Source organism: Pleurodeles waltl, chromosome 4_2 (genome assembly GCF_031143425.1).
Source record: "Pleurodeles waltl isolate 20211129_DDA chromosome 4_2, aPleWal1.hap1.20221129, whole genome shotgun sequence".
Lineage (NCBI taxonomy): Eukaryota > Metazoa > Chordata > Amphibia > Caudata > Salamandridae > Pleurodeles > Pleurodeles waltl.
In genome coordinates this window covers 335,711,965-335,856,143 of record NC_090443.1, presented here as the reverse complement: position 1 = coordinate 335,856,143, position 144,179 = coordinate 335,711,965, and the positions used below count along the sequence as shown (strand labels likewise).

At 45.0% G+C, this 144,179-nt stretch overlaps 1 protein-coding gene across 1 annotated transcript; it reads left to right on the top strand.

Annotated features, from left to right (window-relative positions):
- The first annotated feature begins 69,755 nt into the window (after positions 1 to 69,755).
- Positions 69,756 to 135,215, top strand: LOC138293862 (ras-related C3 botulinum toxin substrate 1-like). The gene is made up of 6 exons (XM_069233164.1): positions 69,756 to 69,829; positions 100,932 to 101,003; positions 101,278 to 101,398; positions 113,039 to 113,101; positions 129,629 to 129,788; positions 134,883 to 135,215. The coding sequence occupies exons 1-6, from the start codon at positions 69,756 to 69,758 to the stop codon at positions 135,014 to 135,016; spliced, it is 624 nt and encodes a 207-aa protein (XP_069089265.1). The 3' UTR covers positions 135,017 to 135,215.
- Positions 135,216 to 144,179: the final 8,964 nt, after the last annotated feature.

The window sequence follows — 144,179 nt, the reverse complement described above, 5'->3', positions numbered from 1 at the left end:
ATGGGCATGCTGGGTGGGTGCTGTGCTGGTGTTTCCTGAGAGGGGAGGGTCTGTGGTGGTATGGGACTGTGGCAGGGTAACCGACTGTCCAGAGGTCCCTGATGGGCCAGGTTGGTCATCGTGATCCAGGCATGCAGAGCTGCTGTCATCATTGTGGGCGTCTTCTGTGGAGGGACTGGATGTTGGTGGCACCTTCTCTCCAGTGACGTTGAGTGGGGGTCCTGTGGGTATGTAAATGCAGTGTTATTGTATCTGTGTGTGCCATCTTGTGCATGGGTGTGTTTCCCTGTATGGTTGTGATAGCCCTGTCAGCTTTGCCTTCTGTGTGTGGTGATTTTGTGGGCTAGGTGATTCTCTCTAATGGGCATGCTTTAGTGCTGGGTGTCTATGCAGGTCTGTGATGGGTGTCCATACATTGGTGTTGCATGCAGGGCTTGGTATTGGGATGAGTGGGTTGTAATAGTGGGGTATATGTGAGGTGGTGGAGTCATGGGGGTGAGGGTAGAGGTAGGGGTTTGTGATGACATGCAGGTAGGGTGGGGGTAATAGTGGTAAAGATTTGACTTACCAGAGTCCAGTCCTCCTGCTACTCCTGCAAGGCCCTCAGGATGCATGATCGCCAAGACTTTCTCCTCCCATGTTGTTAGTTGTAGGGGAGGAGGTGGGGGTCCACCGCCAGTCCTCTGTACGGCTACCTGGTGTCTTGAGACCATGGAACGCACCTTCCCCTGTAGGTTGTTCCACCTCTTCCTGATGTCATCCCTTGTTCTGGGGTGCTGTCCCACGGCGTTGACCCTGTCCACAATCCTCCACCATAGCTCCATCTTCCTTGCAATGGATGTCTGTTGCACCTGTGATCCAAATAGCTGTAGCTCTACCCGGATGATTTCCTCCACCATGACCCTTTGGTCCTTCTCTGAAAACCTGGTGTGTCTTTAGGGTGCCCTGGATGTGGTGTGAGTGGTATGTGTTAGGATGTGTGGGATGATGTGTTGTGGTGTGTGCTGTGAGGTGCGTGGATGGTGTATGCATGATGGTATTCTGTTGCTCAGATTGAGTGGGTGCTCCTGGCTTGTCTCTCTCTCTGTTGGTAATCTTTTTTTTGTTGAAAGGGTTGTGGGTAATGTGGGTGTGTGTTTTATAGTGGTGTGGGTGTGGTGTGTGTATGTGTGTCAGGTGTGTCTAGTTTTAATTGTCCAATGTGGTGTAGTTTTGTAAGTGTGTGTGTATTTTGAGCGCAGTGGTGTGTACCAGCAATTGTTTACCGTGGTTGAAAGACCGCCGCAGTGATTTGTGGTTCCTGATACTGTGGGCGTATTTCCGTTGGCGTAACGGTGTGGGGGTTGGGTACCGCCAGTTTATCACTGACCTTTGGTCTGGCGGACTTGTGTGCGTGTCTGTATAGTGGCGGATTTCTCTGTGTGGGTCGTAATACCCGTAGCGGTATATCGCTGCGGTCATGGTATGTTGGCGGCCGTCAGCACGGCGGTAGGTGGCATTTACCGCCAATGTTGTAATGATGGCCTATGTGTTTTTGACTGATCATAGATGTTTGACAGTTGGTCTGATCTACCACTAGGTTGACTTGCTCACTTTACCTAACAAATTGATTTTTAACACTGTCATCCATTCACGGAAAAGTCAAAATTTCACAAAGCTATGTTTTCTTTTCATGTATTACAGATGGACCTCCACCCTACACCAGTAAAGATGTGTCAATATTTGAAGACCCACATGCTGCCAATAAGTGCACAGACCAAGTCTTAAACCAGGGCATATGAATGAAGCTTTACTACACCTTAAAATAGCCAATGGAAAGTTTCCAGCCTCCCTATCAGATGACCCCCACCTTGCAACCATAATGCCTGGGCAAGCCTTGCTGTAGCAGCAGGGGTGTCAAAGTGGTGGATTGCATACAAAGCCACCCATATTGACAAGAATACAGGAAATCTAGACTTGTTGGGCCACATGATCCTCACAAGTTTGTTAACACAAATGTTAAACAAGGACGCAGTAGTCCGCTCACCTCTGGGGCCTGATGGTCAACAATGGATAGCTGTCATCTTAGTGACATGTATATGATACTGTAGATGGCTGGTAGGAAATAGTCATAGATAGGGAGTAAGTCATTGTTGAGGAATGTGTGGTGGACTGCATGTGTCATCTGTCGATGCAGAGTACATTACATGTCGGTTCTACCTTAAACCAGTGCTGTATTAAATGCTTTCTTCTCCTCATTTTTCAGCTGCCAATATGACACCTGAAGAACGACATGCATTCCACAAAAGGGCAGACAGATACCGTCACATTTTCAATGTGAATGCCAGTTACTAGAGGATGGAGAGGATGTTCTGTAAGGCAAAGCCCACAGGGGCATGACATGCTTTCCCACATGGGGGACATCCGCAGCAGCCACAAAAAGCAGGCCACATTGGGAAAAACATCAAGGGTCCAGGGGGCCTCTGCGGGCCCGACCCCCTCCACATCAGCTGCACCTGTCACAAGCCAGGCACCCGTGCAGCCACCTGCTGTAGTCATCACACCAAACATTGAAAGTGACATGAGATGTGACATGGCCACCATGATGGCCAGATTGGACAGGTTGGAGCCGGTGAGTGCCAAAAATCACAAGTTACTGAAGTATTTAAAAAAAAAGTTGAAGAAATTGTGATGTGTCAGAGCCACAACCTCCCAGTTCCTTCCCTCTCCCTTTTACAGTAGATAGTTTTTTTAGCTTGGGTTTAGAAGGGTAGTGCTAGGTTAGTGAAATAGTGTAGTGTAGGCATAGGTTAGAGTAAGTATAGTTGGGGTTGGGTTTTAGTGCATTTTAATTGGGAGATTGGGTAGGGGGTTATGTCAGAGTATATGTGTAAAAAGAAAAAGTAAAAAAAAAAAAATACAAAAAAAATACATATTTGTTTAGGCCACAGGTTAAGTAAGTACATGTGTAGCTTTCGTTTATGTTGTCTCTTAATGAGTGTGAGGGGACAATATTTAGAGTGTGCCATTACATGTGTAAGATCAGTTTAGAATAGGTTAGATAGGTGTAGTTGTAAGTTAAGTTAAGTTAGTTTAGGTTAGTTTAATGTAGGGTAGTTTTTAGGATAGGTTTAGGTATGTAGTTTTAATTATTTTAAAATAAATCCTGTTTGTATAAGACTATTGTTTGCCATGTTGATTGAGTGTCTTGGTGTTCTCATGTGTGCACTAGCCAAGTTGAAGGAATGGCTTAGTGTATGCTTACTGTCTTGATTTACATGGATTACCATGTGCATTCCCTATGCCATAGGAGCTGTCAGATTGGATGCTAAATAACATCACCTAGCCCATACATTTGCCATTCACTGTTCCAGCCATTCACATTGTGTATGTATATGTTATCTTGGACACGTAAGAATGGAATTTCAACTGTCATTGGTGGAGTCTTGCAGTATCATTGTTGGCAAGTATAGCACATATGACAACAGGCACATTTGGAACTGTATCCTGCAACACTCAAAGGAGCCCATCACTGATAAGGTTAGCCACTTCTGTACTACACATATTAGTTGTACTGGTACTCCCATCTGGGTAAATTACCATTGACTTGGTTCTGAGCCACACATGCCACATGTCAACTTTCAAGGATTTCTGTTCAATAAATGTATAGAATACTCTGTAAGTTGGCTGTAGCCTGCAACACCATCATTCACCTTTCTCATGTTATGATCATAGTGTATGGCTTTGAGTCTGACGGTAATGCACTGATGTAATGATGTTCTGTACTCATTGACATGGATTCATACAATGCAATCATTTAGCTGAGTAAATGGATCACAGTAAACAGAGAAATGATACATGTAAACAAGGTGCTTTATTTACAAGTGCAAGGGTAATTTCAAATGCTATACAATTTCCAGTTCACAAACCCCATGAGAAAACCTTAGCCATTTGTAGAACAGAGTCCAGGGATGAGGGACATGTAATGGGGCATGCTTATGAGAAGTGTGCATTAGTGAGGACGTTTAAAATTGCCAATAGGTAAGAATGTAGACAATGACAGTACATAGCAGACACGTCAACAGGGGTTGAGTGAAGAGAGCACCTTTCCTGCTGTCACAACACTGCATGATCTTAAGCCCAGAGCTAAGGAGATACTGTCCATGTGGCACAGACTGGTACTACTGGGTGGTTTTCCTTGTGAATGTTGTTCCTTCCACATCTTCAGCCTCTGATGTGTGTGGTACCTTCTATGCCATGGGTGGTGCTGTTGTTGAGGTTGAGGGGGCCACACACACATCAGGGGATAGAGATGTGAAGTCAAAGGTCCTGGCAGCTTCCATTTGTGTGAACACATAAGGCATCTGTGCAGCAAGGAGGAGCTGCTGATTTTTCAACACTGCAGCAACATCCCGGTGGTAGGCAGCCATATTTTCCCTGAGGAAGGGCACTTCCCTCTGCATGGACTACAGGGTATGCTATATAGCGCCCAGCCTGTTGACTATCATGGTGCTACCACTGTGGTAGGGCAGTTGTTGAAGCCTCTGCCTCATGACAACAGATGTGTCACCCAGGGACTGCTGGAATCCACGTAGTAGGGAGTGGGTGCCCCTGATGGCAGCTGAGTTGTCCTTAAATGGACTGAGGCACCTCTGCATTCCCTCTAGGCTCCTTGCCATGGTCTCCATCCCCACCCACACCCGCTTGGCCAGCTCCCACTGGACTCCTACAACTGTCCTCTGGAAGGTGATATCTGGGTCCTAGGAGTCCAGGGCTGTGTCAGTACTGGCTGGTGGTGGATGTTGGTAGCTTGGTGGTTCAAATGGAGACCCATCAATGCTGTGTGTCCTCCCTTTGACTGGCGGTGGTGTCTGGAGGGATCCTAGAATAGCCTGAAGAGTCTTTTCATTGATGGTCGGCAGCTGGTCACCCATGTCATCTGTAAAATCCAGGGCAGGCAGGTTGGCAGAAGGTAAGCCATCATCCTCTGCAATGAGATAGGAAAAAGTAAATCTTGGATTGTGGTGGTTGTTGACATGGCACATTCTTTACTTGCTACTGGAGGCTCAGTGACATGTTACAGACCCAAGGTTGTAGTTGTATATTATGTGTAGCATTGTGAATCACACATGGGTCAAGCTCACAAGGTATTTTGGGGCATACTTAGGTGACCCTAGCGCCACTGGAGCATTTCTTTTTGTGATGCTCGGGTAGCGCAATGCCCTGTGATAGTTTTACAATGTGGCGCTAAGTGAATTATTGTGGCTTGGGGCCATCTTGTTAGAAGGGCCCCTTCACAGGCAGACCTTTGGGTGGTAGGGGCGTGCAATGGATGTTGCTGTGGGCGTGCCACAGCAACACCCATTGCTTTCTGACAGTGCCTCAGATTGATGAGTTTTTGTAAACCCAGGGGTGGCACTGGCATGGTGCAATGATGTTAAATGCCATATTTTCTCCTCTTTTTGAACTCGTTCCATGTGGGCTGCATTTAGCAACACACATATGCAGAGCTAATGGCCTTTAGAGAATGTTTTTGTGCAGAAAGGTGTTCCTTCCTGCGCAAAAAAAAACAATCTCCCCTCAACTCAACCATCCTTGTACTATGGTGAAAAGCATGCTGCGTTGGCCCATATCAGCTAATTTAGACCTGGCACGGGGAGTGACACCGGGGTGCCCCATAGTCTAGTGAATACTGGCCATCAGTGAGTTTTAAAAATGACAGTGTGCAATGCTGACCTATTTGGGGTAGCATGGCACACCATCATTTCATATTACATCTGGGCCATTGTGATTTTATCCCACACCACCTAATTCCTTGCAGGTTCCTTGTCCCTCCCACTGACACAATGGTGGCATGTAATTAGCCTTCCTATTCGTCATGGTAGACATTGTCACAGTAGTGTAATGTGTGCTGTCACTCTTTTGGTACTATGATGCACTGGCACCATTAATGATGGGACTAGTGCAGCATAGCACAGGTAGGTACATTACATACAATGCTTTTGTTACATTCCCATCTGCCTGTAGCAGGCCCCACACATGTGCTAATTGGAAGGTACAGCGCAACCATTACGGATTGTCTGCCCCATTAGATTGTCCCTCCCCAAATTTAGAACATTTCCTTGAACAAATGATATCAGCAGCAGGCATGTGGTGGTGGAAGGATGTAGAATGTGGATCAATGCATGCATTTTGTGACTTTGTAGATGTGGCACAGGGGGAATGTGCAGCTTGGTTCCACATGGGCTATTATTTGAAAGATGATACAGCTGCATTACAGGCCAGTGACATTGTGCCAGTAGTGCAACATTGATGCCACTCTTGCCAGTTCTCACGCATGTTGATTGTACCACTAAGCAGTAGTCCAACCTTTCACACAAGACACTCTGGAGGTCATTACGATCTCGGCGGTCGGCGATAATGTGGCAGTAAGTACCGCCAACAGGTTGGAGGTACTTACCGCCACATTATGACATTGGCAGGTTGTCTGAAGCCAACCCGCCAATGTACCACTCCGACCACTATGGCGGTAACAGCCGCCGGGCTGGAGATATCCATCTCCAGCCCAGTAGCCGCCATTGTGCCGCCTGCGGAATTATGACCCCTGCCTACCGCCATGGTTTTTGTGGCATTGGTAACGCCACGAAAACCATGGCGGTAGGCCATATCAGTGACAGGGAATTCCTTTCCTGTCACCCCCTTTCTCTCCAGTTACCACCCCCCACCTCTCCAAGCCCCCTTACCCCCCTACATTCATGCACCCCCTTCACACACACACACACACACACACATGCATACACACGCCCATTCCCACATACTTAAACGCATGCATACATCCAATCACACACACATCCGCACACACTTCCTAACATACACGCAGACACGCATTCACATTTCACAACATACACGCACTTACATGTCCATACATGCACACATGCATTCAACACTCAACACACACCCCCATTCACGCACACACATAGATTCACACATCCCCCCCACACACACAACACGCCCTACCCCCTCCCCTGTCAGAGATCTGACTTACCTGGATCCAGGGGGTCCTCCTGCAGGAGACGGGACGCTGCTACCGCCAGCAGCGCCTGCCAGCAGAACACCACCAGGCTGTATTATTGGTCATAATACGTCTGGCGGTGGTCTACTGGCGTGGTGCTTCTGGTGGTAGCAATGCCACCTTACCGCCATCTGCCAGCATGGCCACAGCTGGATTTCCACCCTTCTTGTGGTAGAAATCCAGCTGTGGTGATAATATGGCGTACGGCTGGTAGACGCGGCAATGGACTTTTGGCGGCAGTCACCGTGGTAGTAGGCGGTTTATACCGCCAAAGTTATAATGAGGCCCTCTATCTTGTCGGATGGTAAGATTGCAGCTACTTGTACAGCTGCACACATGATGGTCAGAGACATGCTTCATGTGTTGTATGTGTTGTATTTTGTGGCCATTCCCATATGGCACATGGAGTTGTGTGTGAATTGTTGTGGGTTCACCCTGCGTGGTTTGTGTTCCACAGGTTGCACACTTTAGGTCTCATTTTTTATCAAGTGGCACAGCTCAGTGCAGCAGCAATATGTGTTGCACAACGCTGCAGCTGTTTGGAATCTCAGGGATGTACCATGTTTACTGGGATATGGTACATGCCTGCAATTCCCCCTGCGCCTGCACAGATTTGTTCTCCCTGCACCATCACAGGCATTTGCAGCATGATGAAGGGGTGCCTGCCTTGAGGGGATAATTTGTTTATGTGCAGGGAGATGTCCCTTCCTACACATGTACAAGCTACTTTTGCTAAGGTGTCATTTCAATGAGTGCTGCGAGATGCGACACACATGAGAAGGGCAATGGGAAAAGGAGGAAGGGAAGCATTTTGGCCTGTTACACCACCTTGGCACCACCCCTGGGGTGGTATTCACTTCAGTCCTAGACTCGGATGTACAAGTTGTGTAGGATCAGGGGCTTTGACAATATGTAATGGGTGTTGTTGAGGCACAGCCACATATTTGCACGTCCCTTCCAGGCAATGTACTGCATATTTACATGATAGAGTATAGTGGCGTTAACCCTTTCTGCATCAGAAATATGTGCTGCAAAACGGTCTAGCGTCACTTTTGCAGCATTAGCAATTTTTTTCCTTGCGGCATGTCGCAATGGTTAGCGTCGTTTTTTTTACGCTAACCATTCCTTAGGACGATCGTGCGTCATTTTTTACATGTGGCGCATGGATGGCACTAGGGAATGACGGTAGGTCGCATTAAAAAAATTGGCCATAATTTTTCATAAATATAGGCCTATGTTTCACCATATCTTTTGTGATGCAGCCTGGTAGCTGATAATACGATGAATAAACAAGTTTTTATTTGCTGAATCTATTGCCTGTGTTACGGATGCACATATTCCTTACCTCTTATGTCCTCCTGTCTTTCGGTTTCCTCTTTCTTCCCTTTCGCTGTTTCTTGCCCTCTCTCTTCTCTCCTTCAGTGCCAATTCTTCCCCGCCCCTTCCTCTGTGTCCTCTGTACTGTCTCTTTCATCCTTTTCCGTCACTCGTTCATCTTTCTCCCTCATTCTTCTTCCTCTCATCCCCTCTTCTCTAATATACGTCCTGCCCCCCACAAGATAAGGCTGCCAGGAACATGCAGAACCCTTCACGGGCACAGAAAACAGTTCTGCCTTCCAGTCCATTACGTTCTAAGGAGCGGCCCTACTCCGCTCACACCCCAGTCTTTCACAGATAGAAATTCAATAGCCAGGAGATGCGACTGCAACACTCTCTTCAGACTCAAAGCCTCCGGTTTGGCACAAGTTACCTCTTTTGTGGGCAGGCACCAGAGGACTGACGCGTTCGTACACCTCAGTGGCCTCTGGGACTCTCTCACAGCCTCTCAGACTCGGAGACACCCCATAACCAGCCATTGCACCACATGGAGCCCCTTACCACCTCTACCCAAATCAGGAGGCCTCTGCTGGGACTCAAGGGGTACCCGGGTGCCTATAAGCTCACACCCAGTGAGACCCACGCTGCTTATTCAATAAATCTCCGCTTGACGTCCGATGCACAGATCAGTGAGTCCTATCCAGCATTTAGCCTCGCACTCACCTGATGCAAGGTCATAGGTCGCTCCCACGCTGAAGGGGCCCTGACTGTCTGCACTCGGACTCAGTGACACTCTCCATGCCACTGCCTCATACTCAAGGATTTACGACTCAGTGACTTCTTCCCTGGTAGCGGGATCCGGATAACTCCTAGTATCAAAAGAGTGGCCAGAAAATTCAACTAGCCCCCACTTTGAACCAAAGCTCTTATGGCACCACGCAAGAGAATAAAGTCATTGTGACCCTCCCCAGAAGAGTTTGTCTCTTCCAACAAGGCATCTATCCATTCATCTTTTCATCCTTCCATCTACCCCTAATAATCACCATTTCACTTTTACATTGTTATCCATTCAGTCTTTCATCCAGCATTCAGTCTGTCACCACTTCGTCTATCTGTTAGCCCATTCATATCAAGACCTATCGATCTATCTTCAAGCCTATTCATCAAACATATTAATCCTTTCACTCAGTCATCCATCCTTTCACGTATCCATCCCCTTACATCCATTCATCCATCCATCCTTTTAGTCATCGATCCTTTTGTTCATCTATTCACCCTTTCACTCATCCATCCTTTTATTCCATACATCCATACATCCTTTCACTCAGCCATCCATCCTTTCAATCATCCACCCACCCTTCGACACATCTATCCACTCAACAATCCATCTATTTTCTCTTTCACCCATCTATCCATCTTTTCAATCCTCCATCCATCCACCCTTTCACTCATTTGTCATCCATTCATCTTTTCACTCATTGATCCGTCCAACCTCTTACCCAGCCATCCACATACTCTCCCTTTCACTCATACATCTGTTCTTTCACTCATACATACTTGCATCCATGCTTCCACTCATCCATTCATCCAACCTTTCACTCATCCATCTATTTACCCTTTCACTCAGGTCATCCATCCATTTACCCGTTCACTCATGGAGCTATCCTTTCACGTATCCTTTCTCTACATCACTTTCTCTAAGCATCGATCTATCCTGCCATCCATCTATCCTTTATACCTTCCATCCATTCACTCTTTCACTCATCCATCTTCTTTCTCCCTTTCACTCATCCATCCCCTCACTCATTCGTCCATGCATCTACCCATTCACATTTCCTCTCAAACATCCATCTATTTACCTTTTCACACATCCATCCATCCTTTTGCTCACTCATCCTTCCAACTGTTCACCTTTTTACTCTTCCATCCTTTCATTCAGCCATCTATGCATCCTCCCTTTCATTTATTTATCCATTCTTGCACTCATCTGTCCTTAAATCCATCTTTTCACTCATCCATATATCCATCAATACATTCACCCACCCTTTCACTCCACCCACTCATCCACCATCCAATTATCCTTTCACTTCTCATCTCTACTTTTACTCACTCATCCATCGATCCCTTCTCTCATCATCAATCTATTCACCCTTTCACACATACAATCCATCCATTTAGTCATCATTCATCCATCCATCCTCCTTTTCACTCATCCATCCTTACCTCAACCCTTTAGCTGCCGAGTCGCAGACAGAAGAGACCCATCAAAAACCCCACCCCTCTGTAGCTGCTAAAGCGGAGTTTGAGGACGCCCCTGCCAAGTACCCAGTGCTTAATTTGTGCCGGTGGTTTAAGGGTGCGGGGAGACCCCGTATTTTTGAAAGCCGCCGCTATTATTCTATGTCAGGACCGGAGGCTCCGATTATGCTTTCTCTTTCTTTACTGACTTAAAACAGCAGCCAATCAAATACAAGTAAAAGAAAAGACTACACATCCCATGATGCCATAACATCCTATCACATGGTCCAATCACTATCCATGTCCTCTGTAATAAGTCCTTTGACCCTTGATGTCACTTCCTCTTTCTTTGCTGCTTCGCAGCAGATAAGTACACGATTTATTTCTCTCCGATATTTTCGGTTATATTTATTGATTTTGTACTGTGTTTGTAATTATTTGTGCGTCGCGATTCAGCGCGCTATTGTTTTTGCTTATGTAGCGATCGTACTCGCTCGTTTTTCTGGCATTTGCTAACAAAATGTTAATGCCCGCCTTTATCAGTGGAGTGGGAGCGGGAGCGGGAGCGGAGCTGCTTTTGCAGTCTACTTTCTATTTCCGCGAGCGCGCGCCTCCACGAGCCGATCTCACTTTCACTTTTGAATTGAGATCGGCTTCGTGGATTTGCAGCGCGAGTGCACCAGGGACCCCCAAAAACATCTGTAACTTGCTCCCTGATGCCCAGCAGTCTCTGAACTGACTGTGTTGGAAAAATTAAACTAGGCTGCAGCCTAGAGTGCCTTCAGGCAGCTCCCTCCACATTCTAAATAAGGGCTTTTTCACTCCTAGCCTGAATTTTGGGGTTTTTGCACTCCCCCATTTACAACTCCTAGCCTTCAAGTTATTTTTGCTTGTTAAAGGTATTTTGCAATAAAAACTATCCCATCATGGCTCAATGGGATGACCAGGATACAGAATATTATACAGAGGAGTTGGGCAACCAACTAGAGGTATATCTAGTGGAAGCCCTTGACACCAGGGTCCAACAGTCGGTAAACAACGCCCTGGTCAGAGCTTTGGGTCCCTTTTCGGGACAACTATTTGACTACGCCCGTTCACAGGGTTGGATGCAAGGGCAACAACAACAACCCCTAACTGAATCTAAGAAGGTTAAGGACAAATCATAAAATCTAGAATCTGGAGCCGGGATTAGCGATGTTCATGCAGATGCATTTGATAGACTACACAAAAAATGTAGTGGGGAGCATAACTATAGCTCTAAGAACGATGCCTCCCTCTCTCCCTCCTCCTCGGATAAGGACTCCTCTTCTAATGATACCGATGACTCGGTTTCCCCGATTCCTAGCAAGAAAGTTAAGAAAGCCCCCCCTCCTTCCCAGGTCTTAGACTTCAACCTCACTGAAATAATACACCCCAGAGCTTCCAATTGGGTGCCATCACCCGAGGTGGCTCAACATGTCCCAACTAATTTAAGAAAGAGGTTCGATAAAGAAGTCAGATCGCGATAAAAAGCTGAATGCCCCAGACCTGACCTAGAAGGTAAGGTATCCGACACTCCAGAGATAGACCCTACCATGGTCACTTTTATGAAAAAATTTGCAAAGGATCCCAAGAAAGGCCTGGATCGATCCTAGCGTAGTTGCCAAGACAAATTACTGGATTTGTCGGGTCCTCTGACAAAAATCCTGGAGATGGCTTATGTGACCAAAGAATCAGGCTCCCCTGTGGACACGGATGTCCTTATCGGTTGGGCACAAAGATCCATATGTCTTTTAGGTAATTCTAATTGCGCTATTTCTGCAGAACGCAGAAAGTCAGTACTAATGCGCATAGATCCAAAATTGTCTGATATGGCATCCTCGGAAGCGGGCCCTTCGGCGGAAGGTCTTCTCTTCGGATCATCCTTTATTAAAGACTTGGCCAAGTTCTGCTCTACCTTTTCTTCCCTTGACAAAGCCCAAATGTCCCTCAAGAAGGTGTTCAAAAGAGGCCTTTTTGTCAGGGCCGGTCGTTATGGAGGACGTAGGCCCAGCCGCGGCTCCTACACTAGTCCCCGAAACTATTATCCGAGAGGCAGAGGTGGTTGGTATGGGGATCAGGACTCCACCTTCTACCCCACCTGTCCCAGAGGAGGTCGTCCTCGGATCCGCAGGGGCCACCGCAGAGAGTCAGCAAGGAGCCATACTAGACTCAAACTTCACAGGTGAGCATTATTCATTACTCTCAGGTAAAGCTTGGGGGCAGAGTAGCCTTATGCTTGGATCATTGGAAACAGATCTCTGGAGATCCATGGGCTCTTCAAATGGTCAAAGGGTTTCGACTAGAGTTTATCAGTACCCCCTCTCAACTCTCCCCTCCAACACAGATGTGTTTTTCCCTAGTAAATCAAAAATTTTAAAGACGAAGAAGTGCAGGCTCTCATAGACAAGGGAGCAGTCCAGTTTACTTCCCCTCATCCTTACGGTTTCCTCAGTCCTATTTTCGTTGTAGACAAGAGAGGAGGAGGTCACCGGTTGGTCTTAAACCTCAAAGAATTCAATCAGTGGATCCTCTACAGACATTTCAAGATGGAGGGCATCCACATGCTAAGAGATATTCTCCTAGAAAGAGATTGGATGGTAAGGCTGGACTTAAAAGATGCCTATCAGTCGATTCCAATTTTTCCTCCTCACAGGAGGTTCCTACAATTCCTATGGAAAGGACATTGTTTAGAGTTTTGTGCCCTTCCGTTCGGTCTGTCGTCAGCCCCTTGGTGCTTCACGAAACTCCTGAGGCCGGTGATGGAATGGCTCTGAGCCAGGGGAGTCAGATTAATTATATATCTGGACGACATTCTACTGATGGCACAATCCCATCAAGTCCTTTTAGACCACTTAAATTGGACCATCAGTCTTCTGCAAGATTTAGGTGTCCTTATCAATGCGCAGAAGTCAATGTTGAAACCTTCTCAGGTGATAGAGTTCCTTGGGTTCCAGATAAATTCTATTCTATGTCTTCTTCTTCTTCCCTCTCAAAAGATTCACAACATCAAGAGGGAATTGAGATTGACGCTTTCCAGTCGCACGGTCTCCTTGAGGAAGATAGCCAGAATAGTGGGCTTGTTAGCTTCGTCAATTCAGGCGATCTTCCCTGCACCCCTACATTATCGAGCATTACAGAAGCTCAAGATCAGACATCTACACCAAGGTCTGAGTTTTTCGGAACAGATCCCATTGACTGCCGAAGTGAAATCGGAGCTTAATTGGTGGCTTCATCATATGGAGGCTTGGAATGGCAGAGCGATTTTCGGCTCTCACCCAGAAGTGGTAATAGAATCCGATGCCAGCAGATGGGGCTGTGGGGCACGGTGCAACTCCCTTGTGACGGGGGGCAGATGGTCGGAATGGGAACAATCCCTTCACATCAATTGCCTGGAATTTCTAGCGGGATCTTTTGCCATAAAGAGTCTCTCTCCGCAGAAGACAGATTGTTGCATACTTCTGCGCATGGACAATGAGTCAGCAGTGAGGTATGTCAACAAATTAGGGGGAACGAAGTCTCGGATTCTGGCAGAGATTGCCAAGGATTTTTGGCATTATTGCCTAACTCAACGTCTAGTAGTCATAGCAGAATACCTTCCTGGGGATCAGAACATAGTAGCGGACTGGAATTCCAGATACCTGTTGGATTCCAGCGACTGGAAATTGGACCCTCTGATATTTTCTCAGATAATCAGAGAATGGGGCAGTTGCGAGGTGGATCTTTTTGCATCACGTCTCAATTGTCAAATTCCAAAATTCTACAGTTGGCGTCCATACCCTTGTGCGATAAAGACAGATGCTTTTCTTCAGGATTGGTCCCAGTTTCGGGGGTATGCATTTCCTCCATTTCTGATGATTGCCAGGGTCTTGTCTCAGGTGCGGAGACAGAAGACAGAAATTATTCTGGTGACCCCCTTTTGGAGAGCACAGCCTTGGTTCCCCATAGCTCTTCATTTAGCTTGTGCCTCTCCTCTTCTATTTCCTCCTCGTCAGAATCTTCTATTGAGTCCGGAGGGCCATCAACATCCACTGATCTTGTCAGGGAAGTTGACTCTACTAGCCTGGTTAGTCTCAGGTCTAGATGGAGTACCCCAGATGTTTCGAAGCAAGATGCGGACTTCATTAAGCAGGCATGGGCCGGTAGCACCCATAAGAGATATGACTCAGCCTGGCGCAGATGGTCTAGTTGGTGTGATGGAAGGGGCGCCAATCCATTGGAAGCGCATCTTCGCCTGATTGTTAATTTCCTAGCAGAACTAGCTAGTTCTGGTCTGGCGTATCGGACGGTGAATAACTTTAGATCAGCAATTTCAGCTCGACATTCTCTTACAGAAGGTAAACCTATTGGAGAGCATCCGTTAATTTGCAAGCTTTTGAGAGGTATTCGTCTCTCTAAACCCCCAAAACCTAAATATTCTGCTTTATGGGATGTTAACATTGTATTAAAATTCTTAGATTCTTGGCCTGCTAACATGTATTTGTCCCGTAAACAGATTTCGACTAAGCTGACCATGCTCTTATGCCTTATCTCTTCCAAAAGAGTTTCAGACGTCAGAGCTCTGGATTTAGCTGGTAGAACTTTTTCTCCAGAGGGTGTCACTTTTACCGTGACAAGAAGGACTAAAACAAATTACAGGTCGGTATCATATCCAATATACACTGAAAATTCTAAGCTATGTGTAGTTCAATCTTTAAAGGATTACGAGGCAGTCACAGCAGAATTTAGACAAGATGGTAAGGGTCAATTATTAATTGCGTTACAAAAACCTTTTAAACCAGTTACCTCAGCCACTTTGGCTAGATGGATGAGATGGTTGATGAGTGAAGCAGGTATTGATACTTCTGTATTTGGAGCCCATTCGGCTAGAGGAGCTATGGCTTCAAAATCTTTTGCCTTGGGTTCACGATTGGAAGACATTATGAAGGCAGCAGATTGGTCTTCAGAAAATACTTTTCGTAAATGTTATCACAAGCCTGTATTGGATGTGGCTACTGTGGTAATAGAACAGCTTTAAACTAGCACAATCGGAGCCTCCGGTCCTGACATAGAATAAAAATAATACTAGCTATCGCGTCAAGAATTTTCAATTCTATAAAGGACACAGAGGCGAGGATTATCCCACCCTTTGTATTAAAAAACACAATGAATATGGAATATCAATTATATGAATATATGGTTTATTGTTATTATCCCTCCCTTATTAGTATCATTTACAGAAACATGAAGTTTATTTGAGACATTCTCAATTATGTTGAGATATTACCTGCTTGTTTGTTGTTACAGGTTCTGAGCAGAAGAATTCCTGAAATTCTTATCGTTATGGGAAAAAGTTTGGTTGTAACGTTTTACCTCCGTTGAGGCTCCAGGGTTGAGTTTTTCCAGGAGAAGGAGATCCAGGAAGAGAAGATGTTCATATTTCCAGACTTCTGGATGGCGTAAGAAGTTTTGTTTTCAAGTTGATCTTATCTGTTCTGACCAAAGAAAGAGGAAGTGACATCAAGGGTCAAAGGACTTATTACAGAGGACATGGATAGTGATTGGACCATGTGATAAAATGCTATGGCATCATGGGATGTGTAGTCTTTTCTTTTACTTGTATTTGATTGGCTACTGTTTTAAGTCAGTAAAGAAAGAGAAAGCATAATCCTCGCCTCCGTGTCCTTAATAGAATTGAAAATTCTTGACGCAATAGCTAGAATTTTTTTTACTCTGCCTCAAGCATTTACTGTGAGCAACAGACACATATGGGAAAGACGTAGGAGAAAAAAAAAGAAAAAGAATGACAAATGCAGAAAGCTGCAGGAGTGAGCTGAAGGGGCAGGTAGTGGCTATGAAGGGATTAAAGAGGCCAGAGATGTCTTCAGGATTACGCTCCCTCAGTATTCCGCGCTCGCACATTGAATTACAGCAGCCGCGTGTTTCACAGGAAAGGTTTGAGCACAGGCACGTTTTTATTTACAAATTAAGCACTGCTAGTACCCCCTCTCAAGCGGCCACCGAGCGTCTAAGCCCCACTCACCAAGTCCCTCGCCCTGCCTGTGTCTGACGGTCTAGGGATAACGCTTCACTTCTTCCACATAGACTCTAGGGATCCCTGACTGGTCGTGCCTTGATTTTTCGGTTCCTCATGCTTTTGTCCTTAAACTCACTTCATCATGCGCCCTGGACTACCTAAGCCAGACTCGGTGACTCCATCACAGTTCTGTTTCCGGGCGCCCGGCCTCGCAGCCTGTGTTCCAGGCTATGCTAGTCCCAGAACCCAAGGTCCTTTGCTGTCTCTGTACCAAACTCATAGGGGCATATGTATGAAAAGTGGAGCAGCACCTAGTGCAGCATCACTTTTCTTGCGCCCCTTAGCGTCCCCCCTAACGCCACCATGTGTGCACAGTATTTAAAATCCAGCACACCATTGTGGTAGTCAGGGGGACTAGCATCATAATTTTTGACGCTAGTCTGGCGCTTTGCAGGATTAGCGTAAAAAATGTTGACGCTAATCCTGCAAAGCACCCAGAGGCCTTTTGAAAACAATGGGAGCCTCTTTTCTCTTTTTAACACCTGCCTGCTCTTTTTTCGCCCCCTCCCCCAATGGGGGAATGCCCCCTTGCATACATTATGCCTGGCGCAGGCATACTGTGGTGGAATGGGTTATAAAGTGGCTCAATGCAAGCATTGCGCCACTTTGTAAATATGGCATGCTGTTTCTGGCCTTCCAACGCCACATTAGCATAAAAAATTACACTAATGTGGCGTTAGAATGGCACTAGGCTCTCATAAAACTAGGCCATGGAGTCTCTCATTTCCTGCGTTGCAGACTAACACAGTGCGACATATTTTACAGCCTCTTGCGCCATCTTAGCGCCGCCATAGCATAATTTTTTTACACTAAGGCAGGGCTAAAGTGGCTTTTTCAACCCACCATATTTACAAAGTGATGCAATTCATGCATTGCGCCACTTTGTAAACCCTTGCGCCACATTATGCCTGTGCCATGCATTATGTATGCAAGGGGGGGCAGTGCTAGGAAGCCCGCAAAAATGGTGCAGTGAAATTTGACAGTTTTCACTGCCATTTTTGGCATCATTTTTAACGCCTGCTCAGAGCAGGCGTGAAAATGAAGCTCCCATAGAAACCTATTGGCCTCCTTGCACTTTGCTAGACTAGTGTCCAACTTTTTTACACTAGTGTAGCAAAGCGCCACAATAGTGTCAAAATGTTGACGCTATTGTGCTAATGACCATCATGGTGAGCCGTATCATAAATACGGGGCAACCATAGTGTTGTTAGGTGCTGTAGGGGTGGGGGCAGGCAAAGTGATGCGCCACTTTTTCTTAAATATGGGTCCGTGTCTGATTGTTTGACTGCCTCTAACAAACTTAGATGCACTCCACCTCTGTCTGTGATAGCTGCACCTCTCTCCCTCTGTTACAGATTTTGGGCATAGTTATGGAAAAGTGGCCACATCATTCACGATGCGCCTCTTTTCTAGCGCCCCATTGCATCCTGCTAACACCATGTGTGCGTCATATTTACAATATGAAGCACCATATCGGTCGTGTCCACACAATCGTCATAATTTAAGGGGCTAATATGGTGCTTTGCTGCATTAGCGCCATAAATTATGGCCCTAATGCAGCAAAGCACAGGGAGGCCCATTGTTTTCAATGGAAGCATCATCTTAATGCCAAATGGTGCAGTGAAATCTAGTAAATTTCACTGCACAATTTTTCATGGGTCTCCCTATGTGGGAACACCTCCTTTGCATACATTATGCCTGGTGCAGGCATAATGTGGCACAAGGATTTACAAAGCGGCGCAATGCTTGCATTGGGCCACTTTGCAAACACAGTGCATGGCAAATGGCACCTTAATGCCACATTTATGTAAAAACAAAAAAAGACGCAAATGTGGTGCAAGATGGCAACTAGGGGCATCTTAAATATGCCCCTAAATGACTTCTGCAGTGCCTGTGTTCCCAACTAGTAGTCTCTTGCTTTCCGCACTGCACACACAGGTAGACCCTCAGTTGCTGTGTCACAGACTACGGGGCTCTCTAGCACTTCATTCCCTCACCCCCGAGCAGGCTTAGGGTCCCTGACAATATCGAACCTTCACTGTCAACTTCTCACAGTTTAGGAAAGTTGTAGTTAAATTTCTGGGCGGAACTGTTGCGCCTGTTTCCATTTTCAAATGCCCATCCCCCTTCCATCTGGGATGTTGTGGGTCAGCAAGTGCGTAGCCGTGGGAGAAGGGTAAGTGGAATACAGTGTTGTAATTTACAGATAGTGATGTGGGTGGAATGCATGGCCTGTGGCAGGGCCGGCTTTAGCGCTGGTGGCGCCCTGTGCAACAGTCTTTTTTAGAACCCCCCACTCCATAACCTCCTCCTTAGATTCTCTCACTACCACTCGACAAATGTGCCACTCATCTAGCCATACCGCCCCTCACATACATTCATTTGTTTTAAAGTGCTTGTAAAGGCTGTCTTTACTAATCCACCCAGGTACCCACATAAAATATAGTTCTGTTCTATTCAGCAGGCATAGTAACCCTCTACGCTGCTTTATGGCGAGTCAAAGCTGCCGCTAGACAAAACTCCCTTCTCTCTCCCTAGCAGGAACATTAACCACAAGGGGTATCTTGACATTTTAATTGTTTCCCGAAGGATGGACGCACAATTAACTTTTTAGTAGGTGCAAGTTTCTTAAGTCATTGCTAAACACAGCACCCCCCTGAGGTCAGCGCCCCCCAATCCAGGTCTCGCACCGCTCTTAAACCGGTCCTGGTCTGAGGTACAAAAGAGGTTGGTCACAGTGTAGCTTTTGGGATGTGAAGAGATGTAGAAGGCCCCTGTGCTTAAACGAGACAGGTGCAAACATTTGCAAAAGTCTCGCCTCTGTGATGTTAATTTGTTGAAAATCTCCTGACAACTTCTTACAACTTGTTGCAAATGCTTGGATGAAGGCCTGCATGGGGCATTAGACACCACCACTGCATTCTTAGAATGCCTACTTTTTTTTCAAACCATTAACACATATGATTGCAATTAATAAGGATGCGGGCATCTCTTTCATGCGCCCCTTCTAAATGGAAATGTGATGGAAAGTGCACATTAGATGTAGGAAAGACATTTCTGGCTTGCAATGTGCCTTTTCTGCAATGAGACTTGTTTCTGTGATTTTGGGAAACACAGGCTTCCACTGCAGACCATTTAGTAGATTAAGACTCAAATGTCTGAAGGGTGCTGGCCAAAACTGGAGTGGCCATTTGAAGATAGTTCAGATCCTTGCCTTAGTGCAACAAGCATTGGCAACGCCAATAGGCTGTTTCCTGTGCAAGAACTATGGCTTTGTCAATCTGTTTCAGTAGAAGAAAGTAGCATGGAGTGGAGTAGTGTTTTAGAATGGAGTACTGTAGAGTGCTGTGAAGTGGGTGGAGTGGAAGGTTGTGGAGTTGCATAGAATGAAGTGGAGGGTCGTAGAGAGGAGTATCGTGAATAGAGCCTAGTGTGGTGGAGTGGAGTGGTGTGGTCTAGATTGGAGTGCTGTGGACTAGATTGGAGTAGAGTAGTGTGCCATAGAGTGGAGTGTCATCGAGTGGAGCATTACAGATTGGTGTAGAGTAGAGCAGTGCAGAATGGTGTAGAGGAATGCAGAGTGGAGGAGAGTAGAGTACAGTAAGAGTAGAGTGTTGTAGTTTGGAGCAGGTTGGCCCAGAGTGGCGTAGAGCAGAGTTGCATACAGTGGAGTAGAGTGTCATAGAATGAAGTGGTGTAGAGCGGAATAGAGTGGAGTGCTGGAAAGTGGGGTGTCGTAGAGTAGAGAAGTGTGTAATAGAGTGGAGTGTCATTGAGTTTAGTGGCATAGAGTGGAGTGAACCAGAGTATAGTGGCATGGAGTGGCATGTAGTGGAGTGGCATAGTGTGGCAGAGAGTGGAGTGCCATAGAGTGTCTAGAGTGGAGGGGTGTAGAGTGGCATAGAATTGAGTAGAGTGTTGTAGGGTGGAGTGGCATGGAATATGCATGGTGTGGTAGTGTACTGCTATTGCAGACAACATATTTTCCATTGAAATGACAATTACATTTTGTATTGGACTGGCTCCTGGAAACCAACCCAAGCGCTGCCAATCAGATACAAATTAATAAGGACTCTCAATAAGGAGCATCACACTGATTGTGGGCATACTTTAGCTTTGCTATTATATAAGCACAAACACACATATCAGCAACAATGGTTATACATTAGCAGAATGGTTATAGGGAGGTCATAAACTGACTGAAATCACTCATGATGCAATGAATTAAAGAAGCAAAGTAATTCTGTCAATTAGACTACCACAGGCGAATCCAGCTTTTCACCCTGGATACTGAACCCAATGGTAAACATGATCACAAAATGATATACAAGTGTGCGGTGCAAGCCTAGTCTGGAATCACCCGCAATGCAGTTAATCAAAGATGCAATAATGATACTCTAGTACATCAAATAGAGCAATAGCAACAGGACTTTAATATGACTTTGAAGGTTAAAGAGCAGCATGTAATTGTAGAGCAACAGTAACATGTATATTTATGGCACAGTGCTGGCACAACAATAGTATAAGAAAGAAACAGTCTTGAATCATTCACAATGCAGTAAATTAAAAGCGCTGTAATAATTCTATAAAGTGAGATAGAACATAAGAATCTGACCCTTCACTCCTGGAAATTAACGCTGGCAAGCCCGCTCCGACCATTTCTCTCCCTCCCTAGGAAATGGTGTGACAGGGGTGCAGCAGTAGGCGAAGGAAGTTCTTCACAGCTCCATCTGTAAGCTTCCACAAAGCTCTGGCACCCGTGCATTTTATACATTAAAAGTTGGCTTATGAAACATTCTATTAGCTTCTCTCAGGTTCTTGTGTTGTTATCAGTGTTTACGACCTGCTCTTGTTGGGACCCATCAGTCATCCTCCTAAGGCCTTTCAGGGTTAGTACACCCTCAATGGTATGTCTCTCCCACGATTCACATGGCTGCCCGGTACGGTGAATAAGATAGTGGTGTCTAAGAAACGTTGAAAACAAGCTTTGCAAGTTCAGCGCGGCACACAGGTTTTCTGCATGTATTCCCACGCATCAACACTTACTAAGCTAGTTAACCCTTTCGCATCACAATGTCTTCTGCAAATGTTTCCCTTTGAACAGTACACATTTGCACAGACACACATTTTACTGATAAAACTATGCAGTACACAAACAATATGTGGAAATGGCATGACCTTCTGTATTGATTTGTTTTGACTTATTGAAATATTTATTTACAGCACACTTCAAAATTACAAAAATGTGCTTCATTTGTGCTTTCCTAATTCTGATACATTGTGAAATATTTGCACAGTTCATTTACAGACATTTACATTTTGTTGTGTGCTCAAAAACAAGTTTGCTTTCACTCTCCCAGATTGTCAGATAAATCCTCTAATTTTAAAGTCGGAGCCTGACATTTGATCTCTGTATTTAAATGCATAGGAAATGTGACAAGATAGGGACAGAAAATAAAGACCTGTTTACAGAAAGAATGGAAGAATACAGTAAACAGGAATATGCTTCATGGAGGGGGAAAACCATGTCAGAAACAGGAAAGCAAGCAAATGTGACTCACAAAGCATTTTTAGGACAGCTTCTAGAATGTCCCCAAGAAGTGATTATTCAACCGGAAAGCTCTGCTGTCTGGTATATTTTGACCTAAAACTAGGCACTACCCTTTTTTCCTGTATTCCCCCGTCCTCCCACAGCACTCCCACATGCCAGCTATACAAGCTATGCAGACATGTGAAAGTTCACAAGACCTCCCCAGATCCCCTCCAACATATGAATCAGTGTATTATAGAAAGGGGCACAATTAGACCCGAACTTCGGGGAGTTTAGGGAAGTTAACCAATGGAGGCTGGTTAAAAATTCAAGGTTTGGGGAAGAGCTATCCTTAAATCAGATGCAAACAAATAGATTGATAACTTGTGCATTTTAAACAAATTGGTCAAACCTGATAGAACTGCAAGAAATGTTTTGATAGATTCGACAACGTTCATAGTCTACTGACAAAGATCTTTAAAAAAGGGGAATGATTGACTTTTCAACTAAAATACAGGCCCTCATTACAACCCTGGCGGTTGGTGTTGAAGCGGCGGTAATACAGGCTGGCGATAAAAAAAATTGAATCACACCACAGCGGAAACTGCCAACACAGACAGCCACTTTAACATTCCGACCGCCATGGCGGTAGCAACAAACACTGCAGCGGTAACCGCCAACAGACAGGCGGAAGTCAATGTACCGCTCAACATATTACAACCTGCCCATCAGCCAGCTTTTCCGGGGCGGTACCAACGCCATCAAAAGCACGGCGGAAACAGTACACAGAAGGGAAACCACTCACCTCTCGACACTCAACAAAGAACCAGGACGCCATGGAGCCCGAGCTGCACGTCCTGCCCATACTGGTGTATCTTCTCATCTACCAGGAGTACGAATGGCGGCAGCAACGACCACAGTGAGTACTGCACCTAGCACACAGGGGAGGGGGAGAGGAAAAAGAGAGTGAAACACACACACGCATAATGCGCAACACCCCCACCATCACCCACAACACCATACACACAAACACATGAATCAACATTACATTTACACCCCGTAACCCTCTGGAAGAACGCAAGGACAAAAGGAATTTATTCAAATTAGTGATATATTAGAAATATTCCGATACACGTAATAACTTGAAAAACAGTATTTACAAAAATATACAATATGTACATAAGGCGGTACATTGTCCACTCAAAATGTCCGTGGGCCACTTGGCCAAAACTCATAGGCCAAGCCCACACTTGACTCCTGCCTAAATATAAGAGAACACTGCAGGGGACTCAGGTCAAAAACACACAGGCACCTCAGGGGGAAGGGGGATGGGGCACCTCAGCCAGAAGATGGGACACTGCCACTGCTCCTCGAGGGGGCTCCATGCCCACAGCGATGTCCTGGGGAGTGCAAGGCCACAGTCTCTCAGGTCTATCAAGTGGGTGGTTTGCCCACTGCTTGGTCCTGGGGAGGTCAAAGCCACTGTCTTTCAAGTCTCTCAAGTGGGTGGTTTGCCCACTGCTTGGTCCTGGGGAGTGCAAAGCCACAGTCTCTCAAGTCTCTGAAGTGGGTGGTTTGCCCACTGCTTGGTCCTGGGGAGTGCAAAGCTACAGTCTCTCAAGTGGGTGGTTTGTCCACTGCTTGGTCCTGGGGAGTGCAAAGCCAGTGTCTCTCAGGTCCCTCAAGTGGGTGGGTTGCCCACTGCTTGGTCCTGGGGAGTGCAAAGCCACAGTCTCTCTACTGGATGCCTTCTTCCACTGGTTCTGGAGGGGTCTTTGTGCCCAGTGTACTTCATCCTGCCAAGGAGAGGGTGAGTGGATGCATATCTCAACTGGTTCTGGAGAGGGCTTTGTGCCCAGTGTGCTTCATCCTGCCAAGGAGAGGGTGAGTGGATGCATATCTCCATTTGTTCTGGAGGGGGCTTTGTGCCCAGTGATGCAGCACTTGGGGTGTGGCAGTTCACAGTCCCTCATCTGGGTGTCTGAGGCACGAGATTTGCATGGACCAGGATGCATGATAGTCTATGGAGGCAGGGCTAGAGTCCATCCGGCGGTGGCTAAGGCTGCAAACTGGTGGTAGTGCCGGTGCTGGTGGGGGTGCTGCCAGTGGTGGAGGGAGGCTCCAGCCCCTCTCCTGCAGCCTCGGACTGTTTCCCACTGGGGCTGCTGCTGCTGGTAGTAGTGCTACTGTCAGCGATGCAGGTGGCGGTCTTTGCGGCAGTGCCTGCAGCGGCGCTAGCGGCGGTGCAGGTGCCGGTGCTGCCCGCAGTGCAGGTGCCGGTGCTGCCAGTGGTGGTGGGAGGCTCCAGCCCTTCTCCTGCAGCCTCGGACGGCTGCCCACTGGGGCTGCTACTGCTGACAGTAGAGGTGCTAGCGGCAGTGCAGGTGGCGATGCAAGTGGAAGTGCTTGCGGCAGTGCTTGCGGCGGTGCTTGCGGCGGTGCTAGCGGCGGGGCTGCTGGCGGTGCTAACGGCAGTGCTGCTCACGGTGCAGGTGGCGGTGCTGACGGTTGTGTTTGTAGCCGCCAGACCTTCACCTGCAGCCTGGGATGGCTGAAGTGCCTTGCCTGGTGTTTTGTGCCCCTTCCTCACCTTGGCAGATGATGGTGTCACCTTGGGTCTGGCAGCTGGAGTCTTTGAGGTGGCCTAGCTGGGTGGTTGTGGCTCCTTCCCCTTGCTAGATGCTGTCCCCTTCTTCACCTTGCCAGGTGGCGGAATAGTTTTGGCCTTGGCAGGGTTTGGTGGCACACTGGCTGGGCTGACGGGTGCCCCCTTTGAGCCTCTGACAGCTGCAGGAACCACAGCGGACCAGGACTTGGTGGCTGAGGTGCTGGGCTGGGTTTTGGCCACCCTGGCCCGAGGGGAAGGACTGGGGGGGAGGGGTGTAGAACAGGTCAATGTTTGGCATGAAAGCTTCTTAGGGACACTGGGGCGGGAAGAGGGAGAAGGTTTGGGAGAGGAGTAAGAGGGAGTGGTTGTAGGAGGTGTCTGTCTGCTGAGTTTTAGTGCAGGTGCATGGGCTGGATGCTGTTGTGAGGTGGATGGCTATTGGGTGGGTGGGTGCTTGCGTTTGTGTACTTTGGAAGGAGGGGTCACAGACACAGCGGGAGAGGACACAGGGGACGTGTGCATGGATGTGGGGCTGGTGACTGCCAGTGAGGGGTGTGTAGTGATGGGCGTGCTGGTGATGGAGGTAGTGGATGAGGATGTAGTGCATGCAGGTGTGAGTGGATACGCTACTGGGTGGGAGGTGGATGAGGAGGAGGAGGGGGACACAGTGGAGGCAGTGGATGTTGGTGTGTCTGCTTGGGTATAGTGCTTGTGTGAGTGCTTGTGAGATGAAGTGTGGTGCTTGTGTTTGCCTGAGCCACTTCTGTGTGTTGATTTGGGTGAATGCTGTTCTGAAGGTGTGCTTGGGATAGGCTGCGGTTGAGGAGATTGGGTCTGGGTCGAGGACGTTGGAGGGGGGAGGCTCGAGACAGGGTCAATGGCTGCCATCAGTGCAGAGGCCAGAGCCTGAAATGCACTCTGTTGGGCCACCACACCAGAGTGAATGCCCTCCAGGTATGCATTTGTTTGTTGCAAATGCCTGTCGACACCCTGGATGGCATTCAGAATGGTTGACTGCCCAACAGTGAGGGATCTCAGGAGGTCAATAGCCTCCTCACTGAGGGCAGCAGGGCTGAATGGGGCAGGGTCTGAGGTGCCTGGGAGAAGGAGATGCGCACCCTCCTGGATGAGTGGGCACGGGAAACACGCTGAGGGGCTTCTGAGAGGGCGGTGCTGGTAGGGGGGGTGGCAGCTGTACCTGTTGTTGGGATGGGCACAGAGGTGTCTGCCATCGCCAGGAAGCTTCCATCGAAGGAAGAGTTGCTGTCTGTAGTGTCCCTTCCTGTCCCCGTCGTGGTGCTCCCCTTGCCCTCTGTCCCACTGGTGCCCTCACCGTTGGTGGATTCGGCCTCCAGGCCCATGTGGGATGCAGCTCCCTCAGTCGCCGGTGTCTCTGCGCCTCCGCCAAATGATGCTAATGCACACAAGGGCAGGGTGACAAAACACAAAGGGGGGGGGAGACAGAGGATACACTGGGTCAATGCCAGCAACAACACTACCGTTGGCATACACAACTCACAGGGAACAGCCCTATGCACTAGGCCATGCACTACCAGTTAGAATGCTAGTCACCAGCCCATGGGGTACAGTGCCTAATGCCATCAGCTGCACACCTGAAACAAATAGGGACCTGACCAGTAGTAGATGCCTACTAACACTATTGAGGTTGGAGTGCTTCAAAGCCTGACAAACAAGGGACCTACCTCCGCCTGTCAAAGACCCCCCGGGTCCGCACCTCCTTGGTGATGACACGCCAAATACCCTTTTTCTGATGAGCGTTGACCTGCATGGAAAAGAGAGCAAAAAAGGGAATTAGTTAACCGTCCGGACCGTCACACTCATGGCCCACCAGATCCCTCCCATCCCCTGAGGCACATACATTGACCACCATACATGCAGCACTCTGGCCAGGATGCCTCACCCCCCAACATGTGGCTTACACACACAGCAATCCATATATTCATGGCCCACGCATCATGCTCACAGTGTACTCACCTGTTTGTCTAGAGGACCGTAGAGTAACGTGTACTGGGGTAGGACCCCATCCACCAGTTTCTCCAACTCCTCCGCAGTGAAGGCAGGGGCCCTTGCCCCAGACACATGAGCCATTGTCGCTTCCAGACACAGGTCACAGCAGCACTTGCAGTGTAGGTCCTCTCCTGTTGAAGGTCAGGTAGCAAGTGAGTGAATAGATAGAAAATGGCGGTGACGGTCCGCGGGGGTGTGTACCGTCACCGCCGGCGTACATCGCCATTGGCTCCTGGAACCTGTTAGAAACGGGGTCTTTGGTTGGCAGTCAGGTTACCACCTGCCCAAGCAAGGACCCTCACTCTAGTCAGGGTAAGTCACACACAATCCAAATTATCCTGTGCCCACCCTCTGGTAGCTTGGCACTGAGCAGTCAGGCTTAACTTAGAAGGCAATGTGTAAAGTATTTGTGCAATGAATCATACAATAACACAATATAGCACCACAAAAATACACCACACAGTGTTTAGAAAAATATATAATATTTATCTGGATATTTGCAGGTCAAAACGATAAAAGATGCAATATGAATATGTAAAGATATCACTGAAAAGTAATATAAAGGGGGTCATTCTGACCCCGGCGGTCATGGACCGCCGGGGCCAGGGTTGGCGGGAGCACTGCCAACAGGCTGGCGGTGCCCCGCAGGGCATTGCGGAAAACCTGCGGTCTCCCGCCGGTTTTCCGCTGCCCTTTAGAATCCTCCATCTGCGCCGCCATGGGGATTCTGACAGCCCATACCGCCATCCTGTTCCTGGCGGTTCTCCCGCCAGGAACAGTATGGCGGTATGGGTTGTCGTGGGGCCCCTGGGGGCCCCTGCAGTGCCCATGCCAATGGCATGGGCACTGCAGGGGCCCCTGTAAGAGGGCCCCACCTTGTATTTCAGTGTCTGCTTTGCCACTGCACCCGTCGCACCTTCCCACTCCGCTGGCTCAATTCTGAGCCGGCGTCCTCGTGGGAAGGCTCTTTTGCACTGGGCTGGCGGGCGGCCTTTTGGCGGCCGCCCGCCAGCCCAGTGCAAAAGCCAGAATCACCGCAGCGGTCTTATGACCGCGGAGCGGTGTTCTGGAGGGGGGAACTCTGGCGGGCGGCCTCCGCCGCCCGTCAGGGTTAGAATCACCCCCAAAGTGTCTTAAGTCCTTTAAAAACAAACAAAGTCTCTTTCAAGCACAAAGTACCTGGTTGGAGTGAAAAATCTCTGCAAAGGGCCGCAGAGGAGGAGATGCGTCCCTTCACACACGGACTTGCGTTGTTATTTTCCACGCGGGGAAGACGTTGCGTCGATTTCCGGCGCGCGGACGGGTCTCCTCTTCGGGTTGCAGGGTTTTCAGACGCCCCGGGGTTTGTGCGTGGAATCCTGGGCTTGTTGGCCGGCTGCGCGTCGTTCCGGTGGGCGGTGCGTGGACTTTTCTTCCTCACGGCAGGCGCTGCGTCGATTCTCCCTCTGGAAGTTGGGCGGCGTTGTCCAGGCGGGCCGTGCGTCGAAGTTACGGTTGCACCGCAGGCGCCACGTCGATCTTTCCTTCGTGAAGTCGAGCGGCGTCTTTCCGGTTCGGCGTGCAGTGAATTTTTCACCGCGGAGCAAGCTGTGCGTCGAATTTTACGCCGCACAAGGAGTCCAGTTGCAAGAGAGAAGCCTTTTTGGTCCTGAGACTTCAGGGAACAGGAGGCAAGCTCCATCTAAGCCCTTGGAGAGCACTTCTGCAGCAAAGCAAGAGAGCAGCAAGACAGCAGGGCAACAGCCAGGCAGCAGTCCTTTGTAGAAAGCAGTCAGGTGAGTCCTTTAGGCAGCCAGGCAGTTCTTCTTGTCAGGGTGCAGGTTCTGGTTCAGGTTTCTTCTCCAGGAAGTGTCGGAGGTGGTAGGGCAGAGGCCCTGTTTTATACCCAAATGTGCCTTTGAAGTGGGGGAGACTTCAAAGAGAGGCTTAGAAGTGCACCAGGTCTCCTTTCACTTCAATCCTGTCTGCCAGGGTCCCAGTAGAGGGTGTGGCTGTCCTTTGTGTGAGAGCAGGCCATCCACCCTCCCAGCCCAGGAAGACCCATTCAAAATGCAGATGTATGCAAGTGAGGCTGAGTACCCTGTGTTTGGGGTGTGTCTGAGTGAATGCACAAGGAGCTGTCAACTAAACCCAGCCAGACGTGGATTGTAAGGCACAGAAAGATTTAAGTGCAGAGAAATGCTCACTTTCTAAAAGTGGCATTTCTAAAATAGTAATATTAAATCCAACTTCACCAGTCAGCAGGATTTTGTATTACCATTCTAGTCATACTAGATATGACCTTCCTACTCCTTTCAGATCAGCAGCTACCACTTCAACAATGTATGAGGGCAGCCCCAATGTTAGCCTATGAAGGGAGCAGGCCTCACAGTTGTGTAAAAACGAACTTAGGAGTTTTACACTACCAGGACATGTAAACTACCCAGGTACATGTCCTGCCTTTTACCCACACAGCACCCTGCCCTAGGGGTTACCTAGGGCACACATTAGGGGTGACTTATATGTAGAAAAAGGGGAGTTTTAGGCTTGGCAAGTACTTTTAAATGCCACGTCGAAGTGACAGTGAAACTGCACACACAGGCCTTGCAATGGCAGGCCTGAGACAAGGTAAAGGGGCTACTAAAGTGGGTGGCACAACCAGTGCTGCAGGCCCACTAGTAGCATTTAATGCACAGGCCCTGGGCACATATAGTGCACTCTACTAGGGACTTATAAGTAAATCAAATAGTCCAATTTAGTGTGATCCAAGGTTACCATGTTTAAAGGGAGAGAGCCTATGCACTTTAGCACTGGTTAGCAGAGGTAAAGTGTGCAGAGTCTAAAAACCAGCAAAAACAGTGTCCAAAAAGTGCAGGGAGGCAGGCAAAAAGTTAGGGGTGACCACCCTAAGGCTGTCAGGTCTAACCGAACCCATAGGGCCCAATGATAACCAATGCGAAGTTGCGCAGCGGTCATCGACCGCCTACCGCAACGGAGCACAATGCCAGCGGAATTACCTCATTTCCACTTGTCCTTCCTCAAAGATCAGGCATCTGCCTTTTCAGGGGGGCACATAGCATGGCCCCTAACTGCATCACAGCAGACATTGGCACAGCAACTGACTCTCGAATTCAAATACTGGAAAAGGAAAAGATGCATCATTATTTCAATAGATGTGTGAACATGACCCTCTGCTCACCGTTTTCCTCCATAGGCTTCAACCGCTGAGGATGAATATGAGATGGCAACATCCTCCAGTATACACACCCCTGATGGACCTTGCAACAATGGAGGACAGACACATTATCCTAACATACAGACTTGATTGGGCCACAATCCAAGGACTGTGTGCCCAATTGGAGCCATACCTGATGTCAGCTATCCGCCAGCCCACAGGTATCCCCCTCTAGTGCAGGTCCTGTCAGTGCTCCATTTCGTGGCAAGTGGTTCCTTCCAAACAACAGTGGCCATGGCATCAGGGATGTTTCAGCCAATGTTCTCCAACATGTTGACCAGAGTGTTGTCAGCCCTTATGAAACACTGGCACAGCTACATTGTATTCCCACAGGTGGAGGATTTGGCCACAGTGAAAGCTGACTTTTATGCCATGGGACATATCTCCAACATTATTGGTGCCATTGATGGTACACATGTAGCATTTGTTCCCCCTCCGCCCCCCCTAGAGAAAAGAACAAGTGTTCAGGAATAGAAAAAGCTGTCACTCTATGAAAGCGCAGATGGTGTGTTTGGCGGACCAGTACATCTCCCATGTGAATGCCAAGTATCATGTCTCTGTGCATGACGCATTTATCTTGAGGAATAGCAGCATCCCATATGTGATGGGCCAACTCCAGAGGCACCGGGTGTGGCTAATATGTGAGCCCAAGGTCCCCACCTAGTATAAGTTGGTGTCTGGGTATTGTGTTGTCCATAAGGGTTAGTGTGTGTCTAACAGTTGTCCCTCAAAGTTTTCAGGTGACTCTGGTTACCCCAACCTCTCATGGCTACTGACCCCAGTGAGAAATGCCAGGACAAGGGCAGAGGAACGTTACAATGAGGCACATGGGCGAACATTGAGGATAATTGAAAGAACCTTTGGCCTCCTGAAACCCAGGTTCCGGTGCCTCCATCTGACAGTTGGATCCCTGTACTACTCACCCAAGAAGGTGTGCCAGATCTTCGTTGCATGTTGCACAACCTGGCCTTGAGACGCCAGGTGCCTTTTCTGCAGGAGGATGAGCCTGGAGATGGTCTTGTGCAGCAGTGGAGCCTGTGGACAGTGAGGACGAGGAGGCAGAGGAAGAAGATGTGGACAACAGAAGGAATATTATGCAGCAGTACTTTCAGTGACACACAGGTAAGACACTGTAACTTCACTCAACTTTTCAGTTTTCTGTTGGACTTTGTACATGGCAGCCTGATTTCCCTACGTCTATGGCCACTTACTGTACCCTTTGGCATCTCTATTTTCAGATCTCTGAGGCCCACTCTGGCTTCTGGTATGTTTAATGCTGCCCACTAAAGGTCATTCCAATGTAAATATAACTGTACATATGACTTGCAATGCTTTCATAATGTTGTACTAATACATTTTGAATCATTTGACAGACTCCAGATTTGTATTTGTTCCAAGGGTGTTTATTTAAGTGCTCATAAGTAGAGGGGGATGTGCAATGGGCTGGGGTGATGGTGGAGGAATGTCCAGTTAGAGTCCAGTCTCTTGGTATCACAGGTGCATTGTCCAAGGGGGCATAGGAAGGGGAGTAATGGCAGTTCAGGGTGGACAGGGTGACAGAGTGGGACACAAGGGTGACAATCACAGCACCACTTTTCATTAATCTGCCCCATTGTGTTTCTCTCACTTAGTACTCTTACTGATATGTATTCCTCTCCCCTTCCACTGCCAATACAGGACCTCTTATGCACCCTGCTTGTGGTAAAATATATTTTAACATTATTTACCTTTGTGATTGTCGGGAAATCTGATGCTTACTTCCCCCCAATCTTAATGACCAAGCTACGCCCCTGAAGTGAGTACCAATCATTTGGACGTGCTACTGATTGTTAATTACTCTGACAGGAATCTGCAGAATTCTAAATCAAAATAAAATAGTCGCTGGAACACCACACTGAGAAGTTCTCATATGAGATGACTGAGCTACATCCAGACAGAAAGCTATCAGGGCCACAGAGATGGCAAAAAGGTATTTACCTTAAAATCACTTTGTAACAAATGTTATTCCTACAAGCAAAGGATACACGTATTCCTTCAAGCTCCATGTCACCTAGAATGTGTGGCTGATGGGCTATGCCCTACAGAGAGGTCCTCCAACAGAAACAGGGATTCTTAGTAACATATGATGTAATAACAACAATCGTGCTGCTTTCAGATCTGTTCTGAATTGGAGGTAACTAGACGATACAACTGCAATTGCGAAACGAGGCAGGTTGAAATACCACCATTGTAATCTTGTCTATCATCCACTACAGCAAAAGGGGCAGTCTCAGTGCTTAAACTAGGCCGTAAACTCATCCATCCAGCATCTATTAACTGGTGCTCTACGAGATGTTTGGCAAGCTGGTGAGCCAGAACTTGCCACCAAGTTTAGTGACTTCTAGTGGAAGCATGATGAGTGTACAGTTAGCTTCTGCTCTGGGGTCCAAGTTTGACTTCTCCAAAAGGGGTTTGGTAACCCCATTCTTCCATCCACTAGAAACTGCCAAACGAAAACGGGTGTTACAGATGTAGGTAAAAGCGCATGTAACATGCGCAGATAAAGATTTTATAGTCCTCACTGGACATATATCATCTTGGGAGACCAACGTTAGGGAGGTAAACCATGAGAAAACTTCCTACTCTTCCTTAATCATTGGGAAAGCTGTGAGAAGAGTGGCAGAAAAATGCAAAGGCTTGTAATTATGCTACATGAGACAGACAAACCTGGAAGCTGGGCACTACATACATGAATAGCCTTGATCTTGTCATAGAAAAGAGAGGCCAAGCTGTTATAAACAACTTGGGAGGTGTAACAGTCGTTTGGGCGCGGCAGACTGCTGAGGTTAGAGACAGCCAGAAGAAAACAGCCTTGTGGCGTTGGAGGCCTGAGAAATACAACCTGAAATAAAAAGGCCATAATAGCAGTAAGAGGCAGTTTGTAATGCATGGGTTGTTGGCATGTATGTGGTTCCTTTCAAAGTCTGATCTGTGTGTACATTCAAGTTTGTGCTTCACTAATTGAAACATTCTATTTTTTCTGCAAAGGTGGAGGGGTTGTAGCCCTGTTTCTCTTTCTGTGACCTCAACTGAATACACCTAAACTGCCTCCATCCTGTCTTACTCTCTAACAAACAACACTTTGCTGTTCACATGGGCAGAGTGGGCAATTGCCCAGGACCCCCACCTTCCAAGAAACCCCATGGGAAAGTGAACTTTCCATCTTTGACCTCTGTCTACTCTATTTCTCTATCTCTGACTCTGTCTCACTACCCTGTCATTTTAAGGATTTTTGAGGTCCCAGGTTAGACATATTTCAAGTGTTTTTTTGGGTGCCCCTGTTACAGGTTAACACATAATTTAGTATTGTTTGGCATCCCTTCAGCTTGAGTTAGCTGGAAATGGGTAATAAAATCCAAAATGTATTCCTGACAGGGGCTACCAAGATATGTTTTGCCTGGGACCCCCCTCAAAGCCTTAAGATGACATTGTTAATCAGATCACTTTTGGTGTTTTCTTTAGCACTGATTGCAACACAATAGCAGCTTCACGGCACCAGGAGCAAAGACAGTGGTGAAACTAAGAGCCTCATTTAGGGGCATATTTAAGAAAAGTGCACTTAGTGCAGTGCCACTTTTCTTGCACCCTTTAGCGCCCCCATACCATACAAATACGGCACACCGCGGCACAGGGTATGGGGACAATAGCATCTTTTTCTTTTTACGCTATTGATGTTCTCTGCAGGAGTAGTGCCAAAATGTTGCTGCTACTTCTGCAGAGTACATAGGGGCCCATTGAATTCAATGGCATGTCAACTTTTAATGCTTGCCCTAATGGGGTAACGCCTCCTTGGCATACATTATGCCTGGCACAGGCATAATGTAGAGCAAAGGGTTACAAAGTGGCACAATGCCTGTATTGCACCACTTTGTAAATATGATGCAGTGTTTTTGGCCTTCTAACACCACATTAGCATAAAAAATGATGCTATTGTGGCATTAGAATGCCGCTAGGGGCTGTTTTATATGCCCCTTAGACTTTGACAGAGCAGGAGCACCACCATACTCTGTGGTGCTTCTACTCTGCTAAACATGCTGTTCCCCCACTGTATTTAGAGTTAGCGGAAAAGCTGTGTTTACAACAATGGAGTCTCCGCTGGCTCTTCTGATGTAACCCTCTGTACTAGCAGACCATCTAGCAAAGGGGCCACCATGTCACTATGGTGGTTGCTCCACCCTACTGAAGGCGGGGCCACCATCACTCATTTCCCCAGCCTGAGTCATGGTGGATACAAACAGGAAAACAAATTATATGGGTCTCATTTGCAGGGAAACAGCTCCCTTTGTGTCTGGCCAGCTCTGTTTTGTATTGAGAAACTCCCTCCATGAGTATTTTCTCAATTCTATGAGGTTTGCTGAGTGGGAGTTTTAAAAATGATGGCCATTTAATAAGTCTGCAGTGCCACCTTCTTCGCTGCCCTCATAGCACCGACATCACAGCCAGGCCGGTGGGGATCTCTAAATAGGGCAGACAGTCCTCTGCCAGACCGTGGAAGTCATGGGTTGCTCTGAAGTGGGTGCCACCTCCGCATTTGCCCTCACAGCACGGAAATCCCGGCCAGACCGTTGGGGATCTCTAACTAGGGAGAACAGTCCTCTGTCTGGAAGTGCAACCCCTGGCAGATCTTCTGACAGTATACCAGGTTCTAAATGACCCAAAGCATGGTCCACAAGGCTATTGTAGGCAGGGCATTTGACATTTCAGATAAGACTGGTGGTCTTTGGGTATCGCAAAACCTATGCATCATCCAGATTATTTAACCATCATCTTTATATGGCGCAATCATGGTGCAAGAGCAAAATCAGAGCTGATGGCTGCAGGAAAATTGACAGAATAGATGAGTCCTCACACTCCCCCTCCCCCAAATACACATCCACAACTCACTCCCTCCTCCTATGTTTACAGGTTATTATATTGACAAGGCAAGGAGAAAGGTCTTGTATGGAAAGCGGTTTATTACGTTGTGTGGTTGAGAAACCTCACTGTGTTATAAACTCTCAAATCTGTCTTAAGTCCAGCCAGGCTCGTTTGGAAAGACTTAGCTCAACTCTGGGTAGCTCTGGCTTTGAGCAGTCAGGCGTTGTCACAGTAACAAGTATAAACCGTTTAGAAGCATAGAAAACAGCTGAATAAGAAAGGCACACAACATAAAGGAAATGTGACACCAATTTATACTTTGGGTGGCCAGCTCTGGCAAGAAGCGAGTTACAGGTTCCAAAGAGGTTAGTTTGAGTAGTTACCTTGCGGTCAAAGTTGTCTCCAATCCAGTTCCAGGTTCTAATAGTGATTCATGATAGACTTGAATTGAATGATCCTGATGCAAGGAATACAGGATTCTGAAGATGCTGGAGGATGCAGATGGTACTGATCCATTGAAGGAGGTCTTCCTGAGGTTAGTCCTTAGTCCACGGTCATGGAGGGGCAACTTGGCCACAGGGGTCAATGTCCCAGACATCTGATTGAAGTCCAGCCATAAACCAGTTGCCACTGGTCTACTGGCCTCTGGTTAAAATGAAACCAGTGGTTACCCTTAAATGACTTGGGTGCAGCTTTGAGGGGCGGGGCTCGATCTCCCAAGCTGCACTTCAGTGGTTAGCTGTGATCGAGCAATGATGGCTACCAACTCACCAAGGTAGGCTTCTTCAGATTTTGTGGCCCTGTTTGGTTTGGCAACTGTTTACCCCTCTCTGTTCCCTATGCCAATCTGTTTATGAGAACAAAAGAGCAGCCTCTCTCATGTGACTCCACCATTTACCCTTTTAATGGTGGCTTCCCCTTTGAAACACACATTTTCGAATCACACTCCTGAGATGTAATACTTCTTCCAACTGAATGCCCCTGGCGTTCCGTCTTGAGAGTCATTCACACCTCTCCCCATCTGGGCAAAAGGCTGTCTTGTGGATAGCAACCGTAAAAAATCACTGGAAAACTTTAGGCAACTGAGTGGCAAATTTTTAAAGCTGCCATTTACTTAAAATTTACATTAAATTCTAACTGAGCATCAGATCAGATTTAACACAACGTTTCTCTTGATACCTTGAAGTACCAACTTTAATAGTCCCATTCAGAAGTTAGCACTACTGAGCAGTCAGTGTGTAACCATGTACTTGTCAATAGGACTACTAGTCTTTCTACAGTAAAAATTACAATTTGTTTTTTTTTACTGTTAGAACATGTAGAAGTACATGTTTCACTTTTTAATATACAGCACCCCGAGTTATGGCTTGATAAGCCTGCCCTAAGGGCAACTTATATATAAGGCTCCAAGTTTTACATTTTTACTAATTTTTAAAGACATAAAACAACATGTTTGTTGTCTGTAGTTATTTTTTAAAGTGAAAACATATAGAAAATTGTGATTCTTGTGAGTGACTCTCCATTCTGTTTTTCATGAATTCTAGGAGCTGAGCAGATAGACATCATGGAGAGTTACAAAAACTGGATTACAATTCCTGAAATACAGGCTGTGTTAACAATAATTTGTATACAATGCTAATATTTACCTGTGGGTGCAGTGTTTGGTTATATTTGGCTTCTTAATTAGCAAAGACGTGACAGACATCGAAGTATGAGTGCATGTTTATCAGTTAAATAAATGCAGAAATATAAGATTTTACATTGATTCTCAAAACACAAACTAGATATGGAAAAATACCAATAAGATGGCCAAAAAATAAAATAAATATGGATAAATACAGATAAAAAGGTTAAAGAAATAAATACTTTAAAAACAGGAGACCTACTTATACATTAAAAAGGAAGTTCTAGACTTTGTCATTATTTTAAAAGGTAAAGTCGAGTTAGCAGTTTAAAAACTGCTCTACCAGAAATGGCAGGCTGGGAGTCATGCTTTACTTTGTCACACTTGTGGTGGTACAATAAGTGCTGCAGTCCAGGAGGGACATGTTAAATTACAGGCCCTGGGTACCCTTGGCACCCTGTACTGGAGATTTGTAAGTAAGTTATTGTATGCCAATTGTGAGTGAAGCAATCAGACATACTTATTTTAAGGGTCAAAGTACAGGTGCCGAGACTCGCTTGGAGTGACTCAGTGCACTTTCAAAGTTGAAAAACCAGCAGCATCAGTCCAAAACATTTGGGGTTGCAGATAAGAGGCATTGCCTCACAAGTGGAAATTAAATGCTATGAGGTTGCCGTTAGTAAAAAATTGGCAAACTAGGTGAACCTGGTGACCCTAAACCTAGACTAATATATTGAAAGCTATGCACCTGCATAGATTTCATCATGATAAAAGCACAAAGACACACCTTGTGACTAAGGCTATGGTTACAGGTTATGTAGAATTCAGGTTAATTGGTGCGCACAGTAATTATTGCTACTATGTTTTGGGATTTCTAATGGGTAACATAATGAACTTCTGAGTTACTCACCACTGACTGAAGCCTATCATTTGGAATCTGTGCTTACACCACCAATTACTACAAGTTTTACATTTATGTCCTAGCATTTTATGATGAATAAATCAGGATTCTGTTCTGTGTGCTAACATTTATCTACACCTGGATTGGAATTTAAACAACTGTGAATCAGAATTTAAGTAAAATCTGTATGTTAATAGAAGGCATGGATCGGTTATATTAGTAAGAGATTTGTCTAGTTCCTCATTGATATTGTTATGACCCCACTGTGCTGTAGGGTTAGAGTATGCTGTATTGTGTTGTAGTTGTATTTATATAGGGGTTCATACCCTTTAAAGGGGCACTAAAGTGCACTGACAGAGGGTTAGATGGCTACTCTGTGGAGTGCCATAAATGGAATAGCGCATGTTTGTAATGTAGAATACAAGGATCTTTTTATGTAATGTGTCAGTGCCAGTGTTATGCTCTTAAAAAGTTCTGCTACTATACCTCTGCATGAATTCGAAGAGAAAAAGGATAAGAGGTAGTTGCTTAAGCATTCAATTCTAATTAATGAATCAAAGTGTATGAGAGCTGCCTAGCCTATGTTTGAAGTTTTATGGAGTGTGGGTATGGCTAAAAGTGTCATAAAAAAGTGGTGACTACACATACTCATGGCTGTAGGGGAGAGGTATGAGAATAGGTGTTGCTGCACAAGCCACTATATGCAATCTATGGAGTGCGTGGTGTATATATTTAGTTCTAAACACTTAAAATATGGGGCTAAATGAATGGAGCTTCATTTGTGAGGTGCAAACGGAGGGATTCAGGCAGATAGGACTACCGAGAGTGGATCCAATCAACCCCAAAACATCCTCTGTGGAAGGGAAAATGATATATGTACTTCACAGTAAACCCGGGCCGACAGCACCAACATACACTATGCTTAAGGCAACAATTACCTGGGATCAGGAAAATGGGGAGCCTTTGGAGAGCTGGGGCATTAATAAGAATTGTTGCTAACATCTGATGATAGAAAAACAAGTTACTTTGGTAATGTCCTATCTGGTAAAGACTTTAACTAGCCGCAAATTCCTTACCTTAGAATTATCCCCAGGTGGCAGACCGAATCTGGAAACGTTTTCAGCAGTACCTCTGTGCGCTGGTAGGTGATGTTGTTCAGCTCTGCATCAGCATTATCTGCATTGTCTGCACCAGAAATAACGTCATGAAAAGGTGTCACCACTTTTGGAAGAAAAGAGGCACACGTTCTCAGGACTAATTTGTCTGGTTGGAATGTTGTATAAGGAAGGTACACTGAAAGTGCTTGTGGCACACTGAACCGTCTAGCTGATGTTATGGCCACCAGAAAAAATTGCTTTGATGGTGAATAAATGGAGTGGACAGTTGTATAGTGCATCAAAGGGTGCACACATTAGAAATGTCAAGACCAGATTAAGGTCCAAATGGGGCATAATGAATGGTTGTGGAAGGAAAAGAACAGGTGTTGAAATTCCTTTAGAAAACGTGTCACAACAGGTGACTTGAATGAAGAATGTTGGTCCGACAGCAGCATAAAAGTCAAAATTGCTGACAGTGCCCAAAACAGAGCACTGCTAGGGCAGAAAAAGAATGAACAACAAAACTTGGGATAAGGGTGCAGAAAGGGGGGTCAACATTTTTGAAGGCACACCCTGCCATAAATGTGCCCCCACACAGGTGTATACAGTAGGGTTGAGGGACGCCTAGTTGCCAGAAACACATTGCAGACTTCAGGCGAAAGGTCAAAATCTTTCAACTGCTGCTGCTCAACAGCCAGGCATTCAGATGACAAGTGTGCGGGTTTGAAGGGAACTCCCTGCCCTGATACTACAACAGAAGGTCCTCCAAAGTGGCAACCTGATCAGAGGGCCAATGGTCATGCTCAGGAGTTCAAGATACCAAACTCTTCATGCTCAAGCTGCAGCTACAAGATTGACTTGAGCCCAGTCGTTCCTGTTTTTTTTAGAACTCTGAGCAAGAGTGTATCAGCGGAAAGGCGTACAGGACGCCCGACCCCCACTTGAGACAAAAAAGCTTCTCAGAGTGAGAGCCACCTTGGAAACTCCAGCCAGCAGAATTGCTGACATTGTATGTTCTGGGCGGTGGCAAACAGATCTAACCAATTGGCACCATCTGTGGATGGAGACTTCATTTATGATACGCTAGACATTGACGGCTGAGTTTGTCAGCTCTGGTGTGAGAGCCAGCAGGTGTTGAACCACGAGGGTAATGCCCTCACCTTCCAGCCATATCCAGAGATGCAAAGCCTCTTGACATAGGGTCCTTGACCCCACCTCTTCTTGTTTTTTGCGGTACCACATAATGGTGGTGTTGTCCATGAACAAAGAAAGGCTTTTAACGCAAGTCAGATTGCCCTTAGCTCCAACAAATTGATGTGGAGCTTGTTCTCTGCCACAGATCAGAGTCCCGTGAACTCTGTCTCACTCAGATGGCTGTCCCAACCTGGGAGTGATGCATCTGTCCCCACAGTCTTTTCTGGATAGGGAAGGGAGAGGATTTTGCCACTGACTCAATCACAGTTCTTCAGCCTCTACTGCAGATCTTTTGCAGTTCCCTCTGAGGTTTGGACCAGGCCGGAGGGATTCTCCTGATGCTGCACCCACTGGACTTTCAGGTCACACTGCAGAGTCTGCATATGCCAACGTGCATGTGGTACTAGCATGATGCAGAAGGCCATGGGACCAACAGCCTCGGAGTCAGTCTCATCGGAGTCCAGGATAGAGGCTGAAACATCGAAATCATAGCCTAAATATCCAGAACGCACCATTTGGGAGGATAGGCTGGAAACTGCACTGTGTCCAGAACAGCTCAGGTGAAAAGGAGTGCCTAAGAGAGAGTGATCTGTGACTTCAGCATGCTGATAGTGCACCACAGTGAGTGCAGGAGGTCGGCCATCGACTGGAGGTGGGAGATGATTGCCTCGGGAAAGCCTATCTTCAACAGGCAGTCGTTGAGGTGTGGGTAGACTGGAACCCTCAACCTCTGCAGATGATCAGTAACCACTGCTATCTCCCAAGGGCGACTTGTAAAGCCATATTGGAGCACAATGAACTGAAAGTGCTCGTTGCTCACCGTGAACCACAGGTAATGCCTGTAAGCAGGCAGGAAGATGATATAGAAGTAGGCATCCTGCAAGGCCAGCACTACCATCTACTGTCCCGGATTGAGGGCTGACACGACCTGAGCTAACATGAGCATCTTGAACCTCTTCAGAAAGAAATTGAGAAGGTCAGCAGCCACGAAAAGGCTGAGAAGCCTGTTGGCCTTGATGGCTGGATGTGAAAGGACATGATGGAAGTCCTTACCATGAGCAAAAGGCAGAATGGAGTTGGTGGAGAGGCCCAAGGATCTGGCAGCCACACAGCTGTCCACCAACGCTGAGTCTGCCTTTTCACCAAAGAGGCAGGAGACATCCAAGGGCTTGTCCTTAATGGAAGCTTTGACATCCCTCAAAAAGCCAGTGATTTTCAAACAGGCATGGTGTTGTAGTGGCACCAAAAATGCAATCACTCTGCATAGAAAGTCGGTTGTGTCCAGTCAACAGCGAATAGTGAATTTTGCTGCATCTCTGCCCTCTGTAATTGCCTGTGATAGAATGGCTCAGGCATCTTCTGAGATCATGGGCAGTACTTGTGCAACCGAATTCCAAACTGCATGGATGTATCATCCTAAAAGACATCTAGTGTTCACTAAGCACACTGCTAGGCTAACAGAAGAGAAAATCCTCTTGCCAAAGGTGTTCCGTCTTTTGGATTCCCTATCCGGTGGAGTGGTAGGGAACGTACCAGGGTGACTTTTGAGATGGAGGCTTGGACCACCAAGCTCTGCGGCATAGGGTGCTGGGTGAGGAAGCTGGGATCCGCAGGAGCGGACGATGAAGGTAGGCAATTGACCTGTGCACAGGAGCCCCTGTGCAAAGCTTGAACCGGGCCCAAAGAAGGATGTCCATAAGGAATTCATTAAATGAGAAGAGAGGTTCAGAGGGGGTAACACCCAGCTAAAGCACCTCTGTCAAGGTCCAGGACCCCAGCCTCCCTGCACACCACCATTGCAAAAGAGGCCCCTTCCTCCATAGCTACGGTTGGAGGTGAGACCAAGCAAGTGTCTGGTGAGGTGTCCAAACCACCAGCTCCTACCAGTTCCTCATACCAGTTGTCCCAAAGCTCAGCTAGGCAGTTAAGATACCATAATCATCACCTCCTGTCAGTTCCTCATACCAGTTGTCCTCGAGCTCATCTAGGCAGTTAAGATGTCATAAGGGTACTTAGACCTCTCCCAATCAATACCATCTCCAGGCCTCTCACAGGAAAAAGGCACTAGCTCAGACTCAGAGGGCATGGATCGAGCTGGCGCCGAAGTCATCTTTGTATTGGAGTCAGCTATGAGGATGGGGTCAGCTCCAACAAGGGTCGTTGGCGTCGCCAGAAACAATGGCACTAGAGCGAGCTTCATGAAGGAGCGCGGTCTTGCGGCCTGATCTGCTCAAGATCCGACACCATATCTAAGGGGCTTGAATGGCGTTGATGGTGAATCCACTGACGGGAATCCAATAAGGACTCCTTGTGAACCGATGGAGACCAAATGCTTTCCAGAAGGGTTGGTACACATATACATGAGGTGAGTAGCCTCATTGAACTCTGAGTTGAGTGGGGGTCGCTCTGGCTCCAGGAACGCTGGGAAGCATGGAGCGGACCCAGGCACAGGCTCTGTGGTTGACAAGTGGGAGTGAGGCCTAAATTTGTGTCATCATTGCTGTTCCTCAGCTGAAGACCTCGAATGGTGCAGTGAAGTTGAAGAGTGCTTTGAATTCATATACTTTTTCTTTTTGTGGGACTTACCTGATGACTTCGACTGAGATGACAAATGTCGAGAGCTGCTCTCCAAGCAATCCTGGGATCTTAATTAGCGCGGGGTCATCTGATGCTGGACAGTAAGGAGCTTCAAGAAGCACTCCTATAATGACTTCAGTTGCACATCGAGGTAGTCCAAGTAGATTTTGGAGTCATGCTACCACTCTCAGCACCATGGGCAAAACAGGTGTGGGTCCATCACAGACATTTGCCTGTGACAGGCACCATAAGGTCTGACACCAGGTGGTTTCTTAGGGGACCTCCCTAGCACACCAAGAGACAAAGTCTCAAAAAATGCAACAACAAAACATAAAAAGGTAGTCCAAAAATGACTGGAGGTAGCTCTCTCTGGATCTGCACTTACTGGTGGGAAAAGAAAAAACATGATGTCAGTGTGCTAGAGTGGCACCTGTATAGGCACCATGCATGTCACTTCCGATATGGACAAAAATGCCAACATGGGGTGGGCTGATTAATTCCACCCACGGTACGCAAAGGTACTGCTCGAAATTTTTCCAGATGCAGTCTAATACCTGGAGATAATTCTAAGGCAAGAAATCTGTGTCTTCAAGTCTCTATCAGATTATATTGTTTTTTTCAGTTTGTTTAAATAGCGCCCAATGTTATGGATAGCTTGAAAGTATTAAGGAAAAAAAAAACACAAAACAGCGTTTCTGCAATTTCTTTTCTTTGTGCCTCTCAAGAGTTAGGAAAATGTTGTACAAATGACAACACAAGACATTATCACTGTCTCTGTCTATTACTTTCTCATGGAATATTGCATTCTATATCGTTTGTTAAAGTTAAAGTTTGGTCCACTGCTGCGTACATGCAGATATAGTAGAATGATGACTGGGCCTTTCATTTCTGTTGATCTGTCCCCAGGCACTGTACGTAGCCCATCCTTTCGCTACTTATAAGTTGCACTGTACTGGCAGGGTGCAAACTTCACACCAGAAATTACCAGTACTGTGTAGTAACAACTAACAAAGACCATTCACTTATGAGTAAAACCCCGAGGAATGCAGAATTGCTGGTTAGACCTGGTTTTAATAGGTTGTATTCTGTATGCTATTTCATTTTCTGTGGACTTTAATGCACACATTTACACCTGCTATCAGTAGACGGTAAACGTGTGCAGGACGCTACAATAAAACTGTCCTAGAGGTGTTGGAAGGCGAGGCTAAAGGGAGAGGTGAGAACGATGAAGGAAGGAGCGGAGAATGGTGGCTGGCAGGTGGGAGCATGCAATGCTCCCCTGTGTCATGTCTGAAATCTGGGCAGCGTCATGAAGGGAGTCCTGGCTACAATGCTGCCTTTTCCCACAAGAGTATTACCTGCTGGATTTTCCATCCGGTCAAATCAGGTTTATTGTTCCCCCACCCAGTTAAACCAGATCCAGGAACATTGGACCTCTTATAATTGAGCAGAACAGAATTGCATGTGAATTCCTGAACCCACAGCTCACAATCGGGGCCCAGGTACTTTATGGACACCTTAAAAGTAGGTTAATTAGGCAGAAAGACAGTGAAAGGTACACAAGAAGCCACAAGAAGCAATGCAAAAACAATCAGGGTCTCCCCTATTTGTAAATGGCTTTGCAGGACCTCAGTGGTTAAAGTGTATGGGATCTATTGGGAACTATGGACCACATGTGCGAAGCTTTTTGCACGTCGCAAACAGCGAATTTCGCTGTTTGCGACATGCAAAAAGCAAATCGCAATGCGCAAAACCCCGTTTTGCGATTCGGTAACCTGGTTACCGAATCGCAAAACGGGTTTGCGAGTCGCAATTAGGAAGGGGTGTTCCCTTCCTAATTGCGAGTCGCAGTGCAATGCAGGATTGCTTTGTGACCGCGAACGCAGTCGCAAACCAATCGCAGTTTGTACCCTTTTGCAATGGGTGGTGGTAACCCATTCACAACCTTCCCTGTTGAGCATGGCACTGCAAACATTTTTTCAGAGCAGGCAGTGGTCCTATGGACCACTGCCTGCTCTGAAAAAATGAAACGAAAACGTTGAATTTTTCGCTTTTGTAATGCATCTCGTTTTACTTTAAGGAAAACGGGCTGCATCACAAAAAAAATAACTGCTTTATCGAAAAGCAGTCACAGACATGGTGGTCTGCTGTCCGCAGCAGGCCACCATCCCTGTGAAGGCCGCCATTCGCAAGGGGGTCGCAAATTGCGACCCACCTCATGATTATTAATGAGGTGGCCATTTGCGCCCCCCTTGCGAATCGCAGATGGTGTCAGGGACACCATCCAACATTCTGAATTGAGACTCGCAAATTGCGAGTCACTCTGACTTGCAATTTGCGGGTCGCTCTGACTCGCAATTTGCGGGTCGCAATTCAGAATGTTGCTACATCTGGCCCTATGTTCCCAAAATTTTACAGTTACAGTTCCCATTCTCGTCTCTTGTTTTGCGAGGCCAAGGTAGAGGTAGGCACCAAATGATGAGCTTTCTTGCCAGGTTGCCCACATCCCGAATATTTATGTAACTGGTTACTCAGCAAATCTTAAGGCTACTTGGGAGCAAGTATTTATGGTCTAGCTGATGGAGTCATTTGAGACTTCATGGTGACAAACATGTATTCCATTTGAGAGGTAAGGTATGGTGTTCTCAGATGATTTCTAAAGTGTCTCCTAATGGAAACATTTAAAAAAAGGTTTCTACTAGGTACAGTATGATTGTGTATTACCATATGTATTTTTTAAGTACTTCTTTTATGTTAAACACTAAGACGCAGATTTACTAACATTTTGCATTGAGTGTGTGTCACAAAAGGGACACAAAGTGTTTATTTAGAAATTAATTTCAACCTCAAAATTTGTTTTGCGCTGGTCAGTTGCCTGAAAGTATAGCAAACAGCTGTCTGTGCTGAATTTCAATACTTTGCACTAACAGGGTGTTTCATGGATGGTGCATGAGCGTTCCTATGCAACCACCCATAGTTTTTGATGCATGGTGGGTAGGGTCAGGATAGGAGCTGAATCCCTTTTAGCCAAATGTGTGTTGCGTGCCTAAATTTGTAAGACATCTACCCTTAGATCAGGAGGACACTTGTTTTAATGGATGAGTTTTGTAATTTTGCTGTTCATTTCTGACAGTCAGAGAATAACTTTGCCAGCAGCCAAGCTTAGCTTCACTGGATCTAGAACAAATATGTCATAGTCTGTGTTTTCCTTCTGGTCGAAGTAGAGATGGTCGAGCGACTGAAGACGTGGCATTTCACTGAAAATTCGACCCAGGCTCGAGCCAGATGTCTGTCTCCGGCACAGCCTGAGATACTCATGGATAGGGTGACGGGAGCAGAGGCATCTCAGTCAGGCCACAGGGATCTTGGGTGAACTGTTCATCTTTTCACTGCCTCCAGCTCCCCCTTACTGAAGCTTATACAGGTCTGTTTTTGTCAGTTACTTTATGGTACTTGCAGTCTTGTTTTCGAATTATAAAAACAGAACGAGTCCCAGAATACAAAGAAACTCGGATTGAGTATGAGCATGTCTTACGTTTTTTAAATGAAACGAGATGCAGAACCTCTGATACACCTTTTTAGTTGTACTACATGTAGCCTTTTTAATAGATTTTTAGAATTATGCCTGTGTTGTCTTATGTCTCAAGTGTTGTCACTGTGATACTTCCATGCCAAAATGTAGTGCTATTTCCATACCTAGAACAGACCCTTTTTTAAAATAAAAATCTGGCCACCCTGCTCATGGAACCTGAAGCCCAAAATGAACAGAGCTTTCACTTTGCTTCTGTTTGCACCTATGTTCTAACCTCAAGATCCAAGATAAAGCATTAATGGAAATTCTGTGGAGGTGGTGGTCCCAGGGACTATGATAATTTCAGTGCCATCAGGGCCTGGCCAACCCGTGGTCCTCACAGAAAACAACAACCACTTGTTTTAAAAAAAAAAAATCAGCAGATCCATGGATCCACCACAACGTCCAATGAACATTTTTTTTTTAATGCTTTTTTGCTCTGGGACCTCAGCACCAGAGCTAAGGGTGTCCCTACCCTCACCTCCTTTGCTTTTTTCATCTTTTTTTCTGGGACTCTGCTGAAGCTGAGTCCCAACATGGCTGCCAACACTTCCTTCTTGCGGTGTTGGCAGCCAATCAGATCTCAGCACGAGATCGGGAGGGTTTGTGAAGCCTTCGGGTCCCTATATATACAAATTTGGATTGTCTTTAATTTCTCTAAAACCACTGAACCGACTTGCACCAAATAAAGAAAAGGATACTTTCTGAACCAAGATCTACCTTTCTGCCAAATTTGGGGTAGTTCAGTCTAGCGGTACTGTTCAATATCCCTAACGAAAAATGCGTGGGTAAAAAGCGTTTTGAAACTCCCATTTTCCTTGGTCCCCGCTTGACGGATCACCCCATAACTTTCCTGACACACGCTGAAGCGAGCGTCATATTCTCTTGGAAAATTTCGTGAAGATTAGCCTCTGTGAAATCTAGATTCTCATTTAATTTCACTTGGAGAATCGCCATTTCATTACAAGACTAAAGGCTACTATTATGCATGTTGAAAACCCTTTAACACCACATTAGCAATATGTTCTACTAGCTTAAAATAATGCTTGGTAAAAGTATTTGCATTAGACCAATCAGCTACCTTTAAAAATTCTTCCCAACAGCCTCCTGCAAGCACTGCTTTACTTGCCGTAGCACCTTATAAAGAATGTGCTTTAAACATGATTCCAACTCCTGCTTGTTACATTATCCATTTAACCTACCTTGCAATGGTAGTATTAGTAACGGCACCCTGAGATTTTGCATAAGATAGTAACAGTTGTTCTTCACTGTGCTTTCTGTTCTTCATTACTGCACTTTCATATGTTCTTAAACAATCTACTTCACATAATTTCCCTCAGTCAGGAAAAGTTGGAAAAAATATTGACTCAGACATTGTTTTAGTCTGTTTTCAAACCTCAAAATATACTCCATCTGGACCATAAATATTGCTACTTACCTCCAACACTTTTACTTCCGAAACACTTCTAGAAAATGAGATATAATAATGTAGCCCTCTTTGAAGTCAATTATTTCAGATCTAAAAACTTATTATTTGGCCACGTCAGAAATAAAGTCAAAACCAAATTCACATCCCAATGCCTGTCGTACCTGGCTTTTGGTGGCCTTCTCAAACTTATACTCTTCATGCCCCTACATACCAAGAAAGTTTTACCCACAGACTTTCCATTCACCATACATGTCCAACTGAAATATCAGACTTATAACAGTTCAGAGTCCTGTAAGTTAAACCGTTCTCAAATTGATCCACTAAAAAGTTCACTCTACAACAGGGACCTCTAATGGATCCAAGTCCCGTTCCAGGCACAAACAAACCCAAAATCACCAGATCTCTCTGTATCTTCTTCTTGTTCCTGAGGCCCAGGACTCCTACAACAATTCAACAGCCTTATTTGAAAGTCCCTTGCAACATTCAGATCTCCTGACACTTTCCAAACAAGAAGGCTCAACACCCTGCCCTGCACCAAAGGATGCTCCTCTCCTTACCCATTGGTTATCAAGCCGCCTTCTGCTAGAATCATATAGGAAATTCCACATGCCAGCTCCATTACAGTTGACAACCTGAGATACCTAAAACTGAGTCACTAACACCAACTGACATTTCTCTGACTTGACTTTCAGAAACACTCTCTGAATCATAGCAAAGGGGGGAAAGCATACCCTCTCCATCTGTTCCAATCTTGCTGAAATGCAACCACCACTGCTGAAGCTTCTGGATTGGGAAACCAATCGAAATAATTCTGGATTTGACAAGTCAACCTGCTTCCAAAAAGATCCACCTCTAGTAAACACCTAATCATGTCTCTTGCTGAAATACATTGGATTCAATTTCCAATTTCCGTGATGCTGTAAATTCCAAGACTTCCCTTCAAATTCCCAGGCAACTAATCTGCCCTCACCTTCATCTTGTGTTCCAAGCAAAAATACTAAAGATCCCTTGCTAAAACTGATAAATCCTGGGACCTGCTTCCATCTAAATGAATGATGTAAGACACAGCTGAAATATTGTCCATCCTCATTAACACTGTATGACCCTTTAAAACATCTTTGAAACTCTGCAATGCATACAGACCTGCCATATGTTGCTTCTTCTCACTCACTGACCACAAATCACCTGTTTGTTGATTCGCCAATCATGATACCCAGCCTTTCAAGTTTGCATCAGTCTCCAAAACAAAATTTGGGGTACAACAAAAATTTGCCCTCCCGTTCCATGCTTTCATATTGTTCACATTGTTAAATCAACTCTTCCTTTGGTGCCCTGTCCAATATTATATTGTTCCCGAACCAGGGCCCCTTCTGTAAAGCATATCTCTTCTCTCTCTGAAGGGCCCAGTAATGTAAGGGAGCCAGAAAAATTGCCTGGGTAGAAGAAGAAAGAAGACCTAAAATACAAGCGAAATCACTCAAAGTTAAGTCCTCTTTCCGTAACACCTGAGAAATTTCCTTCTTTATCACCTTAATCTTTTTTACTGGTAATTGCACAACCACATTTATATAATCTATAAGAAACCCAAGAACTCTATCCTTTGAGATGGTTTTAAAATGTAATTCCCCTTGTTTCTTAAAAATCCTAAATCCTCCAGGAGATTCTTTTCTAAAACAAACTGTCTCTTCAATTCCTCTAAATTTGGTGACATTATCAAAACTGTCATCCAGATACGCAATTAACCAGACTCCTCTCCCTCAAAAAATCCAATATGGCTGTCATCACCTTGATGAAGCACCAAGGTGCCTAAGCCAATCCGAATGGAAGGCACTGAACCTCACATAGCATTTTCTTCAGCTGAACTGAAGAAATGTCTGACTTTCTGAATCCATTGGAATTGTAAAATAAGCATCCTTTAGGACTAACAAGACAAACCAATTGTTTTCCAGTAACTAATCCCTCAACAACTTAATTCATTTCATCTTGAAGTATCTCAATATTGAGAATCTGTTCAACTCTCTGAGGTTTATGACAGACCTCAATCCTGAGCTTCCTTGGCTCCTATTTTTAATGTGGAATTTCTATAAAATCTATTTCGAAACCTTGTATCATTTTTAGAACCAAAGGATCTTGAGTTATATTTCTCCAGTTTGCTACATATTCGTTTACACAACCTCCCTCTCTTCCCTCAGAAAAAACAATAGTAATCTCCATACTCACCTAGGGATCCTGCATGTTCTAACCTTGTCCATGCAAGACTCTTCCTCTGCCAGACCTTCCCCTTCTACCTCTACTTGGGTAGAAGTTCTGAGGGGCTTGGAATTCTCTGCCATATCCCTATCCCTTGTATTGCTGATTACATAGGGACTTTTCAAACCTCCAGCCAGTGTATTGTCGCATAGGTTCTCCTTATCCGAAAGAGGCTACTGGATTTGGGATTTCACCTGAAATGAGGGGTATTGAGTACAATTTAACACCATGTGACGCCTGTTGACCTAATCCAGGTTCTCCGGCTAACTAGCAGCACCTCATCTCTGCCCAAGAGCAGGGATGATTGTGTCAACTGGGCGCATGAAAGAAACCTCAGGGAAATCGTGGTCGATCAGATCTCACCCTTTCTCTAGGTTACACTAGTCTCATTCAGGCAAAGACAAACAGAGGCAGAATATAGTTCAATAAGGGTGTATTGAAATAACTGCATCTTAGATAAAATGGCATGTATTGCAATAACTAGGATGATAAAACACAATAGAAGCAAGATTGTGACGAGGAGAGTGAAAAAACAAAAACAGTCCAACCATACTGTCACTAGGAGTGATATATATCTTTCCTACTTAAGCTATGTTAGAGCACAGCGTGATAAGACCTAATCCATCCTTCAGGTTCCCCCCCTGGGAACTCATCATCCCCCATACATGTGCAGGGAAGCCTATTGTCTAAAAAGATACTGTCCCCATATAGGCCTGGGATTCAGTAGTCTAAGCAAGCAGCTGTAGCAAAGACAATCAGCAATCAGCATGCAATTGTGGTCATATGGCTGGAATCTCCCTCTAATGTGTATGGGACAGAGAAGTGTTTTATAATAAAACAATGGATGTTCTAGGAAAAATGTCCCCACGTAAAAATGTGTATTTTTCTGTGAATGTTGGAGACACAGCATACCACTTTTGCTGGCAATCAATCTGACTGCAGCCATGAAGAAAGCACAAAGTGAAATGAATGCAGTACTAAGAACATGATGCTTTCCTAGGCAAAAGAACAATTAGATAGAGAAAATAAAACAACACCGCAAATGTGGCTGATGCTAGAAAAAAAAAGCAATGCTAAATAAAATGTAACTGGGCTAAAGTGCACAACATTAGGCCTAGTTTGCTAAAATAACGTGCATAAAATATGGCTAAAATAGCTATACAACAGGACAGTCTCTTTCTACTGGCCCTACCAAAAACACCACTAACAAAACCTTCCACATATCAAGCTGGACTTTGTCTTGGACTGTAAAAGTTGACATATATTTGCCCAAACTCTTAACCAGGCCCTCACCAAATAAAAGGCCTTTCGCTTCTTCACTCGGTTCCTTCTCAGCCAGATCACCCAGTTTTGGACTTATTTTCATAAGAACTGCCTTTCTTCTCTCTGTCAACAAACCAGCATTAGCACTACCCAACAGGGGAATAGCTTGTTGACTCCAAAAATGCAAGAGTCACTGTGTTATTAAGGTGACCTTTCTCCACCATATCTAAGATCCTTGCTGTGGGGCCCAAAACATCAAGTAATTTATTCTGGCACTGTTTGAGTGAATACTCGAGCCCTTTCAGTGGGTCTCTTCCCAGGCTAAATAGAAAATAAATCAACTCCAGATCTAAATTAGGAGTATTACAAACATTCTCCTCAATCATCTGCCTGAAACACTCAGCTCTCAACAGTGTTCTTATTTTTTTCTAAAAGATTCCTTAACCATTGTTTAATTAATTTACTGATGTGTTCCAAAGGGCACCATTCATCACTCCCTGGGTGCCTAACATCATAAGAAGAAAATATCTCCTCTGCCAGGGGGTTCTTCACTATAATTTTACTCAAAGATCCTTCTCCCAACAAGAGCCTCAGCACTAAACTTGTCATCTTGATACAAATCCAATATATATTCATCAAAATCTCTTTCAGTGGCTGTCATTTAATCGTGACTCAATTCCATTTCTCCAAACTCATCATCTTGCATGTCGCTTAGGACACATTTCTCTTTTGTGCCTCTAAGTACCCCACTCTTTTTGATGAAGTTTAATCCATCTTTTCTTTTCGTATTATGACATTATTTTTAATATGTTTTGTTTGCCGCAAACACTTGCCCCCTTTCTTACCTCTGTTTTCCTATTCTTCAGAAAAGAAATAAAACTCTTTCACAGAAGTAACATCGTTCCTTTTTCTTTCACTCATTAATTTAGCCAAAGTCTTTCTAACTTGACACTGCATCTCATTATGTATCAGTCGTCTAATTATCTCCTCAGTCACGTTACCACTAGATAACTAAGAAATATTCTCCTGTTCTGAATTAATCTCTGAAACAAATCTTCCATTCCTGACAGAAAAAAACCTTAAAACACTCCTACAATAACTCTCCTCCCTATTATCAATCACCAGAAATTGTCCACAGAATAAATCTGATCAAGAAACAGTGTAATTTTAAAATTAGTAAATAACAAATTATTTTAAGAAAATCAAGCTGATATAGGACTCATTTCAGCTCGTGATAGGTAGTCAAAACCAAAATGGCCATGAAATACTTGCGAGACTTGCGAGTTAAAGTCTTTCTTTCATTGTTCCTGCTCAGCCCTTGATGAAGCATATGAGCAAGAGCGCTGAACCAACTCGACAAGCGCATGGAACACGCTTACAATGAGAATGCCGATGCCTGAAGCAGAGTGACTCGTATGTGCTCAAGCTGCAGACTAAAGAAACAAGCATTTGTAATGCAACGGGTCTCGCGTTTCCTCGTGTTAGAGCTGATAGCATTGTAAACTCCTAACCGGACTTTTCACTGGTAATGAAACCTATCTGCAAAAGTGCACTTATGTACTAATCGGAAAAAGTGCAATTAACTGTGTAACAGGGTCGATATTATGGAAAGCGCTCGACTTCTGCCAAGCGAGATCGCGCTGGGAAAAGAGAGAAAAAGGAGTCCACGAGCCGGACGGAAAACAGCGAGCCTCGCATGTTTTCTGTACTTGGTTGATGCGCTCGAGGAGGGCTATCCACCAGAAAAGGCATGACGTATGCATGCCTTCCACTAATGAAATCAAGCAGATTCTAACAGGCAAGCCCACAAACCAATGACAGACACTGACGTGATGTGGACGGGGCTCCAAGCCCTTTTTAGTAACTAAAGCGTCTCGCTTAGTGAAATGCATGCGCAAGCGCATGCGACGCAGGCTCGACCCTAAAAAAAACGCTCAGCAGGTGCTCACATCAACCAAGCCGACGTGCCCAAATCGGAGTAGCCCGCTCTATGATAATTTAAGAAATAGCTACAAAAAACTGTTTTCCTACATGATAAATGTACATTCTTATCAAAAATGTCGCTTAAATAACACATAAACATTAAAACATTTTTTATAATATACTGAAATAAACACCATTTAATACTAATAATAATTGTAAGCTCGTATTCATTAAAAACACAGCAATAAAAGCTTCTGAAAATTAGAAGCTCCCTCAAATTAAATTGCCAGATAAAGCGGAACATATTAAACAGATGTACTTTTCTCAATCAGGAGCAACTTTAAAAAAGTAAGAGAGTTCTGAGAAGGGACTATTTATATTTCATGGAGTTCTGAATCTAGATTGTTTATATTCTAATGTTGAATGGTATTTAAAGGTGCTGCAGCAGTGGCATTAAATAGGTAATTCATAATGGTAGCCTTCGGTCTTGTAATGCAATCTTTGATGCAAAGTAGGGGGTACAAAGAGATACCTCTCTATTGGGTGAATTGCACAAAACCGTGCCTCCATTCTGGCTTCCCTGCTTAATTAAACTGTGTGATCATAGGGAAATATTTTATTTCACCATGCCATTTTTTTTTTCATTTTTGCATACAACAGTGCATTAGAAAAGGTGAGCTTGAGATATGCACTGTACAAAAAACTTTTTGTGTATAGTTTAAAAGACAATAGTGTTGTTCGATGTAAAATAAGTATATAGACCACATATAGGATTCACATAACAGCATACTTGCCTCTTTATTTGACTAATGGCATGGCCTTTGGCAGAGGGTATACAGCAATTTTTTATAAGTTCATGTTTAAAACCTATCACTTATAATCTGATTTACTAAGATGAAGCACTCCTGCATGTTAAAGAATACACTTTTTTTAAAACAAAATGAAGAATTTACCATATTTTATATGATATTTGCTACATGATTTACATTTCAAACATTTTCAGTTTCAGTTACTGTTTTCAAACGTGTGAAGTGTAATTTTAACACATTCTCTCTCTCTCTCTATTTTTACAGAAGTGTGGGTAAGAACAGTTTCCTCTTCACCTTCAGATGCAATATTTCCCAAATGTATATTTTCCGGCTGCGTGAGTATACCTCAAAATTAACTGGAAGTAACTTTATAGTTCCTATCGTTCCACTCTGTACTCTGTCTTTCAATCTACCTCATTTCCCCACCCCCTGCCAACCATCTCACCTATTTCGTCCCCTTTGTCTGGCACTCTTTATTAACTAAACCAAGCTTTTATTTTGCCTCAATATTCTCTGCTCCTAATTTACTTCCCTATTGCATCTCGGGCCCCTTGACTTCACCATTCTCTTGTGCCCACCCACAAATGTAGAGGGACGTATTATGCTGAAGTTGACTGGATGGCAAAACAGTGGAACTGAGCCTCAAGGAGACAAATGGACAGGAGGACTATGACAGGCTCTGCCCCCTCATCAATCCCTACATGGTGAGGTACTACATGCATAATGCATTTCGGAGCAGGGAGTCTTCAGGGGCTTAGGAGGGAATAGTTTATGGTTTTACACGTGATTACCCTCCAGAGGCCGAATCATTGCTGCTGTGGTATGGCACAGGCCCACCGGCCCTACTTTGTGACGTGATGCTTACCTGCGCACACGCTCCGACCCCACACTGGAGGTCGCAGGCAAGATACTAAAGAGGGTAAGACCCTGTCCACATAGGGTCCACAGAGAGTAGAACATTTTCCAGCATTTGGAACAAGAATTTTAGATTCTATTAAGAACACAGAGGAGAGGATTATGCTTTGTCTATCTTTACTACTTCACATACAGCAGCCAATGCAAAAACACTAAAAACAAAATACATTTCCCAAAAGGCTTTGAACCACACTCATGTAGTGCACCAATCACATGTACTTTCCATATATAAAACAGAGAGGCACCATCTTGGCTGCCTCTTTCTTTGGAAATTAACAGTCTTATATGCTCAGAACAAAGTCCAAAAACCACCAGGAAGTGAACCACAGGATCAGGAATCCATAATAACAGAACTTTTCAGAACAGCAGAGGCCAACTGGCTTCACCAAGAAAAGAGCTTCCAATAAGCTATCATTGTTGATTTGGATCAGAGTTCAAAGATCCAAAATATGAGTCCATTATCTTTGGGAAGGAAAAAAGGGACACAAAAGAATGATGGGCGGAGTGTTGAAACTTTTCAAACACTCACCCCCAGTCACAGATCTGGGTTGAATCCATTGTTTTTTTGGTCATCATTCCACCCCACTTTGCACCCAGCCATATGCAAATCAGCCTTGACCCTGCTGCCTATGGGAACAGTTGAGCCCGGACTGCCAGGCCAGGCATTCTGTGGACCAAAAACAAGCATTTTGTGACCGGTTTTAGAGCATCATCCCTCATCAGCCAGGCTAACTTGAATCCAGTGCTACAGTAAGCAAGGGACCCATGTCTGGGCATACCCTGGCCAGTTATGGCAACGTTAGCAACACAATGCCACTCTGTGATGGTGCCACAATTATACCTCCTTATCAATTCTTTGGAAACATACCTGGGTCAGGGGTCCGACATGATCTGTATAAATACATCTCACATAGACACAGTTATCTGGGGAATCCTTCCAGATGCCATCTATACCATCTATGCTGCATGTCACCTCACTGCAGAGCTCAGCCTTCATGTCTCCACAGAGTCTGGCCTAGAGACCTCATTCCAAGGTAACAAGGGTTGGGGGACGGTTCTCATGGACATGGTACTGGCAGGTTTATCATATCTAGCTCTCATTAGGTTAGGGAGTAGGTTCTCTTTGTTAGGGATTTTACATCTAATGTGTATTGCAAGATGGTGGAGGGGTTTGTATTCACAGATCTCATCTTTACAATTATGTTTCTTTTATTGTTTTTTATCCTAATCATTGCAGCTCATGCATTTTACCGTAGATTGCAGTCTTTTCAATAAACCTATTGAAAACTCTCCTGCATCTCCTTCATTGCTTGTGTGTGACCGAGACTTGTTGCTAACATGAGAAAAGGATAACTTCCATTCCACCACAACCCCCTGAGATGTTGCAATCTAGAGTCCATGAGTAAGGCTGCTAGAAATTACCTTTACTGTTTGGATTTTCGGTGAGGTACTGCCTGTGAGCCAGAAGGGTTAGGCTGACAGTTGCAACTTGTTGTAGGAATGGCTTAGTCGCCTACAAAGAAAAGTGCTGTCATTTCTAAACCAGCAGTCTCGTCTAGGAGCGAGGGTTCAACGGTAACATGGCGCCACCAACGATGGTGTTTTGGCACTAATTTACATCTATCCTGAGTATCTCTGTCTCACACACAGCACGTACCCTAAGTACCAGTATACAGAGACGTCCATGGTCTTAGGGAGAATCCTCCTCAGCTGAATAGGAAGCACCTAACTAGGCTGTAGGTTGGTCAAACTTAAACTCTTAAAAGGACTTTCTCCCCATTAGGTCTTCCATCTCTGTACCCATAACTCAACATGGCTAACGCCATAGATATTTCAGAAAATGTCAGACACGCATTGCCACAACACCTAGAAGCCCAAGGCTTAACAGATGAGGGGGAGTCACCTTTACAGTGGAAGCTCATGAAGCTTACCAAACAGAAACATTCTATTCCTGGGTCACCTTTCCTGAAAAAGATGACAGAACACATACATTTTGCACATATAAAATAGTGTACATACCACAGCGGTACCAAGCTTACCTGTATATAGAGATACCATTCTCTTATCAAGAACCTCAATATTGGTTCAATGGTGCCCTACCACATGTAATACAACCTGTGAGATTAGGTCCTTAAAGTAATGACGGACCAACGTGGCCCATGTTTGCCAAGTACACACAAAATCCTGGCATACAAGCAATGCAAATAGCTGAGGTATGCACACTTTATACTGAGTAAGTACAACTATACAGATGATTAGTACAATGCGCTCCGTGAACCTTGAACATCACTGCAGCACGGGCTGCACCAGCTGGCCACCAATTGGCCATTACTGGGATTAACCCACAAATAGTACATTCTATCATGGGCAAAGAGCCCACAGAACATGAGAAGATTCTGTTCTGGATAGCACAAAAAACTAACCAGCTGGAAGCAGTGTTTCTCCATATGGGACATAGGGTCAACATAGAACTCTCACAATGTGCTTGCCATTTGGAATGGTTCCCTCAGTGGATGACTGCACCACATGGTGTACAGTCTTCACTGCAATTTACACTACCACGCACCTGACACTTGCCAATTTACCGGAAGTGTTAAAACAAATTCAAAGTGAGCACAGGCTGCTTAGCCATAGATTTGGCAATGAAACTGATGCGTAACTTTGACACAGTCTCCTCAACATTACTCAGTAAAATCAAAGGGGAAGTGGTAGCCTTGGCTATACACCAGCGGCTCTGAAAGATTCCACAGTTGGAACAGGAGCATCAACCAAATTATTTCTGACACCTATACTAGTATAGGACAGGCGGGCAGCAGCCTGGCAGTGTCGGCGGTTGGACCACGGCAGTATGACCGCCACCGTGACCCTGGCGGTCTAATGACCGCCATGGTCATAATGACCCCCATAATCTCAGAAATAGAGAAACATTAAAGGCTCCTTACAGATATACTGATTCACATCCCTCTCATTCAGGATACACCGGATAGGCGTAGTGAGACACTGGGCAGCACAAAGCAACGTCCTGACTATGTGAAACAGAAGAAAGACTTACAGCGGTCTTCAGACAAGAGAGAATACAAATCCCCACAACAAAAGCCACAATTTAAAAAGAAAAAGGTGGCAGCAATTTCAATAAAACATGCCAGAAAACTTGAGAACATTGCTAAAGAGCAAGACATGGGCAGTGACCCTGCTGGACAGCGCAGCAGATTTGACGATATGTCACCAGAGTCATGTGGATGCGACAGTCAGTCAAGATTGCGGACTGGCGCGTTCTCCCACCCTACAGGGTTTATGATTTAAAAATCCAGATTTAGGGAGATTTAGAGCGCACCATTAGTGTAATTTTTTTGGGTTGAATTTAATTGTGATATCCTATTGGCAGAAAGAAACTGGCCACCCGAACATGTCCGTAAGCTCCCATATGGGGAAGATCTTGTTCTGGAAGCAGTAAAGGAAGCCTACACTGTTGACTGGGCTTTGTAGCAGCCACCTGCACTGTACTGCACCCACATAGGATGGGATAGAGATTCCCCCTACCATGTAATACCCATCAGGTAAACACCCCAGCCTCAGCCCCAATACCCTGTTAATCACAAGGCTAAAGCTCCAGTGAGAGAGATCCTCACTCAGCTCGACTACCAGGGAGTAATAGAGCCCTATGTCTCTTCAAATAATAACCTGTTATTCCCCGCTGCAAAACCAGACCATTCATATAGAATAGTCTTATAATACAGACACGTAAACCATTAAACATGCATAGATGCAATTCAAAATTGCCACAGCACCGCACTAATTAACAACATCATGCGTAAAAAATACAAAACAACCTTGGACATTTCCAATGATTTTTCTGCCAAAATTTAGCACATGAAAGTCAGGACTTAAATGCATTTCTCATTTGGCTCACAAAAATGCTTTTGACTTTTGCCTCAGGTCTATAAGAACAGCCCAGGGTTGTTTTCAGCCCAAGTAACATCCATATTGCATGACATTGCATGATACTGATCCAGAGGCGTTGTCCTATGTGGATGACATCTATCTCACAAATGATGACCTCAACAGTCATCTTGCCCGGGTCAATCAGATCATCTTAGGATTCGCAGCCCTTGGCTACAAATTCAATTTTAGGAAAACTAAAATAGCCTTTCTCAGCGTACTGTTCTTGGGATACAAGCTGTAAAACAAGAACAAGAGTCTGGCCCGACTTTTTAGAAAAATTTGTTCTATTCCAACCACCAAACACTGTCAAGAAACTAAAGTCTTTACTTGGTTTCTTTAACTTTCACAGAACATACATTCCAGATTATGCATAATGCACCCAACCAATCTTTGATTTAATTTCCTCAGATTTCTCAAGCAGACACTGAACAGTTGAACACACGTGCATCCTTAGAGGATTGCAGAAAGACATGCTAGAAGCAAAACACTTACGCACACATGACAACAAAACAAATTTGGTCATCAAAATAATTGCTGGTGCCATCGGGTTCACCTATGTCACCTTTAATGAGGACGACACGCTACCCATAGCATACAAATCACATTTATATTCCAGTGCAGAACAACACTTTGCACCCACAGAAAAAATTCTGGCTGCTGTACAGAGGGCTGTCATTAAGGAGAGGCCACTTGCCCAAGGGAAACACTTTTTTGACGTTACTGCAGTGCCAGCATTAGAGGCTGTCACCAAAGCAAGCGTTACTAATGTTAAAGCATTACATCCACGTTGGGTCCAATAGGCAACCTCCCTGACTGCCACTGATGTTGATTACATCTTTGATCCAAAACTTCAAACACAAGAATTTCTCCAATACAAACAAGGGTACCTCGCACCTCTTAACATCTTGCTATATAACAGATATCAAACTGTCATTTATACTGATAGTCCAGCACAACCTGCTGTAGGTACAAAACATCAATACTCAGCCGCTTGCGCAGCCGTGAGCAGTGTGAGGAAGGATGGAGTCTTCCACTCTCAGAATACCTACACGCAGCCCCGGGGGGACTGCACAGCACAGTTGGCTGAGCTCAAAGCTCTCATCTTGACACTGGGACATACAGATCCAGAGCAGCCCACATTGATTGTGTGTGATTCGTACAATTGTGTCCAGTCCTACAATGATTATCTTAATAATTGGCAGTTGAACGGGTTCAGAGACTCAAAGCGGAACACCATAAAATACAGAACTCTGTGGGGGAGAGTGGCTAAACTTAAGGATAAGCTACGAGAGGCTCATGTAGTCCATACACTGGGCCATCAACGTGTAGGAGTACACGTTATTGGAAACACATTGGCTGATGAAGCAGTCAAATTCACAGTAGCTATGGCTTCCGTTGTTGCAGTGACTCATTCTCACACAAGATTGGAAAATTAAATACAGGCTGCCATGAAAGCTTCGGCTGAGGGCAAAACCAAAAGCATACCCTACTAAGTATTCCTATCATATCAGTGCACAGAATGTTGCCTTTGCAACAATTCTTGGGGTTGGAGATCAAGTGATCCCAAACCAAGAACAGAGATTAGATCATATCAAAACAGTGCATGAGGGTGTCGCATCTGCTCATCCTAGTGTCACGGCCACAAAATCACTCCTACAGAAACACTTCTGGTGGCCAGGTCTATACAAACAGATCAAGCAACATGTCCTTTGCTATGACATTTGCCAGCAAATAAAGGGCTCAAACACCCACCGCAGACATCCCTCTTAGTGTCCCATAGGCCAATACAATGTGTGTACCTGGACCATTGTGGTCCCTTACAACCTAATGGTGCATTCAAATACATCTTAGTCGCTGTTGATTCTAGTTCTAGATTTCTATGGGTATGGCCACAGCAGTCGGCTGACCCTCGAACTGTTATAAAAGATTAGCTGGTCTTTATAGGTACATATGCAGTTGCAGCATTCCACTTGGACCAGGGCCCTGCTTTTGCCTGTAGGGCATTCAGGGACACCATGAGGACAATGGGTATTGAACTCCATGAGGGATTTGCCAACAACTTCTACAGACTGGATTCCTAACGTTGGGGATCTGGTTCATGAGAAAATTGCTATAAAGAAGGAATTCAGCCCATCCTACAGAGTACCAGTTCCAGTCCTGGGAATACAAGGCACCAGAACTGTCATCCTACCACCGCTGCCATGTTCCAAAGGGAACAGATGTGTCTCCATCGACAATATCAAATTGCATCATGTGGCCGAACCTGCACAGTAGACCCAGAGTGCCCTTGGGTAGTCCCCGGTTCCCTCTCACTACTCAACAGAATATACCTCTTCAAAGATGAAACAACAACACTTCTGAATATACCAGCATGTACAACAATGCTACCAATGCCTCTTCAAGCACAGGGAGGGAGGAGAATGAGCTTCTGCTGATTCCTGTTACCACTACATCAACAAGAACTGTCCAAGATGTGGCTGTCTTCTACTCCAATGCAACACAAACTTATGACACCATCTACTGTGAACCTCCACAGGAAGTGGACCCACCCACCAGTAATGCGTCTGCTCCTCTTTTTGCAGAGGCTGCTTCTGGTTACTTCTTCGACCTTGATGACTTTTCTACAACTTCATCTACATTTGCATCTCAGTTTGTTTCAAAGATGTTCATATAGCTGTACATATTGCTCTAAAATAACTCTTTGGTTTATCCATGGTATTACCTGTCGATATTTCTGACATTGCTTGACTTTCTGTTATGGATCAGTTTTGTGACTGTTTTCTTTCTCCTGATAAATGGTCATTAGCCTCCTGAACGCTCCTCTATAGAGCCAGTGGTTGAAGTTTTAATACCATATCATTTCTCATACAAGGTCTGAAGAGACTGGTCCCTTGTGAACATTTCAGCGGTACCAATTCCAGATGGGATTGTTTGGGATAAAGTTCCTTTTGATATACATGGGCCTACTAAGGTTATCCAAATTCCATATGTACTAAAAACGACTGATGTAATTACACCTGGTGTTGTTTCTGATGTCTGGGATGTTCAAACAGTTGATTCTATGCTTTCTGAGCTGCAGGATTACACTGTATTTGAAAGTGATGATGTACACAGCGAATTATGGGAAATGTTCTGTTATAACCAATGGGGACATTACTATCTGCAAGGAGCAACCAGACATAGATCAGTATTTATTTACACACAGTGGGAACACTGTTCAACTCCACCTGTGGGGAGCCCTAAAACATATATAGACAAATTTGCATACTTTTCTGGGCATAATCCTACAAATGCAAAGTCATATTTTTTCAAATCACCACCTTCCGAAATGCGAAAGATTTTGCTAATTGACACCAAATTAATCTATTCAGATTCCTTTGTTTCCCGACTTGCTGGTGAAAGGTATGGATACTGGAAAAGCACTATTGATGTGAAAAGTGTATGGGGATGTTAGAAATGGGGTCTCTACGTGGCAGTCAATTTGCACCCTGTCCAAGTAGGGACCCTCACTCTAGTCAGGATAAGGGAGATACCCACTGAGATAACCCCTGCTCAGCCCCATGGTAGCTTGGCACGAGCAGTCAAGCTTCTCTCAGAAGCAATGTGTAAAGCATTTGCACATAACACACAGTAACACAGTGAAAACACTTCAAAAGGACACCACACCAGTTTTAGAAAAATAGCCAATATTTATCTATGTAAAACAAGACCAAAACAAGAACAATCCAACATGCAGTAATATAGAGATGAATTTTGCAAGAATTAACTTAAAAATACAGTTCCTTGAAGTCGATAGCTCCACCTGGGGTCAAAACCAACAGATCAGGCTGGCCGCGGTGCTGCAGGCCAGCTACGGTGTTGGGAAGACCTGCAAACAGTACCTTGGAATTGCAGGGCATGGTGATCCTCGTGATGAGATCTGGAGAAGGCGTTGCTGGCATCGCAATGTCGGTTCCGGAGTCGGTGCGGCGGATGTCGGGCCCTTGAAGTCACATGCATCGCAGATCGAACTCCGGGCTGATGAAGTCAGGAGTGATGGCGTGTATGACGTCAGAGCTGCGGTGCGAAGTGAGATGATGCGATGTGCAGTGCCCACAGGTCACGGTAGAGGCAGTGGCTCCGTGATGGTGTCCAGCGGCATTGGTGGGACAAGGGCTGTGGTGTGAAGTGGGGTGGTGCGACGTGCAGTGTCACCAGGTCATGGTGCAGGCAGAGGCGGCAGTGCTGCTGAAGCGCTATCGTCGGTAGGCCCAAGTCGGCGGTGTGGCGTGGGACGGGGTCCGTGCAGCATCCATGTGTCACGGTGCAGACAGGGATGTCTGTGGACAACACAGGAGTTGATGGTGCTGGCGTCGGTGGACCGGAGGTGCGGTGCGGGACAGGACAGTGCTTCGTGTTCCTCATGAGCGGTTCCCACAGGCCACAGTGCACGCAGCGGCGCCGGTGTCAGCAGGACTGATGTCATCGGGGATGCACAGGGTGTGGTGTGAGCAAGACAATGACAGAGTGCGGGTCCAAAGGTCACAGTGCAAGCAGCAGCTCAGTGGCGGCATCAGATGGTGGTGTCTGTGAGACCAGGGTTTCGGTGTGAAGCGGGGCAGTGCGACTCCGTGCGGCATCAGTAAGTCACGGTGCAGGCCAGCAGCATCGTTGGTGGTGGCCCAGAGGTTTTTCTTCTTGATCGGCACAAAACACACAGTTCCCAGTGCTGTAGATAGATGAAACTGAAGTCATTGATGTCCCTGAGACTTCCAACAGGAGGCAAGATCTACTCCAAGCGCTTAGTTAACTCTCTCAAGCGGGATACACAGCAAAGTTCACCCTTTGCTCTCTTTTGAGGCACAAAACAGCAACTGCAGGCCAACCCAGCAAAGCAACACAGCAAAGGGGCAGAACTCCTCCTCCAGATCTTCAGCTCTTCTCCTTGGCAGAGGTTCCTCTTGATCCAGGAAGATTCTAAATGTCTGGGGTTTTGGGTTCATTACTTATGCCTCTTTCCGCCTTGGAAGTAGGCATACTTCAATGGAAAGTCTCTGTTGTTCACAAGATCCTGCCTTACCCAGGCCTGGTCCCAGACACACTCCAGGGGGTTCAGACTGCATTGTGTGAGGGTAGGCACTGCCCTTTCAGGTGTAATTGACCCCTCCGTCCTCCACTCAAGCCCAGATGGCCCATCAGGCTATGGAGGCTACAACCCAGCTCCCTTTGTGTCACTGTCTAGAGGGAATTCACAACAGCCTAACTGTCTATCTGACCCAGACGTGGAATATACAAGCATGCAGAGGCACAGGATGGGTTAAGCAAGAAAATGACCACTTTCTAAAAGTGGCATTTTCAAACTAACAATCTAAAAACTAACTTCACTAAAATATGTATTTTTAAATTGTGAGTTCAGATATCCCAAACTCCATATTTCTATCTGTTCTCAAAGGGAATCTGCACTTGAAAGTTATTTAAAGTCAGCCCAATGCTAACCTATGAGGGAGATAGGCCTTGCAACAACAAAGGCTGAATTTAGCAGTATTTTACTGTTAGGACATTTGTCACACACATCAGTGCATGCCCCACCGTTAAAATAAACTGCACCCTTCCCATTGTGCTACTTAGGGCCTAACTTAGGGGTGCCTTACATGTAGTAAAAGGGAAGGTTTAGGCCTGGCTAGTGAGTGCTCTTGCCAGGTCGAATTGGCAGTTTCCAAGAACCACTCCTGCTACCGGACTGCAAAAGCAGGACCTTTGCCATCTCATTGTCCCCATACGTACCTCATCCTGGACACTCCATTACAAGCCTCCTGGCCAGGGCAGACTTTTCACCCTGGTATCAACACCAGGGCAGTGCGCGCTCTACGGGCGATTAGAATGCAAAAACCCACCACTCTCAAGATAACGTAATTTATGTATTGTACAGAAATGTTGTTTTTTAACCTTTTGCATTGCAGAGTTCAATCCTGAAGACTTATTTTTAAGGTGCTTATAAATAGTGTTCATTTGCAATGTATTGCTGCAGACTTTCAGAGTGTGTCAGGATGTGGTCCCTTTCCAGGGCCTTCTAGAAGTTTTCCCTGCAGCATACCTGGGTGTGGTTGTGGGTGAGGCCAAGACTTTATAAAAGGGAGCCAGCCCAGCTCCACGTGCTCACTATTCAGAGGTCCCGGTGCAGAGCAGCAGCAGCTTCCTGAGCTCCTGTTCCGATGGCCTACTTTGATCTTCTAGGCCTCTGCCCTTCATACTACATTGGTGATCCTTGTTCAGGGCGTTAAGATGGAGGTTGGGCTGGGCCCCCGACCCCGTTATCAAGGACGCTCGAATTCTTGGGCCTTATTCTTCATGATAAACAATTTGCTCTTGCGCGTGTGAATGTGCGTTTTGACTTTTCATGGCATTTGCATGCTGTTCTTCGAATCGGCAAGACGCGCGATTCGCTTCATGGTGATTTAACCTTTGATATTCATTGTACGCTACCATTCCTTGGCAGTTTCATGGTGGCATTCGAATCGGCAAGACGCAGGAATCTTTCCGCCTGTTTAATTCATGTTATTCATTGTTCGCTACCATTCCTTGGCAGGTTCATGGTGGCATTCGAATCGGCAAGACGCGCGTTTCTTTCCTTGTGTTTAATTCATGATATTCGTAGTGCGCTACCATTCCTTGGCAGTTTCATGGTGGCATTCGAATCGGCAAGACGCGAGATTCTTTCCTTGTGTTTAATTCATGATATTCATTGTGCACTATCATTCCTTGGCAGTTTCATGGTGGCATTCGAATCGGCAAGACGCGCGATTCTTTTCCTTGTGTTTTAATTCATGATATTCATTGTGCACTACCATTCCTTGGCAGTTACATGGTGGCATTCGAATCGTCAAGACGAGCAATTCCTTCCTCGTGCTTAATTCATGTTATTCATTGTGCGCTACCATTCCTTGGCAGTTACATGGTGGCACCCGAATCGGTAAGACGCGCGATTCCTTCCTCGTGTTTTATTCATGTTATTCATTGTGCGCTACCATTCCTTGACAGTTACATGGTGGCTTTTAGAATCAGCAAGACGTGCGATTCTTTCCTCGTGCTTAATTCATGTTATTCATTGTGCGCTACCATTCTTAGGCATTTACTTGGAAGTATTCGAGTTGACAAGTTGCATGATTTATTCCTTGAATCTATGTTGTGTTATTCATGGTGCACAATCCATCTATGGGGTTTTAATACCTATGTGAAAATCTGCAATGTGCGCAATTCATGTTTCAACATTTTGAGAGAACAAAAAAAAAGGCCAGAGTTCTGGATGAAATGTTGTGTGTTCCTGATATGTATTCTTAAAATAAGAATTATTTGATGGTTCAGAACTTATTTAGATTGTTTCCTGGTACTCATGCTAAAGGAAGTATTGAATTTGAAAGTTTCATTTAACCTCTCTTGATTCCTTCACGGGTATTCCGTCATCTTGAAGCCTAGTCATTTTTAGTCTATTCTTAGGTTGTTCATGTTTTCAGAATGACAATGCTTAGAGTGATAGCCGAGTACTGATTTCTTGAGATGGAATTTTGATGATGTGTGTTTTAACCTTTTGCCTCCTACAGGTCTCCTTCCCAGCTGTTCCCTTCCTAATCCCCTTTTCCCCACTTGGACTCTCTTAGACTCTGTGACAAATCTAATCAGAGTATTGGAGCTGTCTTGTGGTGGAAGTGTTGGGAACGTGCACAGACCCCGAGGATCTGGTGACTCTGACACCTGGCCTGCCTGACATAATTGCCAATCTGACAAGCAAAAAACCTAACTTCACCATAGTGGAAGACCTAAATATCCACATGGACGAGCCGTTAGGACCACAAGCATCTGGACTTTTGCAAGACCTCTCCTTCATCCAACTTACCCAAATGGTATCAGGTCCCACTCACAAAAAAGGTCACTTTCTTGACCCTATCTTTACAAAGAAACCTTTCTTAAAAGTACTGGTCCCACTCCCGATAACTTGGTCCAACCATTTCATGATCCCCATGGTCCAGAGTACCCACTAAGCCCTCCCCCTGCCCCCTACTCCAAGCACCTGGAGAGATTGCAGATTGTCCAAATTTGATAAGTTATGTTTGTTTGTGTGATATTTAATATTTGTAAGGTTTGTTTTTATATATAGGTGTCATGCATGTTTTTACTATGTGTGTAGTTATATGGTGTTTTTATCTGTTACATTACAGTCCTGAAGAAGTCCTTTTTTAAGGGACGAAATGCGTTGGATGTTTCCAGTGTAAATGTGTGACGGGGTTAAGAGAAAGAAAATAAAGAGAAGAATCTCACAAGCTTATACACATGATTGGGACTTTTGTGCTGTTATTTTTAATGTGGTGCACATCTCATACTATATTGTAGTATATTAAAGAATGTCCAGTGCTGGCCTATGAGAGGAGTAGGCCTCAGAGTAGTGAAAAACGACTTTGTGAGTTTTTCACTACCAGAACATGTAAAACTTAAAAGTACATGTCCTGTCTCTTACTTACATAGCACCCTGCCCTATGTGCTGCCTAGGGCCTACCAAATAAAAGGGGAGTTTAAGGCTTAGCAAGGGGTTTTAAATGCCAAGTCAGAGTGGCAGTGAAACTGCACAAACAGGCTCTGCAGTGAGAGGCCGAGACATTTTTAAGGGTTACTGAAGTGGGTGGCACAATCAGTGTGGCAGGTTCACTAGAAGTATTTAATTTACAGGCCCTGGGTATAAGGTATATCACTTTACAAGGGCCTTACAAGTAAATTAAATATTCAAAACAGGTGTAAACCAATGTTACAATGTTTTAGAGAAAAGAGCACATGCACTTTATTCTGGGTAGCAGTGGTAAAGTGCTCAGAGTTCTAAAGCCAACAAAAACAAGGTCAGCACAATAGGAGGAGGAAGGCAAAACGCTTGGGGTAACCCTGCAAATATGTACATTTCCAACACTCAGCAATAACCTTGTGGATTCTGTAGTGAGGACTACAAGGACCTATGACATAGTTCATTGTTTAATGTAGTTTCAGAACTGTTCTGCGAGTGGGCCGCCAGGGTGGGAGTTACATAGGGAAGGCGGCATGTGTTAGCATTTTCTGCTAGTTCAGTTGGCAAGATAGTTTGTGCGGCTCAGCCAAAGGGCTAGGAAATCTGCTTGCCTGAAATAAAGTGGGTTTTTGGACTCAAGGCAAGCAGAGTAGTGGAATCATTTCCTCCAAATCAGGGCCTTGTGCAGGTGCAGCACAAGGGTACTCTGCGTGCACGGAGTGGAGAGGCATGATGCGCTGGCATGGCTGCCACCCATTACATCAATTGAGTTGGGCATGAGGGAGGCACTTTTTCCCCACACTTGGTACCAAATAAAGCCTACCTCCCACACTGGTACATACAATAGAGTTGAATACAGGGCTCAAAGGGTCTTGTGGTTGGGAGTTGCATTTCTGTGGAACTATGCTGTCGGGAAAGGGCAGGAGGAGGAAGGCAAAATCGTGGACCTATTTAGATGAAACCTGGGGGGCGTAAGGGTGGGGAAAGGACAAAGGAGGCAAAATTTGGGGCAAGGAGGAGGGCCTGGTCCAAGGGTGAGCAGGCTTGGCAATAATACTGTGGGTTCTATGGCAGTACTAGAGGCTTCGTATTATGCTTTCTCTTTTCTTTACTGTCAAAACAGCACCCAATAAAATGACACAAAACTTCAAACGACATATCCCATGAAGTATAGTCACATCCAATCATAACTTTTCCCCAAAGCTATATAAGTTCCATGCACAAAAGCCCGTCCTCTTTCTTTGCTGCTCCAGCAGCCAGTTAAGTGCTTATCATTGTTCTTATAATACTAATCTTATAATATTGATATTTTAATAGCGTGGTTTGTTTCTTGCTTCGCGCGCACTTCACTCTTACAGAGTATACCCTGGGATCACCGATTCCAAATGTGGGGCCAGAAATGGATCAGGACTGAGGCCGGCGGAGCTCTCTCCGCATGTTCTGTTGAGGGCCGAGTCCTCTTTCTACTACTCCTGCCGTGTGTGCGCGTCAAGCCAGATCGGAACACTTTTCTTTTCCAATCGGCTTGTCGCGCTTATGTGTTTGGCCTCAATAAACGACAAACAGGCTGCAATAAACACTAAAGGGCCGGGCCCATGGGAAATTAAATTGAATTGCAGTTGTGGTTCTGGCAGCAGGTGGCTACCTCCACAAACACTGTTCCTGTCCAGGCAGTTGTATTACTGCCTTACTACGTCTGAATTGCCATTTTCTCATCTGCTGCAGGGTTTTTCCCCCTTTAACCTCCTCTTTACCTCCTAACTGCGCACTTATGGCATACTACTTCAATGAGGAGGACGAATTTCAAGATATTTCAGAAGTGCCTCTGGAGCACCAAATGGAGGAGAGATTAGAGGAGGCACTTGGCCGCCATGTGCATGACTCCGTGAATTGGGCCCTGATGAAGGCCTTGAAGCCATTCACTTAGTCCTTGACTAATTTTGGCAAGAGAGAACTACTGCTGGGCAAAGCAAGTCAGTCAGCTCATTCACAGCAATACAATCCCATGGAGGCCCTCAACCTCCAATTGCAATACCTGGCGTGTTCATCATCCTCTGAGATTTTGGCACAGATGGCTGTCTCTGTGCTCCATGACCACGAATATGGGAAAATTAATCCTCGTGAGGAGGCAGACCCCTTCGCCATGCAACCACAGCCTCAAGATGAATTGCATGCGTGTACTTCTTCAACCTCTGAGTCAGAAGTCTTGCAAAAAGACACACCACCTCTAAAGAAGAAGCACAAATCTCATCATTTATCCTCCGATCTACGTGCCCCTGGTGGTCAGAATCTCCTCTTTACTCCGGAAGACATCATTCATCCCCGCTCCACAGAGTCGATCCCCTGTGAGGAAGTTGCACACTTTCTGCAGTGTGTTTGCGCAAGAACTTTGAAAAAGATGTCCACAACACACTTAGGTTGGAGTGCCCATGCCCCTCTCTGATAGGCAAAGTAGCAGATACCCCTAATTTGGACCCATGTCTGATGATGACGTTCTTGAAGAAGTTCACAAAGGACCCCAAAAAGGGTTTGGACTGTGTGTGGCTCGGCTGCCAAGATAAACTCTTGGATCTCTCTGGGCCTTTAACAAAAAACATAAATTTGGCAGTCCAAGCTAAAGAAACTAATAAGCCCCTGGATCCTTAGGTGATTTTGGAGTGGGTGCAAAGTGCTATACGCCTTTTAAGCAATGCGAAGTGTGCCACGTCTACAGAGCATCGTCGCTCTTTCCTCATGCATCTGGGCCCCAAGCTGGTAGATATGGCTTCTACTGAGGCAGGGACTCTGGCCAACGGCTTGCTATTCAGTGACAAGTTCATCAAAGATCTAGGCAAGTACGTAGCCATGTTCACAGCACTCGATAAGGCATAAACTTCCATAAAAAAGGTCTTCAGCAATGTTCTTTTTACCCGGGCCATGCGCTTCAGGGGCTGAGCGCCAGGCCGTGGATACCAGGCTTCAAAAATTGTCACTCAAAGAAGTAGAGGTGGTACCTATCCTTCGTCCACTTTCTATCCAACCTGCTACAGAGGTGGTCGTGGACGTATCTCCAGAAGCAATTGCGGAAGTGGTACCGCTCCCAAAGCCAATGTCACAGGTAAGGAATATTCCTTCTTCGGAACTGGTTCTGGGGACAGAATTCAATATTTTCTCAATGCATGGCTGACGATCATACAAGATCCTTGGGTGTTACAGTCAGTTCAAGGTTTCCAACTGGCATTTTATGCTTTCCCAATGGAAAGCTCCCCTCCCTATTCTCTTCTTTTTTCCCTCGAAGATCTCTCCTTCATAGAAGAGATGATCTTCACTATTTTGCAGAAAGGGGCAGTAGTGGAGAGTCTACCTCACCCTCGGGGTTCGTGAGCATGATTTTCCTAGTTCAAAAGAAGGGGGGGAATTTGCGTCTTGTGTTAAACCTCAAACACTTCAATTCCTGGACCGTGTATTGCCATTTCAAAATGCAAGGCATACACTTGCACAGGGATCTCTTAAGAGACAGCAATTGGTTGGTTCGGTTGGACGGCAAAGATGCCTACCTTTCGGTGCCAGTTTTCGCACCCCACAGGTGGTTTCTACAATTTCAGTGGGGTCATCGGTGGTTCGAGTTCACTGCCCTGCCCTTCGGTCTATCCTAGGTGCCATGGTGCTTCCCCAAGCTTTTGTGGCCGGTGATTCAGCATCTGAGAGAAAGAGGTGTGAGACTTACCATTTACCTCAACGATATTCTGATCATGGCGCAGGAGAAGGAGACAATCGTCTGTCATCTCAATTGGACAGTTCATTTGCTGCAGGAACTCAGATTTATCATCAACGCAAAGAAATCCGATATGACACCTTCTCACAATATCGAATTCTTAGGTTTTCAGGCAGACTCAATCAAAGCCCAATTGTTACTCCCTCTATCCAAACGTACTTTGATCATGAAAGAGTTGAGGAAATCCCTTGCATCTCCAACAATATCATTGAGGACATCAGTCTGGCTAGTGCGCCTGATAGAGTCCTCGATACAGGCTATATTTCCGGAACCTCTGCATTACAGAGCCCTTCAGCGTTTGAAAATCTTACACCTTTGGAAGGGCCTGCAATACTCGGGACAGGAATTGCTGTCAGAGCAATCGAAGACCCAGATCTCCTGGTGGCTCTCCCACATGGACGTGTGGAGTGGCAGAACAATTTTTACTCAGTTCCGGAAGTGGTAATAGAGTTGGATGCCAGCTGGTGGGGCCGGGGAGCTTGTTGCGGCTCTGTAAAGACAGGGGGGTCGTTGGTCCCTGGGAGAATTGAATTACCACATCAAGTGCCTGGAACGTTTGGCAGGAGTGTTTGTGATCAGATCTCTATCCCCTTGCAAGGTTCAATGTTATATTCTTCTCCAAAGGGACAATGGCCCTAATTATTACATTGGCGGTACTTACCACCTACCGTCGCGGTGACGGCCGCCAACATACCGTCACCGCGGCTACTATCCATCAGCCATATTATGAGCACTGCCTGACTTTTGCCATAATAAGGGCGGAAATCCGGCAGTGCTCATAGTGGTGGACGGTGGTAAGCTGGCACTGCAGCGCCACGCCAGTTGAACGCCGCCAACCGTATTATGTCCAGCAATATGGCCTGCTGATATTCTGCTGGCAGGGCGCTGCTGGCGGTAGCAGCGCCCCTTCCCGTTCCCTGACGGAAGACCTCCTCGACCAAGGTAAATCGGGCTTCCGACAGGGGAGGGGGGTGTTTCGTGTGTGTGTCTGAGTGTGTGCATGAATGTCTGAGTGTGTGTGTGAATGCGTCTGTGTGTGTTGTGTTGTTTGTGAGGGTGTACGCGTGTGAGTGAATGCGTGTAAGAATGGTGAAGTGAGTGCATGTCTGCATGTCAGTGTGATCGTATTAGAATGTGTGTGAGTATGTCTGGAAGTATGCGTGAATGAATGCCTGTATGTCAGTATGTGATTGAATGTGTGTATGTCTAAGTGAATGGGTGTATGCCTGGTGTGTGTGTGTGTCTGTGTGCGTGTATGCAGGGAGGGGGAGTGTGGTGTGCAGGGCACTGTGAGTGTAGTAGGGGTAGGGGGAGGGGATGATGTGTGCGTGTGTGGCTGTGGGGTCAGTTGTGTGGTGTGTGCGTGTATGGGGGGGCGAGTGAGTGGATCCGGGGGGGAGGTGGATGAGTCTGGATGGAGGTGGGTGGGGGGCATCAGGTGAGAGTTGGGGAGGTGGGGGAGCCACCTACCAGTGACAGGGAAGGAGTTCCCTGTCACCGGTAGGGCCTACTGCCATGGTTTTAGTGGCGTTTCTAATGCCACGAAAACCATGGTGGTAGGCCGGCTCATAAAGCCATGGGCGGTACTATGTCGGCCGCCGGGCTGGAAATAGATATCTCCGGCCTGGTGGCTCATACCACCATGGTGATATGAATGGAGAAGTGGCGGGTTGGCTGCAGCCAACCCGCTAATCTCATGATGTGGCAGTATACACCGCCAGCCTGTTGGCGGTGATAACACCACATTAACCTTGGCGGTCAAAAGACCGCCAGGGTTAAAATGAGGGCCAATAAGTCTGCAGTCAAGTATATAAATCGCCTGGGGGGGTACCAGGTCTCGACTGTTTGCGAAGATTGCGAAGGATTTTTGGCATTGTTGCCTGCAGCATCACAATTCAGTGATCGCAGAACATATTCCGGGCCGTTCCAATGTGACAGTGGATTGGAATTCACACTTCCTTCAGGATTCCAGCGATTGGAATTTCAAACCACACATTTTCCAAGCATTACAACAGCGGTGGTAATGATGTCTTCTAGACTTATTTACCTCCTGGCTGTACACCCAACTTCCGACCTACTTCAGTTGGAGGCCAGACCCTCATGCAGCGGGGACAGATGCGAATCTGCACTCCTGGTCAGAGGGCCTTCTCTATGCCTTTCCTCCGTTCGCCATGATTCCGCTGGTTCTTTCCCAGTTACATCGACATGTAGCAGAGGTAATCTTGGTAACACTGTATTGAAAGGCAAAGCCTTGGTTCCCGTCAGCGATGGCTCTATCGTGCGAACCTCCAGTGATGTTACCATCATGCCAGGATCTTTTAACGGATCCACTGCGATTTTCCATCCTCTGATCCTGTAGGCCAGCTGCCACTGATGCCGTGGAGGTTTTCAGGAGACGCTGGCAAGTGGCAGGAGTTTCTGAATCTGCATTGTTTTTCCTATCACAATCACGGGCCCCCTCTACTCATAAAAGATATGAACAAGCCTAGCAAAAGGGATTCTAAATTCACGTCATAGCAAATTTTCAGACTTAGCCTCTCAAAGCTTAGCCTACAGAACAATTAATAATTTTCGGTCTGCTATATCTGTGGGTCATCCCCATATTCAGGGAAGACAAGTGGGGGAACATCTGTTAATTTGTAAGCTCCTTCAAGGCATTTGTATGACTAAGTCTCCTCAACCAAAGTATTCCACTTTATGGGATGTCAATGTGGTCCTCCGATTTCTTAAGAGTTATCCTTGTAATGAAGATCTTTCATGTAAACATCTCTCAGCGAAGCTTACAATGCTATTATGCCTACTCTCCTATAGACGGGTTCTGGATGTCCAAGCCTTTGATATAGCAGGTAGAGTATTTACTTCCTCTCGAGTGTCATTTTCTATTTCAAGAGACACTAAAACTGCTCCACGTTGAATTGCATACCCGTCTTTTCTTCATGATAAAAAATTGTGTGTTGTTCAATGTATCAAAGTTTATGAAGATTGTACTCATGAATTCAGGCAGAATGCTTCTGGTCAATTGCTCATTTCTTTATGAATCTTTCTGCCCAGTTACTTCAGCGACTTTGGCCCGGTGGATTAAGGGGTTATTGGCTGAGGCAGGTATAAATTTCTCTCTATTTGGAGCTCATTCTGTTAGAGGAGCTGTAGCCTCTAAAGCAGTTTTCACTGGTGCAAGACTGAAAGATATCATGGCCGCAGCGGATTGGTCTTCTGATTCTACTTTTAAAGTGTTCAATCATAAGCCAATTGTGGATGTGGTGTCTGGGATGGTGAGTCAATTTTAGCCTAGCACAATCCGAAGCTTCCGGTCCTGCCATAGAATAAAAATATTTCTAGCTAACGTGTCAAGAATTTTAGATTATATTAAGGACAAGGAGGGGAGGAATATCCCACCCCACAGAACTGTGTGTCCTGCATGTAATTTCATATGATTAATGCTTATTACCACATGTGTTCATTGATTGCGAAATTGCCCATCCTTTTATGAGTGGGGATATTAGCTCTTATTTTTGCTATCTCAGCCAGGGGTGTCCAATTCCTCTACTTGAACTTTGGTGTTAGATGAGTGAAGGAGTGCTAGGGCTCACGAGCTCTAGCCGGATGATGTTGCTGGGGATCAGCCTCGTCAGAATCTGGGGATCAGCTTTGTCAGTTTCTGACATCTTCAAGGATCGAAGGGCTGTTAGCATAATTGTGTTCAAGTTGTATGCAAGTTGATATCTTCTTGTTTTGAGTATATTGCAAAGAAAGAGGACGGGTTCGGATTTTCGTGCATGGAATTTACATAGCCTTGGTTAAAGGTTAAGATTGGATGTGACTATATTTCATGGGATACCTAGGTTAAAGTTTTGTGCCATTTTATTGGCTGCTGTTTTGACAGAAAAGAAAAGAGAAAGCATAATCCTGGAATCAAAAATTATTGATGCGTTAGCTAAAAAAATAAATGAGTTCCGGAGCAAGGACCACAGGAACACATGACATAGTTAAAAAGTTGTGTGCTGTTTCAGAAGCGTTGGGGCGAAGGTCCGCGACCATCGGGAGCTCAGAGTGGCCGGAGCGGAAACCCCACCGCGGCCCTGAGCAAAGGTATCGCGCCAAATTCTGGCGCACCAAACAAAGGATTCCGTGAGAGGGCGGAAGCCCCCCCCCCGTGTTTCCGGCCCCATCGTAGGGGCAACGTCGAGCGGAAACGGAAGGGAGGGGGTGCAGCAAGGAGTATCAGCCAATAAGGGGGGGGGGCGCAAAATTTTGAATCTAAACAAGGAGAGGGGGCCACAAATTTGTTTAAAAAGGGGCTGCCCAGCACCCTGGTCAAGCGCAGGTGACCGGGCAGCCGAGCGGAGGAAGACACCCACCCACCCACACCAACAGAGCAGCAGGCACCCAGAGCGTCGCAGGCAGGGTTACGAGATGGGAACGGCTACAAGAAGCGGAAAGAAAGGAAAAAAGAACTACAAAGGCCACACCCAGCGCAGCGGGGTGGCAAGGCTACTTACCTTGGGATGCCTCACGGCAGGGTAAGACAGTCAGGGGAGGTACTCGGTAACACGGCACTCGCAGCCCGGGTCCACTGGAGAGCGGGACACAAGGACCAAAACAAGGTAGCGAGCTAAGCCTAAACGAAAATACGAGTACACTCCTAGCAAAAAATGACGGACAACGCGGGAGAGTCATTGAAAACAAAGAGCAAGCAGCATGTAATAGATAATTATCGTCTAATTAGAAAGTTGTTAAAGAAAACGATTATGACACAAATGTATCAAGGTATAATGAATTTATGGCCTTTACAACAACAGGTAAGATTGATTTATGGCCCTCATAAAAGAAGGGCTGACATGCTGTAAATAATCCCTCAGGCCAATATGTTCCAACAAAACTACAGACTGTTATCTTCTTTGCGGGAATGGGCCGTCTGGAGGGGTTTAAGGGGTGGGATGTTGGCGTGGGAGTTACACAGAGGAGGCGTGATGGGTTGGAATTTTATGTTAGTTCAGTTGGCAGGTTAGTTTGTGTGACTCAGCCGAAGGGCTGGAACTCTGCTTCCCTTAAATAAATTGGCCTTTTGCACTTGAAACAAGAGGAGCGGTGTGATCATTTCTTCCCAACACTTCCAGTGTTCGCATCCTTTAAGCACAAGAACAGGAAGTCAGAAGGCGAAGCCACCAGAAGGAAGCCGGACACAGCAAGGGTATTCCTGCCTGCACTACAGGGTCTGCCGTAGGCTCACAAGAACTTGTCCCATCTCTTTCGTGGTACAGCCTGGTAGCTGATAATACGATGAATACACGAGTTTGTATTCGCTGAATCTATTGTCTGTGCTACGGATGCACATATTTCTTACGACCTTCTATCTTTCGGTTTCCTCTTGCTTTCCTTTCGCTGTTTCCTGCCCTCTCTCGTCTCCTTCAGCGCCAATTCATCCCGACCCTTCTTCCGTGTCTTCTGTACTGTCTCTTTCATCCTTTCCCGTCGCTCGTTCGCCTTTCCTCCCTCTTCCTTGTTTCTCATTCTTCCTCCAGCCATCTCCTCTTCCCTAAGTAATATACGATAACGCTGCCAGGAACATGCAAAAACTTCACGGACAGTGAAAAAAAACTATACCTTCCAACCAATTGCGTTCAAGGGAGCGGCCTTACTCCGCGCACCCCCCATTCTGCAGATATAAATTCAGTAGCCAGGAAGTGCAGCAGCACTCCCTTCAGACCCACAGCCTCGGTATAACTTACCTCTCTTGAGGGCAGACGCCAGAGGGCTGACTCGTTCGTACACTTCGGTGGCCCCAGGGACGCCCTCAGATTCGAGTCTCGGACTCGGGGACACCCCATTGCCCCACACGGAGTCCCTGACAGCTTATGACCAAGGCAGGAGCCCTGTGCCTGGACTCTAGGAGCCTCGGGCTGCATGGAACCCATACCCAGTGAGACCCATGTTGCTTACCCGAGAAATCTCAGCTTGACGACCGATGCACATAGCAGTGAGTCCTACCCAGCAGCTTGTAGTCTTGTATTCAAGTGGTGCCAGGGCAGAGCTCGCGCCCACGCCGAATTGATCCTGACTGCGCCCGGACTCATTGACATTCTCCATAACTCTGCCTCATACTAAAGGATTCCCGGCTTCACACTCTGTGCCAAGACTCAGTGACTTCTTCCCTGTCAGAGGGAGACGGATAACTCCTAGGACCTTAGCGGCCACTGAGTATCTGCACCCGCACTCACCGAGTCCTTCTCACTGCCTGTGTCTCACGCTCTAGGGTTAACTCACTGCCCCCCAGACCGCTGATCCAATACTGCCTGGGTACCAGACTCATAGGGTCTCTCATTTCCTGCGTTGCAGACTCATACGGTGTCTGAGTCTCTCACTCCCTGTCACAAACTTAGACGCACTCCGCCTGTCTGTGACAGCGGTCCCTCTCTCTCTCGTTACAGATTAATTTACTTTGCAGTGCCTGTGTTCCCAACTAGTAGTCTCTCGCTTTGCGCACTTCACCCTCAGGTAGGCCCTCACTACCAGTGTCCTAGACTCAGGGGCTCCCTGTCTGTTCTATGCTCTTTTCTGTCTCCATCCCCTCACCCCCGAGCAGGCTTAGGGTCCCTGACAAGTGACAATATCGAACTGTCGACTTCTCACAGTTTAGGAAGGCCGTAGTTCAACTGGTAGGTCCTAGTGGGCATGTTTCCATTTTCAAATTCCTTCCCTTCCATCAGAGATGCAGTCGCCCATCAAGTGCGCGGCCGTGGGAGATGGGTAAGTGGAATACCGTATTGTAATTTACAGATGGCGGTGTGGGTGGAAAGCGTGGGCCTGAGGTACATAAGAGGTTGGTCACAGTGTAGCTTTTGGGATGTGAAGAGATGTAGAAGGCCCCTGTGGTGAAACGAGGCAGGTGCAAACATTTGCAAAACTCTCGCCTCAGTGATATTAATTTGTTGAAAATAAACCAACGATTTCTTACGACTTGTTGCAAATGCTTTGATGAAGGCCTGCCTGGGGCATTAGACGCCGTCGCTGCATTCTTAGAATGCCTACATTTTTTCAAACGATTAACACATATCATTGTAATTAATAAGGATGTGTGGCACCTCTCTCATGCACCCTATCTGAATGGAAATTGATGGAAAGTGCACATTAGATGTAGGAAAGACATTTCTGACTTGCAATGTGCCTTTTCTGCATTGCGAGTTCTTGTTTCTGTGGTTTTGGGAAACACGGGTTTCCACTGCAGGCCATTTTAGTAGATAAACCCCCACGTCTAAAGTGGACTGGCCAAAACTGGAGTGGCCATTCAAGGTAGTTCAGGCCCTGGTCTTAGTGCAACAAGCATTGGCAACTCCAGTAGGCCTCACCTGCTATGCAAGAGCTATTGCCTTTGCCAATGTGTTTTAGCCATGTTGTACACCACTGTGTCTGCTGTTCAGCATGGATAAAAGCTAGTGGCACAGATGACAGTGGTATGGAGCGGAGTAAAATATTGTGCAGTGGAGTAGCGTAGAGTGTCATGAAGTGGCGAAGAGTGGAGTAGAGGGTTGTGGAGTGGAATGTCGTAGACTGGAGTGTCATGAACTACAGTGGAGTGCCGTTGACTAGATTGGAGTGTCATGGAGTGGAGTGGAATGTTGTGGAATGGAGTGGAGTGGAGTGGAATAGAGCAGTGTAGAGTGGATAGAGCAATGTAAATCGGAATAGTGGTGTAGAGTGTTGTGGAGTGGTGTAGAGTACTGTAGATTAGTGTAGAATGTTTTAGTTTGGAGGGGCACAGAGTGGAAGGGTGTAGAGTGGAGTGCAGTGGAGTCCCTTTGAGTGGAGAGGCATAGTGTGTCGTAAAGTGGGGTGGCATGGAGTGGAGTGGCATAGAGTGGAGTAAAGTGGCATAAATGGCATAGACTGTAGTGTAGTGGAGTAGAGTGGAGTAGAACAGAGTGGAATAGGGTGTCATGAAGTGGCATAAGGTGGAGTAGGGTTTTGCAGAGTGGAATACAGTGGTATAGAGAGGAGTATAGTGGCCTAGAGTGAAGTGCCCCGAGTACCGTAGAGTGGTGTGGCGTAAAGTGGCATAGAGTGGAGTAGCACAGAATGGAGTAGAGTGTCAGAGTGGAATGACGTAGAGTGAAGGGGCATAGAGTGGAGTGTTGTAGACTGGCATAGTGTAAAGTTGAGGAAATTGCAGAGTGGCATGGAGAGGCACGGAGTGGAGTAAAGTGTCATCAAGCGTAGTGGCATAACATGGAGTGTCATAGAATGGAGTAAATTGGCACAGAGTGTAGTAGAGTGGCCATGAGTGAAATGGGGTAAAGTGTCATAGAGTGGTGTGGCACAGAGTTTCATAGAGTAGGGTGGTGTAGTCTGGTGGTGTAGGGTGGCGTGGAGTAGAGAGTCATGTATTGTGAAATCGAGTAGAGTGGAGTGAAGTGACGTAGGGTGGTGTAGAGTGTCATACAGTAGAGAGGCATAGTGACATGATGTGGAGTGGTGTAGGGTGGCATGAAGTAGAGTGTCGTAGAGAGGAGTAGTTTAGACTGGAGTAACGTGTCATAGTGTGATGTAGAGTAGAGTGGAGTGAAATTGAGTGGTGTGGGATCGAGTGGAGTGTCATAGAGTGAAGTGATGCAGATTGGAGCAGAGTATCCTAGAGTGGAGTGGAGTGAAGTAGAGTGTCCTAGAGTGAAGTAGTGTAGAGTGGAGTGGAATGTCGTAGAGTGGAGTATTTGTGTCATAGAGTGGAGTGACATAGATTGGAGTAAAGTAGAGTGATGTAGAGTGGAGTAGAATGGCGTAGAGTGGAGTAGAGTGATGTACAATGGAGGAGAGTAGGGTAGCGTAGAGTGGAGTCTTGTAGAGTGGAGTGCTATAGATTGGAGCAGAGTGGCGTGGCATTGAGTAGAGAGTCATAGAGTGAAGTGGTCTAGAGCGGAGTGTCGTAGAGTGGGGTGTCATAGAGTGTAGTAGAGAAGTGTGTCGTAGAGTGAATTGCCATAGGCAGGAGTGCAACAGGGTGGAGTGGCATAGAGTGGAGTGACATACTGTGTCATACAGTGGAGAGGTGTAAAGTGGCATAGAGTGGAGTAGAGTGTTGTAGGGTGGAGTGGCATAGAGTGGAGTATTCATCGTGTGGTAGTGGACTGGTATTGCTGCTAAAACAATACAGCGCACAAACAATAATTTGTGGAAATGGCATCACTGTACTGACTTGTTTTGATCATATTGAAATATTTGTTTCCAGCACAATTCAATTTTTTTAAAAAATGCGCTTCATTTGTGCTTTCCTAATTCTGATGTGTTCTGAAATATTTGCACAGTTCATTTACAGACATGTAAATTTTGTTTTGTGCTAGAAAAAAGCCTTTCCTTTCACACCCCCAGATTGTCAGATAAATCCTCTTGCTTTGAGGTCAGAGAAAGTAAAGTAAACACCCTTGGAAAACAGAGCCTGATATTTGACCTCAGTGTTGGAATGCATAGCGAATGTGACAAGATAAGAACACGTAAACAGACTATGCTCCACTGAGGGGCAAAAACATGCTTGGCGGCATAAAAGACATAAAGCCAGCACATAGAAAACAAGCAAATATTACTCACAAACCCTAAAGCCAATGGTAAGCAATGGGCGGAATTCATTCTTAGGTCAGATTTTAGAATGTCCCCAAGAAGTGTTTATACAACCAGACAGTGTGTTTGGTATGTGTTGACATAAAAATGGGCACTCCCTTCCCTTTCTTCCTGTATTCACCGTCCTCCCACAACACTCCCATTTGTCAGCTATACTCAGTGCTTAATTTGTAAATAAAAACGTGCCGGTGCCCACAGCCCTCCTCTTAAACACGAGGCTGCTGCAATTAAAATGTGGGAACACGGAATACTGAGACAGTGTAATCCTGATGCCACCTCGGGCCTCTTCAATCCATATAAAGCTACTCCCTGCGGCTCCAGCTCACTCTTGCAGCTTTCTGCTTTCTCCCATTGTGACGCTTTCTCGTTTTTCTGTTCCTCCGTCTTTTCCCTTTGTATCTTTTGCTCAAAGCAAATGCTTGAGGCAGAAGAATAAGCCCTGGCCCTCAAAAATAAGTGCTGGTGCTCCGCTCCGGAAACAAGAAGCACAAATTAAGCACTGGCTATACTTGCTCTGCAGACTTTGGTTTAGTGGTCCATCTTGCCTAATGCTAGGAATTTACCTCTCTTTACGGCACAGGCCTCCTCGTGTGAGCTCACCCCCACAATTACTGCACCCTGGTTTAGCTTTTTTCCACTCAACTGCTTCTATTTTCACTACACTGTGTCTTCTCTGTCACACTTGCTTCAACAGTGTAGGGGATTTCCTGTTTAATGGTAGCTCCTACAAAAGCTGTTTTAGCGTGGACAGCCTTGGCATGTGAAAGTTCAAAAGAGCTCCCCAAGTGCCCTCCAACATATGAATCAGTGTATTATGAACAGGTGCGCAATTGGACCCGCACTTTGGGGGGATGGGTTTGGGGTGCTAACAGGTTAACCAATGGAGGCGAGTTAACATTTCAAGGTGTAGGGCAGAGCTATCCGTAAATGCAAGAAAATAGATTGATAACTTGTGGAATTTAAACATATTAGGCAAACCCGATACAATTGCAAAAACATGTTTTGGTGGATTTGACAATGTTTATAGTCAACTGATAAAGATCTTTAAAATGGGGAAATGGTTGACTTTTCAACAAAAAACAGAGTCTACAGATTTCCTTACAAAACACATATGATCCAGTTTTTGCAGTTATTTCAAGAGGGCAACCTTTTTGCCAATTCTCTGAAAATTCCTTCTGTGAAATGACAAAGGTCTTGTGAATTTTTAATTCCATCTTCAGAAAACACTCCTGACTGTTGACCAAAAAGTATGTTGTCTGTCTGCTCTTCGGAATGTTAGACATATGCTTGCTTAAGGCCATACACATGTGCAAGTCTCAGAATATAGAGCTCAGTGGGTTAATGCACTTGCATTCATGATGTGTGACTGGTAAGCCTGAGGTTTGATTCCTAATGCTTCTTTTAATTACTCTGCCAGGAATCTGCACAATTGTAAATCAAAATAAAATAGTTGTTGGCACTCTGCATTGAGACGTTCTCATATGAAATGACTGAACTACAACCAGACAGGAAGCCACCAGGCCTAAAGAAATGGCAAAAGGTATTTACCTTAAAATAACTTTGTAACAAATGTTATTCTAGCAAGCAAAAGATGCAAGTATTCCTTCAAGCTCCATAGCACATAGAATGAGTGGCTGATGGTCTATGCCCTGCAGAGAGGATACTCCAACAGAAACAGGGCCTCTTAATCACATGTGATGTAATAACAACAATGATGCTGGTTTCAATTCTGTTCTGAATTGGAGGTAACTGGATGATACAACTGCAACAGCAAGAGGAGGCAGGTGGAAATGCCACCATTGTAATCTAATCCAACATCATCCAATACATCCAAAGGGGCAGTCTCAGTCCCTAAACCAGGCCTTAACCTCACCCAAACTGCATCTATTAACTGGTGCTCTACAAGATGTTTGGAAAGCCGGTGGGCTAGACCTTGCCACCAATGTTAGTAACTGCTTGTAAAACTATGATGAGCATAAAGTTAACTTCTGCTCTGGGTCCAAGTTTGACTACTTTGAAATGGGTTTGATGACCCCATTCTACCACCCACTAGAGACGGTGCCAAGTGAAAACAGGTGTTCTGGATGTAGGTAAAGGCACCTGTAGCATGTGTAGATAACGATTTTACAGTCCTCACTGGACATACATCATATTGGGAGACCAGGGTTAGGGAGGTAAACCATGAGGAAACCTCCTACTCTCCCTTAATCATTGGGAGAGCTGCAAGAGCAGTGGCAGAACAAGCAAATACTTGTAATTATGCTACATGAGACAGGACAAACCTGGAAGGTGGGCAATACAATCAAGAATATCTTTATCTTGTCATAGGGAAAAGAGGCCAAGCTGCCATAAACAACTTGGGAGGTGGAATAGTTGTTTTGACACCAGGCAGACTGGTGAGATTGGAGACTGACATTAAAAAGCCTTGAGGAATTCGAGGCCTGAGAAATAAAATTTGATATAGAAGAGGTCCTAACACAGTAAAAGGCAATTTGTAATACATAGGTTGTTGATATTTATGTGGTTCTTTTCAAAATCTGATGTGTGTGTACATTCAAGGTTGTGCTTCAATAATTGCAAAATTGTATTTTTTTAAAACATAGGTGGAGGGTTGTACCCCTGTTTCTCTTCCTGTGACGTCAATCAGATATGCCTAAACTTCCTCCATCCTGTCCTACTCTCTAACAAACAATGCTTTGCGATTTGCATGGGCAGAGTGGACAATAACCCAGTGTCCCCACCTTCCATGAAGCCCCATGGGAAGGTGAACTTTTTCTCTTTAACATCTGTCTATTCTATTTCTCTACTTCTGCTTCTGTCTCGCTAACCCATCATTTTAAGGATTTGTGGGTTCTCAGGTTAGACAAAATTCAAGTGTTTTATGTGTGCCCCTATTAAAGTTTAACATATAATTTAGTATTGTTTGTCATCCCCTGGCCTTGAGTTAGCTGGACGTGTGTAATAAAATCCAACAAATTTTCCTGACAGGGAGGGGCTACCAAGATATGTCTTGCCAGGGCCCCCCAAATCCTTAAGATGACACTGTTAATCAGATCAATTTTGGTGTTTTCTTTAGCACTGTGTACAGCATGCTGGCAGCTTCAAGACACCAGGAGCAAAGATAGAGTTGAAACTAAGGGGCTCATTTAGAATTTGACAGAGAAGACGTACCACCATACTCTGTGGTGCTTCCACTCTGCTAAACTTGCTGTTCCTCCACTCTATTTAGAGTTGGCAGAAAAGGCGCGTTTACATCAATGGAGTCTCCACTGGCTCTTCTGGTGTAAGCCTCTAGACTGGCAGTCCATCTGGCAGAGGGGCCACCAAGTCACAATGGTGGTTGCCCCACCCTATTGAAGGCGAGGCCACCATCACTCATTTTCCTGGCCCGAGTCCAAGCCAATGGTGGATACAGACTGGGAAAATGTAAAATGGGTCTCCTTTTCAAGGAGACTGCTTCCTCTATGTCTGGTCAGGTCTGTTTTGTATTGAGAAAACAAACTCCCTCCTTGAGTATGTTCTCAATACAAAGAAGTTGCTGTGTGGGTGTTTTAAAAGTGATGCCCACTCAATAAGCTTGCAGTGCTGCCTCTGTTGCTGCCCTCATAGCACAGATATCACAGCCAGGTTGGTGGGTCTCTAAATAGGGTAGACAGTCCTCAGCCAGAGTGTGGAGGTCATGGGCTGCTCTGAAGTGGGTGCCACCTCCGCATTTGCCCTCACAGCACAAAAATCCCAGCCACGCAGTTGGGGATCTCTAACTAGGGCGAACAGTCCTTTCCCTGGTAGTGAAGGTCCTAGGCTTATGCTCCCCTAGGCAGATCTTCTGGCAGTCTACCAGATTCTAAATGACCCCAAAGCATGGTCGACAAGGCTATTATAGGCAGGGCATTAGACATGGGTAAGTGTGGTGGTCTTTGAGTATCACAATATCTATGCATCCTCCTAATTATTTAACCATCCTATTCATATGGCACAATTATAGTGCAAGAGCAAAATGAGAGCTGATGGCTGCAGGAAAATGGACAGAAGAGATGGGTCCTCACACTTCCCATCCTGCAAAACACACATCCACACCCCACTCCCTCCTCCTCTGTTCATATGTAATTGTATTGTAAAGGCAAGGAGAAAGGAAATCAGTTTATTCTATGGTGTGGTTGAGAAACCTCTCTGTGTAATAAACTCACAAATCCGTCTTCGGTCCAGTCAGGCTCGTTTGCAAAACCTTAGCTCAACCCTGGGTAGATGTGGATTTGAACAGTCACGCTTTGTCAAAGGAACAAGTAAAGTGTTTAGAAGCGGAGAAAACAGCTGAGTAAGAAAGACACTTAACACAAAGGAAATCTGAGACCAATTTATAAAAATAGCTTTTATTTGTAGGACTTTATAGACACCAAAACCAACAAAATCAACCAGAGGTTTCCATAAATGTAAATTATCAAGCAAATATTAAATCACTGCTTGTCATTCAAATCCCAGACAAGCATTTGTAACTATTTTGGTTAGCGGTTACTTTGAAAACTTTTGGAAACTACTACTGTTGTCCACTTTGGGTGACAAACTACGACAAGAAGCAAGCCTCAGGGGCCAAAGAGGCTTGTTTGGGTAATTACCCCTCAGGCAAATCAGTCTCCAATCCAGTTCCAGGTTTTAATGGCGAATCATGATAGGCTTCAATGGAATGGTCCTGATGCAAGGGATACAGAATTTTGAAGATGCTGAGGATACTGATCCAGTGATGGAGGTCTTCCTGAGGCTACTCCTTGGTCCACGGTCATGGTGGGGCAACTTGGCCACAGGGTTCAATGTCTCCAGCGCCTTGCTAGTGGTCTTTGGTTACAGTGAACCAGTGGTTCCCCTTTGAAACTCACCTTTTCGGCTCACACCCAGTTTGGTCTTCCTGCGGGAGAGAGGTCATACCTCTTCCAACTGCATGCCCCTGGCATTTCTACTTGAGAGTTGTTCACACCTCTCCCTAGGAAGGCAAAAGGCTGTCTTCTGGATAGCAACCATAAAAAAATCACTGGAAAACTTTGGGCAACCAAGTGGCAACTTTTTAAAATTGCCATTTCCTTAAAAGTTACATTACATTCAAACTGAGTACCAGCTCTGATTTCACACAACGTTTCTCTTGATACCTTGAAGTACCCACTTTACTAGTCCCATTCAGAAGTTAGCACTCCTGAGCAGTCAGCGTGTAACCCTGTACTCACCAATGGGGCTACTAGTCTTTCTACAGTAAAAACAATTTGGGGTTTACTGTTGGAACATGTAAAAGTATGTTTCACTTTTTAATATATAGCACCCTGATTTAGGGCTTGATATGTCTGCCTTAGGGGTGACTTATATAGAAGGCTCCCAGGTTTCTGCTTTTACTGATTTTAACAGATACATACAAACAGAAAACAATAAGTTTCCTGTCTGTATTTATTTTTGAAAGCAGATAAATACAGAAAATTGTGCTGCTTGTGAGTGACTCTCCATGCTGTTCTTCATGAATTCTAGGCCAACAGCTGAACAGATAGACATCATGGAGAGTTAGCAAAACGGGATTAAATTTCCTTTAATATAGGGTGTGTTAACAAATATTTGTATATACTACTAATATTTACCTGTGACTGTAGTGTTTGGTTATATTTAGCTTCTTAATTAGCTAAAACATGACAGACATTGAAGTATGAGTGCATGTTTATCAGTTCAATAAATGCAGAAATACACAATTTAACATTTATTCTCAAAATACAAAATAAAAATGGAAAAATACCAATATGATGGCCAAAATATAAATATGGATAAATACAGATGGAAACGTGGAAAAAATAAATACTATAAAACTGGGAGCCCTACTTACACATTGAAAAGGAAGGTCTAGATTCTGTCGTTATTTTAAATGCAAAAGCCGAGTCAGTAGTTCGAAAGCTGCTCTGCCAGCCAGCAATGGCAGGCTGGGAGTCATGCTTTGTTTGGCCAAACTTATGGTGGTACATAAGTGCAGGTTAATTGGAGTGCACAGTAATTATTGCTACTATGTTTCGCGATATTTAATGGATAACATGATGAACTACTCCTGGTTTACTCACCACTGACTAAAGTCTACCATTTCACCAATTACTGAATGTTTTACATTTATGTCCTAACATTCTAGAATGCATGACTCAGGATTCTGGTCTGTGTGCAAACATTTATATACACATGATTTGGAATTTCAACAATTGTAAATCAGGATCTCGGTAAAATCTGTATGTTAATAAAAGGCATGGATAGGTTATGTCAATGGAAATTTGCCTAGCTCCTCATTGATATTATGACTTCACTGCGCTGTAGGGTTAGAGTATGCTGTATTTTGTAGTTGCATTTATATAGTGTGCCATACTACTATAGAGGTGCTAAAGTGCATTTGCAGAGGGTTAGCAATCTTCACTGTGGAGTGCCATGGATGGAACAGTGCGTGCTTGTAATGTAGAATACATGGGGATTTTTTGGTGTAATGTGTCAGGGCCAGAGTTATGCCCTTGGTAAGTTCTGCTACTATACCTCTGCATGGATTTGAAGAGAAAATGAGTGAGAGGTAGGTTGCCTAAGCATTTAATTGTAATTAATGAACCAAAGTGTGTGAGTACAGTTTGGCCTATGTTTGAAATGTTATGCTGTGTGGGTATGGCTAAAAGTGTCATAAACACGTGGATAGCTGCACCTACTCATGGCTGTAGGAGAGAGGTGTGAGGATAGACGGGGCTGCACAAGCCAATACATGCCATCTATGGAATGCTCTGTGTATATTCAGTTCATAACACTTAAAATATGGGGCTGAATGTATTGAGCTTCAGTTACAAGGTGCAAATGCAGGGATTCAGGCAGATATGACTACTGAGAGTGGATCCAATCAACCCCAAAACAGCCTCTGTGGAAGGGAAAAAGACATATGTACTTCACAGTAAACCCAGGCCAACAGTACCAATGGTACACTTTGCTTAAGGCAACAATTACCGGTGATCAGGAAAATGGATAGGCTTTGGATGGCTGGGGCATTAGTAAGAATTGTTGCTAACATCTGATGATAGAAGAACAAGTTACTTTGGTAATGGCCTATCTGGCTGGTCAATAATCTAGCCAGAGATCCCTTACCTTAGACTTATCCCCGGGTGACAGACTGAATCTGGAAACTTTTCGAGCAGTACCTCTGTGTGCTGGTAGGAGATGTTAATCTGCTCTCTGTCGGCTGCATTGCCTGCACCAAATGTAACGTTATGAAAAGGTGTCACCACTTTCCGAAGAAAGGAGGCATAGGTTCTCAGTACCAGTTTATCTGGTCGGAATGTGGTGTAAGGAAGGTGCACTGAAATGGCTTTCAGTACACTGACCCGCCTGGCTTATGTCATGGCCACCAGAAAGGACATTTTGTTGGTGCATAAATGTGCATAAATGGAGGGGACAGTTGTGTAGTGGCTCGTAGAGTGCACATTAGAAATATCGACACCAGCTTAAGGTCCGATTAGGGCATAATGAATTGTTGTGGAGGGAAGGCAAAAGGTGTTGGAGTCCCTTTAGAAAACAAGTCACAACAGGTGACTTAGATGAACATTGTTGGTCCAGCAACTGCAAGAGAGTTGAAATGACTGACAGGTGACCTTTGACAGTGCTCAAAACAGTGCCATGCTAGGACAGAGAAAGAATGAACAACAAAACTTTGGATAATGGTGCGGAAAGAGGATCAACATTGTTGGAGGCACACCATCCCATAAATTTGCCCCAACGCAGGTCTATTCAGTCTATATGAGAGACGCCTGGTTGCAAGAATTACAGCGCAGACTTCGGGAGGAAGGTCGAAAAGTTTCAACTGCTGCTGCTCAATCCCCAAGCAAGAAGACGGAAGGTGCTCAGGTTTGGAGGCAACTCCCTGACCTGCTGCCACAACAGAAGATCCTTCAACCTGGAAACCTGATCAGAGGGCTGATGGTCATGCTCAGGAGTTCTAGATACAAAATTCTTCATGCTCAATCTGCAGCCACAAGAATGACTTGAGCCGAGTCGTTCCTCCTCTTTTTGAGAACTCTGGGCTTGAGTGGTATCGGCCCAAAGGCGTACAGGAGGACTGACCTCCACTTTAGACAAAAAGCTTCTCAGAATGAGAGCTGCCTTGGAAGCTCCAGCCAGCAGAATTGCTAACATTGTGTGTTCTGGGCGGTGGCAAACAGATCTAACTGTTTGGTACCACCGCTGGATGGAGACGACATTCGAGATCCGCTAGACATCGACGACTGTTTGTCCACTCTGGCGTTCAGAGAGCCGGCAGGTGTTGAACTACCAGGGTAAAGCCCTCACATTTCAGCCATATCAAGAGGTGGAGGGCCTCTTGACACAGGGTCATTGACCCCACCGTCCCTGTGTGTTGAAGTATCACATAGTGTTGGTGTTGTCCATGAACATCTGCACTAACCTTCCCTTGATCAAAGGAAGAAAGGCTTTTAAAGGAAGTTGGATTGCCCTCAACTCCAACAAGCTGATGTGAAGCTGAGACTCCTCTGATCTCTGCCTCGCCCAGATGGCTGCCCCAACCTGGGAGTGACGCATCGCTCACCACAGTGTTTTCTGGATGGGGAAGGTAGAGAAGTCTGCTGTGGACCCAATCACAGTTTGTCAAACTCTAAAGCAGGTCTTTTGCAGTTCCCTCTGAGATTTGGACCAGGTCGGAGGGATTACGCTGATGCTGCATCTACTGGACTTTCAGGTCATACTGCTGAGTCTGCATATGCCAACGAGCATGTGTTACTAGCACGATGCAGGAAGCAATGAGACCAACAGCCTCAGAGTCAGTTTTATCAGAATCCGGGATAGAGGCTGATACATCAGAATCATAGCCTGAACTCACCATTCGGGGGGATAGGCTGGAAACTGGACTGTGTCCAGAGCAGCTCAGGTGAAAAAGAGTGCCTGAGAGGGAGTGAGGTGTGACTCCAGCATGCTGATAGTGAACCTCAGCATGTGCAGGAGGTCTGCCGTTGTCTAAAGGTGGGAGATGACTTCCTGGGGCAAGCCCACCTTCAACAGTCAGTCGTCGAGGTGTGGGTAGACTGGAACCCCCAACCTCCACAGATGTCCCTTATGAAAAGTCATAAGCGAGTACAGTGAACTGAAAGTGCTTGTTGCTCACTGTGAACCGCAGGTAAGGCCTGTGGGCAGGCAGGAAGGGGATAGAGAAGTAGACGTCCTGCAAGGCCAGCACTACATCCACTCTCCCGGGTTGAGGGCAGACAGAACCTGAGCGAACATGAGCATCTTGAACTTCTTCTTTAAAAAGAAGTTGAGAAGGTGCAGGTCTAGAACATGGCAGAGGCCTCTGTCCTTTTTGAGCGGGAATTGCAACAATTCCCTACCTCTTATGACAGCACCCTTTTGAGGACTCCTTTGGCCAAAAGAGTCTATACTTCCTGTCAGAGTAGGGAGAGGTTGTCCTCAGTCAGTTGGTCAAAAGAAGGTGGAATGGGTGGAGGAGTTTCCAAAAATGGAAGGGAGTAACCCCATTGGATGATCTGGAGTACCCACTTGTCTGAAGTTAGAGTCTGCTAGGGCAGCGAAGTTATGGCGGATCCTGTCACCCACTGGGTGCTCGCGGTGGTATGAGGGCAAACTGAAGAAGTTTGGAGGCCGTAGCTGGTGGGGGCGTGGCAGGCTGGGATACCCTATAGCTGGTAGTCCCACATTGTCTGTGAGAACTGCGTCACCAGCCACAAAATGGCTGAGAAGTCTTTTGGCCTTGGTGGCTAGGTGGGAAAGGACTGTGAGCGAAAGGCAGAATGGGTTTGGTAGGGGACCATGAAGAAACCCAACGATCTGGCAGTCACACAGCTGTCCATGAAGCGCTCCAGCGCTGAGTCTTCCTTTTTCCCAAAGAGGCAGGAGCTGTTGAAGGGCATGTCCATAAAGGAAGCTTGAACATCTCCCTAAAAGCCAGTGGTTATCAACCAGGCATGGTGTTTTAGTGGCACCAACAATGCAATAACTCTGCCTAGAAAGTCGGATGTGTCCATTCCACAGTGGATAGTGAACTTAGCTGCATCTCTGCCATCTGAAATTGCCTGTGACAGTATAGCTCAGGCCTCCTGGGCAGTTCTTGCGCAACCAAATCCCAAACTACATGGATGCATCATCCTAAAAGACATCTGGTGTTCATTAACTATAGTACTAGGCTGATGAATGAGAAAATCCTCTTGCCAAAGGTGCTTAGTCTTTTTGATTCCCTATCCGGTGGAGTGGTAGGGAATGTGCCAGGATGAACTTTGAGGTGGTGGCTTGGCCCACCAAGCTGTCCGGGCTAGGGTGCTGGGTGAGGAAGCTGGAATCCACAAGAGCGGGCGATGGAGGCGGGCAATTGTCCTGTGCACAGGAACCCCTGTGCAGAGCTTGGACTAGGCCCCAAGAAGTATAGCCATAAGGAATTAATTAAATGGAGAGGTTCAGAGGGGGCAACTCCCGACTGAAGCACCTCTGTCAAGGTCCTGGACCTCAGCCAACCTGCGCTCCACCGTTGCAAAAAATACCCCTTCCACTGCAGACATGGTGGGAGGTGATACCAAGCCATTGTCTGGTGAGGTGTCCAAACCACTGGCTCCTGCCAATTCCTCCTACCAGTTGTCCTCGACCTCACCTAGGAGGTTAAGATATCATAAGGTTATTTAGACCCTTCCCAATCATCACCCTCTCCAGGCCTGTCAAAGAAAAAAGTACTGGCTCAGACTCTGAGGGGATGGATCTAGCTGGTGCTAAAGTTGTCATTGTATCAGACTCAGTTATGAGGATGGGGACAGCTCCACCAAGGGGCTTTGGCGCCCCCAGGAACAACGTAATTCCTCTGGATTTGAGACCACATATTAGGGGCTCGACTGGTGCTGAAGGTGAACCCACTGGCAGAATCCAATAGGGGCTCCCTCTGAACCCAGTGGGCCCAATGGCACTCCAGAGGGTTGGTCCGCACATACATGCAGTGCATGGCCTCATAGAACTCTTTGAGTTGAGCGGGGGTTGCTCTGGCTCCCGGAAACTCTGAAGGGCACGGAGAGGACCCAGGCACAGGCTCTGTGGTGGACAAGTGGGAGTGAGGCCTCAACATGTGTCATCGTTCGTGCGCTTCGTCCAAATACCTTGGAAGGTGCAGTGAATTCGAAGAGTTACTCTCCAAGCAGTCCTGGGATTCTCCACATGACTGGGATTTTGATCATCACGGGGTCACTCGATGTTGGACAGTGAAGAGCCTCAAGGAGCACTCAAGCAATGCCTTCAGGTGCATGGCGAGACAGTGCATGCAGGTCTTGGATTTGTGGGCCCGCTCAAAGCACCATAGGCAAACCAGGTGTGGGTCTATCACAGGCATCTGCCTGTGACAGGCACTATAAGATTTGAAACCAGCTAGTTTCTTAGGGGACATCTCTATAACTCCAGGAGACAAAGTCTAAAAAAATGCCTTGATAAAAAAACATCGAAAAAATCCAGTCCAATAGTGACTGGAGGTAGCTCTCTCTGGATCTGCACTGACTGGTGGGGAAGGAAAAATGTGATGTCAGTGTGCTAGGGTGGCACCTATAAAAGCACTGTGCATGTCACTTCTGGCATGGACAAAAATGCCAATGGGGGGCTGTTTGACGCCACCTACTGGCACGCAAAAGTACTGCTCGAAATGTTTCCAGATCAAGTCTAATGACTGGGGATAATTCTAAGGTGAGGAATCTGTGGCTAGAAGTCTCTATCAGATTATATTGTTATTTTCAGTTTATGTTTAAATAGCGCACAATGTTATGAATCGGTTGAAAGGGTTAATTTAAAAAAAACTCAAAACAACGTTACTGCAGTATCTATTCTTTGTGCCTCTCAAGAGTTAGAAAAATGCTGTACAAACCACAATACAATACATTAGCACTGTCTCTGTCTATTACTTTCTTATGTAACCTTGCATTCTATATCTTTTGATAGGTTTCAGTCTGGTCAAGTACCACTACTGCATACATGCAGGTGTGGTGGAATTAGATGACTGAGCCTTTCATTTCTGTTGATCTATCCCCAGGCACTACATGTAGCCCATCCTTGCACTACTTACAAGTTGCATGTACTGGCAGGGTGCAAACTTCACACCAGAAATTACTGGTAATGTGTAGTAACAACTCACCAGGACCATTCAATTATGAGTAAAACCCCAAGGAATTACTGTTTAGACCTGGATTTACCAAGTGGTATTCTTGTGCTGCAAAATAAAATGTCCAAGTGTTGTAAGCCAAGGCTAGAGGGGGAGGTGAGGAGTGAGAAGGAAGGAGTGGAGAATGGTGGCTGGCAGGTGGGAGCATACAATGCTCCCCAGTGTCATGTCTGAAATCTGGACAGGGGTCATGAAGGGGGCTCAGGCTACAATGCTGACTTTTCCCACAAAGATCTTACCTGCTGAATTTTCCTCTCGGTAAAATCAGGTTCATTGCTCTCACACCCAGTAAATTCAGATGCAGAAACACTGGACCTCTTACAATTGTGTGGAACAGAATTCCATTGGAATACCTGAACCAACAGTTCACAGTTGGGACCCATGTTCTTTATGGGCACCTTACAAGTTGGCTGATTAGGCAGAGCGAGAGGGGGAGTTACACCATAAGGCACGAGAAGCAATGAAAAAACAATCATAGCCTCCCCTACTTGTAAATGACTTTGCAGGACCTCAGTGGTTGAAGTGTATGAGATCTATTGGGAACTATTTTTTCAATCTTTTTTAACTTTAATGTAAAAGTTCCCATTCTTTTTTGTTACAAAAAAAACAACTGTTACAGAATGGAGAATGCAGACCTTCAGATGCCCCCAACTGAAAGAATAAGGAAGGGGGTTCTGATGGTTTGTGAGGCCAAGGTAGAAGTAGGCAGCGAATAATGAAACAAGCTTTCTCGCTTACCCACATCCTGAATGAAATGGACATATATGTAACTGGTTACTCAGCACATCTAAAGGCTGCTAGGGAGCTAGTATTTATGGTTTAGCGGATGGAGTCATTTGAGGCTTAATGGTGACAAACAATTATTCCATTTGAGAGGTACGGTAAGGGCGTTCTCAGATGCTTTCTGGAGTTTGTCCTAATGGAAACAGTAAACATGTGTCTACTACGAGGTGCAGTATGATTGTGTATTGCTATATTTTTTTAAGTACTTCCTTTATGTTAAATACTAGAAGGCAGATTTACTAACATTTTGCACAAAAGTGCACAAAGTGGTGCAAAGTGTTCATACAGAATTTAATTTCCACCTCAATATTTGTTTTGTGCTGGTAAGTTTCCTGAAAGTGAAGCAAAGCAGCTGTTTGTTCTGATTTTCATTACTTTGTATCAACAGGTTGTTCCATGGATGGTACATGGGCATTCCCATGCAACCACCCATAGTTTTTTGATGCATGGTGGGTAGGGTCGGGATAGGGGGCTCAATCCCTTTTAGCCAAATGGGCATTGCATGTGTGAGTCTAGAAGACATCTACCCTTAGATCAGTTTGGCAGTCACTTGTGTCAGTGGATGAGCCAATGTAATTGTGCTGTACGTTTCTGGCTGTCCGAGAATAAACTTGCCAGCAGCCACGCTTAGCTTTACTGGATCTACAACAGATATGTCATAGTCTGTGTTCTCCTGGTGGTGGAAGTAGAGGTGGGCGAGCCCCTGAAGACGTGGGTGTCACTGAAAACTCCACAAAGGCTTGCACCGGTGCACCCTGACATATTCATGTATACAGTGACGGGAGCAGGAGGCTTCTCATCAGGCCACAGGGATCTAGGGTGAACTGTTCATCTTTCCACTGCCTCCAGCTCCCCCTTACTGTTGCTTGGACAGGTCTGTTTTTGTCATTTACTTTATGGTACTTGCAGTCTTGTTTTAGAAATATAAATACAGAACGAGTCCCAGAACACAATGAAACTCAGACTAAATATAAGCATGTCTTAACTTTTTTAAATGAAACAAGATGTACAACTTCTGAAAGACCGTTTGTTACTGTACTACATGTAGCCTCTTTAATAAATTTGTAGAATTATGCCTGTGTTGTCTTATGTCTCGAGTGCTGTCACTGTGATAGTTCCATGTCTACAGTAGGTGCCACAATTTAGTCCTATTTGTATATCTAGAACAGTCCTTTTTTGTTTCTAGAAATCAAGCCATCCTGCTTATGGAACCTCAAGCCCAAAATGAGCAGAGCTTTCATGTGGCTTCTGCCTGCACCTATGTTCTAACCTCAAGAGCCAAGATCAAACATAAATGAGTTTCTCCAAATGTACTTAAATGAGAATCTAGATTTCATTAAAGGCACATAGGCTAACATTATACATTAACTCTGTTAATGCTACTCATGCAGCACCTTTAAAGACCATTCAACATTAGACTATAAACAATCTAGAATCAGAACTCCATGAAATATCGATAGTCCCTTCTCAGAACTCTCTTCCTCTTTTAACTGCTGCAAATTGCTGATAAGATACCAACTCCATTCTCCGAACTGTGTAAACCTGCGGCAAGCCATCTTTTTCTTGACAGTCGACATCTCTCATTGAGAATCTACAAATAAACCATCAACACAAAATCCTTCAAACTGAAAACATAACATTATTCAATTCACTCCTATTCACAAACCTGAAATAATTTATCATTATTCAAATTCAATCAAAGTTATGTAAAGCATCACAGAACTTGAATATTTACATTCTATATTTTTATAGGTTATGGTGGGGGGGGTTAATGTTAGCCTCTGTGTCTTTAGAGAAATCTAGATTTTCATGTCATTTCATTTGGAGAATCGATATTTCATTACACGACTAAAGGCTACCATTATGCACGTTGAAAGCCCCTCAACACCACATTAGCCATATGTTCTGCCGGTTTAAAATAATGCTTTGTAAAAGCATTTGCTTTAGACCAATCAGCTGCCTTTAAAATTTCTTCCCAACAGCCTCCTGCAAGAACTGCTTTACTTGCCATACCACCATACACAAAATGTGCTTTAACCATGTTGATGTCAACTCCTGCTTGTTACAGTACCCGTTTAACCTGTCTTTCAGTGGTAGTGTTAGTAACTGCACCACCAGGTTTTGCATAAGGTATTAACAGTTGTTCTTCACCGTGCTTTCTGTTCTCCATTACTGCACATTCATATGTTCTCAAACAATCTACTACATATAATCTCCCACAATCAGGAAAAGTTGGATAAATATAGACTCAGGCACTGTCTTAGTCTGTTTTCAAACCTCAAAATATATTCTATCTGGACCATATATCTTGCTACTTACCTCTAACGCTTTTACATCTGAAACTCTTCTACAAGAAATGAGATATAATAATGTAGCCAACTTTGAAGACAATTCTTTCAGATCCAAATACTTATCACTTGGCCAAGTCTGAAATAAAGTCCAAACCAAATTTGCATCCCAGTGCCTGTCATACATTGTTTTGGTGGCCTTCTCAACCTCATAATCTTCATGTCCCCACACAAAGGAATTTGTACCCACAGACCTTGCATCCACCGTACATGTACAGCAGAAATAGCAGACTTATAATAGTTCAGAGTCCTGTAACTTAAACCTTTCTCAAATGGCTCCACTAAACAATTCAATCTACAGCAAGGGCCTCCAACTGATCCAAGTCCCCTTGCATGCACCAACAAACCCAAAATCTCTATATCTCCCTGTATCATCTTCTTGTTGCTGGAGCCCAGAACTCCTCCAACAATTCAACAACCTTTTTCAAAAGTCCCTTCCAACATTCAGATCTCCTGACACTTTCCAAACAAGAAGGCTCAACACCTTGCTCTGCACCAAAAAGGATGCTCCTCTCCTTCCCCATTGGTTATAAAACCATCTTCTGCTGGAATCATAAAAGGAATTTCACATACCAGCTCCATTACAGTTAGGAACCGTACTTGAGACACCCAAAAAGGAGTCACTAACATCAACTGACATTTCTCTGACCTGACTTTCAGAAGCACTCTCTGAATCATAACAAAGGGTGGGAATGCATATCTTCTCCATCTGTTCCAATCCTGCTAAAATGCAACCACCACTGCTGAAGCTCCCGCTCATGTAACCAACTGAAATAAAAGATCCACCTCTCGTGGACGCCTAACCATGTCTGTCTTGCTGAAATACATTAGGTTCAATTTCCAATCGCTGAGATCCTGTAAATCCAGAGAATTCCCATCTGATGTCACCTTCAAGTTTTTAGGCAAATATTCTGCCTTCACCTTAAATTTGTGCTCCAAACAAAAATACTGAAGGTCCCTTTTTAGAACCGGTAAACCCTGGGACCTGCTTCCATCTAGACGATTAATGTAGGACACCGCTGAAATATTGTTCACCCTCATTAACACTGCCTGACCATTTAAAACATCTTTTGAAACTCTGCAATGCATACAAACCTGCCATCATTTCTAAACAATTTATATGTTGCTTCTTCTTGCTCACTGACCACAAATCACCTATTTGTTGATCCCCCAAATCGTGCTTCCCAGCTTTTGAAGCCTGCATCTGTCTCCAATACAAAATTTGGTGCATAACCAAAAATTGCTCTCCTGTTCCATGCATCCATATTGTTCAACCACCAATTCAACTGTTCCTTTGGTTCTGTGCCCAATATTAAATTGTCTCCATACCAGAGACCCTTCTGTAAAGCATATCTCTTATCTCTCTGAAGCACCCGGTAATGTAAGGGATCCGTACAAATTGCCTGGGTAGAAGAAGAAAGAAGACCTCACATACGAGCTAAATCCCTCCAAGTTAACTCATCTTTCCATAACACCTGAGAAATGTCCTTCTTTATCATCTTTCTCTTTCTTACTGTTAATTGCAGAAACACATTTATAGAATCTATCTGGAAACACAAAAACTCTAACTTTTGAGATAGTGATAATATGGCCTCCTCCTTGGTTATTAAAAAACCTAAATCCTCCAGGAGATTATTTGCTAAAACCAGCTGTCTCTTCAATTCCTCTAAATTCGGTGACATTATCTAAACTGTTGTCCAAATACACAATTAACCAGACTCCTTTCTCCCTAAAAAAAAGCTATCACTGCTCTCATCACCTTGGTGAAACACCAAGGTACTGAAGACAATCTGAATGGAAGGCAGTGAAACTGACATAGCCGTTTTCTCCACCCGAATTGAAGAAATGTCTGACTTTCTGCGTTCATGGGAATAGTAAAATAAGCATGGTTTAGGTCTAACTCGACAAAACAATGGTTTTTCAGTTACTAATCCCTCAACGAATGAATTCATTCCATCTTGAATTCTGCCACCACAGGGGCTGTTACCCAATATGAGGACCGAAAGTCCTACTCACCTCTCTAAGGTTTATGACTGGTCTCCATCCTTTTTCCTTTTTCTTTACTAAAAAGATATTGCTCACACACCTTCTCTCCCTTTCTGATATTTCCTTGATTGCCCCTTTCTGTAGCATTTACTCTATTTCTGAATCCACAAGTAGTCATTGTTTCTCTGAGAAATTGAGCTCCCTTGGCTCCTATTTTTGATGCAGAATTTGTAGAAAATAAATTTCAAAACCTTATACCATTTTCAGAACCCAAGGAGCTTGAGTTATATTTCTCCAATTTGCTACAAATTCCTTTAAACAACCTCCCACTCTTCCTTTAGAAAAAACAATAGTAGTCTCCATATTCACCTTGGGATCCTGAGTAATTCTGACCTTGCCCACGCAAGACTCTTCCTCTGCAAAACCTTCCCCCTCTACCTCTACTTGGGTAAAAGTTCTGAAGGGCTTGGAAAATTCTGCAATATCCTTTGTATTGCTGATTATGCTGGGACTTTTGAAACCCCCGGCCAGTGGACATTCCCCTTCTAATAGCCTACCAAAAACACCACTACCAAAAACTTTCTTCATATTAAGCTGGACTTTGACTAGGGCTGTAAAAGTTGACACATATATGCCCAAACTCCTAACCTGACGCTCACCAAATAAAAGGCCTTTTGGTTCTTCACTTGGCTCCTTCTCAGCCAAATCACCGAAATTCGGGCTTATTCTCATAAGAACTGCCTTGCTTCTGTCAACAAACCAGCATTAGCATTACCCAACAGGATAATGGCTCTTTGACTCCAACCACACAAGAGTTGCAGTGTTATTAAGGGGAGCTGTCTCTGCCGTATCTAAGATCCTTGCTATGTGACACAAAACGTCAAGTAATTTACCCTGGCTCTGTTTGAGCAAACACTCGAGCCCCTTCCGAGGAGGGTCACTTCCCAGCCTAAATGGAAAATAAATCAACTCTGGATCTAAACTAGGAGTACAACACACTTTCTCCTCAGTCACTGGCCTGGAACACTCAGCTCTCAACACTCTTCTTATTTCTTTTTCTAAAGGCTTCCTTAACCATTGTTTAATGAATTTACTGACGTGTTCCAAAGGCCACCATTCAAGACTCCTAGGATGCCTAACATCATAAGGAGAAAATATCTCCTCTCCTTGGGAGTTCTTCATTATCATTTTACTCGAAGTTCCTTCTTCCAAAAGTGTCTCAGCACTAAACTCATCATCTTGATCCAAATCCAATATATATTCATCAAAATCTTTTTCATTGACTGTCATATCATCATGACTCATTCTCACTTCTCCAAACTCATCATCCTGAATGTCGCTCAGGACACCTTTCTTTTTGTGCCGCTAAAGACACCTCTTTTTATGATGAAGTTTAATCCATTTTTCTTTTTTTAGTAATTACATTACTCTCAATACGTTTTGTTTTCCGCAAAAGTTTGCCCCTTTTCTTACCTCTGTTTCTGTCTTCTTCAGACAAGGAATAAAACTCTTCCCCAGAAGTAATATCTTTCCTTTTTCTATCATTCATTAATTTATCCAAAGTCTCTTTAACTTGAGACTGCATCTCATTATAGATCAGTCGTCTAATTATTTCCTTAGTCACGTTACCACTAGATGAATGAGAAATATTCTCCTGTTCTGAATCCACCTCCCTATAACTCTGAAACAAATCTTCCCTTCCTGACAGAAAAAAAATTAAAACACTCCTACTACAACTCTCCTTCCTACTATCAATCACCAGAAATTGTACATAGAATAAATCTTATCAAGAAACAATGTATTTGTAAAATTAGTTAATAACAATTTTTTTAAAAAATCACAATGACATAGGATTAATTTCAACTCATGATAGGTAGCCCAAACTACAATGGCAGTGAAATACTTGTGAGACTTGTGAGTTAAAGTCCTTTTAATGGTCCTGCTCTGCCCGTGATGCAGCACACCAGGGAGAGTGCTGAACCAGCTTGACAAGGGAAGAGAGCGCGCTTACCCACAAGAGAGCTGATGCCTGAAGCAGCGTGGCTTACGTGCTCAAGCTGAAGGATCAGGGAAAAAACACACGCTCGACAGATGCTCACGTCGACCAAGTCGATGTGCCCAATCGGAGTGGCCCTCTCTACGATAATTAAAAAAATGGCTACAAAAAACAGTCTTCCTACATAATGCATGTATATTCTTATAAAATATGCTGCTTAAGTAACACGTAAGCATTAAAACATCTTTTAAAGCATACTGAAATAAACACCATTCAATACTCGTAATAATTGTAAACTCATACTTATTAAAACACAGCAATAAAAGCTTATGGAAATTAGAAGCTCCTTCAACTTAAACTGCCAGATCAAAGTTTAACATATCCAACAGAAGTACTTATCGCCATGAGGAGCAGCTTTAAAGAGAAAGAGTTCTGAGAAGGGACTATTTATATTCCACTGAGTTCTGATTCTAGATTGTTTATATTCTAATGTTGGGGTGCTGCAGGAGTGGCAATAAAATAATTAATCCATAATGGTAGCCTCCAGTTTTGTATTTAAATCTTTGATGCAAAGCAGGAGGTACAAAGAGATACCTTTCTAGTGGGTGAATTGCGCAAACGTGAAATCATAAAACCTTGTCTCCATTCTGGATTCCCCGCTTAATTAAATTGTGTCTTCATAGGGAAATATTTGATTTCACCATGCCTTTTTTCTTCATTATTGCATACAACAGCACATTAGAAAAAGTGAGCTCCAGGTGTGCGCTGTACAAAAACGTTTCATGTTTAGTTTAATAGATAATATTGCTACTCGATGTATAATAAGAATATAGACTACATGTACGGTACACATAACAGCTGACTTGCCTCTTTATTTGTCAAATGCCATTGTTTTTGGAAGTGGGTGGGACAGCAAATTTTTATTAGTTCATTTTAAAAACTATCACTTATAATCTAATGTATTAAAATGAAGCACTCCTGCATGTTAAAGAAAACACTTTTTCAATTTTGAAGAGTTGACCATATTTTTATATGATATTTGTTACACGATTTACATTTCAAACATTTTCATAGGTTGTCAGAGCCAAGCCACATACTTGGCTTGGCTCTTTCTATTAATTTGTACGTCGAAGTGGGCACTGAGCCGCTGATGCTCTGTAATGTCAGAAACACTTTAAGTGTGGCAGCAGGTGCTCTGGCAACCATATCACCAACAGTTACAGTTTTTCAAACGCGTGAAGAGTATCTTTAACAAGTTCTCTCTCTCTATTTTTGCCAGAGGTGTGGGTAAGGGCAGTCTCTTCTTCACCTTCAGATGCAAACAATTCCCAGATGTATATTTTCCTGCCGCGTGAGTATACCTCAAAAGGAACTGGAAGTAACTTTATCGTACCCAGTAGCGGCAAGATTTGTTTAATATAGCTCCACTTTCTGTCCTTCAATCTAAATCTACCCCATTTCCCCACCCCGTGCCAACCATCTCGCCTCTTTCGTACACTTTGTCTTCCACTCTTTATTAACTAACCAAAGCTTTTACTCTGCCTCAATAGTCTCTGCTCCTAATTTACTTCCCTATTGCATTTCGGTGCACCCTGATTTCACCACTCTCTTGTGCCCACCCACAGATGGAGAGGGGCGCATTATGCTGAAGTTGACCTGGATGGTAAAACAGTGGAATTGAATCTCGAAGAAACAAATGGACAGGAGGACTACGACAGGCTCCGGCCCCTCATCTATCCCTACATGGTGGGTTACTACTTTCTGTGCATAATGTACTTCAGAGCAGGCAGTCTTCAGGGGCTTAGGTGGAAATAGTTTATGTTTTGACACATGATTACACTCAAGTGGCCGAATCATTGCTGCTGTAGTACAGCATTGGCCCACCGGCCCTTCCTTGTGATGTGACACTGACTCGCACGCACACTCTGACCCCACGCTGGAGGTCGTGAGCAAAATAATAGAGAATAGGAGACCCCGCTCATGCAGTATCCGTGGACAGTACAAAATATTCTACTAAGAACACAGAGGCAAGGATTATGCTTTCTCTATCTGTACTAATCCACAAACTACAGCCAATCAAAAACAGTAAAAACAAACTACATTTCCTAAAAGGCTTTGAACCATGTCCCTATAGTGCACCCATCATATATACTTCCCATATATAAAACAGAGAGACAACATCTTGATTGCCTCTGTCTTTGCAAATAAACAGTCTTATATGCTCCAAACAAAGTCCAAAAACCAACGGGAACTGAGCCATATGATCAGGAATCTGGAGTAACAGAACTTCTCAGAACAGCCGAGGCTAAATGGTGCCATCAGCAAAAGGGCTTCCCACAAGCCATCATTCTTGTATTGAATCAGAACCTGCAAAGATACGAAATATGAGTCCAATCCCTTTGGCAACGAAAAAAGGGAAACAAAGGAACAAAAAAGGTCGGGCAATATATTACAGAAAAAAAATATTGAATCAAACCACAAAATCAACAAAGATGACATCACAGATTACTTGTCCCACGGGGGGGATAATACTCACCTCAGTGTCCTTAATAGAAACTAAAATTCTTTTTGCAAATGCTAGAAAATGTTCTATTCTATGTCAGAGCTGGAGTCTTCTGATTATGCTGGTTCAAAGCTGACCTATAACAGCAGAAGAAGCACGCACAACAGGTTTAGAATCGAATACAAAAGCTTTAGATGCCATAGCGCCACAAGTAGAATGAGCTCAATATATAGCGACATTAGTACCAGTTTATGCCGTGACCCAATAGAACCAATGAGCAAGGGTCACTGCTGAGACTAGTTTAAACATTTTTTGAAGAGAAAGGAGCAAAGGACCTAATGGATCTGTTCGGCAAGGTAAAGTGCAATCTTCATAACCTTTTAAGCATTTAGCTACACATAATTTCTCATTATGAGTAAAAGCTGGATAATCAACAGATCTTGATATGGTCATAGTTCTCTTGGATATAACAAAAGAAACACCTTCAGGTGAGAATAACCTACCTGCTAAATCCAGAGCTTTAACATCCGAAACTCTCAGACAGGATACTAAGCAAAGGAGCATGGTTAATTTAGCTGAAAGTTGCTTCATGGATAAATTCACATTATGTGGCCAGGTGTCAAGAAGGATCAGTACACAATTTACATCCCAAAGCTGAGCATATCTAGGCTTCGGCAGATTAGCGACTGTAATACCTTTGAGTAGTTTGCACACTAAAGGATGCATACCAACTGGTTTGCCATCAATGTGTTCAAGACCTGCTGATAAACGTGATCAAAAATGATTTACTGACCTGTAACATAATGCTGAATCTGCACATTCAGAAAGGAAGTTCAATATCTTTTTCATTATCCACCTTCCTTTGATGGCACAAGCCCACCCACTTCTTCCAAGCCAAACAGTATTGTTAGTAGGTAGATGGAGCCCAAGCCTGTTGTATAAAAGCGGCAGCTGACCATGAAATGCTGTAGATTTTCCCAAGTCTCCCGATATTTTCCAGGCCATCAGAACCAGTTGGCTTGAAGAAGAAGAGGATGCGGTGAGACCACTGGATCTACTAGCAGAAGCGAAAAAACTGGAAGAAAGAAGAGGTGATGAGACAGAAAATTCCAGAAGGGCCGTAAACCACAGCTCAGTCTTCCACACAGGAGTGACCAGAACAATTGTCGTCAACTGTCTCCTGACTTGTGCTGCAACTCTAGTAGTCATGGCGAATGGGGGAAAAGCATAATTCACCTGCTTGAAGCAATCTTATAGGAGGGCATCCATCAGCAAGGTGGCTGGATCCGGTCTCCTGCTGTAAAACTTGCTCAATTGACAATTCAGTCTGGATGGAAAGAGATCCACTTGAAATGGACCAAATGATTGAAGAGTTGCCTGGGTAAACTTGAGGATGGTCCTTCCAGTTGCTGTAGTCCACCAGAAACATGGAGTTCCAGTCCGCCACAATGCCAAGATTGTAATCTTCTGTTGGAGGCAGAAGTGCCAAAACTCTTTTGCGATGTTTGCAAGGAAACGTAACGTGATTTCTCCCAGACAGTTGGTGTACCTGTCCGTGAATACATTTTCCATCTGAAGGAGGATGCTGCAGTTGCGTTTCTTGAGTGAACGGAAAAGTTTACTGTCCATGATAGATGCATGAGAAGACATTCCTTCTCTTGTGCTATCCATATCATGTTGTCTAGATTGAAGATCATCCTTACACACATTTCCCTGTGACGTTCAGCCACTGGTTTGAGGAGTTTTATGAACGCCCAAGGAGCTGAAGAAGGGGAGACAAAGATATTTGAACCATTTGCTCCACCACTGGAACTGAAGAAATTTCCGATGTGGAGGAAAAATGGGAACCTTCAGATAGGCATCTTTGAGATCCAGACGCACCATCCAATCGTTCCCTAGAAGCAAGTCTCGAAGCAAATGAATACCTTCCATTTTGAAATGGTGGTATATCACCTACTGGTTGAATTGTCTGAGATTGAAAACAAGCCTCTGACCCCCACCTTTTTCTGAACCAGAAAGACATTGCTGGAAAAACCTCAAGGATGTGAACTCGCAGGAGCAATAGCCTGTTTCATCCTAAGTTCTTGAATTTCTGTGTCTATAAAATTCATGTCTTGTATAGAAAATGGAGAGGAAAGGAACAAGTGGCGAGGAGCGGGACCAGTGAAAGTTCCATGTGATAACGTTGTTCAATTTCCAGCAACCAAACATCTGAAGATATCTTTGCCAAATTTTTAACAAAATGACATAGCCTGCCCCCCCCCAACGGAATGCAAGAACAAAAGATGATTTACCTGTGGATTTGATGTTGAAGGCCTCTCCTCCTCTGTTGATGCCCTTGTTGTAGCGTCGTCTGAAGCCTCTAGATCTTGAGGGGAAGAAACCTGCTTGCAAGGTATCTATAGCCTTGTTAAGGACTTTGAGGGTTAAAGCGGCTGACCAGTCGTCTTCAACCACGGCCAGACCACCCAAAAAAGGGGTTAAAGTCCTTCTTTAAAAACATCTTCGCTTTGTCTAAAGAGGAGAAAGTGTTCACAAATTTGCCAACGTCTTTGACAAAATGGTCACCAAATAATTTTCCATTGGCTAGCGGGCCAGCTTCTGATGTGGCTAGTTCCACCAGTTTAGGGTCAATTTGCATGAGCACTGATTTACGACATTCTGAAGTCAAGGCACAGTTCTGATTACCAAGCAGACAAACAGCTCGTGGAGCCCACCCCACCAGGATCTCCAGATTGATTGGGGTGCCTATATCTTAGGCATTACTTATGAGTGTCTGTTTTTGTTTATATATCACAATAGGTAAATATTATCTTAACTATTTATCTACAAACATTTCACTATTGAAATATTGAGGAAAGATAAAAAATAATGTTATAAAAGTACACAAATAAATTAACTTCAAATACTGCAATGCTTGAAAGTCTGTGTTTATATGATACAATTTTAAATCTCAATATATTATATTTCTTACACAGATATTCCTTTACTATGTAATCACATACCAGTGTATTTATTAGTTTATTCCTACTGTACAAGACAAAAAATAATAGGTACAAAAATAATTAAAAGAATAACAAAATCACTCTCTCCAATGAATTACTCTGTTTCACCCTGTACCTCTATCAATCTATCCTCTATCTCCACTTTCTGACCCATCCCAAACCTCATTCTACTACTATGATCTCCAAAATAACCCTTCCTAGACTCTTCCCTCCTCTACCCCTCCTGGCTTGACACAAAATGTCAGTTTTCAACTATGATCTCTCAAACAGCCGTACTTAATTCACTCTTATGTATTTCTCCTTTGACTCATCCCAAGCCTCATTTTACTACTATGATCTCCCTAATCCCTTTCTACAGACTCTTCCCTCCTCCATCTCTCCTTTACTCATTCCAAAGCTAATCTTAATACAATGATCTCCCAATTAACACTTTCTGGGTTCTTCCCTCTGCTATCACTCCATCATTCTATTCAGTCCAACTAACAGGTTAACATGCCCTCCGCTCAAATTAACTCATACCTCCCTATACTAATACTATACTCATATTTCTCTTTACTAATCCACCACTAATTCTTTTGGGTTCCAGAGTAGCATGCTACTCACTGAAAAGTGCTTTGACTCCTTGTCAGGTGTAGTAAGCGCTATATAAATACAATTCCAATTAAGGGCCAGTTCTAGGATTTTCGCTAATGGTCCACATACACCACTAATTTATCTTGACATGCACAAAGCTCTCTGTCAGTGCCTTTCTTTGGATCTTTTGCATATTTCTTCAGGAAAGTCAGCATGCTAAGGTCAATATCTGGGTTTGCACCATTTTGTTTGGGAGGTCTGGCTGGAGCATTCCGCTGTCAATCTGGAGCAAACTTCTTTTTCAAAGCTTTTGCAGATATGCATCTGCATATATTCTGCCACCACAGGGGCTGGGACCCAATGGGAGGACCTAGAGTGTACAATATCATCAAGGTCAAAATTGAATGGGTCTGAGAGGGAGAATGGGAAGAACCTGGACGGGAGGAGGAAGAGTGCTTCCTCTTCTTCTTGGGGGGAGGTTTACTACTATCTGACATAGAGGAGGATGAGGAGTTGGTGTCAGAGTCGGAGGATGAATCCTGGATGTGGGCCTTGTAGCCTAGATCCAGGGGTTCATAATCAAACGTCCTTAAGAGAGAAGTTCGCTCTCACAACCAAATAAATTCCCAGAGGGAAGCAAGGGCCCACAGGAGGTAAAAAGTAGCCCAACAATAATTATTGCAGCCATATGCAGCCCAGTAAGACTGCTAAGCTGTCCGTCAAGGGAGCTCAAGGAGGTAAATAGTCCAACAGTTCCAAAAAACATTAATATTAAACTTGTGATTATTGGAAAACAGATACTTATCTTGACTGCGAAGCAGCAAAGAAAGAGGCAGTCAAGATGGTGACTCTGTTTTATATATGGAAAGTGTATGTGATCGGTGCACTTTAGGGGCGTGGTTCAAAGCCTTTTGGGAAATGTAGTCTGTTTTTACTGTTTTTTGATTGGCTGATGTTTGTGGAGTAATAAGATAGAGAAAGCATAATCAGAAGTCTTTGGTCCTGATATAGAATTGAACAGCCTCACTCGTCTCTGGTATAATATGCAGCTTGCTGCTGCTTAGTGCTGCGGCACTACAACTGCTATCTCATCCCTTTTTCACATCAGTTGTTACTTTTTGAAAGATAGCAATGCTGCAAGAAACTACCTTGACCCAATGGACTGCAAAGGAATTACACAAGACACAACATTATTTTTACCCCTCATAGATCTTAATTGATGAGGGATCATTAACACCCCCCATCATAGCTCAAAAGAGTGTGCTCCGCTGAGCTACCCATGCATCATGTCTATGTAGGTTTTTGATTTTTCCCCTCTGCACGCATGCCAAACACACATGCACTGAGGGCCTCTGTGAAATGGTTTTCTTCCAAGAACAGGGCAGCAGGAGTACCAATCTTTAATGAGCGTGCCTACTGTCATCTCATCTCATTGGTGAGAACTGGCAGTGGTGGCACCAACTGGTTTTAGTGAAAGGAAAAGTTCATCCTACTAGTTGCCTTCAGTAGCTCAGTAGCTGCGTGACCTGCAGGCCACTTTTCAAGACATAATTCTGCCAGTTCCTTTCAACCAGGTCCTTCACTCCATTCTATGGGATGTACTTGGCACAGGTACATGTGTTTTGTATGAATGAGATAGAGTGGGCATGCAGCAATCATACATGGTTCTTTCTTCTTGCTGTGTGTAGTAGGAACCCATTTTGGGATACCTATATCTGTATAGCTTTCAAGATAGAGGTCTAGTATGAACCTTCAGACAGGGATGTGAATTTGCTGAAAACTAGTGACCATTGCTGAACTGTTATGTAGTGACAAGGCTTATACAGTGCTTATTTTGTAGAAAAATAAGTGCCAGGGCTCTCATCATGAGGCCACTAAAGCTTGCACAGCCCATTGCACCTGCCATGCTGCCAATGATAGTAATAACACAACTAACCATCACACTCCTACAACCATTACAGTTCAGACTATTGCAGGCCCCCAAAGCTATAAGAATGGCTTGGGGGGAAGGTAATAGTCATAAATTAGCCAGAAGTTGCCGCCTTGTGGCAACCTCATCAGCGCCGTTGATGACAATTCAGTGGCAGTGCGAGCATCGGAAACCACTAGCTCAGATTAGGTATTAGGCTCATATGAAGGAAGTGTAGAGGGAAGAAGAGCCTTTTCTTCCCTAGACCTGTGCTGTAGACTGAGTTGTGTAATTGTCATTATGGGAAGGCCCCTTCTCCTTCTGATTTTATCTTTGTTTATCAGAGATATGTGACTGAGCAGCATGTGTGACCCAGTGGGTAGTTATAGTTAGGGCCTAGTTTCCATAGGAAAAGCCTTTTTTGTTTTTCCTTTAACTTTGGCGCCGTTTGACGAATCTTTGCGAAATTTTCAAAACTAGTTTGCCACTGAATTCAGGTGCTGTCTTGAAAGTTTTGCCCCCTGCACATCAACCGGGGGTTGAGAAAAAGGAGGAGTCCCAAAATGCTTTTTCCAATGCAGTTTCCATAGGAATTTGTTAGACATGACTACAGCCCGAACCGCTGGACGGAAATACACTAAATTTGGCAGAAAGGTAGCTTTTGGTACAGAAACAGAAAGCGCCCTTTTTGTTATTTCGTGTGAATCCATTCTGTAGTTTTTGAGATATTGAAGGAAAAAGAAGCTTGCATACCTGGGTGGAGCAATAGCATAGATTTCATGGTGAGATCTGATTGGCTGTCAGCACTTCAACCAGGAAGTGTTGGCAGCCATATCGGGACCAATATACATGATAGCACCCCACTAAAATGAATTATAGTGAATGGCAGGTTTTGAGGCTTACACAAAAAGGTGAACGTCTAAAAGGTGATTAAATCATTTATTGATGGTACCATAATAATTTTAGGAATTTTGGTGTGTTCTGAGGTGATTTTACCCTGTGAAAAAGCCTTCTGCATGGATTTCATGAATCATGTTTGAGAGAAAACTGTTTCCTCATGATTTTCCCCTAGAGGTTATGGGAGGTGTTCCAGAAGCTAAAATGAGAGCACATTTGTTTGTAAATTCACACTATCTTTCTCAGCCATATAAGACATTCTCAGTAAAACATGTACTTCCAACAGAAGCCACCTGTCAGTTGATTCCCTTGTGCTCTACTGCGGCATCCCAGAGTGTTCTAAAGAACAACTAGAGCCCTAACATTTGTACTTATGACAAAAGTGTGGCACACTTGAAGCCATCTTGATGGTAAAACTTAAAACATTTATTTTAGAAAGGAACAAAATGAGGGGGGTTCATTTTGTCATATAAATTATGGTTAGTGCTGTAGAAAAACAAATAGGGCACACTTTAAGTGAGTTCTCAAATATCTTTCTCTTCTATTTCATTCACACATTCTGACATGCAGACTAAAACATGCACTTTCAACACCAGCAACAGTCAGTGAGTTAATTCCCTGGTGATCAGCAGCCTTACTACAGTGTTCTAATGAGCAACTGGAGTACTAACATTCTGAATTTATGCCAAAAGTGTGGCACATCTGAAAGCCACCTTGATGCAATTGAAGTGGAAAACTGAAATCATTTTCCAGTGAGGATACTGCAGTAAATGAGGAACTAGGGAGCTTCATAACAAATAATTCTCCCACGATGGCTCCAGGAAAAAAGAGCCCAGATGTAACACAAACCTCACCCAAATGAAGCCCAAGTATAGCCCAAAGTATTCAGCAGACACGTTATTCCATCACAACGGTGGCCGATATCCCGTCTGCCAAAAAGTAAATCCCATTATGTTCTTTGGGATATAGATTTTGGCGGACGCGATATCCATCACCATTGTGACAGAGAAACCAGTTCATTGAGTTCCATATTGGAACCTTCATATTTTAGTTTTTTTGCAGTTTTATATAGCGCAGGACTGACTCAAAGGAATTGGAGTGCTTTACATGAGCATCAGTTACATTACACAAGGACACATTCATTTTGGTTTCAGGCATGGGAAGGTTAAGTGATTTTCCCAGAATCACAGGATGTACAGCGGACGACAAAGCTCGAACCTGGTTCCCCAGTTGCAAAGTCTGTAGCTGTGGCCGTAACACCACATCCTCTCCCCTAAGTGTAACATATAATCATGATATCAACTGGATACAAAAACATAAGTAGAAAGAGGGGGCAGTGGTGGGTCCATGGAACATGGTGGGCAAAAAGGAGAGAGCTGGGGCATACACACAGACATCAGAGGGCAGGTGGAAAAAAAAGGGCAGCAAGGTAAGCACAGAGGCTAAGTAGGAGGCCACTGATGGGGCATAGAATTGGGTAAAGGAGGGCATGAGGAGTGGGCAGGTACATCAAGCTAAATGGAGGGCAGTGGCAGCACATCAGACCATGCAAGACAGGAGGGAGGGAGATAGTACATAGACTCGGACAACAGAGGGTAGAGAGGAGGTGGAGGGGGCAGCAAGCTAACTGTTCAGGGCAGGTAGGAAGGGCAGTGGCAGAACAACAGCCACATGGCTGTAATGAGAGAGTAGGGGCATGGACTTGCACGGCAAGGAGGAGTGGGTGCAGGTGCAGCAAGTTTGGGTGGGAGCAGCACCATGCCAGGCCAGGCCCTGCATCCAAGCCCCCCCACCATGCATTGTGATGGCATCTTAAAGTTAAAAAAACCCATAGAAATTGACTGAAAAAATTAAAGGTTACAGAGACGCTATAGTTAGGTTCTGATTTTATATGCACAAAACCATAGAAATTCAGCTGCTATAGTGAGTTATTTCAAGTAACTATAACTCATGCCCTAAGGTAACTATAACATGTGCCCTCTTCATGCACTGCTAATTACCCCAGATATTACAACACTTATGACATCTTCTATGTCATCATTGATAATATCACTGTAACATTTGCAGTAAAATTATTTATGAGAAAACTGTGCTTAGAGAGGGCGTAAGTTGTAGTTACCTTAGGCAGGCCTCCAAAATTCTATTGGCCCACTTGCACTTGCTATAGGTCGAGCTATTTTTAGGACCTACTCGCCTCTTCTGGCAGTTGACAAAGAACAGGTGTTCTGTTCATTAGAAAAGTGCAGGTGCAATAAAGAAGCCTTAAATCTTGTGATCTTGTCACATTAGCTCCATGTTCAGAGACAAAGGTCAAAAGTCAGTTTGTCTTATTATTAATTTTCACAGTTTATTGTTAATACACTATAAAGCTTTATCATGAAAGCTGCAAGTTAGTGGAATGGTTTTAGGACATTTCTTGGAAATTTACCATCTTTAAATGGTAGTGTGCTGCCACATCTTGCTTATGTAATATATTTATTAAAAGTGAGTGATTAAATAGAAATACTCCTGCCCTGTTGGCAGTGCTATTAGTAAACTAAGAGGCAAGTCATGGATCATATGTCCCTATATGTGAACTAGAGTCTTATTATACATGAAGCAAATATTTAGTTTATTTAATCAAACAAAAGAGGTTTTTTGTACAGCAGAAATGCTAAGCTCACGCATTTGAAGTTTACTCATATTTGACAATGAAGAAAAAAGCAAGACTTTAAAATAAAATATTTGCCTAGGATCACACTATTGAGATCCATTTACGGGTCAAGTACATTACAGTTAGGCTGACTAGATTTTTCAAGTTACTCGACCTGCAGGTCTAGGTACCTTTTTATAATTTTTCGAGGCCTGCCTTAGGGCACAAGTTATAGTTACTTGAAATAACTCAGGTAGGTCAGCTACTTTAAGGCCAATAAGTTATCCCACCACACAATAGCATATGGTTTCACAAACTGCCCCCCCCCAGTCCTCATCTGGGACTTTATGCATACTTAGGGCTACCTCTTAGTCTGCAAATCACTTATCTATGTCATCCCCTACCACATAGCTAGCCTCAAGGTATTAGTTGCTACCATCATCCTCACTGGACTCAAGAGCCCTCTTGGCTCTCATTTTCAGGTCTCACTGGCTTTTCTTTTGGGCCAGCTAGGCCTTCTTTTTCTTCAAGGCCAGAGTCAATTTCTTCTTATCCAGCGCCATATCTGCTGCTAATTTCTTCTCAGCAATAACAATTAATAAACTCTAGAAGGATGGATTATGATCAATTCAGACAGCAATTATACCTTAATTATTATTGGAACTATAGCAATTATTTCAAAATATTTTAATCCACATTCATACTACAGTCTAACCATAACAAGAAACAAAGTCAACACATCATGCTTCACTGCCCTGTTGAAACAAACATTGGAAAGGAAACATAGAGAAATCTAAATCAAACCAATAAACCCTACATATCACATGAATACAACTAGAAGACATACACACTAGGCCTTATATAAACAATATTAAAAAACCACACCTTCTCAGCAGTCAGCTTTCTCTCCATCAAGAGTAATTTAGCCAGCCTCAACTTCGTGTTCCTTTTTGCCCGTCTGTCCTCCATCTTTGATTAAGGCAAACTGTGGACTGATACACTGCCCTGGGCACTTCAGGTGAAGTTGACTATTGAGACACACACTACTCTGGCACTACAGCATCCTCAATGTCATCTTCAATTTCTTTTTCCATTTTCTCCTCCTCTTGCTCCTGTGAGGTGGATTGCAACAACCATACTCCCTCCCGACCTCTGAGGTAAATCTTGGAGACCTCCTTTTTGGATTCATTGCCCAGCCATAGCCCTCTCTCATGGACATTCTCCCCAGATTTGCCATTCTGAGGCTTTCAGTGCTGCTTAGATCCACTTCTATAGTCAATTTAACAAACAAATAAGGTTGATTTTGATGTCGGATTGCGAAAAGCATTTTTGATTTTGACTTAAATTACTGAGTGGTACTGCAAAACCTAAGTCATGGTCAGCAATGTAAGAAATTGAATATTAAGGAACAATCACAACCCGCTGAACATCAGTGTTCAGGACCATAGAGATAAACAGTTTTAATTGTTCTAATCTGAGCCCAGTAATTCCTTTCTTGCCCTAGGCTATGTGAAATAGTCCCAGTAGAGAGACAGAAAGTGAAATATTCATAAGGTGATAACTGGATGGTGAATCCCAAGACCAAATTTAAGTGTAAGAATAAAGGAAGAAAGAGGTGTCATATGGGCCACATCACAAGTACTCTAAAGGGAAACCCTGTTAGTATAAATCAAAGGACAGAAAAGGGAAGAAGAACTAAACACAAGGAAATGCTTTTATTTGTGGTTGGAAGTGAATAACTCTGAGCCGTAAAGGGAGGAGGAAAAGATGACATGTAACTGCATCATATTTACCCAAATCCCTTTGATTGCTGATGCTGCACATAGCAATTTGTCTCTCATTTTCCTCTCCTGATCTTTCTATACAGGATGTTCTCCTCATCTGTTTTGCTCTGGATTGCCCTACCTCATTTGAAAATGTAAGTGCGAAGGTAAGTGTTGCACTCAAGCAAAGTAACAGGTTATGTGTCATATATAGGTACACCATCTGCTCCCTACTAATTTATGGCAGTCAATGGTAACAGGTATCCTCTGCTCTGCATTTAATATGATGAAATTCGTGGTACTAGTGCTGACCTCAGCAGAACTGAGAAATACTAGTACAATCTTGTTAATGCTTGCACTTTACTGTAGTGATTTATGGACCACAGAGAATAAATCCCACTGCCTCAGGGTGTTATACGGTTCCTATTATGACAATAGGGCTGATTATTAGGACAGAACTGCGGACTGTGGGAGACTTAGTCCGTCCACACTGTCAGAAACTGTTGGCCCAGTTCCTAGCTCAAGGTGCCTAACCTAAACCCCAGATCAACTGGGCTGGAAGGTGATTTGGGCAACCTGAAGATGACACTCTGGGGGTCATTCTGACCCTGGCGGTCGGAGACCGCCAGGGTGAAAAAGACCAAAGCACCGGCAACAGGCTGGCGGTGCTTTTGTGTCCCATTCCGACCGCGGCGGTAATGCCGCGGTCAGACCGCCGGGGCTGGCGGTTTCCCGCCATTTCTGCCCCGGCGGCTATAATCCGCCAGGGCAGCGCTGCTTGCAGCGCTGCCCTGGGGATTATGACCCCCTTACCGCCAGCCTGTTTCTGGCGGTTTTCACCGCCAGGAAGAGGCTGGCGGTAAGGGGTGTCTTGGGGACCCTGGGGGCCCCTGCACTGCCCATGCCACTGGCATGGGCAGTGCAGGGGCCCACTAACAGGGCCCAGGCCTGCTTTTCACTGTCTGCATGGCAGACAGTGAAAAGCGCGACGGGTGCAACTGCACCCGTCGCATGGCCGCAACACCGCCGGCTCCATTAGGAGCCGGCTCCTGTGTTGCGGCCTCATTCCCGCTGGGCCGGCGGGCGCTAACATGGTTAGCGCCGGCCGGCCCAGCGGGAATGTTGCAATAGGGGCAGCGTTAGCTACCGCCGCCCGCCAAGGTTGGAATCACCCCCTCTGACTCCCTAGGGAAGTTGTGAAAACAGATCTTACCCTTTTGTTGTATTACTCGTGCATGCCAAAGGGAGACACAAAAGAGGAACAAGATATGTTTTCAAAACATTTATTGAAACAATTGAAATCTAGCGTAAAGTGAGTGAGCTGCGATAATTAGGAAGATGAAACAAAGCAAAGTAATCAGCGTTATCAACATGATCAAGAAAGTAAACAACCATGGTGAATGTGATTCTAGATGTTCTTGAGGTTCAAGAAGTTCATACCCTACCTAACCCTAAGACTATACTCAAGAGCACCTCGGGTATACCGTTCTGCCTGGCCTGATCTAAGGGTTTAGTCTCAGCCCCATACCTGAGGATAGGAGTTTGCCAACAATGTAAATGGTAATCCTTTTGGGGCTGGTAGATTAGCGCCAGCTGAACAGCATGTCAAACCACATTTGTCGAGGACAGTTGTGGCTGATATGCCTTATGGTCCTCCCGGGTCGGTTCTTCACTTATATAATAAAATTATACTGTATTAGAAACACAGTCCTGATGTAATGCTGTGTCTAGGTGTTAGAAGCTGTCGCCTGAATGGGCAACACAAACTAGTATATTGTGTACATTGTTCTTAGCCTTGAACTGAAACTGTTGATTGCAAGCCATGCAAAGGCTAACTAAACAAGCAGCATATTGCATGTTCTCTATATTCCTAGAATACAAGCAAGCTGATAAAAATATGTAAAAAGTCATTGATAAAAGTAGCCTTACTAAGATGAATAAAATATTAAATATAAAATGTAGCTAAATAAAACTAAAACAGGAGGAATCAACATGGGTCCAATAGGTCCTCAAGACAAGGGGTGCTTATGCAGGGGAGGGGCTGGATCTGTAACAAGCATTGGCAAAGCCAATAGGTCTCGCCTATGTGAGCCATTTTGTACAGCAACCTATCTGCTATTCAGCATGACTAAAAGTGGTGTGGCATAGAGGAGAGGGCTTAGAGGAGAGTGGAGTAAAATGGCGCCAGTATGGAGTGGCATAGAGTAGAATGGATGGGAGTGGTGTAGAGTAGCATAGAGTGGAGTGGCATAGGGTAGAATTGTGTAAAGTAGAGTGGAGGGGCATACAGTAGAGTGACGTACAGTAGAATTGTGTAGAGTGGCATAGAGTAGAGTAGCGTTGAATATAGCAGAATGGTGTAGAGTAGAATGGCATAGATTAGAGTTGCATAGAGTGTAGTGCAGTAGTGTGGAGCGGCACAGAGTGGAGCAGAATAGAGTAGAGTGGAGTGCCATAGAATGGCTAAAGCAGGGTGCTGTAGAGTGGGGTGGCATAGAGTGGAGCGGCATAGAGTGGAGGGCATAGAGTGGCATGAAGTGGACTAGAGCGGCATGAAATAATGAGTGGTGTGGCATAGAGTGGCATATAGTGGAGTGCCATTGAGGTGGATTGTGTGGAGTGGAATAGAGTGGCATAGAGTGGAGTGGAATGCCATGGAGAAGTGTAGATAAGAGTGGTGTGGAGAGGCACAAAGTGGCGATGCGTAGAGCGGCATAGAATGGAGTGGCTTAAAGTGGAGTGGCGTAGAGTAATGTATAGTGGACTCGCATAGAATAGAGTGTGATGCCACGGACTACCGCGGCGTCCATTTTTCCGGCTGCGGTCGGGCCGACAGTCTGCGTTTCGGGTTACTGGAACTGCTGCAGGCCGTTTTCTGGTGCTCGTTTGGCGGTGCAGCCCAGGAGGCACATTTTCGTGCTCCGGGTCACTCTGGGGCCCCTGGCATCCTCCCTGACTTCCCTTCCCACTTACCTTACTTAGGTCCTTTTTCTTTTTCTTCTTTATTCTTCCTTCTTTGTGGTTGTCCATATTGTCTTGTTCTGTGGGGGTTGTCTTCCCAGCATGCCTTGTTCCTTTTCCTTTTCTACTTGGCTTTCTTTCTAATTTATTTCTATGTGGCTTTTCCCAATCCAAGAAGGTGTTGTGCGTTCTTTCTGTTTTGTCACTTCCTGTTTCATGGTATATAAGCACTGCAGTTCCCTCCTTCCTTGCGTTGCAAACACTTCCGTCCTGGTGGTGATCCTCGCTCCTGTTTCCAGTTTCTTCTCACTCCTGCATTTTTCCCTGCGGATTGATTTCTATTTTGTCTTTTTTATTGTTTTTCCTCCTTTTCAGGAGTTCCTGTGATAGAGGTCTTTCCCATTACTTGGGTGTTTCCTCTGGGACTCCATCTGCAGGGTACGGTCTGCCTTGGCAATTTTCTAGTCAGCAGCACCGTGACTACTAGAAGGGGTCACTCATATCTTGGCCAGTCCAGAATCAGTAAGAAACCAGGCGTCCCTCCAAGTACTGCAGCCTACAGCGGTAAGAGACGTGCAGACCGTAACAGATTGCGATGCCAAAAGAACCAGCGTTGTGTGAGAACCATGGAGGGACCACATGATGATGTCGTAGAGAATGCACAATCCATGCTTCAAACTGTGCAACAACAAGCCCAAGAATTACAACAACTTTGCGCTGAGAATACTGAACTACAGCAAGCCTTGACTTCTCGACCTATGGATATACCTTCTGTGTCTACCTCGCCACCACAATATTCTGGAGATCCTCATAAAATAAAGGAATTTCTTGACTCTTTGACAGTCTTCCTTGCCTTTAGACCCTTCCAATTTTCATCTGACAAAGGCAAGGTGGGTTATTTGATCAGTGCCTTGTCTGGCCCCACTCTAGCTTGGATGACCCCCTTGGTATCTGCTGAGGATCCTGTATTATCCAATTATCCTGCCTTTCTTAAAATCTTTAAACAGATGTTTGAACGACCCGGGCTGGAGGCTGCTGCTGAATAAGCATTATGCGATATACAGCAAGGCAATCAGAATTTATTGCAATACATAACCCCATTTAAACAGTTAGCAGCTGAGACCACTTGGGTGGAACACACTTTTGTAACCCTGTTTCGACGAGGACTTCAAAAGGAAATAAAGGATGAACTGGTGCATTCTACCAAATAAGAATCCCTGAAAGAACTGATGGATCAAGCATTGGACATAGAGTATTGGTTGCGGGAACGCAAGATGGAAAGGCAAAAGACTCAATTACAGTATCAGTCCGGACTACAGCCCGTCGTTCTGACAAAGTCCATCCTGAGGCGAATAAGTCTACAGAAGAACCAATGCAGATAGTCCTAGTCCGTGGTCCTTTATCTGAAACAGAAAGAGAAGATAGGCAACGACAAGGACTTTGGCTATCATTACAACCCTGCGGTCGGTGTTAAAGCAGCGGTAATACCGCCAACAGGCCGACGGAAAAAAAAATGGAATCACGACCATAGCGGAAACCGCCAACATAGGCAGTCACTTTAACACTCCGGCGCCACGGCGGTAGAAACAAACACCGCGGCGGTAACCGCCAACAGACAGGCAGAACACAAGGTTCCGCCCACTGTATTACAACACGCCTATCCGCCACCTTTCCCGGGGCAGAACCAACGCTATTAAAAGCACAGCGGAAACAGTACACAGAAGGGAAACCACTCACCTCTCGACACCCAACGAGGAACCAGGACACCATGGAGCCCGAACTACACGTCCTACCCATGCTGCTCTTCCTCCTTCTGTATCAGGAGCAGGACAGTCACCGTTGACGACCACGGTGAGTACTGCACCTACAACACAGGAGAGGGGGGATGGAAAAGAGAGTGACACACACACGCAACATGCAATACCCCACCGCCACCGCCACCCTCACCCACAAAACCATGCACACAAATACATGCAGCAACATTACATATACACCCCCACACCCTCTGGAAGAACGCAAGGACAAAAGAAAATGATTGTAACAAGTGTAATCAATAAAAATCAGATAGTGCAATTTCAAAAATCAGTATATACAAATATGTACACCAACTACACAAGTCCGGATAGTGCTCCAATCATTGTCCGTGGACCAGTGGTCCCAAAATGCATGGGCGAAGCCCACACAAGATACCTGACTCGAAATGGAGAGAACACTGCAGGGGCATCAGATCGAAATTAAACAGGCACCTCAGGGGGAGGGGGAGTGCGGGCACCTCAGCCGGATGAACGCACGACGCCACTGCTGCACGAGGGGGCTCCATGCCTATTGCTGTATCCTGAGGAGTGCAAAGCCACAGTCTCTCAAGACTTTCCAGAGGGTGGTTTGCCCACTGCTTTATCCTGGGGAGTGCAAAGCCACAGTCTCTCAAGTCTTTCCAGTGGGTGGTTTGCCCACTGCTCTATCCTGGGGAGTGCAAAGCCACAGTCTCTCAAGTCTTTCCAGTGGGTGGTTTGCCCACTGCTCTGTCCTGGGGAGTGCAAAGCCACAGTCTCTCAAGTCTTCCCAGTGGGTGGTTTGCCCAATGTTTTATCCTGGGGAGTGCAAAGCCACAGTCTCTCAAGTCTTTCCAGTGGGTGGTTTGCCCACTGCTGTATCCTGGGGAGTGCAAAGTCACAGTCTCTCAAGTCTTTCCAGTGGGTGGTTTGCCCACTGCTTTATCCTGGGGAGTGCAAAGCCACAGTCTCTCAAGTGGATAACAGTCTCCACTGGTTCTGGAGGGGGCTTGGTGCCCAGAGTGCTTCATCCTGCCAAGGACTGAGGTAGTGGATGTCAATCTTCACTGGTTCTGAAGGGGGCTTGGTGCCCAGAGTGCTTTATCCTGCCAAGGACTGAGGTAGTGGATGTCAATCTCCACTGGTTCTGGAGAGGGCTTTGTGCCCAGAGTGCTTCACATGCAGTGTGGCTGGTCCCATTACCTCACATGGGTGTGTGTGCCATGAGATTGCCTAGGAACAGGTAGCATGATACGCCATGGAGGCAGAGACATACCCCACCCTGCTGTGCCTTCGCCTGCCTCCTGCAGGTGCAAACAGTGATGAGAGTCATGCCTCATGGAAGCTGGGCAGGATCCAGGAAGTCTCCTCCAGCCTCGGACGGCTGACCACTGGGGATGATAGCCATGTCAGATGTGGTGGCACTGTCTGAGCACGTCGCAGGGCTGGTGGCGGTGCTTACGGCAGTGTCTGTGGCGGAGGTGCTGGCGGTGGTGCATGTGTCAGCACCTGTTGAGGGACACAGCAGGACGTCTCCTGCAGCCTCGGACGGCTGCCCACTGGGGATGATGCTGGGGACTGTTGCTGAGGCAGCAGACGTGCAGGTGGCGGTGCTGGTGGCGGTGCAGGTGGCGGTGCTGGTGGCGGTGCAGGTGGCGGTGTCCACCGTCGTACAGGTTGGTGTAGTGGTTGACAGAAGGGGTGACTCTAGTCCCTCAGTCGGAGCCACCACGCCCTGTACTGACCTGCTCTTCGGCTTGTGTCCCTTCCCCACCTTTGATGTTGCCGCAGGTGCCTTGCCACTGTCCCCTTTTGGTTTGGAGGAGCCCTTGGTGGCTGGTAGGTGCGGCTTCTCCCTCCGGGATGTGGGCACCTTCTTCACCTTGGCAGGTGGCAGAATGTCCTTGGCCTCGCTTGGCTGCACACTGGCAGCCCTGATGGGTGGCGCACTCAATGAGACTGCAGTTGCTGGCACCACTGTGCCTGGGGATTTGGTGGCTGAGGTGTTCGGCTGGGACCTGGAAAGCCTGGCCCTAGGGGAAAGCCGGTGGGGAGTGGAGGTGAAGGGAAGAGGTCAAAGTAGCCAGGAAAAGTTTTTTAGACACACTGGGACGGGAAGATGGAGGGGGTTTGGGAGTGGAGGAAGAGGTAGTGGTTGTAGTAGGTGTATGTTTGCTGAATTTGGGTGAAGGTGCATGGGACGGAGGCTGTTGTGAGGTGGATGGCTGTTGGGTGGGTGTGTGCCTGCGTTTGTGTACTTTGGGAGGAGGGCTCACAGACACACTGGGAGAGGACACTGGGGATGTGTGAATGGTAGTGGGGGTGGTGATTGCACGTGAGCGGTGTGTGGTGATGGGCGTGCTGGTGATGGAGGTAGTGGCTGAGGATGTAGGGCATGCAGGTGTGAGTGGAGACGAGACAGGGAGGGAGGAGGAGGAGGACGTGGAGGAGGAGGACACAGTGGAGGCAGTGGATGTTGCTCTGTCTGAATGGGGATGGTGCTTGTGTGAGTGTCTGTGGGATGTGTGGTGCTTATGTTTGCCATGTCCACTCTTGTGTGTTGATGAGTGTGCATGCTGGTCTGATGGTGTGCTTGGGATAGGCTGAGGTACAGGGGATTGTGTCTGGGTGGAGGAAGTTGGAGGCTGGACACAGGGACCATGGCTGCCATCAGTGCTGAGGCCAGAGCCTGAAATGCTCTCTGTTGGGCCGCCTGCCCAGAATGAATGCCCTCCAGATATGCATTTGTTTGTTGCCAATGCCTCTCAACACCCTGGATGGCATTCAAAATGGTAGATTGCCCAACAGTGAGTGCCACTGCTCCTCCGCCAGATGATGCTAATGCACGCAAGAACAGGGTGACAAAACAAAAAGGGGGGGAAAGCCAGAAGAAAGACATGTTCAGTGCATGCAACACCACTACCATTGGCAGCCACAACACACATGGAGTAGCCCTGTGCACTAAGCCATGCACTAACAGTTCTTAGGAAATTCACATGCCCATGGGGGATGATGCTTAAGCCCTATTGCTACACACCTGGAAGCTACAGGAGCCTGACTAGGTGTAGATGGCTATTACCAGTAGTGGGGTTGGGGTGCCACAGAGCCTGCCTAACAAGGGACCTAACCTACCAAGTTCACCCTGGCCTAGGGGAACCCACAGCCCACTTCCCCCAGCCTCCTCACTGAGGGCAGCAGGGCTGACTGGGGCAGGGGCTGAGCTGCCTGGGGCGAAGGAGTTGCCCACCCTCCTGGGTTAGCGGGCACGGGACACACGCTGAGGGGCTGCTGGGAGGGCGGTGCTGGTAGGGGGGTGGCGGCTCTACCTGTTGGTGCGGTGGGCACAGAGGAGCCCGCAACCGCAAGGGATCTCCCATCAGAGGAGGAGTCGCTGTCACTGTTGTATGCTCCTGTCCCCGTCGTGGAGCTCCCCTCGCCCTCCGTCCCACTGGTGGCTTCAGACTCCGTTGCTTCACCCTCCAGGGCCAAGTGGGTTGCAGCTCCCTCCTGCTCCGGTGCCACTGCTCCTCCGCCTGATGATGCTATTGCACACAAGAACAGGGAGACCACAAAAAGTGTGGGGGGAGACAGAAGAAAAACATGTTCAGTGCATGCAACACCACTACAGTTGGCAGACACAACACACATGGAGCAGCCCTCTGCACTACGCAATGCACTAACAGTTCCTAGAAATTTCACCTGACCATGGGGTACGAGGCCTAGGCCCAATTGCTGCACACCTGGAAGTCACAGGTGCCTGACTAGGTGTAGATGGCTCTTACCACTAGTGGGGTTGGGGTGCCACATAGCCTGCCTCACAAGGGACCTTGCCTACCAAGTACGCCCTGGCCTAGGGGAACCCACTGCCCGCCTCCCTCACCCAGACACCTCGTAATGCACGCAGAGTCAGCTGAATGAGAGTGTACTCACCCCCTTGTGGCTGCTGTGATGCCCTCAAGTGCCCATCCAACTCCGGATAGGCCACCGCCAAAATCCGGTACATCAGGGGGGTCATGGTGCGACAGGCACCCCTTCCACGTTGGGATGCCATCCCCAGCTGGGCCTCTGTCGTCTTCTTGCTCCAGCGGCACAGGTCCTCCCATCTTTTCCGACAGTGGGTGCTCTGTCTATGGTAGACCCCCAGGGTCCGGACATCCTTGGCGATGGCACGCCAAATACCCTTCTTCTGGTGGGTCCTGACCTAGAGGAAAAGTGAAGTTATAATGGATGTTACTATCCCGTACATTTCATCTCATGCATTGCTAAACACCTCCCACCCTGGGCCAGACATACGTACACACACACTATCCTGACATGCTGGCCTGTCCCCCTCCCCACCCTTTTCCATCCACGACACTCCATACAATCATGTGCCATCCACCATGCTCACAGTGTACTCACCTGTTTGTCTGGAGGTCCGTACAGTTGCGTGTACTGGAGGAGTACCCCATCCATCAGTTTCTCCAACTCCTCCGAAGTGAAGGCAGGGGCCCTTTCCCCGGACACTGTAGCCATCGTCGCTTCCAGACACAGGTCACAGCAGCACTTGCAGTGTAGGTCCTCTCCTGTTGAAGGTCAGGTAACAAGTGAGGGAACAGTTAGAAAATGGCGGCCACATCCGCGGTGGTGCGTACCGTCACCGCCGGCGTACATCGTCATTGGCTCCTGGGACCCATAGGGCCCAATGTTAACCAATGCTGAATTGCGCTGGGGTCTTCGACCGCCTACGGCAACGGTGTACTACGCCAGCGCAGTTACCTCATTTCCCCTTGTCTCACCTTACACGTCAGACAGCCGCCATTTCAGGGGGCCACATGGCAGGGGAAAAAACTGTGTCACACCTATTTAGGCCTAGAATACGGACAGATACCTTTTCCTTTTCTACTTGGCTTTCTTTCTCACTCATTTCTATGTGGCTTTTCCCAATCCAAGATGGTGTTGTACGTTCTTCCTGTTCTGTCACTTCCTGTTTCATGGTATATAAGCACTGCCGTTCCCTCCTTCCTTGCGTTGCAAACACTTCCGTCCTGGTGGTGATCCTCTCTCCTGTTTCCAGTTTCTTCTCGCGCCTGCATTTTTCCCTGCAGATTGATTTCTATTTTGACTTTTTCATTGTTTTCCTCTTTCTCAGGAGTTCCTGTGATAGAGGTTTTTCCCCATTACTTGGGTTTTTCCTCTGGGACTCCTTCTAGAGGGTTTGGTCTGCCTTGGCGATTTTCTAGTCAGCTGCACAGTGGCTACTAGAAGGGGTCGCTCTTATCTTGGCCAGTCCAAAATCAGTAAGAAACCAGGCGTCTCTCCAAGAACTGCAGCCTACAGCGATGAGAGATGTGCAGACCGTGACATAGAGTGGCATACAGTAGAGAGTCATGGCTTAGAGTGGCATGGCGTTGAGTGGCGTGGAGTAGTGAAAAGCGGCTTAGTGTAGAGTGGTGTGCAGTGTCATAAAGAGGCATAGAGTAGATTGACGTAGAGTGGAGTGGCATGGAGTACTCTACAGTGGCATTCTGTGAAGTGGTTTAGAGAAGAGTGGAGTGGCACAGAGTAAAGTGGAGTGGAATCAAGTGGCAAAGGGTGGAGTAGAGTGGGAGAGAGTGGAGTGACATAGAGTAGAATGGAGTGCAGTGGTGTTGAGTGAATTAGAGTGGCACAGCGAAAAATGCCGTGATGTACACTGGAGTGACGTAGAGTGAAGTGGCATAGAGTGGAGAAGAGCGGCATGTCACGGACTAGAGTGGAATGGAGTGACAGAGTGTAGAGGCATAATGTGGAGTGAGGTAGAGTAGAGTGGCATAGAGTGGAGTAGATTGGCACAGAGTAGAGTGGCATGGAGTAGAGTAGAGTTATGTGGAGTGGCGTAGTGTAGAATAGAATTGCATATAGTTGAGTGGCAAAGAGGTGAGTGGCGTAGAGTTGAAAGGAGTGATATGGAGTGGTGTAGAATAGAGTGGCGTACAGTTGTGTACAGTGGCAAAGCATGGAGTAGTGTAAAATGGAAAGGAGTGGCATAGAGAAGAGTGGCATTGAGTGGAGTGGAATAGATTAGAGTGATGAAGAGTGAAGTGGCATAAAGTGGAGCAGTGTAGAGGTGAGTGGAGTAGAGTAGTGCAGATGTGGCAGTGAGTAACTAAGACATCAATAGAGACTATGGTGAAAGCAACATAAAGAAGAAGTGTATGCCTGTGTTAAAAGTAGGAAAGCACATTGCACATCCAAGAATATTACTGAAACGCTTATAAAATAAAATAAAAAACATAATGAGTTGCAAAAAGACGAGGAAGGACACAGATGACGAAGAACATGTATTTGGTCCAAGCTCCAGGGAAGGAAATGAAGGGAGGCTTAAGGGAGCTAAGCAATCATAAGATTGCAAATGAGAATGACAGCAATAACAGCGTATGGTTTGTCGGAAGGTTGTAAGCAAACAGAATTGTAAACAATACTTCTTGCAGCACACCACAGGTGAGACCTAAAAATGGGCCATAGGCCGCTTTTAACTGTGAACATCCAAAAATCTGAGCTTCACAGAAGTCAAAGGAAATATATTGACCATCAGAGAAATTGGCTTGTTTCGCATGCAGTGGTATGATAAGCCACACTTACATAGCACACTGTTCTGCAATAGAAAAAAAACGGTCTTACATACTTTTCAGGGAAATTATATGGTGCCAAGAGATAACATGTCTACTATTGTGCGAGTAAATAAAGCACTACCAGATTTACTCAAATATTCCAAGATGCATCTAATAAAATTAAGACATTGCTCATGTATACAGTATGAAAGCAAGCTGCTCCTGTAAGCCAGAATGTTGCTCACATATGCCAGGCCAATGATCAGCTAATGGAGCTGCTCAAACATACCATGTTCTCTGTTGGCCTATTCTCCTATCTCAGCCCCAGACCACATACCTTGGCAGGGCTTGAAACATCCCACATTGCCACTAGTCCTTCTGGCCAAGTAAATAATATATGTCACGTATGCACAACGTCTAGCCTCAAACTTGTTTTACTGAAGTAGAAATAAAATACATATATTATTTAAAAGTTATTTAATTAGTTCAAAATATTGCATGCAAAATTTTCAACATATAATTCTGTAGTGCTGGGGCAATGACTCACACGTATTTGAGTGCTTGGGACGCGATTGACTCTTCCTCAACTCTATTGCCATTTTAGATGGAAGATAGACATGTTTCGGATTCTCTCTAGCCCAGTTGGCCTTTCAGAGGTGATCCTGACTATGGTCGGTACTCATAATTTTTAAATCACTGATCTGACCAATGACTCAATTTGAGTCAACCCTACCACTTTTCGGAGGAAAATCTTTCATGCAAGTGTCCCTTGTCGAACCTTACTGGACTTTTACAGGTAGTTATGACATGTGACATCCTGGTCAGAGATTTTAGCTTCTGACGTGAGCTAAACTACAGGTGGGCAAGCCAGAGAATTAATGGAAAGAGCAGAGCCGAGCCAGGAGTCTGACATGGCTCTACAAGCCCAAGTACAAGCCGAGTTAGCAAAAAAAGAACAAGCAAGAGACGTGTTTTTTTCTAAACACAGAAAAGACGAATGTTGTGCTAAATAGATCTACAAATAAGCCACAACTCATTTCTATTTCTATCCGTATTTATATAGCACAGCTGTCACTCCCAGGGGAGCATCCAGGCGCTTCAGCGAATCAAGAGAAAACTGTTAAAAGAGAAAGATGAAATCACATGCCAGATGTTTACAGTATCAGGGAATAAACCTTTGCTATCTGGGCAAGGCATTCCAAGCTCTGGTGCCAAGAACAGAGAGAGATTTTCCTCCTATGGTTTTTAATTTGAAAGAAACTGGTTTAAGCAGATTTGCCTGTGAAGATCTCAAATATCTGTCAGGTATTTAATGTATTTACCTGGCTGTAAGAAATTTGGGACCAGTTGCAGTGGAAGCTCTGAAAGTCATAAGAGGAAGTTTAAACAGAATTCTCTTATGGACCAGCAACCAGTGCAAACTTTTCAACACAGCAGAGGCAGATGACCTCACCTGTAGTTTGAGATCTGTTCGGGCAGCTGGATGTAGGACCATTCATAGTGTGTATATGATTTGCTTGGGGGAGCCTGCCTACAAATGATTACAGTAGTCCAACCTGGAGGTGATAAGTGCAATAGTTTTTCTGGCAGATAAGGGCAAGAGGTCAAAGAATTCCTTGAGGGGTTTAATTAGATTGATACTGACAAGGCCTGCAGATGAAAGAGAGATAATAAATGTTTTTTTACTGAGTATTTGTGTTTCAACTTTCACAGTGCAGACCTGAGAGGGTGGGTTTGAGGGACTAATTAACATTCCAAATGCCTCTGCATTAACACTGGCCTCTAACTACCAAGATAAATGAATGAGCTAAGTGTTTACTGCTGACATCTGTTTTGATGTTCAAGTCAATAGTGAAACTATTGGCAAATCCAACCCAGTTTTTCACACCTTTGCAATGTCAGCGACCTTGGTACTATAAATTGGGAAAATGAAATTTAAGAAACGGCAAACTGTGGGATTTCCCCCTATAACAAAAACAAGTATATGAACTGGTAAGAGTGGAACAAAAATTATGGGAATTACTGGAGATGTGAAAAGATCGAGCAGGGAAAGTGTGGCACAAGATATTCTGACACCTCTGCCTCCCTGGTGTTAATCAGCATGTGTTGTTTATCGGCCTCTGGTTGGACTTAGATTAATTTAAAGCCAGCTCCCAACACTGAGAGACCACAACCTCTCATGGTCTTTCCATAATGACACGTCTGCCTCCTCAGTCTTCAGATAGCCCACTTGAGTGTAAGACGTCCTCGACCATCTGCTGTGGTAATTGGTAAGTGTTCGTCTTTTCTTTCTGGGCATGGCAAACTTGGGCAGCAGCCATCACTTCACAGTGGCCTGCCATCCTGGTCACACAGGTGTCGCTGACTTCAGCACCAACACTGGCAATGAACCTCACTTCACAGTGGCCTCCTTTCCTAGCAACACGGGGGTCGCCAACTCAAATGCAACCACGGGTGACTGCCCACTGTCCACAGTGACCATCCTCCTGGTAACACGGTGGTCACCAACTTGGGCAAGATTGGGCAAACAGACCGCACTCCAGAAGTGGTTCAGACCATACCGGATGTCCTCACTTCACTCAGTAGGAACTACTCATCAGGATCCCCATTGGGCCTCACTTGCTTCAGGTGCCCTCCTTCTCACAGGATCCACTAGTTTTGGCAGGTAGGCAGAAGGTTGGTGCTCTAGGCTCAAGCAGGTGGTCTTGACTTCCTGGGTGATGACCACCCCCCTCAAAGGAGGGAGACTGGCAGGCCTTGGTCCCCAGTCATTGTTCCAGCAGCTAGAAGTCTTTGTAGTCTTTCTTCTCTTGATGAACAGTGCTTTGAACAAAGTGTGGGGCTGATGCTCCCACCTTTATAATCCAAATCTAGACACAAATATGATACAGAGTCTGATCCTTTGAAATGTGGATTGTAAGTGTCAGTTCCTTTGAACCGCTCTCTCCTCTACACTGGCATTTGTCAAAGGGACAGTTCCCCACAGCAGAAGTGGCTCCAATTCTAATCGACCCACAATGCAGGTCAAGGGAATAACCGGGAATTAGAACTAACTCTCAGGCTCCAATGAATTAAATATGCCTCATAAATGATCAAATGCCTAAGCCTTCTCCTCTATCAAGGTTTCCTGGTCTACAGTACCATCTTTATCAGTCCCATCATCTCCCTGACAATGAGATCAGACCACTGACTAGTAATGTGCTTGAGTCAAAGAGACCTTTGATGTTCACAGAGGGTGCTCCGCTCTCCTTCTTTCATCAAACACTCTCACCAAGCCCTCAGGAATGTCAGGAATACACATCTCCTGTTCAGGGGTTACAGCCCTTACCTCTTCCAGTGTCTCCAGGCCCTGCTCTTCCGAAATGGAACTCACAGGCCTACATGTTATGTACCATATACAGGCACACATGTCCCAGCACACTCAAGCAAGTATCATGCACTGTCTGGCGCTACACAACAGTCCATTCAGGCCAAGCATGAGTTCAGTGACAGCCACTGAACTTTACACGAGTGGGCAGGTAAGCATCACTTCAGTGACAAGGACAAAAAGGCCTGTTCACCCTATTGATTCCTAGGAAATATAAAACAGGTATGCTACTACCACCGCGCTGGTGTCACATAATTCAAGGTAAAGGCAGTAACCTCATACCACTATGAGAGTAGTCCTTGGTGCACCGCTCCTGGTCTAACAAGACTGTACTACCATGATAGAGGCCTAGGTTACAGTGCACATCCATGATCTGTGTATGCCCATGTCCAAAAATTAAGTAGGATAGAGTGGAGTCATCTGAAGTGTGGTAGAGTGTCGTAGAGTGGAGTGCTGGAGAGTGGAGTGGCATGAAGTGGAGTATGCATGGTGTGGTAGTGCACTGCCATTACAGACAACACATTTTCAACTGAAATGACCATTACCATTTCACTTACAGTTTTACTGATAAAACTATACTGCGTACAAATGATAATGTGTGGAAATGGCATCACCTAGTGATTTGGTTTGTTATGATCGTATTAAAATATTTGTTTCCACCACACTTCAGAATACAAAAAAATTGTGTATTATTTGTGCTTTCCTGATTCTGATATTCTGAAATATTTACAGAGTTCATTTACAGACAGTTAAATTTAATTGTGTGCTAGAAAAAAATCTTTCCTTTCCTAACCCAGGTAGCCAGTACCAGCAGGATTCTCACATAACTTTTCTCACTTTGAAGTCAGAGAAAGAAAAGTAAACACCAAGCTCCCTCTGAAGCCTGAGCCTGACATTTGGCCTTCATCTTTGAATATACAGCAAATGTGAAAATATAAGAACAGAATTTAAATGTTAAAGGCCTATTTACAGAAAGCGAGTACTCGTTGAAGAATACAAGTAGTGAGTCAAAGAGGTGGTAAACAAACTATGGTCCACTCTAAGTACAAAGACATGTTGGACAGCGTAAACAAATGAAGCAAGCAAATCTGAGTTACAAACCACAAAGCTGATGGTAAACAATGAGCAGATTGCTTTACATGGGAAACTTTCAGATTGTCCCCAAGAAGCCTTTGTGTTGTCTGACAGACTTCGACCTAAAAAGGGTTTCAGTCCATTATTTTCATTTTGAGAAGAAAACATCTTATTACATACAATGTTTTTCTTGTAAAATAGGAGCCCAAATACACATAGTAAAAAGTATGGGGCTGATTTAAGAGACTCTAGCACCTCCTTGCGCCACATTAGCGTCATTTTTTTCTACGCAAATGTAGCCCAACCAAGCCACAAATGCCATGCCAAATTTACAAAGTGGCACAATGCATGCACTGCGCCACTTTGTAACCCTTTGTGCTACATTAGTCCTGCACCAGGCATAATATATGCAAAAGGGGCGTTCCCCTGGGGGGGGGGGAAGAATGGTGCAAAGAAATCTAAAAGATTTCTTTGCGTCATTTTTTTCAGCACTTTTAACGCCTGCTCAGAGCAGGCATTAAAAGGAGGCATGTCATTGTTTTTAATGGGCCTCAATGCGCTTTGCAGGATTAGCGTCAACATTTTTTACGCTTATCCTGCAAAGCTCCAAACTAACGTCAAAAATGTTGCCGCTAGTTCCCCTATCACCATGGTGCGCCGTATTTTAGATATGGCGCACACACGATGGCGCTAAGGGGTGCAAAAAGGGCCTATGTTTTTGTAGTGAAGTTTCTGGATTCCACTGTTTTGCATTAAAATGGAAATTCTTATTTGAAAATGTTTCCCACCCTCAAAATCGACTCAGTGTTGCCTTCAAAATAATTCAATGTATACCTTCATATATGCAAAAGAACTTTGAAATGGATGCACCAGAGAACACAGCCCCTTTTGTTTAACATTCCATTACCTTCAAGAGTGTTACTTTTCTCGTGCTCATCTCTTCCACAGTGGTGTCCGGAAGTCCGAAATCACTGTCCGGAAGTGCCCATTCTCCTTATTGGCACCAAATTAGATCTACGTGACTGCAGTGAAACGATCGAGGGGCTAAAAGAGGATGATCTGTCACCCATCACATATGCACAAGGTCAGGCGCTGGCCCAACAGATCGGTGAGTGAATGCTAGAGCCAGCGTGAACTATGAACCCGATTAAACTCTGCAGGTGCAGGGACAGACCGTGCACATGAGATGCCGAGAAGTCAGCGAGTAGTCAGTTTTCTTGTTTTTCCCTACATATTACTATTTTTAGCGTGTTCATTCTTTATACCTCTTCCTACAGCTGCCTGTTTCCCTCTGTCATTCTACATTACCCCTCTTTCTGACTTATTTGGAAAAGCATATTGTGGCCAAACAGACCATGGAATTTAAAAACCCCGCACAGAGGGAAAATATCGCTCTTAAAGACATACACTCTCATTTTGGCTGTGAATAGTCTGGATTATTTTAATGGAAATTATAGTGGTGGCACAATTGGCCACAATGAACAAACAGTTAAAAAGATCCAGATATTTCAATTCAACATAAAGAAGTTTAACTTTGAGAAAACCCACGAATACAAGAAAATCTTATTTGGAATAAGGGCATCCCAAAGGCTATGTTAACATAATACTTGGAAGTTATATCCACCAAATAGGTTCAAAAGTCACCTGGAAGGAGAAACCACAAGAATCAATAGCCATGATACTAAAAAATATATTACACCCCTCTGAATAGATTAAGCAGGATTAATTAAAGGTGGCCCCTGAATTAGGCCAACATCAAATCTGAAAAAGCCATGCATATGACTGGGTCAGGGTTTCGAAATAAAACTCTGCAAAGGAATAGCTGCCGGTTAGTTCTGCCTAGGATCAGGCTGTCCAGGAGTTTTAAGGGGAGTCAGCAGATTTAAAGGGAAGGAGCATCAGAACCCGCAAAGAGCACGTAGGCGCACCTGCAGCTCTGTAGTCCTACTTCGTTCTTCTGGGAGGGGAAAGGACTGTCTGGCTCATAAAAGACATTGACATCAGCAGGCCACAAACCGGCTTCTTTTCATGCCACCAGGGCCGGAATGGGAGCCGAAAGCATGGGAGCCGAAAGCAGCCTCCACACTGCACCTAGCGAGCAAGCCCAAGGGCAAGGGTTTGGGGTCCCTCCCCGTCCCCCCGAGGAAATGTTTGATAGAAATGGCGAAATTGTGCATTTTCAACACACTTTTCAAAATATATTGAAATGCCATAACTTTAAAGTACAGTAAATGATGTCGCTCCGTGATGCCCAGTCATGGTGGGAACAATAAAAAGTGCATAAACATTAAATAAGATGCCAAGCATGGAAACAGGAACTGATTTATGCTGAGCTCCTGTCTACCAAGAGGCTAAATAAACCTTCAACCAGCTGTAATCTTTCAGCCTACAGTACACTGCATTTTGGGACTTGTAGTTTTACTTTTGATACTATGCACAAAGGTGGCCAGAAAATTCCCAGTACTCAAAGTGCTGCTGGCTAAAATGCCAGGACATGCTGATGGTGTCACGCATGAGATGGGCACCACTGGTAGCTTTAGGGGCTCTGTCATAATGGAATTTCATCTTGGTTGAAGATTCAGAGTTTACTCCCTGGAACGAAAAACACACAAGTGACATTTGTCCTGATACTACTTTAACCCATTCTTTTCTTTATTGGAGAATACTGGCTGGTATACAGCAGCAGACTTTGGGGGTATAAATCAATTTTTCAGGGGCGCTCATCAACTCGGGGCATGTAAAGTTGTGGAAGCCTGAAGCTACGCTAGGGGTTGTGCTTAGTTTGTGAATAATGATAATAACAAAGAAGTGCAGGGGTTCATTTTTTATTAGCGCCCCGCCTGTGCTGCCGAATGCAGGAGGTGCTGAAAGCCAAGGCTTCCTGACCTCAATTCTTCCACCATCCTACACTTCAAGTTGCTTTATCTCGCTCTTTCGGGTTTTCATCCCTCCTTTCTCCGTTAGTCACTATTTCCTATCTTTCTCTTCCTTCTCGGTTTTCTGCTATTCTCTGTCCTGCTCTAGATCAAAGTTTGATGATTGAAAAAAATAGGTTGCAGTCCCCAAAAAATAAGTGGCAATGCCCACCCCTTGCAACCAGCGGGGATTCTCCCCACCTTGGCTAGTGCCTTTACATGTTACCCAGTGAAGAGTGAAGATCATTGGTCTCAATCGCCCATTTCAGGGTTCTTTCCACCAGTGCTGGAAATAGAAAATATTTACCCAAAGAACCCCTTGAAGTAGGCGCCCATAATGTAACAAAAAGGGGAAGGAATCTTAGTAACAAGCATTTGCAATGCAACGGGTCTCGCGTTTGCTTGTGTTAGAGCTAATAGCGTTGTAAACTCCTAACCAGACTTTTCACTCATAATGAAACCTATCGGCAAAAGTGCAATTATGTACGTAACCGGAAAAAGTGCAATTAACTGTGTAACAGGGTCGATATTATGCAAAGCGCTCGACTTTTGCCAAGCGAGATCATGCTGCGAAAATAGAGAAAAAGTAGTCCATGAATCGGTCGGAAAACAGCGAGCCTCGTATGTTTTCTGTACTTGGTCGATGCGCTCGAGGAGGGCTAACCACCGGAAAAGGCATGACGTATGCGTGCCTTCTACTAATGAAATCAAGCAGATTCTAACAGGCAAGCCAACGAACCAATGAAAGACACTGACGTGACGTGGACGGGGCTCCGAGCCCTTTTTAATTCCTAAAGCTTCTCACTAGCGAAACGCATGTGCAAGCGCATGCGATGCAGGCTCGACCCTAAAAAGGGGTGTTTAGGGGCCAGAGTCATGAACGGCAGAGTCATGACTAGAAGCAGAGTAAATGACCGTCCACCTGCGCTTGCTAGTACAAATGTATTGTCTTTACGAATTCTGTCCCCAAACAAACTGACAAGGGAAAGGTTGGTAAAGCTGCTTTTAGGACAGCTAAAAGGGTTGAGCCACACACTGCGGGAGTCTATGTAGCAGTGTATATACTGGTGTGAACCCCTAGTTATTAAGCACTTGATGGAGATATCGTTGTGTGATCTCTGGGCACAGGCGTGATTTATCATGAAATAACCTAGGGCATTATTGATCCTGCCTCACAGCACTGCATGTAACTGTTAGGTCACAGATGTGGTGAATGTTTTTGTTAAGAGGCCCATGTGTTATCTGCACATCAGAAGTTACAATCACGGTAAACCGATTTAATATGTTATGCATCAGCTGCAGAAAACCTGCAAGGCATACATTGTGAACTCCTGAAGGTTTGAACACAGCCTTTCATTATTCTAAGGCTCATAAACCCGGTTTCCTTGAGTAGTAATGCACTTTTTATTTACTGCTGAAAATCAATGTTATTTTTCATGGTACATAAATGAGGACCGAATTTACACACATACCTGATATTCACACAGAACACATAAATAGGTTGAGAAAGTCAAAAACACTTTAAAGTCACAGATTATCTCTTGCTGCTTGGAAATGACATACCGAGTGTATCATTGCTCCTGCAGATGGGGCGCAGAATTGGCGGCAATGCGCATCCCCCAACTGTGTACTGTTTGACTGATAAGCTGGGTCACAATTCAGAGAAAAGACATTCCCAATTGGTTGACACAGGCAGACTACACTGAAAAGGAAACAGATCCCCTCAAGCTCCATGCACTGCAGTCTGCTGCTGTAACACACACTGACATTTTGCAGGTGCTTCTGCGGTATCCGGTGTCCGCACCCTCTACTGGGACACACACAGCCAGCATGATTCACTGGGACTGTCCTGGAGCCCAGTTCTGTCTTAAGAGCTGCTGAAATCAAATTCCCACTGCATTCAATCACTTGTTCCCACCCAATACTCATGGTGGCTTTGAGGCGTAGCTTTCCCCCAGGAACTCTCTGCTAGACACAGTGACCGAGATGTAGCTCCCACGTCCACCAAACACCATCTCACAGCAATGTTTGCTAATCAGAGTGCCTGAAGGCTACAATGTTTTGCCACTGTGGCTCGGCATCTGTTATTCACAGACTGCACCTCTTGTCAGTTATTCATTTATTGTGAGTTTTGTACAACACTGTGTGTTGCCGTACAGTAACCTAAGATTGCTTGCTGATGGGAGGTACAGTTTGACTTTTGGAAGGAGAAGTTAGTGTACAGTCAGGTGGGGTGATCAACCATGTCTAATTTTCTTCAACAACCCTTGTTCCTAGACAATCTTAGATGACTGCAGCCGCAAAAGTTCAGTTTTCAAGAGTTTCCTAAAATTCATGTGGTTGGGCTCATATGCAAGGCTTAGGTTAAGGGCCTTCCAGGGTCACAGTGTTTGGCCATCCAGGGATTTGACTCTGTTTTTGCTCACTTGAAGGATTACAGGTTTATCCAATGGCCGACAGAGAGTGAAGAGCTCCTGTGGGGATGGAGTGACATATTAGCTTCTGCAGACCTTTGCTATCCTGAATTTTGTGTTTCCTGTACAGGACTTTGATTTTATTTACAATTCTATCAGGTGCCAGTGGAGAGTTTTAAGAGAAGGTCTCATGTGATTTCTCTTTCCGAGGCAAAGGAACACTCTGTCTTCTTGGTGCTGGAGTCATTAGAACCTGGTATTGAGTTTGGGTGGGAGATCAGAGCAAAATATTATTATTAATATCAGTATTATTGAAGCGGTTGTAGAGGCAAAGGGGCTGTTACTGGGTACACTAATTATGTGCCACACAGAGGTGGCACAAAGTCATTTTGCCCCAAGGACGCCTCTTGAAAGTGGGGAAGGAAGCCCCAGACACCTAGATTTACCCTTGAAGGCAGGTGCAGTAATTCGCTGCAACCGCCTGCAGAGGGATCTCAGGTCCCCTTTCAAATGCAGGCTGGGGGAAAGGCAGACTGGTGGCTTTAAACACCTAGTTTACCTCTCACTATTGTGCTGACTCAGGGCCCTAACTGGTGGGTGCCCAGAGCACTCAGTTAAAGGTGGGCCAGGACACAGAGCAGGGTACAAGGTAGGAGCCCTTGACCTGCAATACTCTACTCTGTCTATCAGTAGCTGCCATCAATCTCTGGGGCTCTGATATATGTGCATCTCTTGCTAATATGACAAGGAGGCATGGAGCTCAGTAACACTTGTTAAACATGAAGGCTCCAGACACCCAGAATCACTTCTCTCAGATGATAAATATGAATAAAACAGGACTGGTAAATCGTGACATCACCTCTCTCTCCACAGGAGCTGTGAAGTATGTGGAATGCTCAGCCAAGACACAGCAAAATTTACAGGAAATCTTTGAAGAAGTTGTCAGGGCTGCCTGGAAACGACGGCATAAAATGCTCAAGAAGAACCACAACTGCTCCCTTCTCTAGTGGTAAGATCTGTTGGCCACAGGTGGGGCATGCCACAAGCAGAGAGCTTCTTTCATAACTCTAGCACCTTCTCACCTAGTCATCACTACACTAATGAGAAAGTGAGATGCCTTGAATAGTGGAAGATTCCTTCCCACACACTGTTGTATCAGTTTGAATCAGCCCTAACTGACATCATTCCCCTGATATTGTTAAGCAAGAGCGATGCTGTGGTGCTCAATGCCGATGTCACCCCACCGCATACTGCTCAACCAATGGGAACCAGCAATGCAGAGAGATAGTTCTCTCTCAAACTGCAAATCAGGGTAACCCTCTAGAATCAAAGTGTGTTGTCCTCCGTGCTAGCTATAATCGTATGAGAAGAAAAGTTACTTTCCTGTAGCTATATTTAGCCATGATGTGTTATATTTCAGAAAATCAAAGCATTTGAATTTTGATAGATCCAAAGCTGGAGATCCAGAGGTTGACAGAGAATACCCCACCAATGAGAACCAGCCATGCTAAGAGATGCACCCGCCAATAGTGCCAAACCAATGTGAAGCAGCAGTGCCACAGAGAGAGTGCTCCCACAGACACATTGCTTGACCACTGATAATAAGCCGTGCTTCTAGGAGGTCTACATCCCCATACTCTTTCATGTTTCTTTAAGAAAATTCTGTAGTGCAAAGGCAATATGGTTTTCTCCACAAAACCTCTCATATTACATGATAGCATCTCCCTTACTTTACAGGTGTGGTGCCAGAGAGGCGTACTGATATCAGTACTGTGTAACTCCCGAGCAGAAGCCATAGAAGGATCTCCCTCTCCATACAACCTATACACCCTCTCTTTTGTATTTTTTCGAGCTGCACTTTTGACAACCATTTAGTGACTGCACTTAATCACAGGTTTACAGATCTCACAAGCACTTTCTGCTTTCCACCACTCTCTTCTTTATACCCTCTCATGGATATGTGCTTCTTTGCCCACACATGATAAGGCATAAGCAAGATATAGTGCATACTCCATTTAAAAAAAAAACACTTAGAGAGAATGCAGTTATTTGGCCACACCTACAAGTTCAGGAACACCTCTGAATAATTTCTGCTATGTACCAATTTACCTGACATGGATCCATGTTCTTTCAATAGACCCACCAGTAGGAGGATGCATAAAGTGATCATGTTCTGCTAAGGTGTGATAGTGTCACCAATTGAACCCACAGAAAGATTGAAGTTAATATTGCCTGCATTATTGTAAGGGGCGCAGCAAAGTTATTTTAGCATTTTAAATCTGCCGATTTTCTCAGTTTCTTTTATCTTCTTCCCTGCCCTTTGTAAATTGAAAGTGATTTGGTCAATCTTGACGATGCTGACAACCTATTTTCTTTGGTCCATTTTCAACCAGTGAATAAGAATAGACGTGTATTTTGTATTTCAACTTGCAGGTGATGGCCCTATTCCTCGAGTCTGCAACAAACCTGATGCAAATGCTGTATCTTTCATTCCCAAGGACACTGTGACTCTATTGAACAAAGAAAAAGGAATCCATATACAGTATTCCACATGACATTTTATATGAAAGGGCCAAATAAACTAATATATTTAATGTAACAATATGAAATACAGTTTACATGATAGAAGAAAGGAGTGGTTGGTAAAATGTACTGAATTACTTTTATCACAGCCAAATCCTAACTTCTTGAAAGTGTGAACCATTGTCCACTGTTACCCCGATGAAGGTGATTTAAATTACCGCTGAACAACTGAAACGTTATTCAACATCTTTTAATTGGTGAACTGATCGTGGATGTAGTGTATTTAAATACTGTAGAAGTGGATTACTCGCTGTATAGGATTACTTTTTCATGTGTGTGTAGTGTAGTGTCTGTGATTTAGTGAGATTAAGGGGATGTCATTATTTTTGTTTGTGATTATGTATCCTAATGCTATATGTGTGTGTGTGTGTGCGTGTCTGTATGTGTGTGTGTGTGTGTGTTTGTATGTTTGGATGAAAAGTACTTTTCTGACAATGATTTATTTATAAAGGAAATAGTTGTGTGCTACTGTAAATTGAAAATAATAAGCCTATGTCCTTTTTTATTTCATTGCTGGCGTTGTACTCTAGGTATTTGCTCAGTATAAGGCTTTAGTCACAGACCACCTTTGAGCTTTTTCATCTTCCGATGCATTGTTGTATGCTGGACTCCTTTGTATATTTGTGGTTGTTAATCCCCCCACTACTTTCTCCCCCTACACATGTTCATCGAACCCTGTTTGGGTTGGTGGGGGCTAGGCAGGGCAGGCAGCGGCTACAGGGCCCCAACCATAGTGTTTAATGGGGTTTTCCACTAGTGCCCTGTACCCATCCTACTACAGCTCTGCAAACTAGGTCAAGTAGAACTCTTTCCACACTTGATTCTCAGGGCAGCTGAGGTAAGGAGTCAGAGGCTTCTAATGGAGTAGTGTGGGGTGCATGAGTGACAGAATTCAACAATTGACCAACAGACGCAATAAATGACCATCCCATTCACTATCTTTCAAGAAGATAGTACTTTTCAATGACACACCTGTAGTAAACACTACACAATTCAGCTCAGGACACAAGCCAGTGTCCCTGGTGGCACTTCTGCCTTGTGGTGCTAGACCCGCTGAGCCACCTTGTGCTGCACCTACCCTGGGTGAAACTTGTTGGGTTTGGCCACTACAGTAGTCATGGCCAAAGCATGGATCAGGCAGAGGTGCAGTCTTGAAAGTCCCCCCACAATTTAAATGCACAGTTGTTTCACCATGTTTATAGTCTCTTACTACAGATGATGTAGTGGGTACTGCAGTAGCTCATGGAGCTACCCTTATTCCTTCCTGCAGACGGACCCATAGCAAGTGATGACAGCTTCAGAGGATGCTGAGTAGTCCAGATGCTGCCATGTCTCTATGCTTGCAACTTCCGGGATTTAGCTGTGCATGGAGCGGCCCTGACATGTGGATCGTAGATGCTTTTCTGTTCTACCATGTGGCAAGTCTGAGCCTTCAACCACGCCATGCCTGTCACTACAGCAGATGTAACCACAGTCAGGCTAAAGTTTCCAGATGCAGGTAGAGACACTGCCGAGCTGGTAAAGGTGGTTACAGCCCAGCTTGAGCAATATTTTCAATATTGCCAACATTGATGGTATAGCTTCTGTCAGGTTGATTCATGCAGTGGCAGCTTCAACAAGATCAATGTCGTCATCATGGCTGTTGCACTCCCAACCGACCTGAAACAGGCAGTTTCTTCAAGCAGTACTGCCAGGAACCATATTAAAGAGGCCAGAGAAACTAACTGCAGCGCTTGTTGCTCCTAGCTCACTCTCTGGTAGTCCCCTTCCTTGGGATGTCCTACAGCCCTGGGAATATGGTGGACTTCTACTTTTAGACAGCCTTGTAACCTGCAGGCGCTAGGCAGTTCTCTTCCCTCTCACAGCATGCATAGAGGCTTCTAGGCACTCAGCAGACCCTCAGCTCCTCCTGCAGAAAGTAGACAAACACCCTGCTCACAAAGCAATCCATTGCAAACTCTGCTGAACACTCTATTACTTGGTTTTGAAGTACTTTGAACTGGAACAGAGTGGGGTGGTTTGGGTACGACCTTTATACACCACTTTTAGACAGGAGATGTGGATTCAGTGCTCAAAACTTAGGCACTGGTTTGGGTGTTTCTCTTTTCAACAGTCATTCTCAGGGTGTTCTCCAGAGAAAGTTGTGTAGATTGATGCTGCCCACAAAGAAAGCAGTGGATCTGCCTCCAGACTGGAGCAGATACACATAATGACAATGAAATGTGAGGTTTCTGCACCTGATTGTCATCAGCTTTTCTGAAGCAGTCACCAGAGATTGACAAAAAGATAAGCCTGACCTAGAAACTTTCTCACACAGCACAAAAGAAACTGCACTACTAACATCAGCCAAATGCTCAAGAAAACCTGACCAGCAGTCCCTTGATAATTCTAAGGGTAGTCCTGTCCCAATTCTTCTCACTTCAATATTTGAATCTCTACCCCCCAGCCACAGGAATGCTAGTAGTGCTGGGGAAACTGTCTCATCTTCCATGTTCTGTTATGCCAAGCCAGGAGAATCCAGAATGGATCCCACTGACCTCAGTACTCAGGCTTGTTTGCACACAGAGCCCTACCATTCCACGTGGACAACACACACACGCACAGACACACACACACACACACACACACACACACTCACACTCAGCATACACTCAAGACACCAGTGAGGTTCGGCCATACACACAACAGTGGAGGTTTACCCAAGAAGGCCAGTAAGCCACACTTTGTGTTACAGGGGTAAAAATGTCTAGACACCCTTTCAGTCTCTAAAAACATGATATGCTTCCACCACTGCCTGATGTGCTATACACGATATGGACAGTAGCTTTCTAGCTGCCATGAGGGCACACTTGGTGTGACCTACCAGATCACAGGACTAGTCCTAGACCTCAGATAGTCAGGGGCAGCCTCAGAACACATGCTTATATTACTGTAAAGCCAGAGATAAAATGAAAAGTCAGAATACCAGATGTACACAGTCAGGCACTCGATGCAGGTGAGCCTGCCCTTATGCCATGAAGGAGATATTCCTGTTCCAACATCTGTTACCTTAATTTGGGGGTTCCATATTTTGCTTAATTCTTCTCTGCTGACAAAACAATCATCTGCAGTCATACCACAATGGGGTTCCAGAGTCCTGGGAAGCTATAGGGACATACTGCCAACATAGTGTGCAGATCAACCAGAAAAAAAGCTAATGGGATGGTACTCCTTGGAAATTGTGAGTGATGTTAAGGGTAAATGTGGATGACAAGCAGAACTGGTTCATTCATGAAAAGAAAAAAGTGGTCCTCTTGGAAAAAAACAATGCTGCCAAAATTGTCCAGTCGTTGACCTATGTGGCAAACGCGATCGGTTTCTCTTTGTCAAAGTAGATTTCAACATGCTTGAATGGGTGTCATGGAAAGAAGGCTGAGTTTGAGAGTGGCCACTGGTTTGGGACATTTACAAGAGAGTGACCCTCTTTTAAGGTCCATGCATACTGTATACCTTTGTTATTCTTGGTTTAACTGGGGTCAGTCATGGAAAACCAAATTTAACCTTGTGTCGGTTATCCTATTTGATCATGCAGACTTGTGATGGGCTATATGTGGGCTGATGTGATGAGCTATAACTAAAATCGCATTACAACACCCTCCCCTTGCCGGTTGAAGGTGGTTCAAAGCCTAAATATATATAATAGCTAGTAAAAGCTTCTTAAACTCAATCTCAGATATATATACAAAAATTCTATAATGACAAGTTAAAAGGACACTTGAGCATATATAAAAGGACAATTTAAAATCTTAATATGTGGCGTAAAAAGGCCGAATTTCAAGTGTCAGAGTCATTTTGGAAGTTGCCAATTGAGTCTGGGACAGTTGAAGACAGGAGATCTTCCACTTCGGCAGGTGTTAAAGTTGGAAAGGCATCGCCGAGAAGAACCAAGGAGCATTCGTGTTCCATACCCTGAGCCTCAGCCAATGCATCAGCATTCCGTGGTGTGCCCAAGAAAAGAGTTCAGAGCCGCATCCTCCAGGAAGGGCAACTCATAAACAGCTTCCGTAGGAAACGCACCCTCAACGCGCATGTCCGGTAATGAACCCTCAGCTAGAACATCAACAAATCAGTATCCAATGAAAGCAGGCGCTGCGTGGAAAGACAAACTTCCAGTGCATATTCGAACGAGCATCAGAGGCACCGAAACACGGGCTGCACACAATGCAAAACCAGTCTGAAAGACAGAGACCAGTCACACTCCAATTGCTCCATGAGTGTTGCTCCAAAATAGTGTATCATGCGTTCACGACACAGCTGCGCTGGTGGGTGCGCTGTCATTCCTCCTTGTTGCAGCAGGACAGCCATTGTGCAGGAAAAGTAGCAACAGGAAAATGTCAACTATTATAGCCAAAGTTATTGGAAATCCCCTGAAAATACTGGAAAATATGGAGTGGATGGCTGATGGTATTAAACCGAATATGGAGGAGAAGGTGTGAACGAAACCAGAACCAACAACCTTAAAGAAATGTGCGATTCCAATAGTACTGAATGCATTAAATATTTGTCCCACGAGTTCACCAAAGTGTCTCGGAAAGTTAGTACTTAAAAGGGACTGTATCTCTGCTGACAACCTTGCCACCTGGAGTGCGTAAGTCTCGCGTGCAGATGTAAGGGCCACATGTTTTTGAAACAATAAAGCTTTGAGTCTGCTCAACTTGTCAAAATTCACATTAGAAGTATCAATTTGGGGCCAGATGTCAGCTACCTCTTTTATTCTAGTGGGAGGAAAAAGGACATTCCCGCAGCATATAACAATCTTAGAGACCGAAACAACATAAACTATTCCGTCTTGCATCCCACAATAGCTGCCGTTTGAAAGCACCTGGAATGCAGGTCTAATCAAGGCGACTGGAACTCCCTTCAGATAACAAGCCAAGTTCACTGGAAACGCGTTACATGCCCCGTGCAAGGATAGCTGTTTACAAACCATTGAATGGCTGACAGAAGTCTTGCATTCACTACCGCTAAGAAAGACCTCTTTCATGCCACTGAGACATTTGTACGAGAAGGGCAGCTCCCACACCTCATGAATGTAACTATCTCCCAGCCTTTCATATCTGCCTACCGTAATGCGTTTTAAACAAGATGTGAATTGTAGTGTGAAAATAAGCAGATTAATGACCCCGTGTATTTACCACTAAGCAGATGGTATTTCAGCCACAGTAAAAGGCAACTTTTCTAACTTTTCGATGTTTAGCATGACATACGTTGCTTCTTTCTTAGCCATTAGTTGTTGTTGTTGCGTTAAATTAAATGTAGAAAATATGTCCCCTGTGCTAACGTGTTGCCAGGGAACGCGACCTGCCTTCACTGTTTGAAGTGTCCACCCCAACTGCATAATGGACCTTAATTGACTCTGTCCATGGTGTAAAGAATACATATCAGTTTGTATAATGTCTATAGCAGAAGAGACAATGTTATTTAGGGTTGTATATTCTGTTGGACAGGGTATTAATCCCATTATCTACAACAGCTAATCCCTTCTGTAAATTTTCCTGGTCTATTTGCCTTAACCGGGCAGCAGCTTCTTGTTGGGAAAGCTTCCAAATTTCATTGTATACTTCATATAAGAAGCGCTTTCTGTGTTGTTTTCTGGGGCCTAACAGAAAGTCCTTTAAATCAGTGTTGTTAGACAGAAGACTGAGGTGTTCTCTAACCGCATCTAGTGAGGGACTCTTCAGCCATTGCTGGCATAGTTTCCCTACACTGTGTGTTGTTACTATACCCGCATGTTCAGATGATATATAGCAAGGGTCTGGCCTACTAGTTCTAAATCCTGTTGAGTTTATAAAACGTTTATGATACCCATTGGTATCTATTGGCCATAATAACCACCCGCCAGGTCGTGACAACGAAGCATTAAACATGCCATTCTGAACCCATTCATCGAGCTGATCTTCAGTTGCATTGAAATACATTTGCCATTTATTATATTTTGCAGGGGCAGGAATACTGGGCTCATTAAATTCCTTAATCTTTGCTAAGCCTAGACAACTTGTTTGTTGTACAGTTTCATTCAAAAATATCATTTGAACAGGTATCAGGCATGCTCTAAATAAAGCTTCCATCCCCCGTATTTGCCAAAGCTTAGTTCCCCACACACTTTTTAAGCCAATCGACTTCAGCCAAAATTCATAGCCTTCTATAGTCAACCAGGAAACAAGGGAATCCGAATAAATAAATTTCGTATTTGACAATAATATGCGTACATTTTCTATCAATGGCATTTTAAAATAATATGACTCAGCATTTTTAACATTTTGCACAGAAAAATATGCAAACTTTTCAGAGTATGTTTTAGGACTCCCTTGTGGTGGAGTCAGGCAATGTTCCCATTGTGTGTAATTAAAAACAGTCTTTGGGGTACGTGCTCTGTGGATGAAATGGTGCCCATAATAATTATAGCAAAACATATCACCATAATTCTCTTTAGATTGGTAAACATCTTTGTTTTCAAATACAGTGTAATACCGCAATTTAGTCATCATAGAAGCAACTGTTTACACATCCCACTCATCAAAAGCAACTCTGGGTATTATTACATTGTTCATGGAGAGTTTAAACACATATGGTATTTGAATGACCCCTGTAGGGCAGTATATATCAAATGTTACTGTATCGCAAACAATCCCATCAGGGATTGGTATAGTGGAAATGTTCTCAAAAGACAAGTCTCTGTGGACCTCATGAGAAGAAAAATGTGGTTTTAGGACCTCATACACCAGTTCAACTGTTGATCTTTCAGGAAGAAAATGACCATGAATTAAATAGAAAGAATGTTACAACAAACCCAGTCCAAAGTAAGAAAGCCAGTATAGTCAAAGAAAGCCACAGATAATTCCATGGAAAAATAAAGTAATTTGCTTTAAGCCAGTTTATCAGCTTACGTGCTTTTGACAGTTCAGGTGTAGAAGAGGTGAATGAGTCTGAAACGTTGTCGTTGATATCGGCAAAGTATCCAGAAGCAGTTCGTGCAAAAGCTGGAGCCGTGTTTGTAGGTGGAGTGGGTGTTTCCTGCGGTGGTTCAGAATAAATGACACCATCTGTCTGTGTTGAAGTTGTGTCAAATCGATCAATTATTTCTGTATTATTTGATATCAGTGGAACTAATGCAAGATCATTTTCCACCCTCCCCAAGCTTGGAGAGGTGTCAGTGTCGCTGCTTACAACTTGTAGAGGAACTTCTTGACCAGTAGTGAGAGAGATTCGGGAACTACTGGCTGTTCCTTTTTGTCTGCCGTGCAGGATCGACCACATGGTGTAACTTGACATTGTCAATAGATACAAAGTGGTTTTCTTTAGCACCAGCCAACGGTGGTAGAATGACAGTTCTGATACCATGTATTCCCAAAACTGGGACCGGTGCACGATAAGAAGGGCCAAACTCCTTTTTCACAGCAACCTTTTCACGTATTAGATCCCCAACTTTAGGAATCCAGCCTCTAGGCGTTACAGGTACATCCTTAATTCCTGTGGAGGCAGCACTGGCAGAAGAGTTATCCTCACGGAACTGTTGTAATTCCTGTAAAACAGTGACACGTTTATTTA

What these genes read in the sequence shown, in the direction of transcription:
- LOC138293862 (XM_069233164.1), top strand. Translation starts at nt 69,756, where the DNA reads ATGGCTTCTACTGAGGCAGGGACTCTGGCCAACGGCTTGCTATTCAGT. An exon ending in GATGTATATTTTCCTGCCGC is followed by an intron (nt 101,004 to 101,277) that starts GTGAGTATACCT and finishes GCCCACCCACAG; the next exon opens with ATGGAGAGGGGCGCATTATG. An exon ending in GGCGCTGGCCCAACAGATCG is followed by an intron (nt 129,789 to 134,882) that starts GTGAGTGAATGC and finishes CTCTCTCCACAG; the next exon opens with GAGCTGTGAAGTATGTGGAA.